The sequence below is a fragment of the Macaca fascicularis genome, chromosome 1, assembly GCF_037993035.2.
Source record: "Macaca fascicularis isolate 582-1 chromosome 1, T2T-MFA8v1.1".
NCBI lineage: Eukaryota > Metazoa > Chordata > Mammalia > Primates > Cercopithecidae > Macaca > Macaca fascicularis.
In genome coordinates, this window is record NC_088375.1 from 23,443,747 (window position 1) to 23,587,925 (window position 144,179).

The following is a 144,179-nucleotide window of genomic DNA, read 5'->3' on the forward strand; positions in this document are numbered from 1 at the left end:
CTTGAGCCCAAAAGTTCAAGATCAGCCTGGGCAACATGGCAAAACCTCAGCTCTACAAAAAAAAAAAAAAACAAAACAAGAGTTAGGCAGGCATGATGGCACATGTCTGTAGTCCCAGCTACTTGGGAGGCTAAGGTGGGAGGATCACTTGAGCCCAGGATGTCAAGGCTATAGTGAGTTATGATCACACTGCTACACTCCAGCATGGGTGACAGAGCAAGACCCTGTCTCAAATAAATACAAATTAAGTTTCTATTAAAGATTGTTTCTGTTGCTTAAAAACTAAAGCAGTAGACTAAGATGAAACTTAACAGAGATGAATGTAACTTTCTACATTTAGAAATAAAGATCTGACTGCCTAGGTACAAATGAGGAAGACTTAGAAGATTTCAGCTGGTTTAGAGAACACTGCCAAGTTGGCAGTATAAGATAGTTACTCCAAAACACTGATGTGGCCATAAACTACCTTAAAAGGAAATATAGTGTCTAGACCTGCGCTGCCCAATTGGCCACATGTGGCCACCTAAATTTAAATTGATAAAATGTAAATAAAAGAGCAGTTCTTCAGTTGCACTAGCGCTTTTTCAAATGCTCAATAGCCTTTGAGGATGAGAGACAGTATTTGAACCCAGTCCTGACTCTAAAATCCATGCATTTTCCATTGTACCAGTTTATTGCTTAAGCTCCAAAGATGAAGCATTTAAGGATGGAATGCCATGGCCAGTCATTGAAGATGGTCAGCCTTGGCCAAATGGCCACCTGGAGCCCTTGGGGCATTTGATGAGGAGGCTGGACCAGACCAGCACACACTCCAGTGTTAGTTCATGAGAAAGTTTCACCAGTGGAGTAAAATAAGGAAAATGAGGACTGTTTTTCGTAAAGCTTTTACTTGTATTTTTTACATTAAAATGTTCTTTATGAAATGATGGTGATGATGAATGGTAGGGATTTTTGGTCCTGGCTTGAAAAAATGATGTAATTGAGTATTTACAGTAAGACAGGGTTTTGGTTTTTGCTTCGTAAGAAACACATTTAGAGAGGTCAGAGAACTTGCCAAGGTTTCCTTTCTCACTGCACAAAGAACAGCAGGCATCAGTGAAGCAGGGCAGGGAAGATCTGGAGATGAAGCTGGCTTTTTACCTTTAAAAGTCTTAACAGGGTATAATTTTCAAACTACAGATGGTCCCCAACTTCTGACAGTTCGACTTAACAATTTTTTAATATTATGATGGTGCAAAAGCAAGACTCAGGCTGGGCATGATGGCTCATGCCTGTAATTCCAACTCTTTGGGAGGCCAAGGCGGGCAGATCACCTGAGGTCAGGAGTTCGAGACCAGCCTGGCCAAAATGATGAAACCCCATCTCTACTAAAGATACAAAAATTAGCCAGGTGTGATGGTGCGCGCCTGTAATCTCAGCAACTTGGGAGGCTGAGACAGGAGAATCACTTGAACCCAGGAGGCAGAATGTGCAGTGAGCCGAGATCACACCACTGCACTCCAGCATGAGTGACAGAGCAAGACTGTCTCAAAAAAAAAAAAAAAAAGCAATACTCATTCAGTAGAAATCATACTTTGAGTACCAATACATTCTGTTTTTGACTTTCAGTATCCAATAAGTTATATGAGATATTCAACACTTCATTATAAAAGAGGCTTTGTGTCAGATGATTTTGCTCAACTGTTGGCTAATGTAAGAGTTCAGAGCATGTTTAAGGTCACTAGGCTAAGCTACGACGTTCAGTAGGTTAGGTGTATTAAATGCAATTTCAACTTACAATATTTGCAACGTGTGTTGGGTTTCTCAGGATGTAGCCCCATCATAAGTCGAGGAGCATCTGTAATGTGATCCCAGTTTGTCATTTTGCTGTTGCACACTGGACTCGGATGGAGTTTTGTAAGGAAGCTCAGTACATAAAGGGCGCTGTGGTTGAAGTGCAGAACTGAGAGCTCTGCCTTTCAGTGCCCTACTTCCCCACTCACTGCACTTCCAGGAAACCCTAGGGCTTGGCAGAATCCAGTTGGTAAAGACTGCTTAGAGAATAACTCTTACAAGCTAGTCCCTTGTCTTGTGGGGAAAAACTTGGCATAAGTATTTCTACCATTAACTACTAATCTATTGGCAGTGTACATTCCAAACAGTCCATTTATGTGTATAAGGGAAACACATGCTGAGTTTTGCTAGATGAAAATCAGCCATGCCAGCCTATAAATGCCTAATTGAGCCATAGTGAACCTTAAGTATTCCCACCTTCAGGTGCCTGTGTGCCCTTGGGCAAGCTTATTAGCCTCCCTAAGCCTCAGCTTACACAGCTGTAAGTTGGAGATAATGAAAATACTTATCTTATAAAGTTCGTGAGGATCAAACGGTAATGCATGCACAGTGCCTACCAGGGGTCTTGTAGCCACGCAAATTGTGGTAGGAAGCACGAGAGCCACCTGCTGGTGTAGCTCGTTCAGCAAAAGTCAGCAACCAGGTTATCTTCTTTATGTTCTAAGGACCCACAGAGTTTGCCCAGTTTTCTGTTTCATCCCTAGTAACACTCGCCTCCAAAGATGCTCTCCTAACTTAATAAAAAACTGAGTAGTCTCTCAGTTCCTTTCCTCTTAAACAGCACTATCCAACAGAACCTTCTGACATGATGGAAATATTCTGTCGGCACTGTCCAATAAAGTGTAACCCCCACCCATGTGTGGCTGAGCTCAGTGTGGCTAGAGCAACTGATGAGTTGAATTTTTAGATTTAAGTAGATGCATATGGCTAAGGCTACTATACTTGGATAGTACAGCTCTTAAAGCAGCACTTTTCAACCCTGGCTACCTGTTAAGCTCATCTGGGTGCCTTTTAAGAATCCAGGCCAGGCGTGGTGGCTCATGCCTGTAATCTCAGCACTTTGGGAGGCCGAGGCAGGTGGATCACCTGAGGTTGGGAGTTTGAGACCAGCCTGACCAACTTAGAAAAACCCCGTCTCTACTAAAAATACAAAATTAGCCATGTGTGGTGGCGCATGCCTGTAATCCCAGCTATCGGGAGGCTGAGACAGGAGAATTGCTTGAATCCAGGCTTGAATCCAGGAGGCGGAGGTTGCAGTGAGCCGCGATCGTGCCGTTGCACTCCAGCCTGGGCAACAGGAGTGAAAGGAGTGAAACTTCATCTCAAAAAAAAAAAAAAAAAAAAAAAAAAAAAAAAAAATCCAGATGCCCAGATCAATTAAATGAGATTCTTGGTATTTTCAGAGCTCTCACTGGGCAATTCTAATGTGCAGTGAAAGTGGAGAACCACTGCTCTAAAAGCAGTACTTGGCAGACTCGTGCTTATGAGTCACCCGAGGATCTTGTTAAAATGCAGATTCCGATTCATAGGTCTGAAGAGGGAAATGAGAGTCTTCATTTCTGTTTTTGGAGACAGGGTCTCACCCTGTTGCCCAAGCTGAGTGCAGTCGGGCATGATCCTAGCTCACTGCAACTCAAACTCCTGGGCTCAAGTGTTCCTCCTGCCTCAGCCTCCCACGTAGTTGTGACTACACATTTGGGCTGCCACACTCCTTTTTAAAAAATTTATTTGTAGAGATGGGGTCTTACTATGTTGCCCAGGCTGGTCTCAAACTCCTACCCTCAAACAATTCTCCCACCTTGGCCTCCCAAACTGTTGCGATTATAGGCGTGGGCCCTAAATGTCCTTTAAGTGTTCTTCTAAGAGGGAGGCAAAGGGAAGTTTGACTACACAGGGAAGAAGGCAGCAAGGGCAGGGAGAGATTCTGAAGATGCTAAGCTGCTGGCATCTAAGAGGAGGGGGATACGAGCCAAGGAATGCAAGGAGTGCCGCTCTAGAAGCTGGAAAAGGATTCTCTCCTACGGCCTTTTCAAGGAGTGTGGCCCTGACAACTTCTTGGTTTTGGCCACGTGAAACCATTTTGGGATTTCTGACTTCCAGAACTGCAAGATAATAAATTTGTGTTGTTTTAAGCTGCTAAGTTGGCGGTAATTTGTTATAGCAAGCATAGGAAACATATACTGGGTTCAGTTCTAGGAAACAGAGAGGGTAGCAGAAAGCACAGGAATTGGAGACTCACACCTGGCTTGAAGTTGCCAACTTCCAGACTTGCTGGTGTGGAAGACAAACGGTTTTTCCTCTGCTCTCATACAACAATCAACACAGAAGACTTCTGTGACCAAATGTTGGAGTTTTCTGTTCACACACCAAGCAGGCAAATCAGTTCTGCAGTGGACACCAGCTGGGCATCCTCCAATTCAATTCTCACTATCTACCTGGAGATAGCATCAGATCCCACAGGTTGAGGGCTCAGTCCAAGACTGCCCCTGACTCCAACCAGCTGCAAGTCCAAGCTTCTGGAACTCAACTGACTGGCTTCAAGGTGAGGTTCGATTAATTTGCTACAGTGGCTCACAGAACTCAGAAATGCATTTACTAGTTTATTACAAAGAATATCCTAGGCCAGGTGCAGTGGCTCATGCCCATAATCCCAGCGCTTTGGGAGGCCGAGGTTGGACAATCACTTGAGCCCAGGTGTTCAAGACCAGCCTGGGCAACATGGTGAAACTCTTTCTCTACAGAAAATAGAAAAATTAGCTAGGCCTGGTGGCACACACCTGTAGTCCCAGCTACTGGGGAGGCTGAGAGGTGGGAGGTTCACTTGAACCCAGGAAGGTCGAGGCTGCAGTGAGCTATGATCACACCACTGTACTTTCATTCGGTGACGTGACAGAGCGAGACCCCAGGTGATGGAGTGAGACCCTGTTTCTGGGGAAAAAAAAATGTATTTTAAAGGACACAAATAAACAACTAAATGAAGGGATACATACAGCCAGGTCTGGAAGGCTCCCAAGCACAGGAGCCTCTGTTCCCGTGGAGTTGGGGTGCACCACTTTCCTGGCACATGCACGTGTTCTTATTCACCTTCCTGTAAGCCCCCACATGTTCAGCTCTCCAGAAGCTCCCTGAAGCCTGTCCTCTTGGGCCTCTTAGACTTCATTAGAGAGGCATGACTGAAACACGGACACCATGTAGAAATGTGACTGGATAAAGGGGTATGATATAATACAAAGGAGGCTGAGTGGGGAAACCCAGCAAGGCCTGTCTTCAGATTCCTGGCTTCTCTGTGTGGCATTTTTTCCTGCAGGACAGCAGGCAGGACCCCTTCTGAAATGGGAGTGTTAGGACCCGTAATCAGAAAAGTGGTGGAAGATTGGAGCCCTGCCTTGGGCAGGTGAAAAGGAGGACAGAAGGTCAGAGAGGGACATTCTGTTTTCTGAGGCCTGAAGTGCCCCAACATTGTAACAAAAAACTATACCAAGGGAGTTATAAGCCAGGAACCATGGATGAAAAGATACATAATTTTATATAGAGGCATAAAATATCACACTTGCCTGGGACCAAGATGTCTCCAAATCTGTTTCTTCATTTGAAAATCACGGATAATCCCTTTCTTAGGCTTAGTGTGAGTAATAAATGAGGAGTGTAGCAGTAGGAACACAGTGAGTACTTAAATATTGCTTCCCTTTCCCCTGCTATTTTCTCTTGCAGAGGTGTCTAATCATTTGGCTTCCCTGGGCCACACTGGAAGAAAAATTGTCTTGGGCCACACATAAAATACACTAACGATAGTCGATGAGCTAAAAGAAAAAAAAAAAAATCGCAAAAAAAAAATCTCATGTTTTAAGAAAGTTTACAAATTTGTGTTTGGCTGCATTCAAAGCTGTCCTGGGCTGCATATGGACCGTGGGCTGCAGACTGGACAAGCTTGCTTTAGAGGGACTATCAGAAACTTATCTTCTTCCAGGCAGCTCCTACTGCTTAAGGTGCACAGGATCCCCTCGGACACAGGGTAAGATAACGCTATTGGCTTTGTCCAGTATCACATATGTATCCTCTGTGCAAAGAAACACCAAGAAAGGCTGATTTGGTTGTTCTTATGCTCTAAAACTACAGTACTTGCTCATCATAATACATAACTAGATCCAGGCCCAGTGACAACAAGCATCCCTTATCTCTGACTACTAAATTAGCTATGATTTATAAACTCTTCTCCTGAAAGGAAGAGAAGGGGGCAGAGTGAGGCATGACTGCAATAGTCTGAAAAGCCACAGTGATCTGACAACTCTTCAGGGACAGGCACTGCTTATCCAGGTGAGAATGCACATGGAGCCTGAATGCTTACCTGGACCATAAAAAGTTCATCACTGCAACCAAACCTGTCCTTTTGTTCTTACTGCAAAGATCAAATCCCCCTGCCTTGTGCTTTTAACATCAGCCCTATCCTCTGTCCTCCTATAACCTCAAGATATGTTTAGTTTCAAAACACGAAAGCAAAAGAATTAGCAGTGTGATTTATTTTAATTTCACCATATTACATTAGCGTACAAATAATTTGTACATTTAAAGGGTAGCTCTGCTGGTGTAAGACAGCAGGCTGTAGTTCAAGAACCCAAGATAGGGAGATAGGTTTCCTCTATTGCAGTAGTGAACAGAGACAAAGTGCTTACTAGGCAAGTTAACATTCACACAGAATTTGACCCCGTCTATTATCTAATCCCCTCCCTATCCCGGTTATCAGCTTTCTCAATGAAATGACAAGGGGATACAGCTTAAAAGAGTCAATGAGTTGAAATCATCTCTATTGATTCTACCAGGAACCTACAAAGGAACAAGGTGTTTTTTTGTTGTTGTTGTTGTTGTTTTTTTTTTTTTTTTTTTTCTCAAGACTAGTCAAGTGAAGCACTGGGAATGGGGAAGGAACAAAGAAATCTAGAAACTGGTTGTGATCAATTAGTTGTAAATACCATTGCACTTGGATCAGCCAGGAACAAGTTCTTTGAAATACGCCAGAGAATTAACATTGTCAGTGGGCCAAATGTGTGGAAGATGTATTATCCCAGTCCCGTTTCCTGCTCTCTAGAAGTATGTTACTGGCTCTTAAAAGATTTCACAAAAATATACTTTGAGGAGAATGCCAACTTTCTTGATTAGTATCTACAAGGCACTTAATGCACATTTTCAGTGACGAAGCTGATGGAGAGAGAAAGAGTAACATGAACCATTCTCTTATCCTGAATGCCAAAATTCTGAATTTAAAAATAACATTCAGTTGTACTGCCTCTGTAAACAGGGCCAATTCGCATCATTCCACAGCCTGGCCATGTCAGTAGGTTTCACTGCAGGTTTTCAAAAAGCAGATTCCACATCACCCATCTCCACACACACAGTCTTCAGTTGTGAATAATATTCAATTGTCACACGGCCGTTCTCTCTGCCAAATCCTGAAAGGAGGAGAAGCGGTCAGGTTGAGCCATCACTACAATAGTCTGAACAGTCACAATGATCTTCAAAGATAAGCACTGCTAATCAGGGCTAAGGAAGAATATAGAACCTAAATGTTTTGGAATAAAGTCCTCAATCCACATAGTAGTTATGAATGGAGTTAGGCATGGGGAAAATGACCCACTGGCCTTTGGGGATGGGGACAGGGAAATATACAGGTCTTCTTTCTTACCAATATGAATCTTAATTTCAGGTATCTACTGTTCTGGGTTGAGGTCTGAAAAATGCTCAGATTTTGTATCAAGTGTTAAAGGCAATCTCTACAACAATCAACCTGACACCCTTGAAAACTGATGCTAATTTGAAACTTAACTCTACACAATAGGCTTATTCACCATTTCTTATATACCTGTAAGAGCAAACTACTAACTTAACCTACCCACTCATGTTGGGGAGGGGGCACTGAAGGTCCCTCTGATTACTCAGAGTCCAAGACACTGCCCAATTACTAGTGGATGAAGTTACTGTGCTAAAAGGGTAGTATCCCACCCTTGGCCCTGCCTGTACACCCTGCGCTAGACTTAGGCAGGCTCTGCCTTCTAAGGGCAAGGCTGAGGTCCCAAATATGTGCATTTCCAGGAAGCACCACTCAAATGGTTATCACACGCAAAGGTCCTGGGAAGACCTCACTCTGTGTTTTGTTGCTTTCCACATCCCCTCAGCACACAGCTGGTCAGGCCTATTGGGCCAGGTGCTGCTCTGCACGTCTGGTCATCTTTCTCGCTCTCTCATTCGACATAGCATGGTCTGGTCCAAAGGAAAGGGAAAGTTAGCAGGCCCTCCAAAGGCCTAAGCTGCTGATTCCAAACAAATAATTCCCTGCACTGAGGGACTATCAGAAACTTAACATGTAACATTGTATGTTACATGTTGTTAAGATGGCACCTTGGTTCCCACCTGCACTTGTGCCTGTATGTACGACGTACCCCACGGGGACAAATAAGACTGTCAAATTAACACCCACCATCTCATCAGTGTTCATCAGAGTTTATATATTTGCCAACACTGTGATGGCTGTAAATATTTCCCACAGAAACTAGAGGTCAGACTCTTAGAATGATGCCTCAACAAAGCCCAAACCAATTTTCACTCTAGAAGAACAGCATGATAAATATGTAAATGAATATTTACAGGCAACAAACTCCAAAGGTTCTGGCTATACTCCTCCTGATGCCTCAAACCCTCTCCTGATATACCAGACTTATAAATTTGTATGTTGTGGTAACATATGTCTGACTATAGAATAAATGAAATGAATGAGCAGTAGCTAAGGAAACACACTCCCGTATGCCATCGAGGGTAATGAAAACGATAATAATTGATTGCTTAATGATAAATTTAAAGATTTTAATTTGATATAACAGAGGAAACAAAGTTACTGAGATATTACTTTAGAGACACTTTACCTAAATGGAATCTAAAACCTCCACAGTGGATGATGATGGACATCCTGATACGGAACCCCTAAGGGAGTGATTTTATTTTATGCTTACAGCAATCACAGGCTGTGCAGAAAGAGTATTCTACCCACCAGACAAACCTTTTTGAGATATCTATCAGCAGTTCACAAGCCAGGCTATATGTCAGAACCCTCTGGAAAGATTTAGGGAGTGTTGGGTAGGGGAAGATGCTTGACTTCCATTCCCAGAGACTGCCACAGTGGATCTGGGAAAGGACCAGGAACCTGTATTCCTCAGGTGATTCTTATCTGCAGACAGGTTTAGGAATACTGGTTTGTAAGGTCTGCATTACGACCTATCTCTAGAGACCTGGTTTGCATTCACACCTCCCAGCTCCTCACCTGACTTCTTATATCCACCAAAGGGCAACTCCACTGGGCTGACATTATAGTTGTTAATGAAGCACGTTCCAGCCTGAAGCTCAGCTACCACTCTATGAGCCCGCTGGATGTCCCTATGAAGAAAAAAAGAATGTGTGCATTATTCAAAGTTTCTTAGTCTACTACTTTAACAGGAAAAGTTACACTGCCAGTTCTAGGGTTCTCAAATCTTACTAAATTCTCATTTCTTCAAAATGTTTTAAAATCTTTGATCATCCAGGCAAAACAGACATGGATTGGATTTTATAATCCCAAGCACAAGGCATCTTTAAAATAAGTAACAGCAACAAGGGTGCCCAAAATTCAATGGGAGAAAAACAGTCTTTTCAACAAATGGTGCTGAAACAAGTGGATGTCTACATGCAAAAAATAACAGTGGAGCCCTTTCTTACACCATACACAAAAATTAACTTAAACGCATCACAGACCTAAAAATGTCAGACTGAGAACTATAAAACTCTTTGAAGAAAACAGAGGAATAAATCTTCATGACCGTGGGTCAGGGAAAGATTTCTTAGATTATGACACCAAAAGTAACTGACCAAAAAAAACAGAATTGGAATTGGTCAAAATTTAAAATTTTGTGCTACAAATAAGACTATCAAGAAAGTGAAAAGAAAACCCACAGAAATGCAAATAAAAACCACAATGAGATGCTACTTCACACCCACAAGGATGGCTAAAATAACAAGGGCTGGTGAGGATGTGGACAAATTAGAACCTTCATACGTCGTTGGGAGGAATGTAAAATGGCGCTGCCAATTTGGAAGAGTTTAGCAGTTCCTCAAAAAGTTAAACATGAAGTTACCATGTTACCCAGCAATTCACTATTAGATATACATCCAACAGAAATGAAAATATATGTCCACACAAAGGCCTGTACACATATGTTCACAGCATGATTATTCGTAATAGCCAAAAAGTGAAAACCACCCAAATGCCTGTAACAGATGAATGGATGGACAAAAAGTGGTCCATATCCATACCATGGAATATTATTTGGGAATAAAGTACTGATAAATACCACAACACAAATGAACCTTGAAAACATTATGCTAAGTGAAAGAAGCCAGTCACAAAAGAATACATACTGTATGATTCTATTTACATAAAATGTTTAGAATGGGCAAATCCATGGAGAAAGAAAGCAGTTTAGTGGATGCCAAGGGCTGGGGGTGGGGAGTAGGAATGAAAAGCAACTGTTAAGAGGCACAAGGTTTCTTCTTGAGATGAAAGCGTCCTAAACATAGACTATGGTGATGGTTGCACAATTCCATGAATAAACTAAAAACCACTGAATTGTACACTTTAAGTGGGTTAATTGTACAGTATGTGCATTATCCCAGTAAAGCTGGTAAGAAAAAAGAACAGCACATTGGAGGTACCCACCTTTCTAACTGGAATTTATATGAGGGTGGAAAAGTAAAGTAAGAGCACTTAACCTGCTCAGTACTCAAATCAAAAGAGCAGCTCCTCAATCTTTCCTTCAAAGCTCAAAGGGAAGCAATTACATCAGGTCCTCAAGTGAGACTCAGGCTTTCTTCCCAAGTTCCTGACCACAAAGTTATAAAAAAAAAAAAAAAACAAAAAAAAACTGGAACTTTATGTATCACCAAAGAAATAGCATAATTCCAGTGTAAAGCAGTTTAGCAAACTGCCTTCTACTGCCAAAGACAAATCAAAGTTTGTATAAAACTAAGCAATCTGCAATTGGTTTCAAAGAAATTGCACTCCCAAAGCATTTTCACAAAAAGTGAAAACAACACTTGGGTTGTTTTCACTTTTTGGCTATTATGAATAATCATGCTGTGAACATATGTGTACAGGCCTTTGTGTGGACATATATTTTCATTTCTGTTGGGTGTATATCTAGTAATGAATTGCTGGGTAACATGGTAACTTTAGGTTTAACTTTTTGAGGAACTGCTAAACTCTTCCAAATTGGCAGTGCCATTTTACATTACAGTAGAGGGTAAGTTTATGCACAAAGATATTGATCACATTACTGTAATATTTAAAACTGGAAACAATATCCTAAATATCCAACCACAGAAGAAATGGCCACATAAGTTATAATGCATTCCAACTAGGAACTACTATAATGCCATTAAAAATTATGTTTTTGAAGAATACTGCCCACAATTTATATACTTACAGGTTTCTAAATTCCTTGACATGTGTGTTTTCAAAAGACATCTAACCCAATGCTTTACACAGATCAGAATCTTAAGTGTTTATTAAACGAGCTCAATTTAAAACTCAATAGCAGGGTTCTCTGGCCATTTACAGCAAACTACAAAATGCTGCTTTCGTGTCTTCTGACTTAACCTGAAGCAAATAGAAAGTGCTGATGGCTCCTATGAGGGCAAACTAAAGTGAGAGAATAACATCAATTACATATCTAAGCAGATACTGCAGCCCCACTCCTTCAAAACTGCTCTCAGTGTCCCACTCCATATACCTGGTAAAGACGCCAGCTGCTAGTCCAAAAGTGGTATCATTGGCTCTTTCTAGAACCTCAGCTTCAGTGTCAAATGATAAAATGGACATAACAGGCCCAAAGATCTCTTCTTTCACACAGGTCATGTCATCTCTGCAATTAGCTGCAAACATTAAAATAAAACCTCCTGAGTAGCTGGGACCACAGTGTGCACCACTACCCCCAGCTAATTTTTTGAAGATGGGGTTTCACTATGTTGCCCAGTCTGGTCTCAAACTCCTGGGCTCAAGCGATCCTCCTGCCTCAGCCTCCCAAAGTGCTGGGATTACAGGAGTGATCCACCACACCTGGCCCCAATATTTTAAATTTAACAATGTATTGTAGGCCGGGCGCGGTGGCTCAAGCTTGTAATCCCAGCACTTTGGGAGGCCGAGACAGGTGGATCACGAGGTCAGGAGATCGAGACCATCCTGGCTAACATGGTGAAACCCCGTCTCTACTAAAAAATACAAAAAAAAAACTAGCCGGGCGTGGTGGCAGGCACCTGTAGTCCCAGCTACTCAGGAGGCTGAGGCAGGAGAATGGTGTAAACCCAGGAGGCGGAGCTTGCAGTGAGCTGAGCTCGCACCACTGCACTCCAGCCTGGGCGACAGAGCGAGACTCCGTCTCAAACAAAAAAACAAACAAAAAAAACAATGTATTGTAAGCTTTTCCTATTTATTAAATATTCATGTAATAACTGCAACCTAATTCATGGGATGGACATTAGGTTTTCAGCTTTTAAACATCAGTGGTCCTTTTTAGGGGGGTTAAAGGCTATATACTGCATCAAATATGAAGTGGTTAAAAACTGACACCACTATCAACCTTAGGGGCAAAAACCAGCTTAATTTATCTTCAAATAAGATGTAAGGAATTATACAACATGGTTCAACCTATATATAATTGTCTAAAGCCTACAAAACTACCAACATTTTTGTAGGGGATACTAATACACATTATAAAATGATAGAGAAAAGCATAAGAATGATAAAACAACATTGAGAATAGCAGTTCTCTCTGAAGTAGGAGGGAAGTTGATGGGTGGGAGTAGGACGACCACATACACCTTGATTGTCAAAACTAGATTTCTAAGACTGAATGGAGGTACTAAAAATTATTAAACTATGTAATTTCTAAAAAGATTAGTATATTATCTGACAAACTGGTTTTATTATATTGATGACTGATACAGTTTGGATGTTTTTCCCCTCCGAATCTCATGCTGAAGTATGATCCCCACTGTTGGGAGATGGGGCTTAGTGGGAGGTGTTTGGGTCACAGGGGCAAATCCCTCATGAATGGCTTGATGTCCTTCCCATGGTAATGGGTGCATTCTTGTTCTGTGAGTTCACACAGAGCTGGCTGTTTAAAAGAGCCTGGCGCCTCTCTTGCTTTCTCTCTCACCATGTGACTTGTCTGCTCCCCTTTCACCTTCCAGCATGACTGAAAGCTTCCTGACACCTCACCAGGAGCAGATGATGGTGCCATGCTTCCTGTACAGTCTGCAGAACCATGAGCCAAACAAACATCTTTTCTACTTACCCAGTCTTAGATATTCCTTCATAGCAATGCACAATGTCTAACACAATGATCTACAGGTCACATGAAAAACATTCTTTATTTTCTCAAGGAATTAAATTTATTATTTCATTTTTTTAAATCAAATAGGCACTTTCACATTTTGAGCTCCTTGCTTCCAGAACAATAGCTGTGGTCCTGGATAAACTAATACATATGGGTGCCCTAAAGGAGGGGCACACAGAAGGCTTCGAAGATAATGGAGTAGTTCTACTTCTTAAACTTGGGTAGTAGGACCACATAATTTGCCAGCCTTTGCTTTACACCATGTACATATTTTATAAATATTCATCTCTATCTATTCGGTATTTAATTCAAATCATCTAAAAGCAAACAAAAAGAGGACATACTTAATACACAAGGTCTCATGTAATATCCATCCTTTAATTTGGGATCTTCAGGTACATATATATCTCCACCACATAACACTTTAGCACCCTGCCGAAAAGGAAAAAAATATTTTGCATTACAAATACAACCCCAAAATGCATTCCTGAAATGTTAATTGTATCCCAAACAAACTCGTACTTAGTCTTCCCAGTGCAGGTACAAAGCAGAACACAGCCAGGGATGCTAATAGTCAAATGAATATTAACATGAAAAGGGCACAAAGCAAGTGATTTAGGAGCAGTATAATCTTCCCCAACCCCACCCTACTGCCAATTATTTCTCACCTGCTCCTTTGCCACTTTAACAAACCCAAGAACTCGCTCCAGGTGTGGTCGGTTGATGAGTGGACCCATCCTTGTATCTTCCAGAAGGGGATCTCCAATTTTAATCCTTTGGGTCTGTTTCACCACTTCCTCTGTAAATTTATCAAGAATTTCTTTCTGCACAAATACTCTTGTACCATTACAGCAAACCTAAAGGACAAACACAAGACATTAATTTCTATGTGTGTAAGGAGAAAAAAGGCAAAAGGAAAAAGGAACACAATCTAAAAACTTTAAACCGAAAAGAGACACTATACATTTTTTTAAAGGGTATTTCCATTTCTAAAAATTGTCTCCATACTGAATAAGAAGGATCACACACGTAATTGTGGACATACCACTCCATAAGCAAAATCTGCCCTTTGAGGTAAAAGTTAGTTCTTATTTTGCTTGTTTAAATTTTGTTAAGGCCATTACTAGATACATATAACCCACAGCAGCTCTCCTACTTCCTTGTATCAGGGTTCAACCTGGCTGTATATTTTAAGAATGGAAGGGAACTGAAGAGTAAAACTGTATCAAGAACTGTGGTCTTAAATCTAATTGTTAAAAAAATTTGTCTCTGTAATCACTATTTAGACCCTCCTATAGAAAGGAACATAAACACTGTTCAAATGCTATAAGAACACAGAACAGAAAAGTCCAAAAACAGATCCAAGTGCTCATGGAAATCTAGTCTATGATAAAGGCGAAAGCTAAACCATTAGGACAGAAATGGACTAAATAAATGGTGCTAGAACAAATCATCAGTAATGTGGAAAACATTAAATAAGATACATATCTTACATCATACATAAAGATAAACTCCAAACGTATCAGGAATCAAAATATAAAATAAGAAATCAGGGCACAGTGGCTCACACCTGTAATCCCAGCACTTTGGGAGGACAAGGTGGGCGGATCACTTGAGCTCAGGAGTCCAAAATCAGCTGGGGCAACATGGCGAAACCCCATCTCTACAAAAAGTACAAAAATTAGTCGGGTGTGGTGACATGCACCTGTAGTCCCAGCTACTTGGGAGGCTAAGGTGGCAGGGTCACTTGAGCCCAAGAGGTCAAGAATACATACAGTGAACCATGACTGCGTCACTGCACTCCAGCCTGGATGAGAGAGCGAGACTTTAAAAAAAAAGAGAGAGAGAGAGAGAGACAATACTGGTAATTCCTCTAGGTGTAGAAAACCTAGGTGTAGAAAAAGGTTTTCTATTATCTAAAATCTAGACACAGTTAAAAAAAACTGGTAAATTTGACTACAGAAAAACAAAAACTTTATGTATGGCAAATACCTTAAACTAAGCCAAGACCATTAAAAAATTGGAATAAAATTACTTGCAACATTTATCTCAGATAAAAGGCTATTATCACTAATTTTAAAAATCTCTTAAAAATTAATGGAAAATCATATTTCATAGTATAACACACCACAAATGTGAATTTTATTATATGTGAATTTTGAAAAAGATGTTCAATGTCATTCATAATTGTAAAAACTGAAATTAGGTTGGGCATGGTGGCTCAGGCCTGTAATCCCAGCACTTTAGGAGGCTGAGGCAGGCGGATCACTAGAGGTCAGTAGTTCAAGACCAGCCTGGCCAACATGGCAAGACCTCATCTCTACTAAAAATACAAAAAAAGTGGCTGGGTGTGGTGGTGCATACCTGTAGTCCCAGCTACTCGGGAGGCTAAGGTGGGAGAGCTACTTGAACCTGGGAGACGGAGGTTGCAGTGAGCCGAGATCGTCCCACTGCACTCCAGCCTGGGTGACAGGGCAAGACTCTGTCTCAAAAATAATAAATAAATAAATAAATAAACAAACAAACTGAAATTAAAACTATACTGAGATACCACTTCTCATCTATCTGATAAAAATTTAAAATTGTGACTATATATGCTGTTAAGAAAGGCTATGAGGAAATAGGTACTCGTGCATCGTTAGTCAGAATGTTCCTTTTGCTGCCTGACAGCTGCCATCATGGGTTGCATGTACGCTTCCGGGAAGGGCCAGTCCCAGTCGGCTTTGCCCTATCACCGCAGCGTCCCCACTTTGCTGAACCTGACATCTGACAACATGAAGGAGCAGATTTAAAAACTGGCCAAGAAGGGTCTGACTCCTTCACAAATCGGTGGGATCCTGAGAGATTGACATGATGCTGCACAAGTAAGCTTCTTGAGAGGAAGAGAAGGGATAAGGATGCTAAATTCCATCTGATTATGATAGAAAACCAGATGCACTGTGTGGCTCGATATTATAAGACCAAGTGAGTCCTCTCTCCCAACTGGAAATATGAATCATCTACAGCCTGTGCCCTGGTTACATAAATTTGTCTATGTACTTGAGCAATAAAATAATTGCTTAACTAAAAAAAAAAAAAAGAATGCAACATTTCCTTTTAGAGAGGGATTTGGCAATGTCTTATAAAACTACATATGCAGTCAACATCACTAATCATTAGGGAAATGCAAATCAAAAGCACAATGAGATACCACTTCATACCCATTAGGATGACTATTATCAAAAACAAAGCAAGCAAAAAAATAAGAAAATACATGTGTTGGCAAGGATACTGAGAAATTGGAAACTCTCCGCATTGCTTATAGAAATGTAAAATGGTGCTGCCATTGTAGAGCACAGTACAGTGGTTCCTCAAAAAATTAAACACTGAATTATCATGTGATCCACTTATTTCACTTCTGGGTATACACGCAAAAGAACTGAAAGCAGACACTTCCACTATAGATATCTGTACATCAATGTTCACAGCAACATTTTCACAATAGCCAAAAGGTGGAAACAACCTAAGTGTCCACAAATAAAAAAATGGATAAACGAAATGTGGTATGTATGTGTGTGCATGTGTGTGTGTGTGCTGTGTGTGTATACATATATACAATGGAATATTATTTAGCCTTAAAAAGGAAAGAAAATTTTGACACATGCTACAACATGGATGAACCTGAAGATATTACACTAAGTGAAACGAGCCAGACATGAAATAATAAATATTATATGATTCCACTTATAAGAGGTACCTAGAATAGTCAAATTCATAGAGACAGGAATTAGACTAGTGGTTACCAGAGGCTGAGGGGAAAGAGAAACAGACTTATTATTTAATGAGGTACACAGTTTTCAATGTGGGGTGATGAAAAAGTTCTACAGATGAATAATGATGATAGTTGTACACAATGTAAACGTATTAAATGTCACTGAACTCTACACTTAAAAATGGTTCCAAAAGGCCAGGAGTGGTGGCTCACGCCTGTAGTCCTAGCAGTTTGGGAGGCTGAGGCAGGAGAATTGCTTGAGCTCAGAAGTTCAAGACCAGCATGGGCAACATGGCAAAATCTCATCTCTACAAAAAATACAAAAATCAGCCAGGCGTGGTGCCACATGCCTACAATCCCAGCTACCCAGGAGGCTGAAGTGGAAATATCACTTGGGTTTGGGAGGTCGAGGCTGCAGTGAGCTGGGATGATGTCACTGTACTCCAGCTTGAGCAACAGAGTAAGATGCTATCTCCAAAAAATAAAAAAATTTAAAAAATACACACACACGGTTAAATTGGTAAATTTTATGTTATGCTTTACCATACACACAAAAAAATCATCACAATATATAAGGAACTCACACTATTTAATTGCAAAAAAAAGAAAAGAAAAAACCTCTGATTACAAATGGGCAAAAGACCTGGATAGACATATTTCCAGAAACATACAAATGGCCAAGAAGTTTATGGAAAGATCCTCCACATCACTAATCATCAGGAAAATGAAAATCAAAATCACAATGAGGTATCACCTCACATCTGTTAGCATGGTTATTATCAAAAAGATAAAAGATAACAAGTGTTGGTGAGGATGTGGAGAAAAGGGAATCTTGGTATACTGCTGGTGAGAATATAAATTAGTATAGGCTGCTCTGCCTATGGAGTAGCCATTCTTTATTCCTTTACTTTCTTAATAAACTTACTTTCACTTTACTCTATGGACTTGTCCTGAATTCTTTCTTGCACAAGATCCAAGAACCCTCTCTTGGGGTCTGATCAGGGCCCCTTTCCAGTAACACCTTTCTGGCAAACCATGGAAGGGACAATACTGAGGAGACCCTCCCAACCCAAAAGAAACAGACTGCAGCACTGACTGGCCAACTTCGGATATCACCTTTTGTTGGAACTCAAGAGTTATAAGCGACCCTCACCCTGACACTTTCTGACTGAGCTCTTCTCTACCCTGAATACAAGAGACCCTAATAATTAGGCAGGAATATCATCGCCCCTATTCAGCATGAAGTTTACAGAAGATGGATCTTTGTCCCTCTGCAACCCTTAGGATTAAGGGTTCTTTTATAAAAGGGAAGGGGGAAATGTCAGAGGTGTTTGAACGAGAGCAACTTCATCTTAAGTAGGGGCTGGGTAAAATAAGGCTGAGACCTACTGGGCTGCATTCCCAGGAGGTTAGACATTCAAAGTCACAGGATAAGATAGGAGGTCAGCACAAGATACAGGTCATAAAGATCTTGCTGATAAAACAGGCTGTGGTAAAGAAGCCAGCTAAGACCCACCAAAACCAAGATGGCGATGAGAGTGACCACTGGTTGTCTTTGCTGCTAATTATACACTAATTATAATGCATCAACATGCTAAAAGACACACCCATCAGCACCATGACAGTTTACAAATGCCATAGCAATGTCATTTTACCTTATATAGTCTAAAATGAGGAGGCATGAATAACCCACCCTTTATTTAGCATATGATAAAAAAATAACCACAAAAAGGGGCAACCAGTAGCCCTTGGGGCAGCTCTGCCTACGGAATAACCATTCTTTAGTCCTTTACTTTATTAATAAACTTCCTTTCAAAAAAAAAAAAAAAAAAAGAATGTTAGTAGTATAGCCATGAAGGAAAACAGGATAGAGGCTCCTTAAAAAATTAAAACTTGGCTGGGCACAGTGGCTCACACCTGCAATCCCAGCACTTTGGAGGCCGAGGTGGGCAAAACACCTGAGGTCAGGAGTTCGAGACCAGCCTGGCCAACATGGAGAAACCCCGTCTCTACTAAAAAACAAAATTAATCAGGCGTGGTAGGGCATGCCTGTAATCCCAGCTACTCAGGAGGCTGAGGCAGGAAAATCACTTGAACCCGGGAGGCAGAAGTTGCAGTGAGCTGAGATCGCGCCATTGTACTGCAGCCTGGGTGACTAAGTGAGACTCCAAATCAAAAAAAAAAAAAAAATTAAAAATAGAACCATCCTATGATTCAGCAATTCCTCTTCTGGGTATATACCAAAGGAAATGAAATCAGTACCTTAAAGACACATCTGCACTCACGTGCTCAGTGCAGCATTATTCACAATAACTGAGATAAGGAAATAACCCCATTGACAGATGAATGGATAAACTGTGATACATATTTAAAATCATGCCAGGCATGGTGGCTCATACAGGGCGCGGTGGCTCATGTCTGTAACCCCAGCACTTTGGAAGGCCGGGGCAGATGGATCACCTGAGCTCAGGAGTTCAAGACCAGCCTGGCCAACATGGTGAAACCCTGTCTCTACTAAAAATACAAAAAAATTAACCAGGTGTGGTAGGGCATGCTTCTAGTCCCAGCTACTTGGGAGGGTGAGGCAGGAGAATTGCTTGAGTTCCATAGGTAAAGGTTGCAGTGAGCCGAGATGGCATCACTGCACTGCAATTTGGGCTACAGAGTGAGACTCCATCTCAAAAAAATAATAATAAAATAAAATCACAATTACATCACAATTATTTTTAGTGTTCTCTCTATATCTGTACAAAGAATATATACATAGTACAGACTATGTAGAATATTCTATATATTTATTCTACATATGCTATACTATATGTATTCTTTGTGTGCGTGTATATATTCATCCACACACACACATAGCAAAGAAAGCAAAGTACAAAAGAGTACCTCTAATGTGCTACCTTTTGTGTGTGAAAGAAGAGTAAGAAATATACAAGTACCTATTCATTTGTGCAAAAAGAACCACAGGAAGAAAAACCAGAAACAAATCAGACTAGCTACCCAAAGGAGATGGATAAAACTGGGTGGGGAGGTGGTACTGGAAACAGAGCAGACAGGATGGGGAGGAGTAACACTTCTAAGTGTCTGTTTTGTAAAATTCTGATGTTTAGAACTATGTTTGTGTTTCGCCTAATGAAAATAAAATTTTAAAATCAGCAAGGATGGAGAAAATAAAACCCAAATGAATACAAACACAAACAAATGAATCTGTTATTTTAAATGAATATCATAACCACACTGAAGGAGGGGGAAGGAAGGGTAGAACTGACCCAAGTAACTTTTGAACATAGTATTTTGACTATACCCTCTGGCTAAATATAAAAAGAACTGTAAAAAAATTCTGAGCTCTAATTAGAAGGTTTATTTTCCACAGAGGTATGGATTTACAAATCTGAAACTGCTATTATTAGAATACTACGTGTATTCTATGATGAGCAATTACATAAACATATTGTGGATAATGGGAGTCCAATTTCTTACTGTCAGAGAAGAAATACAAATATGGAAAGGGAGAAGGCAGAAATGAACCCTGTGGTATTCGACTGCAATTAAAAGTATCTGGATGAACTTATTTTTATGTAGATAGACAGATACAGAAATAGATATGTGCAGAGACATATACACAAATATGTATTTCCCAGCACTGGACTCTGAGAGGGCCTAGAAGCAATGATACCACAGTAGCAATAAGCACACCTGGCACTGAGATCTTGGTTTCTAAATACCATTCACCACTAAATGGAACCAGCACTTTTGGTCAGTACTGCCATCTTCCAGTAATTCACCAAAATGAAAAACACAGGGAAAGAGAAAAAGTACCCAGTATATGTTCTCCAGGCCTTTTAGAAAACATGGAGTTGTTCCTTGGGCCACATGCATGCAAATCAATAAGAAAGGCAATATTGTAGACATCAAGAGATGGGTACTATTCAAAAAGGAATGCCCCACAAGCATTACCAGGGCAAAACTGGAAGAGTCTACAATGTTACCCATGTTGCTGGCATTGTTGTAAACAAATTAAGGGCAAAATTCTTGCCAAGATAATTAATATGCACATTGAGCACATTAAGCACTCTGAGACCCAAGATAGCTTCTGAAATGCATGAAAGAAGATCATCAGAAAAAGAAGCAAGCTAAAGAAAAAGGTACCTAGGTTCAGCTGAAGCACCAGCCTACTCCACCAGGGAAGCACACTGTGTGAGAACCAATGGGAAGGAGCCTGAGCTGCTGGAACCTATTCCCTATGAATTCATGGTATGATAGGTGTGAAAAAATAAAAGACCTCTGGACTGCAAAATTGTTTCTCTTTATTGAGTAGAGAAGTGTGGTGTCCTCTCCCCTCAAAAAAATATTTAAAGCACATTTTAATTGTGTCCCAACTCACTGTGTAATTTCTTTACTGTTCAGAGTTAGCGTTTTTATTGCTGAAAGATGTGAGGTGGCTTATTGTGCAACAAATTACTCAACTGGTTACAAAACAACAAGATATTATTTATGAAATACTTGTACTGGTTTGAAGGTAGTCCTTCTAAATAATCATAAAATAATTTACAAAAAATAAAAAAACAGGCCAAGCATGGTGGCACATGCCTGCAATCCCAGCACTTTGGGAGGCCGACGCACGTGGATCACTCGAGCCCAGGAGTTCAAGATCAGCCTGGCCAACACAGTGAAACCCCGTCTCTACAAAAAACACAAAAATTAGCTGAATGTGGTGGCATGCTACATCAGAGACTGAGGTGGGAGGATTGCTTGACCTGGGGGGGCCGAGCTTGCAGTGAGCCAAGAAGGCACCACTGCACTCTGGCTTGGGCAATAGAGCAGGACTATCTCAAAAATTAATAATAAACAGATAAACAATAATGGAACCAGGGCTCCTTCAGAGAAATGGCTGATTCCAGAGTGCAGCCAGGGGAAGTATGAGATGAGTCTGGAACACTTTGCTATGCCAGAAAGTAATGAAGTATTCAAAGAATAATGAGGACATATCAAAAGGTCACAGAAAGGGATTCCTACTGGCCATTTGCAATTATTTTAGCATCAAAATAAATAATGAGGCTGGGTACAGTAGCTCATGCCTGTAATCCCAGCACTTTGGGAGGCCAAGGTGGGCAGATCACCTGAGGTCAGGAGTTCAAGACAAAACTGGCCAATATGGCGAAATCCCGTCTCTACTAAAAATACAAAAAAATCAGCTGGCTGAGGCCAGGCGTGGTGGCTCACGCCTGTAATCCCAGCACTTTGGGAGGCCGAGGCAGGCAGATCACGAGGTCAAGAGATCCAGACCATCCTGGCTAATACGGTAAAACCTCGTCTCTATAAAAAACACAAAACATTAACCTGGCGTGGTGGCGGGTGCCTGTAGTCTCAGCTACTCCGGAGGCTGAGGCAGGAGAATGGCATGAACCCAGGAGACAAAGCTTGCAGTGAGCCAAGATCACGCCACTGTACTCCAGCCTGGGTGACACAGCGAGACTCTGTCTCCAAAAAAAAAAAAATTAACCGGCTGTGGTGGCACACACCTGTAGCCCCAGCTATTTGGGAGGCTGAAACAGGAGAATCACTTGAACCCAGGCGGCAGAGGCTGTGGTGAGCCGAGATTGCACCACTGCACTCCAGCCTGGGTGACAGAGTGAGACTCCGTCTCAATAAAAAAATAAAATAAATGCCGGGTACAGTGGCTTACACTTGTAATTTCCCAGCACTTTAGGAGGCCAAAGCGGGTGGATCATGAGGTCAGGAGTTTGAGACCAGCCTGGCAAACACAATGAAACTCTGTCTCTATTAAAAATACAAAAATTAGCTGGGCGTGGTGGTGGGCGCCTATAATCCCAGCTACTCAGGAGGCCGAGGCAGGAGAATCACTTAAACCTGGGAGGCAGAGGTTGCAGTGAGCCGAGACCATGTCAGTGCACTACAGCCTGGGCAACAGAGCTAGACTCTGTCTCAAAAAACAAATAAATAAAAATAAAAATAATACATAAAAATGATAGTACTGGATTATAACCCATAGAATGAAATAAGAATCCATGGGTCCATACTGATATAAATAAATGAATGGAAAACAAACAGGGGTAAAGGGCAAGTTCTTTCTTACAGTAGAAGGTGAACAAATATAGAAGAAATGATGGAATTGGAAAATCACCATCTGCAACCACCATAATAAAAACTGTTTTCAGCAAGGATCGTCAGTGGTGACAGAAGTATTTACTGCATGAAACTTTGATGAGGAACAGGATAGCCTCAAAATACCTCCTACAAGTTCTTATTAACCACAAAGTAAAAAACAGTAACTTTACAGTGAAGACTTACCTTAAAGCAAGTGATCAAAGTTAAATCACCACTGAGTAGGATATGACATCATGTTTGTGGTATTTTTGCCAAAAATTCACAATATGAATCTAACAGGAATATCAGACAGACCCAAACTAAGGAACATTCTACAAAATGAATGGCCTGTTCTCTCAAAATGTCAGTGTCCTGAAAGACAAGAATAACTGAAGGACTGTTCTCAACTAAAGGAGATTAAAGACAACTAAAGGCAATGCATCATCCTTGACTGGATCGTGGACCAGAAAAAAAAAAAAAACAAAAAAAAATTTTTGTTCTATTTTGCTATGAGGACATTAGTCAAACAAGTGGCAAAATTTGAATAAGGGCTGTAGATTGAGTAAGGGCTATAGATTCAGTAACGCAGTACTATACCAATGTTAATTTTTTAATTTTACTAAGTGTACCATGCTTATGTAAAAGAATGCACTTGTTTTTAGGAACTTTATATTTAGAGGTTAGGGGCCTTATGTCTACAATTTACTCTCAAGGTTCAGAAAAACTTAATATGCCTATGTATGTACAGGCAGATAAGAAGATAAAGTAAATGTGTTAAAATGTTAATATTTGAGAAATCTGGTTCAAAGGTACATGGGAATTATTTGTACTATTTGTGCAAGTTTTCTGTAAGTCTGAAAGTATTGCAAAACAAAAAGCTTTAAAACATGCTGTTGGATGAGGGGGTGGAGATTCCTTTTACACCTCTTCCAGGGACAGGTACATACCTGGCCTTGTGTGAGAAAGTTGGCCATCAGCGCCCCCTTCACAGCATTGTTCATATCACAGTCTGAGAAGATGATGAGTGGAGATTTGCCTCCAAGTTCCAAGGTAACAGATTTGATTCCTTTAGCTGACATCTCCATGATCTTACAGAACAGGAACAAGGTATTCAGAACTTTAACACAAATTATATTGCATGCTAGGTCAACTAGACCCTGAACCTATAAAATCAGCTTAAACTGTGTGTGACCTGCAGCCTTATTCTTGTTAATATCCTTTGCCTTTTGTCTATTAAAATTTCTATTCCAGAAAACTGAAGAGAATCCAGAGTTGCACTGACATTGGAAGAGGGAGCTCATTTAAAAAATATTGTCCCAGCCTGGGCAACATAGCAAGACCCTATCTCTACAGAAAAATAAGAAACTTAGCCAGGCGCAGTGGCACATGACTGTAGTCTCAGCTTCTTAGGAGGCTGAAGCAGGAGGACTGCCTGAGCCCAGGAGTTCAAGGCTGTAGTGAGCTGTGATTACACCACTATAATCCACCCTGGGCAATAGGGTGAGACCCTGTCTCAAAACAATAAAAATAAAAAATACTGTCAATTCACAGGACTGTCATAGCCAGAAATTATTCTGTGTTATTGTTACTGTGTTTAAGGCTGACAGAGTTCAGAACACAAATTCATGTCAAAATAATGAATCTGAAATAGCCTGAGTAAAAATCCTTCCTTCTATACAAGAAATTAAGTCACCAAACAATACAAGTGGCAGCCCAGGCCCCTGTCCACTCAGACACATCCTCTCCTTAGGCTGGAGCTGTTAATTTCCACCCCAACCTAGCCTAACACAAGTCACCCCATGTGTACTCCCTTTCTCCCTTCATACTTTTATAGGAAACTTCACACCTCTGCCTAATAAAATCTCCTTCCCATTCCCAATTCAGGCTAGGTAAAATCAAAAGAGAAGCCTCCAAAATATACTCTGGGTAGGACCAACTTTGCCATATCCAAATGCCATGTGTGTTGACCAATACTGGTTTCATCCTCACCTTCATGCCAGTGGGCACACTTCCAGTGAAGGAGACTTTGGCCACATCGTGATGCTGACACAGAAACTGGCCTGTGGCAGCCCCTCCCTGCACCACATTGAAGAGCCCAGGAGGCACACCAGCCTCAGTGTAGATTTCAGCCAGTAGCAATGCAGAAACAGGTGTAAAGGGAGAAGGTTTAAAGACCATGGCATTACCTGCATAAACCCAAGACACAAACATAAAAAGACTTTCTAAGACCAGTGATCCCCTGAAAACAGGACTAGAGGACAATTCAAGAACGATTCCAATTGTTTTCTCTTCCCCAACCAAATCCTAGACCAAAAATGTTATTAATAACCATATTAGTTTGTTTTCATGCTGTTGATAAAGACATACCTGAAACTGGGAACAGAAAGAGGCTGAATTGGACTTAACAGTTCCACATGGCTGGGGAGGCCTCAGAATCATGGTGGGAGGTGAAAGTCACTTCTTACATTGGTGGCAGGAGAAAAATGAAGCAGCAGCAAAAGCGGAAACCCCTGATAAACCCATCAGATCTCGTGAGACTTATTCACTATCACGAGAATAGCATGGGAAAGACCAGCCCCCGTGATTCAATTACCTCCCCCTGGGTCCCTCCCACAACACATGGGAATTCTGGGAGATACAATTCAAGTTGAGATTTGGATAGGGACATAGCCAAACCATATCAATAAGTAAACAAATCTTGCTCTTTTCATCTTGGTTTCTCTCATTAAACAGATCTCAAACCCTACAGTTGCCCAGTCTCATATTTGCGTTTCTAGGCCTTTTCATATATATTATCTCATTTAACACTTTCAACAGCAGTATGAAGTAGGTATCAGTAGCCCCATTCTATAAAAGTTGACATTGAAGACCAGAAAGGTTCACTTGATGAAAGTCCCCAAAGCTAATGACTTAATGCTGGGCCTATTTTTCCTCTTTCACAACTGTCTCTCAAAGAGAAACAGGCTAAAACAAGAACATGCAATGGCAACAGGACAAAAGCTGCATTTCAGTATAACGTCCTAATAGTAATGCTTTTTAACATTATAGTTTTTTTCTAAGATATAATTAGTCTTCTTTCCTCAAAGATTCGTCTCCTTAAATACTGTAAGAAAACTATTTTATGTTAATCAACCAGAGCTCCTCTTTGATAAGGAGCTTATCAAAGCCTTGCTTATTATTTCTCTTAAGACCCAAATGAAGAAAGGAGTTTATCTTCTGCTTTGCAAACGAAGTCAAACTCCTAAGTGCTAACTCCTACATTAAAATTCTTGTCCAGAAAGGAAGAGAATTTATAAGTAGCACAAATCTAGTTCAATTTAATAAGAAAAAGTTAAGTTTCTTCCTTTTCATATACAAAATTAAATAAATAAAACCTGGGAATATCTAGACATGATTGTGTACCACCTAAACTATAAGCTCCTTGAGGGGCAAGACAGGGCAGGAGCCAGCCATGTCCTCTGAGGCTTTGAATATCCCAGAGCAGGCCCCTTCCGATTTAAAGTGTGTGTTTACAGAGAGGTGAAGGGTAGAGAATGGGGAGAGAACGAATGAGAGAATGAACAAATGGCTCTCAAATGGAGGGATAATTCGTTCTTACCACAGGCTAACGCTGGAGCTGACTTCCAAGAGGCGATCTGAAAGGGGTAGTTCCATGCTCCTATTCCCACACATACCCCAAGTGGTTCTCTTCTGGTATAACCAAAGGATCCGCCTGGGAGCTGGATATGCTCACCTACGGGGAAAACAGGAGTAAAACAGGATGCAGGTCTGTGTTCCCTAAGATTTCACCAACATCTGTACCAGTCTGACTTGTATTCTAGTCAACACAGCCTCCCCACTGCTCCCAACACACCAGGCTCAACCTGTCTCCATTCTTCTATTTGTTCCAGTCATTCTTCCACTGGCTCCACATATTCTCTCCACATAGAGAATCCTGCCTATCCTTCAAACACATGTTCATCCAATTTGATTTAAGAACGCTCTAAGAATTTACTGAGCCTTTATTAGATAGTTTAGATGAAACAAAATGGAAATGAGAGGAACACTCAACAGCAGGGGAAGCATGTGAGCTCCCTGCAACCTTCCTAGGCCCTACCAACCATCCAATATCAGTTGTCGAAAACTTTATACACTGTCAAAAAAAGTTTGCTAAATAGATAAAACTGGTAAATATGACAAACTGATTCTTGTGAAAACTGGTTTTTCAGCAATTTGGTCTAAAGCTCAGGTATCATGCTAGGTGCTTTACATGCACTATCTCATTTAATCCTTAACCCAAGAAGGTAGGAATTATTATCTACAGTTTAGATTAGGAAACATAAAAGTAATTCCCAGGCCACCCAAGTAGAAAGTGACAAACCCAAGACTTTCACCCAGTTCTGTCTTAATTCCAAAATCTTTGCCCTTCACCACTAGGCCCTGCTCTTCTGCCTCACTATCAGCTGGTCACAGACACCAGGTGAGGACTTACCAGCCATGGATGCAGCCAAGCCCGCATAATACTCCAGGCACTGCCAGGAAGTGTCAATGTCCAAGCGGGCCTCAAAGATGGACTTGCCATTGTTGATGCATTCCACAGTGGCAATTTCATCCTCTCGTTCCTTTGGGTAAAGCAGGAGACTAGATTTAAGACATATTCCAATATGTCTTGATGTAATTAATGCTTAAATAGAATACATTGCTCAATTTTTAAAACTAAAAACAGTTTTCACTTTAAATGAAAAGAAATGGCAGTGTTACATTTAGAAGAGAGATAAAAGCTTATAGCTGAACAGCAGCAGCCCTGTTCTTCCCTTGTGAATTAACTGACAAACATTTAAGACCACAACTTTATTTCAAGATCAGTCAGTAAAACAAGGGCAAGACCAGGCAGGAATGAACCCATGCCCTCTGAGGCTCTGAAAGTCGCAGGGCAGGCCCATTCTGATTTGAAGTGTATATTTATTGAAGAGGTGAGGGGTAGAAAATGGAGAGAAAATGGATGGCTCATAAGTGGAGGAATAATTCATTTTGGAAAATGAACATAATACATATATGTACATAAATATCTACATATGTTTGCTCATATATGGTAAGAGAAAACAGTTCTTAGGGAAATTATACAAAATATTCTAACACACAATTGCATTTAAGAGGTTGTAATATATATCACTTTAATTCACCCAAAGAATTGCGGCATATTCTCTTCTAATACTTTCTAATACTTAGCATTCAATCAACAGTATTTTCAAATACTGTTTCTAGTTCTGGGCTCCACAACTTACTAAGGATAAAGATATTCAACAGATGGTCCAGGGATGAGCTTAAAGGTTTAGGAAATTAGACCTAAAAAAGAACGCTAAATAATGCCTTTCTTTGGTCTAAAGATGATAAAAGAATTGAATATGTAAGAAATAGGCAGTTGCTATTATGGGTCCAATTTAAAATAAATAATAAGGTGAATATCAGAACATACATAAAAGATGAATCAAGCAACTGACAAGAAGGAACATTCTCTTTATAAAACTGATAAGCAGTAAGGCTGGCCAGAAGCAAAATGGAGTGCAACAGAAACTAACTCAACCATCTAACCACAGTACAAAGCTCAGAAAAGATGAAAGTAGGAATATGAAAACCAATATGAAATACAAGACAGGACAGTTGGATAGTGAGATTTGGACATGCTGTATTTCTATAAAGACCAGAGGTATAAAGTGCTTTGACTCATTCATTCTACATTCATTACTAGGGAAAAGAGTATCAGTCCTGTCTATCCCTTTAAGAGCTTACTTCTAAAATGGCAAGTTTGTACATTTTAAATAAATATTGGAATTATTGAATAGACATGTTCCTTCAGAAAGGATAACGTGTTTATAATCAAACCTGGTCTAAATTAAACTCTCTTTTAAACCAACAATTTACCTTCTCCCTTCCTGATTCTATACTCAACAAAACAATCTTTTGACAATTAACTTGTTCCCCAGTATGCTGACACTAGAAAGAGGTTACCCTAGGAGGACAACACACATCAGTTCTTACACCAAGCATAAATTATTCCCCACTCTTAAGTTTCTTGAGTACAATTAACACGAAAGCTTTCCAAAGGTATAATCAACCATAAGTAGCTTAAATTTTGTTTCTTGAATTCAAGAGGAAACTAGGCCCTAGAGAGGCTAGTGCATTAATTGGTTGAATAAAGTGATGAATCAGTACAAAACATTTCAAATACAGGGAAGAGATATTACACGGGCAATAGTGAAACACAGTTCTGCTTACACTTCAGTGTAAGAGTGAACAAAAAGGAAGTAATCTGTGATTCTATGGCTGCTAAGTCCTGGAACATTTACTAAGAGAATAGAAACTTACTCTTGAGATTTTTTTCTCTTTTAAAATAATGGATAGGAAAGCAGTTTTGGTGACTCTTTTGGGGTTTCAACTCTCAGAGAAAATTCAGTTTACTAGATGGCCTTGGGAAATTTTTTCTGTGTTATTCTATTATTCTCCATCCTTACAAAAAAAAAAAAAGTTATCTACTAAGGAGCAGTAGGAGATCTTCTGATATAATATTAAGGATCATCAAAGATGTCTCTGACAAAAATTTCTGCCAGCTACTATTGCAAGAACCACCGTAAGATAAAATTGTTCACCGTAACAACATACTGCTACAAGTATTTCTTAGGGAATACATGTGTTGTTCCCAACCCTGTTCCTCTTCTATATCACCTTGCTTTACAATATGAACTTGACCAGGTGTCCACTGGGATAGAAGCCAAGGGTAGGTCCCTCACTTCTCCCTTTCACTTCGAACCCCTCAGCAGGCCTTAATGTCTAGCTTTAAAGCCCAACAGACTAGCTCTTATATTTACTAGTTATATGACCTAAGACCAGCTATTTAACCTTTCTGAGCATTTTCTCATTTCTCAAATAGGTAAAATAGCTATATACATCCTAAGATGTTTTTGATAATACAATTATGTACAAAAATCACCTTGCTCAGAAGGAAAAAACTGGAGGAAAGGAGAGATAAATTATAGTACAGTCCGCTAAATGCTAAACATGTAAGCACAAGACGCAAGAAAAACAAAGGAACAGCACCAAACTCAGCGTCACAGCACTGCAAAAGCACGAGGTGTGAGAGTATACACATGGTAAAGGAAGAAGGACCAGTAGTGCAAGAGAGCTGGGTCTTACAGTGTGTGAAGAGAAAAGACAACGCTGAAGAAACAGGGCCTGAGGGCCATGTTAAGGAGGGGGACCATGTCCAGTTTTACCCAGGGATGTACCATGATCAAATGTGCATCTGTAGGAGGAACACTCTGGTGGCGCTGTACAAGACAAACCAACCTGGGCCTGGACTTGAGGCAAGCAGATAACCTACACACACACTTTCTTCTCTATTTAGATAGTTTTGTCATCATTTTAAGTAACATTCTCCTTCTCCTTTTAATCCAAATGATAGCTACTTCACAAGGGGTCTCCAACTGAAAAATGACTGGGACTCACAGACAAGATCTGTACAATCTGGTAAAAGTACCAAAGGATCCAAAGTAAAAATGAGAAGATATGGAAAAAAATGTTCATTTCCACTAGGAATTAATGAGCGTCCAGCCAAAATGGAGTAACAGGGACCAGATTCACTCTCCCACTTTAAACAACTAAAAACATCACATAAAATACATGAACCATTTTCAGACATCAGACATTAGGCAACTCAAGGCAGTGGTCCCTGGAGGAGGGAACCAATGAGATGAGCCCTACAATTGCTGCAGCCTTCTGCCTAGAGAAAGTTTTCAGGCCACAGAGCAGGGAGGAGGAAGCTAAGTGGTACCCAGCAGACACAGGAGTTGAGAAGATAGGTTGGGAGTTTAGGGAACATTGAGTGGCTACAGTTCTTCAAGGCTGAGTATGGAAGGGAAAAGAGCTGCACAGACAGAGAACTCCAGAAATCTGCAGATTCCCCTTTAAGTACCAGTGTGAGAAAACTACCCAAGACTGGGAAAGGGACTACCCAAGAAGAAAAGGTTAAAAAAAAAAAAAAAAAAAAAGCCCCAGAACTCACACAGGGCCAGGTATAGTTCATGTTCTGACCAGCCACAGTGAGAAAACCTCCTTAACACCCAGATTACAGGGGTAAGCAGTCAGAAGGGTATTGAATAACAAGGCAAAACTTGCTGATCTAAAAGCCAGCCTTCCAAGGATCAAACTGATTCCAAGTAACTTCACTGTGCCCCGGAACAAAGCTCAAGAATATTTTTTAAAGTACAAGACTATCCAGCACCCAGCAATATAATATGCACTAGTGATTCACTAGAAATCATATGTCTAGTGATCAAAAACTACCAGGCGTGCAAAAAGCAGAAAACCGCAACATTTAACCAGGAAGCGAAACTAACCAATAAAAACACATTCAGAAATAACACAACAGAACTAGTAGACAAGAACATTAAGTTATGATAGCTATACTCTGTATGTTCAAGAAGGCACAGAAAAACATAAGCATGTTAAGGAGAGCCATAGAACACATATATAAAAGACTTAAATCAATCTAGAGATGAAAAATACACTGGATGAGATGAACAGCAGATAAAACACTATACAAGACCAATGAACTTGAGTCACAACAATAGAAATTACCTGAAAACAAAACATGCACACACAGGGGGTGGGAGGGAAGGCTCAGAAGGAGAAAAAAACCCATAAACACACCCAAAAACTGGAAAATGAACTGAGCATCAGTGACGTGGGATAGCTTCAGGCCGCACAATATATTTGTAATTGGAGGCCCTGAAGGAGAAGAGATGGAAGAGGGGGCAGGAAAAAAAAAAATCTAAAGAAATGATGGCCAAATTTTTTTTCCAAATGAAACAAATTTACAGATCCAAGAAGGTCAATAAACCTCAAGGAAAATACATAAAAAAATTGCACCAAAAGACATCATAATCAATTGCTTAAAACCAGTGATAAGGAGAAGAATTTTAAAACAGCCAGGGGTAGGTGGAGTACATTACAAAGATACAAAAATGAAAACGACGTAAATTTCTCTTCTGAAACAATACAAATTAGAAGACAGTGGAGCAACATCTTTAAAGTACTGAAAGAAAAAAACTATATACCTACAATTCATTCAAAAATTAATGCAAAAAAAAAAAGACTTTTTTAGACATACAGAACCTGAAAGAGTACCAACAGACCTGCACTATAAGAAATGCTAGGCTGGCGGAGCGCAGTGGCTCACACCTACAATCCCAGCACTTTGGGAAGCCGAGGTGGGCGGATCACTGGTGGTCAGCAGCTCGAGACCAGCCTGGGCAACATGGTGAAACCCCATCTCTACTAAAAATACAAAAATTAGCCGGGCATGGTGGCACGCATCTGTAATCCCAGCTACTCGGGAGGCTGAGGCAGGAGAATCACTTGAACCGGGAGAGGAGGTTGCAACGAGCCGAGATCATGCCACTGCACTCCAGCCTGGGTGACAGAGTGAGACTCCGTCTCAAAAGAAAAAAAAAAGAGAGAGAGAAAGAAAGAAATTCTAGGCTGGGCACAGTGGCGCACACCTTTAGTCCCAGCATTTTGAGAAACTGAGGCAGGAAGATGACTTGTGCCCAGGAGATCAAGACCATCCTGGGCAACATGAATAAACCCACTCTCTACAAAAAATATAAAAATTAGCCAAGTGTGGTGACATGTGTCCGTAGTCCCAGCTCCTCAGGACGCTGAGGTGGGAGGATCGTTTGAGCCCAGACAGTCAAGGCTACAGTGAGCTATGATTCCACTGTGCTTCAGCTGATGAGACAGAGCGAGACCTTGTCTCAAAAAACAAAACAAAACAGAAAAGAAATGCTGAAGAAATTCCTTCTAGCAGAAGAAAAAATGATAGCAGACAGATATCTGGGTCTACACAAAGGACTGATGAGCATCAGAAATGGTAACTATGTGGACAAATGTAAAATATTTTACCTTATTCTTAAAATATTTTAAAAAATAATTGTTTACAGCAATAATTTTAAAAAAATTCCAGCCTGGGAAACATGGCGTAATCCTATCTCTACAAAAAATAGAAACAAAAATTTGCCAGGTATGGTGGTGCGCACCTACAGGAGGCTGAGGCAAGAGGATCCCCTGAGTCCAGGAAGTTGAGGCTGCAGTGAGCCATGATTGTGCCACTGCACTCCAGCCTGGGTGACAGAGTGAGACCCTGTCAAAAAAGAAAAGAGCAAAGAACTGCAGATCTTGATTAACTAGAAAAATCGCTTAAAAGAAAACTGAGGGCTAATATGATTGTAGGTGTGGTCAGAGTGGGATCTATTCAGTTATGGAACAAATTGGGGTGAAGGCAGGTCCAGAGCATGATCATCAGACAAGAGCTTTAAAGAAAGGTATGTTTTTGATTAATAAAACACCACACAGGTATCAAAGGAAATGCAAAGGGGAGGGTAAAGTAAAAAGAAATGAAAATTAGTATCAGACAACAGATTTCAGAGCAAAAAATATTATTAGATATTACCCAAGATCAATAAAAGTCATTTCTTAACAATAAAGGAGCCAATTCTTTTTTTTTTTTTTTTTTTGAGACGGAGTCTCACTCTGTCCCCCTTGCTGGAGTGCAGTGGCCGGATCTCAGCTCACTGCAAGCTCCGCCTCCCGGGTTCAGGCCATTCTCCTGCCTCAGCCTCCCGAGTAGCTGGGACTACAGGCGCCCGCCACCTCGCCCGGCTAGTTTTTTTGTATTTTTTAGTAGAGACGGGGTTTCACTGTGTTAGCCAGGATGGTCTCAATCTCCTGACCTCGTGATCCACCCGTCTCAGCCTCCCAAAGTGCTGGGATTACAGGCTTGAGCCACCGCGCCCGGCCAGGAGCCAATTCTTAACAGTCCTACAATACTGCTCATTCACAGGAAAAAAAAAAAATGGACAAATGAAAATAATAAATTATCTGCTTTGAGTTATCTTTGGTTTATTGAATTAAAAATAAATTTTTAATAATGGGGAAATACTTCACTGGGAGAAAATTCTAAATGAGTATTTTGATATTTCTTCATGGTCAGGGCTTTCCGAGCAAAGGACACTGACAGGTTGATTGAATAGCAAAGGCCTTGAAAGGCAGAGACAGTATCTCCCTAAAGACAGAAAAATCTGGAGAATTTTGGAATTTACTTCCTGTTCCTGGAAACATCTGCTTATACTCCAGGATAATAAACTTAGCGATACCCTCCCTCTCAACCCTAGAGATTTGCTTAATAAGTAATCTCAATCTCTCTCACTCTCTCCCCAAAGAAGAGGACGGGCAGATGCGCCAGTAGCCTCTATTTAAATGAATCTCAGAAGTTTAGTTCTTCTCCTTTGGTGCAACTTCCTGCATGCACAGGGATCTCACCTGGTTCTCATCCCATTCCCTCTCCCACCATGGTAACTGGCTTTGAAAACAAAACTAGGTTGGGCGCGGTGGCTCATGTCTGTAATTTCAGCACTTTGGAAGGCCAAGGTGGGAGGATCACCTAAGGTCAGGAGTTCGAGATGTGCCTGGCCAACATGGGGAAACCCTGTCTCTACTAAAAATACAAAAAATAGCCGGGTATGGTAGCATGTGCCTATAATCCCGGCTATTTAGGAGTCTGAGGCAAGAGAATTGCTTGAACCCAGGAGGCAGAGGTTGCAGTAAGCCAAGATTGTGCCATTGCACTCCAGTCTGGGTGACAGAGTAAGACTCCATCAAAAAAAAAAAAGAGAGAGAAAGAAAGAAGAAAAAAGAAACTAGTGCTAAGGTATTGCTATGGCTGCTGCATTTCGCTGTAATAAACTATCCTTTTCTGTGATCCAAAAAGCCTCATGTCTCTTGCCAGAATATATATATGTATATACTATACATATATTATACATAATTGTATAATTTACAAATATAATATAGATTATACATATTATATAAATTATATATAATTATGTGTATAACGTAGCTTATATGTGTATAATTATGTATACATGCATTATATGTGTTTTATATGTATATGTATGTAATATATACACATATATACACACACTCTTGAAAGTAGGGGAACTCTCAGACCCTTCAGTTTCTGACTTAACATACTTATGATGAAAACTCACCACAGACCTACCACTCAGATATCCATGATTCTTATTTTGATGCATTTTCTTCTGAGTTTTCTTTCCATAATGAGCATCTGGTACTTCTGATCTTTAAGACTATAAAAAGTTTAACTATCGGGGTCCAGAACCAAGATGGCCGAATACGAACAGCTCCAAACTGCAGCTCCCAGCAGGATCGATGCAGAAGACGGGTGATTTCTGCATTTCCAACTGAGGTATCGGGTTCATCTCATTGGGACTGGTTGGACAGTGGGTGCAGCCCACGGAGGGTAGCCAAAGCAGGGCAGGGCATCGCCTCATCCAGGAAGCACAAGGGGTCCGGGAATTCCCTCTCCTAGCCAAGGGAAGCTGTGACAGATGGTACCTGGAAAATCAGAACACTCTTGCCCTAATACTGCGCTTTTCCAACAGTCTTAGCAAACAGCACACCAGGAGATTATATCAGACACCTGGCTTGGTGGGTCCCATGCCCACGGAGCCTTGCTCATTGCTAGCACAGCAGTCCAAGATGGAACTGCGAGGTGGCGGTGAAGCTGGGGGAGGGGTGTCTGCCATTGCTGAGGCTTGACTAGTTAAAACAAAGCATGCGGGAAACTGGAACTGGGTGGAGCCCACTGCAGCTCAAGGAGGCCTGCCTGCCCCTGCAGACTGCACCTCTGGGGGCAGGGCATACCTGAACAAAAGGCAGCATAAACTTCTGCAGACTTAAAAGTCCCTGTCTGACAGCTTCGAAGAGAGTAGTGGTTCTCCCAGCATGGAGTCTGAGACTGAGAATGGACAGACTGCCTCCTCAAGTGGGTCCCTGGCCCCCAAGTAGCCAAACTGGGAGACACCTCCCAGTAGGGGCCAACTGACACCTTGTATAGGCGGGTGCCCTTCTGGGACAAAGTTTCCAGAGGAAGGATCAGGAAGTAACATTTGTTGTTCTGCAATATTTGCTGTTCTGCAGCCTCCACTGGTGATACCCAGTCAAACAGGATCTGGAGTGGACCTCCAGCAAACTCCAAACAGACCTGCAGCTGAGGGTCCCGACTATTAGAAGGAAAACAAACAAACAGAAAGGAATAGCATCAACATCAACAAAAAGGACATCCACACCAAAACCCGATCTGTAGGTCACCATCATCAAAAACCAAAGGTAGGTAAAACCACAAAGATGGGGAGAAACAAGAACAGAAAAGCTGAAAATTCTAAAAATCCGAGTGCCTCTTCTCCAAAGGATTGCAGCTCCTCGCCAGCAACAGAACAAAGCTGGACGGAGAATGACTTGACAAGTGACAGAAGTAGGCTTCAGAAGATTAGTAATAAATTTCTCTGAGCTAAAGGAGGATGTTCAAACCCATTGCAAAGAAGCTAAAAACCTTGAAAAAAGATTAGACAAATGGCTCACTAGAATCAACAGTGTAGAGAAGACCTTAAATGACCTGATGGAGCTCAAAATCATGGCATGAGAACTATGTGATGCATGCACAAGTTTCAGTAGCCGATTCGACCAACTGGAAGAAAGGGTATCAGTGACTGAAGAGCAAATGAATGAAATGAAGCAAGAAGAGAAGTTTAGAGAAAAAAAGAGTAAAAAGAAACGAACAAAGCCTCCAAGAAATACGGGACTATGTGAAAAGACCAAATCTGCGTTTGATTGGTGTACCTGAAAGTCATGGGGAGAACGGAACCAAGTCAGAAAACACTCTTCAGGATATTATCCAGGAGAACTTCCCCAATCTAGCACGGCAGGCCAACATTCTAATTCAGGAAATACAGAGAACACCAAAAAGATACTCCTTGAGAAGAGCAACCCCAAGACACATAATTTTCAGATTCACCAAGGTTGAAATGAAGGAAAAAATGTTAAGGGCAGCCAGAGAGAAAGGGTGGGCTACCCACAAAGGGAAACCCATCAGACTAACAGCGGATCTCTCAGCAGAAACTCTACGAGCCAGAAGAGAGTGGGGGCCAATATTCAACATTCTTAAAAAAAAGAATTTTCACCCACAATTTCATATCCAGTCAAACTAAGCTTCTTAACTGAAGGATAAATAAAATTGTTTACAGACAAGCAAATGCTGAGAGATTTTTTTGCCACCAGGCCTACCTTACAAGAGCTTCTGAAGTAAGCACTAAACATGGAAAGGAACAACCGGTTAACAGTCACTGCAAAAACATGCCAAATGGTAAAGACCATCAATGCTAGGAAGAAACTGCATCAACTAACGAGCAAAATAACCAGCTAACATCATAATGACAGGATCACATTCACACATAACAATATTAATCTTAAATGTAAATGGGCTAAATGCCCCACACAGACTGGCAAACTGGATAGAGTCAAGACCTATCAGTGTGCTATATTCAGGAGACCCATCTCATGTGCAGAGACACACATAGCCTCAAAATAAAGGGATGGAGGAAGAACTACCAAGCAAATGGAAAACAACAACAACAAAAAAATCAGGGGTTGCAATCCTAGTCTCTGATAAAACATACTTTAAACCAACAAAGATCAAAACAAAGAAGGCCATTACATAATGGTAAAGGGATCAATGCAACAAGAAGAGCTAACTATCCTAAATGTATATGCACCCAATACAGGAGCACCCAGATTCATAAAGCAAGTCCTTAGAAACCTACAAAGAGACCTAGACTCCCACACAATAATAATGGGAGAACTTTAACACCCCACTGTCAACATTAGATCAACGAGACTGAATGTTAACAAGGATATTCAGGACTTGAACTCAGCTCTGCACCAAGCGGACCTAATAGACATCTATAGAACTCTCCACCCCGAATCAACAGAATAGACATTCTTCTCAGCACTACATTGCACTTATTCCAAAACTGACCACATAGTTGGAAGTAAAGCACTCTTCAGCAAATATAAAAGAACAGAAATTGTAACGAACTGTCTCTCGGACCGCAGTGCAATCAAATTAGAACTCAGGATTAAGAAACTCACTCAAAACCACACAACGACATGGAAACTGAACAACCTGCTCCTGAATGACTACTGGATAAATAACGAAATGAAGGCAGAAATAAAGATGTTCTTTGAAACCAACGAAAACAAAGTCACAACATACCAGAAACTCTGGGACACATTGAAAGCAGTGTGTAAAAGGAAACTTATAGCACTAAATGCCCACAAGAGAAAGCAGGAAAGATCTAAAATCAACACCCTAACATCACAATTAAAAGAACTAGAGAAGCAAGAACAAACACATTCAAAAGCTAGCAGAAGGCAAGAAATAACTAAGATCAGAGCAGAACTGAAGGAGATAGAGACACAAAAAAAAACCCTTCAAAAAAATCAATGAATCCAGGAGCTGGTTTTTTGAAAAGATCAACAAAATTGATAGACTACCAGCAAGACTAAAAAAGAAGAAAAGAGAGAAGAATCAAATAGACGCAATAAAAAATGATAAAGGGGTATCACCACCAATCTCACAGAAATACAAACTACCATCAGAGAATACTATAAACACCTCTATGCAAATAAACTAGAAAATCTAGAAGAAATGGATACATTCCTGGACACATACACCCTCCCAAGACTAAACCAGGAAGAAGTTGAATCCCTGAATAGACCAGTAACAGATTCTAAAATTGAAGCAATAATTAATAGCCTACCAACCAAAAAAGTCCAGGACCAGATAGATTCACAGCCAAATTCTACTAGAGGTACAGAGATGAGCTGGTACTATTCCTTCTGAAACTATTCCAATCATTAGAAAAAGAGGGAATCCTCCCTAACTCATTTTATGAGGCCAACATCATCCTGATACCAAAGCCTGGCAGAGACATACCAAAAAAAAAAGAGATTTTTAGACCAATATCCCTGATGAACATCAATGCAAAAATCCTCAATAAAATACTGGCAAACCGAATCCAGCAGCACATCAGAAAGCTTATCCACTACGATCAAGTTTGCTTCATCTCTGGGATGCAAGACTGGTTCAACATACACAAATCAATAAACATAATCTATCATATAAACAGAACCAAAGACAAAAACCACATGATTATCTCAATAGATGCAAAAAGGCCTTCGACAAAATTCAACAGTGCTTCATGATAAAAACTCTCAATAAACTAGGTATTGATGGAACGTATCTCAAAATAATAAGAGCTATTTATGACAAACCCACAGCCAATATCATACTGAATAGGCAAAAACTGGAAGCATTCCCTTTGAAAACTGGCACAAGACAGGGATGCCCTCTCTCACCACTCCTATTCAACATAGTGTTGGAAGTTCTGGCCAGGGCAATCAGGCAGGAGAAAAAACTAATGGGTATTCAATTAAGAGGAAGTCAAATTGTCCCTGTTTGCAGATTACATGATCGCATATTGAGAAAACCCCATTGTCTCAGCCCAAAATCTCCTTAAGCTGATAAGCAACTTCAGCAGAGTCTCAGTATACAAAATCAATGTGCAAAAATCACAAGCATTCCTATACACCAATAACAGACAGAGAGCCAAATCATGAGTGAACTCTCATTCACAATTGCTACAAAGAGAATAAAGCACCTAGGAATCCAACTTACAAGGGATGTGAAGGACCTCTTCAAGGAGAAGTACACACTACTGCTCAACGAAATAAAAGAGGACACAAACAAATGGAAGAACATTCCATGCTCATGGATAGGAAGAATCAATATCATGAAAATGGCCATACTGCCCAAGGTAATTTATAGATTCAATGCCATCCCCATCAAGCTACCAATGATTTTCTTCACAGAATTGGAAAAAACTACTTTAAAGTTCATATGGAACCATAAAAGAGCCTGCATTGCCAAGACAATCCTAAGCAAAAAGAACAAAGCTGGAGGCATCACACTACCTGACTTCAAACTATACTAAAAAGCTACACTAACCAAAACAGCATGGTACTGGTACCAAAACAGAGATACAGACCAATGGAACAGAACAGAGGCCTCAGAAATAATACCACACATCTACAACCATCTGATCTTTGACAAACCTGACAAAAACAAGAAATGGGGAAAGGATTCCCTATTTAATAAATGGTGCTGGGAAAACTGGCTAGCCATATGTAGAAGGCTGAAACTGGATCCCTTCCTTATACCTTATACAAAAATTAATTCAAGATGGATTAAAGACTTAAATGTTAGACCTAAAACCATAAAAACTCTAGAAGAAAACCTAGGCAATACCATTCAGGACATAGGCATGGGCAAGGACTTCACGACAAAAACACCAAAAGCAATGGCAACAAAAGCCAAAATAGAGAAATGGGATCTAATTGAACTAAAGAACTTCTGCACAGCAAAGGAAACTACCATCAGAGTGAACAGGCAACCTACAGAATGGGAGAAAATTTTTGCAATCTACCCATCTGACAAAGGGTTAATATCCAGAACCTACAAAGAACTTAAACAAATTTACAAGAAAAAATCAAACAACCCCATCGAAAAGTGGGCAAAGGATACGAACAGACACTTCTCAAAAGAAGACATTTATGCAGCCAACAGACACATGAAAAAATACTCATCATCACTTGCCATCAGAGAAATGCAAATCAAAACCACAATGAGATACCATCTCACACCAGTGAAAATGGCAATCATTAAAAAGTCAGGAAACAACAGGTGCTGGAGAGGATGTGGAGAAATAGGAACACTTTTATACTGTTGGTGGGATTGTAAACTAGTTCAACCATTGTGGAAAACAGTGTGGCGATTCTTTAAAGATCTAGAACTACAAATACCATTTGACCCAGCGATCCCATTACTGGGTATATACCCAAAGGATTATAAATCACGCTACTATAAAGACACATGCACACGTATGTTTACTGTGGCACTATTCACAATAGCAAAGACTTGGAACCAACCCAAATGTCCATCAGTGACAGACTAGATTAACAAAATGTGGCACATATACACCATGGAATACTATGCAGTCATAAAAATGGATGAGTTCATGTCCTTTGTAGGGACACTGATGAAGCTGGAAACCATCATTCTGAGCAAACTATCACAAGGACAGAAAACCAAACACTGTATGTTCTCACCCATAAGTGGGAATTGAAAAGTGAGAACACACGGACACAGGGTGTGGAACATCACACACTGGGGCCTGTTGTGGAGTTTGGGGATGGGGGAGGGATAGCATTAGGAAAAATACCTAATAAAAATGATGAGTTAAGGGTGCAGCACACAAACATGGCACATGTATACATATGTAACAAACCTGCATGTTGCACACATGTCCTTTAGAACTTAAATAAAAAAACCACAGGCACACATATGTTTATTGCGGCACTATTCACAATAGCAAAGACTTGGAACCAACCTAAATGTCCATCAATGATAGACTGGATTAAGCAAATGTGGCACATACACAGCATGGAATACTATGCAGCCATAAAGAAGGATGAGTTCATGTCCTTTGCAGGGACATGGATGAAGCTGGAAACTATCATTCTGAGCAAACTATCACAAGGACAAAAAACCAAACACTGCCTGTTCTCATTCATAGGTGGGAATTGAACAATGAGATCACTTGGACACAGGGTGGGGAACATCACATGCTGGGGCCTGTCGGGGTGTGGTGGGCTGGAGGAGGGATAGCATTAGGAGAAATACCTAATGTAAATGATGAGTTGATGGGTGCAGCAAACCAACATGGTACCTGTATACCTATTTATCAAACCTGCACGTTGTATACATGTACCCTAGAACTTAAAGTATTAAAAAAAAAAAAAAAAAAAAAGAGGCAGGATTATCACTTGTTCCTTGCAGCTCTGGACTCCCAGGAAGAAGAGGCCTGGTCAGATTCTGGGTGACAAAAGAAACCTTTTGTTTCCACTGGGTTTCAAATAGAGGACCTTCCATGTGTTAGGCCAGCGTAGTAACTACTACACCACAGAAACCCTTTGCATTGCAGGCTTTTTATATTTTGAGATGAGCATTTAATACTTGTTTTTACAATTATTTTTTAGTTGACAAAAATTGTATATATTTATGATGAAAAAAGAAAAAAGTTTAACTTTCTTTTTTCAAAGGGAACATCTACAAATCTTCCCAATTAAAGTAACAATACTTAAAACCCTATCTGAAAACAAATCTGAAAAAGAAAGGTAGACTTGAGAGTCATCAAAACAAAGAATAAAAAAGAAACAAGTAAACAACATGGTTTAAAAAGAAAAGGAAAGCTGGGCACCGTGGCTCACCCCTGTAATCCCAGAACTTTGTGAGGCCAACATGGGTGGATCACTTGAGGTCAGGAGTTCAAGACCAGCCTGGCCAACATGGTGAACTCCATCTCTACTAAAAATACAAAAATTAGCCAGGCGTGGTGGCACATACCTGTAGTCCCAGCTACTTGGGAGGCTGAGGCAGGAGAACTGCTTGAGCCCGGGAGGCGAAGGTTGCAGTGAGCTGAGATCACTCCACTGCACTCCAGCCTGGGCAACAGAGCAAGACTCCGTCTCAAAAAATAATAAGAAAAAAGAAAAAAAAAAAGGAAGATGAGCTATAAAGAGTGCATTACAATTCAACACAAAGCTTTACAAACATGAAAACCTGCCAAAGGAGATGTCCAAGAGCCAAGATCCAGATGGGAAGCATTGAACAAAAACTTGTTTTATATACTAAGGTGAGCATGTGGAAATGTTTTTCCATTTTATAAAAACGTTATGGGCTGGGCGTGGTGGCTCAAGCCTGTAATCCCAGCACTTTGGGAGGCCAAGACGGGCGGATCACGAGGTCAGGAGATCGAGACCATCCTGGCTAACACGGTGAAACCCCGTCTCTACTAAAAAAATACAAAAAACTAGCTGGGCGGGGTGGCGGGCGCCTGTAGTCCCAGCTACTCGGGAGGCTGAGGCAGGAGAATGGCGTGAACCCGGGAGGCGGAGCTTGCAGTGAGCCGAGATCCCGCCACTGCACTCCAGCCTGGGCGACAGAGCGAGACTCCGTCTCAAAAACAAAAAAACAAAAAAACAAAAAAAACACGTTATGGCCTAATGTTGCATCAAAGTCGAACTGCAAACAGCACAAAGAACCCTCAGAGCAATGGCTGAGTTTTCTGGAAGGGAATAAATTGAAACATACCCTTATTATCCTGGCAGCCTCCAAAAGGATTCGGCAACGCTCCATGCCAGATTTTTTACTCCATATTTTAAAAGCAGCTTTTGCATTTTGAACAGCCAAATTTACTTCCTTTTCTCCTGAACATGTGAAAGTCGCTATCACTCGGCCTATAAAGAAGGGAAACATCAGTTTTATCGCGAATTGTTGCCACATATTTAAATAAAATATTATCTATAGGCCGGGCGCGGTGGCTCAAGCCTGTAATCCCAGCACTTTGGGAGGCCGAGACGGGCGGATCACGAGGTCAGGAGATCGAGACCATCCTGGCTAACACGGTGACACCCCGTCTCTACTAAAAAATACAAAAAACTAGCCGGGCTAGGTGGTGGGCGCCTGTAGTCCCAGCTACTCGAGAGGCTGAGGCAGGAGAATGGCGTAAACCTGGGAGGCGGAGCTTGCAGTGAGCTGAGATCCGACCACTGCACTCCAGCCTGGGCAGCAGAGCGAGACTCCGTCTCAAAAAAAAAAAAAAAAAAAAAAAAATTATCTATCAATATTCTCTTAGTAGTATTCCCTTCTTGTTTTTTGTTTGAGATGAAGTCTTGCTCTGTCGCCCAGGCTGGAGTGCAGTGGCGCGCAGTCTCGATTCACTGCAATCTCCGCCTCCTTAATTCAAGCGATGCCCCTGCCTCAGCCTCCTGAATAGCTGGGACTACCAGTGCACAGTACACGCCACTACGCCCGGCTAATTTTTTGTATGTTTTAGTAGAGATCGGGTTTCACCATGTTGACCAGGATGGTCTCGATTTCCTGACTTCATGATCCGCCCGCCTTGGCCTCCCAAAGTGCCGGAATTACAGGCGTGAGCTACCGTCCCTTCTTGTTTTTAAGTATGGTTTGATTTAGTGACCATCTCTATACTAGCAGGGGGTTTTTTGTTTTCTTTGTTTGTTTTTAAGACAGAGACTCGCTCTTGTCGCCCAGGCTGGAGTGCAATGGCGCCATCTTGGCTCACTGCAACTTTCCCCTCCCGGGTTCCAGCAATTCTCCTGCCTCAGCCTTCCCAGTAGCTGGGATTACATGGGATTACTGGCACGTACCACCACATTCAGCTAATTTCTGTATTTTTAGTAGAGACGGGGTTTCATCATGTTGGTCAGGCTGGTCTTGTACTCCTGACCTCAAGTGATTCACCTACCTCTGCCTCCCAAAGTGCTGGGATTACAGGTGTAAGCCACCACACCCAGTCTAGCAGTTCTTAATTATATTTTGCGGTCACTGACATGTTTTAGGAGTCTGATAAAAGTTGCAGACTTCTCTCCAGAAAAATGTACTTAAACGTATAACAGAATTACAGGAATGTCATGTCCCCTGCCCTAAACTCATCATGGATTTAGGGTTAAGAACCCCTGCTCTCCACTATTCTACAGTTGAGTTTACTAACATTAACTTCTATTAAGTTTTGCAACACTCCTAAACATTATCTCAGAACCTCAGAGGTCTCGTAAAATGAAAGTCAAAAGTAATTGGTCTACTGGATTATAAACTCTGACTGTAAATCCCTCGTCTATATTCTATGTAGGTTATATCATACTACTGATACTTGATAAATATAGTTAATAAGCAGTAATATCAGGATAAGGCATTTCCTAAAGAACATATTTTTTCTCAAAAAATCCAGTATTTCCTTCTCTTATTCCACCTTTATTCTCTCTCCCTATTCTGATGCAAATTACGAAACACAATCAGTTTTTCTAGACCCATGTCCCAAGGACTGTACTGCCTCTACCAACAAGCATTCTTGAAGCTTGTCAACTCAGCAAATCCTCTTCACAAGAACTCCTGGGACTCTCTCCAGGGAGACTTCACGAATCTGCAATTTCTGTTACAAACTTGGACAGCCAGCTGGTAAAGGCAGTGGCTGAGGGTCACACACACTATAGGCAATTAAAACAACAAAGAGCAATTTTTCTTTCTTCTGTATCAAGATGAGGTCGGGGTAGAGAAGCTGTTTCCTCCTACATAAAGAAGAGATGCGGTAACACCTTCTGGGTCTGCCAAGTCACTGCTCTGTGGTTTAGTGTGGATGGTCAAATACTAAATTCTCCAGTCCCCTGCAAATCAGTTTCATTACTCTGGCTACATTTGACACAAAATATTTACATTTTTCTCCCCACATATATTCCCTAAAACCCAGCAAAATAAACACAACACAAAACCAAAACAAAAAGCCTCTTCTTCCTTATCTCTGTTACCTTCAGAGTTCGCAGAGTAAATCCAGTGCCTAGCACAGTGCTTAGCACACATTATCCACTGGATGAAAAAGTTTTATTTCAGCAAGATGAATAAATTGTGGAGAGTTCATGTAGACCATGGTGACTATGGTTACCAATACTGCATCGTATACTTGAAATTTGCTAAAAGAATAGACCTTAAATATTTCACTATCCAAAAAAAGCTGTAACTATGTAGAAGCAATGGGTAATTAGATTGACTGTGGTAATCATTTTGTAAGGTACACATACATTACATCATGTTTTACACTTAAGTATCTACAATTTTTATTTGTTAATTATACTTCCATAAAGCTGGGGAAGAAAGTACTGAATAAAGGTGGGGTTTTTTCCTTTCCCAATTCTGATTAATGTGCAGAAATATTTTAATATTAGCATGTGGTGACAAAGTCCTCATTCGTAGTCATTAGAAACGATCTGTGAGCGCTCCTTCATTCCCAGCACAAATAATTATCTTCCCCACAACCCCGCCCCGTTCTTTTAGAATTCCTCTCCTATGCACACATTTGAAGATAATAATACATCAGTCCTAGTGTTAAAAGGGGAACAGCTGGCTGGGCACGGTGGCTCACGCCTGCAATCCCAGCACTTTGGGAGGCCGAAGCGGGAGGATCACCTACGCTCAGGAGTTGGAGACCAGCTGAAACCCCGTCTCTACTAAAAATACAAAAATTAGTCGGACGTGGTTGGGAGCCTCTAATCCCAGCTACCAGGGAGGCTGAGGCGGGAGAAGCACTTGAGTCCGGAAGGTCGAGGGCGCAGTGAGCTGAGCTCGTGCCTCTGCACTTCAGCCTGGGCAACAGAGTGAAACTCTGTCTCAAAAAAAAAAAAAAAAAAAAAAAAAGGAAGTTAACAGACGTACGACTTCCCACACCTGGACTTTGCGAACTCTGTTCTGGCCCCGGTAAAACTCCTCACGATCCTCCCATCAGCTTTTCCTTTTCCTCCCTTCCCATCCCTGCCCAGAGGCACTCGCGTTGCCCCAGAATCGCTAGCTGCCTACACACACAACCTTAGACTCTCCACTGTCACTGTCTGTGCTCAAGTCAACCCTGCAGAACACAGGAAACGGGGGCTGGCCGGGAAATCCGCGCACCCGGCCCCGCGGCGCCCCAGCCTCCCGGGCTCGGTGCAGTTACCGGTTGCCGGCTCGAAAGCTTTCTCGGTGCCGGAGGCGTCAGCCGGCTCCACGCGGGCCCCGCCGCGGTAATTGAGCGGCTGCGACACGACGAAGGTGCCAGTGCTCATGGCGGCGACAGGAGAGGGCTGAAGACTGCGAACAAGCGGAGAGAGCGCGGCCCGGCCTGCTCGGAGAAACATGAGGGGCGGGCGCGGCTCCGGGGCAGAGACTGAGAGGCCGCGGGAGGGGCGGGGCCACGGGGATCGGTTCTAGATTTTTGAGGCAGTCACTCGATTCCTCCGCGGTCCAGGTTAGGCCCTTGCGTCGTCAGGAGGGTGGAGCAAGACACCAGATTCCCACCCACCACCTCGCCTTACCCCACACAGTCTCCAGGCGGGAAGAGGACTTCCTTCTTCGTGATCAATATTTGTGAAGCACTTTACAAGCGTTTTCGGGTTCATCATTGCATGTAAGCATCCTAGGATCCCATTCTTAATCCTATCGCCTGAAGAAGGCAGAGGATTGGCAGGCCGAGAGTTTTTGGTGGTTACTTCACTGTTAAACCACCGTTTCTTTATCTGTGTAATGCTTTTTAAAGGGTTACAGTAAAAAGCAAGGGGACTGTGAACGAGATAGATGATATTGTGATCTGAAACTGCTTTTTAAATTCTTAGAGAGGCTGGGCGCTGTGGCTCACCAAGGCTGGAGGGTCGCTTGAGCCCAGGAGTTTGAGGGCAACATAAGAGAGACCCTGTGTCTACAAAAAATAAAAATAAAAATAATACAAATTGGGCCAGGCGCGGTGGCTCACGCCTGTAATCCCAGCACTTAGGGAGGCTGAGGCGGGCGGATCACCTGAGGTCAGGAGTGTCATGCGTGTGTGTCTGTGTGAAGAGACCATTAAACAGGCTTTGTGTGAGCAATAAAGCTTTTTAATCACCTGGGTGCAGGCGGGCTGAGTCCCAAAAGAGAGTCAGTGAAGGGAGATAAGTGTTGGGCCGTTTTATAGGATTCGGGTAGGTAAAGGAAAATTACAGTCAAAGGGGGTTTGTTCTCTGGCGGGCAGGAGTGGGAATCACAAGGTGCTCAGTGGGGGAGCTTTTTGAGCCAGGATGAGCCAGGAAAAGGACTTTCACAAGGTAATGTCATCACTTAAGGCAAGGACCGGCCATTTTCACTTTTTCTGTGGTGGAATGTCATCAGTTAAGGCGAAGCAGGGCATTTGCACTTGTTTTGTGATTCTTCAGTTACTTCAGGCTATCTGCGCGTATATGTGCAAGTCACAGGGGATGTGATGGCTTGGCTTGGGCTCAGAGGCCTGACGTTCCTGACTTCTTATATTAATAAGAAAAATAAAACAAAATAGTGAAGTGTTGGGGTGGCGAAAATTTTCGGGGGGTTGTATGGAGAGAGAATGGATGATGTTTCTTAGGGCTGCTTCAAGCGGGATTAGGGGTGGCATGGGAACCTAGAGTGGGAGAGATTAAGCTGAAGGGAGAGCTTGTGGTAAGAGACAATATTGTGGGGTTGTTAGAAGAAGCACTTGTCATATAGAATGATTGGTGATGGCCTGGATATGGTTTTGTATGAATTGAAAAACTAAACAGAAGACACAAAGTCTGAATAAGAGAAGGAGAGAAAACAGGTATTAAAGGACTAAGAATTGGGAGGACCTAGGACATTTAATTAGAGAGTGCCTAAGGAGGCTCAGAATAGCCTTGCCAGCAAAGATTATTTACTTTAAGAGGGAATTTAGAGTGGCGATTTGGGATAGCACCAGGAGATATCAGCTGTGATGGCTTGGAGAAACAGTGTAAACTAGCAGTGTAAACATGAGCAGGGCATTTATGAGTAGTTGAGAACGGTGAATAGGAGTATGACTAGCCAGAAGATAGTAGGGATGACAAGTGTTTTGGGGTGCAGTCCAAGTTGGTCTGGTGTCTGGAATGAGATGGGACCTAATAAAAAGGAGTGTCCACCTAGGAACTCAAATGGGCTGGAACCTGTAGCATTCTGAGGACAGGCCTGAATTCTGAGAAGGGAACGTGGTAAAAGTATTGTCTAGTCCTTTTTATGTTGGTGACTGAGCTTGGTGAGGTGTGTTTTTAAAAGACCATTAGTCCATTCTGCCTTTCCTGAAGATTGAGGATGGTAAAGAATATAAAGTTTCACTGAATACTAAGAGTCTGAGAAACTGCATGCGTGATTTGACTATTAAAGGCTGGTCCGTTATCAGACTGTATAGAGAGGTGTGAAGGCCAAACTGAGGAATTATGTCTGACAGAAGGGAAGAAATGACTGCGGTGGCCTTCTCAGGCCCTGTGGGAAAGGCCTCTACCCATCCAGTGAAAGTGTCTACCTAGACTAAGAGATATTTTAGTTTTCTGACTCGGGGCATGTGAGTAAAGTCAATTTGCCAGTCCTGGGCAGGGGCAAATCCCCCAGCTTGATGTGTAGGAAATGGAGGGGGCCTGAACAATCCCTGAGGGGTAGTAGAATAGCAGATGGAACACTGAGAAGTGATTTTCTTGAGAATAGATTTCTAGGATGGAAAGGAAATGAGAGGTTCTAAGAGACAGGCTAGCGGCTTGTAACTTAGATGGAAGAGGTTATGAAATGACGACAGAATAGAATGGGCCTGTGAGGCTGGAAGGAGATCTTTTCCTTGGTCTAAGAACCATTTGCCTTGTGTGGGAAGAGATTGATAGGTGGAAGTTTCAGTGGGGGAGTAGGTGAGAGTGACTGATGTGAAGGAGGAAAACTGCCATGAGGGATAGAAGTTGGAACACTGGCTACTTTTCTAGCCACCTTATCAGCGTAAGCGTTACCTAGAGCAATGGTGGGGGGAAGAAAATAGATTTTGGAAGTTATGAGAACTGTAGAGAGTGAGTTGAGCATAGTTTGTGATTTTTAGGGCCTCTAAAAGTATTAAAGCAGTGGCAGGCACTGCACGCAGACATGAGGGCTAGGCTAAAACAGTAAGATCAAGTTGTTTGGACAGAAAGTCTACAGGACGCAGTCCTGGCTCTTGTGTAAGAATTTTGTCCGCACTAACCATGCCTAGGAAGGAAAGAAGGAGTTGTTTTATAAAAGGGATTTGGGTTTGGGAGATTAGCCGGACACGATCAGCAGGGAGAGTAAGTGTGTATTTATGAGAATTATGCTGGGATAGGTAACAGATGAGGAAGAAATTTGGGCTTGACTGAAGTAATGGGGGCTGTCCGTAAAGCCGTGCAGCAGTACAGCCCAGGTAATTTGCTGAGCCTGATGGGTGTCAGGGTCAGTCCAAGTGAAAGCAAAGAGAGGCTGGGATGAAGGGTGTAAAGGTATAGTAAAGAATGTTATATATGAGTTCCAGAACAGAATAATGGGTTGTGGAGGGAGGTATTGAAGATAGGAGAGGATATGGGTTGGGCACTACATGGTGGACAGGCAAAACAATTTCGTTGATAAGGCGCAGATCTTGAACTAACCTGTAAGCGTTGTCTGGTTTTATGACAGGTAAAATGGGGGAATTGTAAGGGGCATTTACAGGCTTTAAAAGGCCATGCTGTAGCAGGCGAGTGATAACAGGCTTTAATCCTTTTAAAGCGTGCTGTGGGATGGGATATTGGCGTGGAGTCAGGTAAGGGTGATTAGGTTTTAATGAGATGGTAAGGGGCGCATGATCAGTCACTAAGGAGGGAGTCGAGGTATCCTATACTTGTGGGTTAAGGTGGGGGGACACGAGGGGAGGATGTGAAGGAGGCTTTGAACTGGGGGAAAAGGCGGCAATGAGGTATGGCTGTAGCCTAGGAATAGTCAGGGAAGCAGATAATTTAGTTAAAATATCTTGACCTAATAAGGGAGCTGGACAGGTGGGGATAACTAAAAAGGAGTGTATAAAAGAATGTTGTCCAAGTTGGCACCAGAGTGGGGGAGTTTTAAGAGGTTTAGAAGCCTGGCAGTCAATACTTACAACAGTTATGGAGACAAGGGAAACAGGCCCTTGAAAAGAAGGTAATGTGGAGTGGGTAGCCTCCATATTGATTAAGAAGGGAACAGACTTACCCTCCACTGTTAAGAGTTACCCAAAGCGTCTGTGATGGTCCAGGAAGCTTCCAAGGAGATGGGACAGCGTCAATCTTCAGCCACTAAGCCGAGAAGGTCTGGAAAGGAGTCAATCAGAGCCTTGGGCCAGAGCTCCAGGGACTCTGGGAGTGGCTGCCAGGCGAGTTGGACAGTCCGATTTCCAGTGGGGTCCCACACGGATGAGACACGGCTTAGGAGGAATCCCGGGCTGCGGGCATTCCTTGAACCAGTGGCCAGATTTCCGGCACTTGTAGCAAGCTCCTGGGGGAGGAAGTTCTGGAGGAACCTCTGGCAGCTATGGTTCAGGCATTTGGAGTTGTGTGCTGGAGATGTGGCTGGGGTTTGTCTTACAGTGGAGGCAAGGAATTGCAACTCAGAAATAAGTTGCTACTTGGCTGCCTCTACTCTATTATTGTACACCTTGAAGACGAGGTTCATTAAGTCCTGTTGTGGGGTTTGAGGGCTGGAATTTAATTTTTGGGGTTTTATTTAATGTCAGGAGCAGATTGGGTAATAAAATGCATATTGAGAATAAGTCGGCCTTCTGACCTTTCAGGGTCTAGGGCTGAAAAGCGTCTCAGAGTTGCTGCTAAACGGGCCATGAATTGGGCTGGGTTTTTTATATTTGATGAAAAAGAGCCTAAACGCTAACTGATTTGGGAGAGGTCGGATAAAGAAAAAGGAACATTAACCTTGACTATGCCTTTAGTTCTAACTACTTTTTTAAGAGGAAATTGCTGGGTAGGTGGGGGAGGGCTAGTCGAGGAACGAAACTGTAAGCCAGACGGGGTGTGAGGAGGGGAGGTGATAAAAGGATTACAGGGTGGGGAGCGGAGGCTGAGGAAAAATTGGGACCTAGCTTGGCCTGGCGAGGAGGGGAGAGGTCAGATGGGTCTGTAGAAAAGGAAGACCAGAAAGACTCATCGATGCTTGGGGTTGGGACTGAGGGGACAGGCGGGAGGGAAAGAAGGAAGATTTGGGACGAGTTGCATTGGGAACAGAGACTAGGGAGGGACTTATGTGTGAAAGAATGCCTGGACGTCAGGCACCTCAGACCGTTTGCCCATTTTATGACAATAATTATCTAGATCTTGTAGGATGGAAAAATCGAAAGTGCCGTTTTCTGGCTATTTGTAACTACTGTCAAGTTTGTGTTGGCACTAAGCGGCATTGTAGAAGAAAATAAGGCATTTAGGTTTTAGGTCAGGTGTGAGTTGAAGAGGTTTTAAGTTCTTGAGAACACAGGCTAAAGAGAAGAAAGAGGAATGGAGGGTGGAAGGTTGCCCATAGTGAAAATAAGAGGTCAGGGCATGGAAATAAGGGGTTGGGGCACAAAAATAAGAGGTCGGGGCGTGGAAATAAGGGGTCAGGGCACAAAAATAAGAGGTTGAGGTTCTTGCCCTTCCCCCAGAAAAGCAGAGAAGGGGTAGAGACAGGGAGAGAAGAGGTCGGGGTTCTTGCCCCTCACCCAGAAAAGCGGGACTTGCCGCTAAGGGTGAAGGACCAAGGCAGGCGTCCCTGCAGTGTGGTCAGACACCTCTAAATCAGAGAGGCGTCCCTGCAGTGATTAAACACCAAGGGAAGGCTGCCTTCCCGAATCCGTGACCGGCGCCAGAGTTTTGGGTCCACGGATGAAACGTGTCTCCTTTGTCTCTACCAGAAAATGAAAGGAACTGAAATTAAGAGAAGGGAGAGATTGAAGGGTGGTGCTAAGATTAAAAGGAGAAACACGTTGAGGGATAGTGAGAGAGGTTGGAGAAGAGAGTAAAAAGGGGCCACTTACCCGATTTAAAATTGGTAAGATGTTCCTTGGGCTGGTTGGTCTGAGGACCAGAGGTTGTAGGTGGATCTTTCTCACGGAGCAAAGAGCAGGAGGACAGGGAATTGATCTCCCAAGGGAGGTCCCCCTATCCGATCACAGCACCAAAATGTCATGTGCATCCGTGTGAAGAGACCACTGAACAGGCTTTGTGTGAGCAATAAAGCTTTTTAATTACCTGGGTGTAGGCAGGCTGAGTCCGAAAAGAGAGTCAGCAAAGGGAGATAAGGGTGGGGCCGTTTTATTGGATTTGGGTAGGTAAAGGAAAATTACAGTCAAAGGGGGGTTGTTCTCTGGCTGGCAGGAGTGGGAGTCACAAGGTGCTCATGGGGGAGCTTTTTGAGCCAGGATGAGCCAGGAAAAGGACTTTCACAAGATAACGTCATCATTTAAGGCAAGGACCGGCCATTTTCAGTTCTTTTGTGGTGGACTGTCATCAGTTAAGGCAGGGCAGGGCATTTTCACTTCTTTTGTGATTCTTCAGTTACTTCTGGCCATCTGGGCGTATACGTGCAAGTCACAGGGGATGTGATAGCTTGGCTTGGGCTCAGAGGCCTGACAAGGAGTTTGAGACCTACCTGGCCAACATGGTGAAACCCCATTTCTACTAAAAATATAAAAATTAGCTGGGTGTGGTGGCGGGCACCTGCAATCCCAGCTACTTGGGAGGCTGAGGCGGGAAAATTGCTTCAACCTGGGAGACAGTGGTTGCAGTGAGCCGAGACCATGCCATTGCACTCCAGTCTGGGTGACAAGAGTGAAACTCAAAACAAAACAAAACAAAAAGCAAAAATTATCCAGGTGTGGTGGTACATGCCTGTGGTCCCAGGTACTTGGAAGGCTAAGGTGGGAGGATCCCCTGAGTCCAGGGGTCCAAACTGCAGTGAGCCATAATCGTGCCACTGCACTCAGGCCTGGGCAACAGAGTGAGATCCTGTCTCAAAATAAATAAATTCTGAAGGAGCAATGTAAAATGCTATTAATGACAAATATTGATAGAAACAGAAGCCTAGCATACAGAATACGAAGAGCAAAGGCCACAGGAAAAGGTGTCAGGAAACAGAATGCCTTCTGTAAGACAAAGCAGCCATCGGGAGGCTCTCACAGGTCTGTCAGCTGAGGGATCTTGCACAAAGGTTCATTCTTCTCACCAAACTTCCAAGCACCTCCAGTAGAGACTTTGACAAACAGAAAGTAATTGGCAATTTGGACATTTCTTTTAGGATTGTTTCTCTTCTAGGGGCTGCTGTCTTTCTCAATGTTTTTTCCTTTACCGGCCAGCACACCAACAGAATATTAGGGAGTGTGGTTTTCAGGTTTAGAGTATATATAAAGTATTCTGATCAAATTTTCTGGCACTCTATACCAGTTTGTTAACTTTTTCAATGCCACTGAGATGTGTAGGTCTTGGTCCTCAGATGGAAACAGCAGTGTCCAAATTCAGAATACCTGAGGCCACACTCACATATTATTTTATTATTGTCCATTGCAAACAGAATTGAAACGTATCAGGAGTTGGTAATGAGCAGCACTATAGATTTCCAAGATCAATGAATGTTCATTTAGGTACAGAAACTATACGTCTCAAATTTTATGGGACAATTTCTATTTAAAAGATTCTGTCCCCAACTAATGCATTTTGACTTGTCACATCGTAATTCCTGATGTTTGCTTTGGAAATGTGGTCGTGATGTCTATTGAATTAATTCCTAGATTATAAGACTGGCAAACCTCTATCCAGGCACAGGACTCACACCTATAATCTCAATACTTTGGGAGACTGAGGCAGGAGGATCGCTTGAGGCCAGGAGTTCAAGACCAGCCTGGGCAACATAGTGAGACCCTGTCTCTAGAAAATATTTTAAAAATTAGCTGCATGGTGGCAGAAGCATGTAGTCCTGACTATTCGAGAGAATGAGGTGGATTGCTTGAGGCCAGGAGTTCAAGATCGCAGTGAGTTATCATGGTACTACGGCTCCAGTCTGGACAACAGAGTAAGACTCTTCCCCAAAGAAAACAGATCTCCTCCAAAATATCTAGCTGTTAAATATCTAGCTGTTCCTCTTACCTATTTGTGCTTTTGTTTTTAACTTTTAGGTTCGGGGTACATGTGAAGATTTGTTATGTAGGTAAATTTGTGTCATGGGGGTTTGTTGTATAGATTATTTCATCACCCAGGTATTAAGCCTAGTACCCATTAGTTATTTTTTCTGATCCTCTGCCTCCTTCCACTCTTATTATTAGATTATTAATGTATTATTTTTCATTAGCAAAATCCAACATGTAGAAAGAGATTTGTAGGTTACAGAGCTCTTTCACATTTAATTTCTCACACGATGCTCATAATAACCCTACAAAAGAAAAGGAAACTAACACAGATTGAGCTAGGAGGTAGTATGTGGCACTTTGTCAGATATCTCAGTGACAATCATGCAAGATAGGTTTTATCATCCACATTGTATAGATGAGGAAACTAATAGAAAGGTCGTAGAGCTTCCCCATAGAGGAGTTAAGGCTGGAGTCCAGCTCTGTGCAAGTCCAAAGTAAATTTCTTCTTACTACACCAGGTTGAGATGTTGACCCCATGAAGGTTGCTATCAAAATTCACTCTTATGTTGATGAATATTTATCAGAAACCCAGAAATCTGGTCCTAGGGAGAAGATTTAAAGGACATGTAAATGTCTTAGGATGTTTGTCAGCACTACCCAGTAAGCAGCCCAGAAGCCACAGAGGATGCTGGCCCGTTTACAAGTTCAGGGTGAAATTCAAAGGCACAAAGATGCCACAAGGAGCAGAAGGAATGCCAAAAGAGAAGCACCCTTCTGTGTTGGAGGGCAGATTTGGGGGTAGAAAGAAATAGAAAAGGAGTGGAATCATTGCTAAAGGGGTAGAAGATCCAAGGAGGAAACTGCCTACCTCACAACTTGCTGAAAGCCAAACTTGGGTGCCCCTAAAGCCCCCTCCATTTCCACATTTCCTTCCCCAGACAACCAGTGGAGGAAAAGAAAAGCATCTGGATCCCCTTCGCCCATCTCCAGGTCTCCCAAAGGAAGAAGTCCTTGGGAACCCATACTGTGTGATCCAGGGTCCTTCACTGGCCTCTCCCTCAGGTCATCCAGTTGCCAATTTGTTGCTTTGGCTTAGTTTCACCATTAGCAGTACTCTTCTTGGACACAACCTCCAGAGTAAAAGAAAATGCCGGACATGACGGCTCACAGCTGTAATCCCAGCACTTTGGGAGGCGGAAGTGAGTGGATTGCCTGAACACAGGAGTTCCAGACCACCCTGGGCAACATGGTGAGACCCCAGTCTCTACTAAAACTACAAAAAACTACAAAAAAAGCTAAGTGTGGTGGCGCACACCTCTAGTCCCAGCTACTGGGGGGTTGAAGCATGAGGATCGCTTGAACCCAGGGGCAGAGGCTGCAGTGAGCCGAGGTTACAACATTGCACTCCAGCCTGGGCGACGGAGCAAAACTCAATCTCCAAAAACAAAAAAAAAAAAAAAAAAAAGAAGAAGAAAGAAAGAAAGAGAGAGTGAGAGAGAGAAGGAAATAGCGAAAGAAGGAAGGAAGGAGGGAAGGAGGGAGGGAAGGAGGGAGGGAGGGAGGGAGGGAGGGAGGGAGGGAGGGAGGGAGGGAGGGAAGGAAGGAAGGAAGGAAGGAAGGAAGGAAGGAAGGAAGGAAGGAAGGAAGGAAGGAAGGAAGGAAGGAAGGAAGGGCAAGAAAGAGAAAAGATCTTTAGGGAGTACCAGCTCTTAGTCTGTCCTCTAGAACTATTAATACATCAAACACACACACACACACACACACACCACATTTATTTTTCTTTCCTGAACAATAGTATGTTTACTAATCTTGTAACTCCTTCAGTGGGGAGCCAGAAAACCATCCACACAAAAAGAAAGGAAAAAATTATTCAGAATCCTGTTCCTGCCCGTTTTAACAGGGCCTTTCACTTAACAATAATTTATAGATTGTATTTTATTTGAAGCCTGAGTGTCCTCACATTCTTCATATACAGAATATAATTTTCTCACTGAAGACCTAACAGGTTTCCTAATCTAGGCAGCCTGACACTAGAATTAGGTCCTTAATGAATATTTGTTGAATGAACACGAGTCAGGTGTTACAAACCAGGACTTTGAAATTGCCATGCTGATGAGGATGTCCCCTAATGCTAGTTAGGCATCTCTGCTTGGATAATCTAGTCTTTTTGATTGTTAACAACTTTTTAGGCTATAATACTCATATTTTCAAAAATAGGTTTAATTTATAAACCTGAGGTAATACGAAACAGAGTATGTGAAAGTGGTCTAAAAATTAGAAAGCACTATACAGTTGCTATTATAATAAAAACGTTCATAGTTTGTAGTGCCTTCCTGTTTTTCTCAAATGAAATTCAGGGTCATTGACTCTGGAATTTGTTCTTGGAGTTGATAATTAGCTAGAGACTAAAGGGTACTGACCTTACAGAAAAACTTAGAATCTGTCTGTTATCTGAGACAGTAGCATTATATAGAAATTATTCCAACTCTTCCAAATGTATAAGATATAAAAATGAGAGATTCAGAAGGTTTTTTTTTTAAAAAAAAAGGATATGATTTTTGTGTTCTAGGAAAGGGTCTCACTCTGTCATCCAGGCTGGAGTGCAGTGGTGTGATCACTGCTAACTGCAGCCTCAAGCTCCTGGGATCAATCAATCCTCCCGCTTCAGCCTCCTGAGTAGTTGGGAAGACAGGTATGTACCAGGATGCCTAATTTTTCTTATTTTCTTTTTTTTAAAGACAGGGTCTCACCATCTTGCCCAGGCTGGTCTCGAACTTCTGAGCTTAAGCAATCCTCCTGCTTCAGCCTCCCAAAGTGTTGAGATTACAGGTGTGAGCCATCGCCTGTATATACTGATATGTATATCAGTGGTTGTGTCAGTGTTTTTTCTGGGCACACACCTATAGTCCCAGCTACTCAGGAGGCTGAGGTGAGAGGATCTAAGGGGGAAGGATTGCTTGAGCCTAGGAATTTGAGACCAGCCTGGGCAACACAGTGAGACCCCAATTCTAAAAAAACTCAAAACTTTAAAAACTCAAACAAAGAGGCCAGGTCCAGTGGCTTACACCTGTAATCCCAATACTTTGGGAAGCCAAGGTGGGAGGATCACTTGAGGCCAGGAGTTCGAAACCAGCCTGGGCAAATAACAAAACTCTGTATCTACACGAAGTAAACAATAAAAAAGTACCCAGGTGTGGTGGTGCGTAACTGTGGTCCCAGCTACTTGGGAGGCTGAGGTGGGAGGATAGCTTGAGCCTGGGAGGTCGAGGCTGCAGTGAGTCATGATCACACCACTGCACTCCAGCTTGGATGACAGAACAAGACACTGGCTCAAAAAAAAAAAAAAAAAAAAACATACAAGCAAAAACCCAAGCCATTCTGGCATACCATTTAAGTTAAAGGCGTTTGAAAAATAACAGGGATGCTGAAGTGAGAGTATCACTTGAGCTCAGGAGGTTGAGGCTACAGTGAGCCATGATGGTGCCACTTCACTCCAGCCTGAGCAACAGAGTGAGACCCTGACTCAAAAAAAGAAAAAAAGAAAAACAGCAGGTGCAAAAAGATCACTCTAACCTTTGTGCTGTTTCTTTTCCTTTCTTTTCTTTTCTTTTTTTTTTTTTTTTTTTTTTGAGATAGGGTCTTACTCTTTTGCCCAGGCTGGAGTGCAGTGGCACTATCACAGCTCACTGCAGCCTCAACCTTCTGGACTCAAGCGATCCTCCCACCTCAGCCTCCCAAGTAGCTGGGACTACAGGCATGTGCCACCACACCCAGCTAATATTTGTGTTTTTTGTAGAGACAGGATCTTGCCATGTTGCCTAGGCTGGTCTTGAACACCTGGGCTCAAGTCATCTGCCCACATCGGCCTCCCATAGTGCTGAGATTACAGGCATAAGCCCGGCCTTGTGCTGTTTCTTAAACGCAAAAAATGAAATTCCCATGTGAAAGAAGCAGCATCCTTATTTTTAAGGACAAGAAGTCAAGACCAAGAGAATTCTGTACAGAACTTGTTAAAATAACTCTTACCTTTTAAGTCCTCCCACATAATTTAGTTGCTTCATCATAACTTACCACTCTTTGTCCAATTCAGTATATAAGGAACTGACTCGAACTGTTTCTTTTCTTGTGTGCCACCTAAAACTTGCATTAAATATATTTGTGCCAGGTGCGGTGGCTCATACCTGTAATCCCAGAACTTTGGGAGGCCCAGGCAGGCAGATCACCTCAGGTCGGGAGTTCAAGACCAGCCTGGTAAATATGGTGAAATCCTGTCTCTACTAAAAATACAAAAATTAGCCAGGCATGGCAGTGTGCACCTGTGATCCCAGCTACTTGGCAGGCTAAGGCAGGAGAATCGCTTGAACCCAGGAGGCAGAGGTTTCAGTGAGCCAAGATCGAGCCACTATACTCCAGCCTGGGTGACAGAGTAAGACTCTGTACAAAAAAAAAAAAAAGGAAAAAGAAAAAAGAAAAGAAACAGCACACACACACACACACACGCACACACACACAATTTGGTTGCTTTCTCCTGTTAATCTGTTTTATGTCATTTTCATTCTCTAGCCCAATCAGGAGTCTTAAGAGAGCAGAGGTGGAGTTTTGCTGTACCTACAAGCTGAATTTGCCCATATGGCTTGTTTTCTTAGGACAGAATCCTAGACGTGGAATTGCTAGGTCTAAAGATATAATTATTTTTAAACTTTTTGATACCAATTTGCAAGCAGCCTTAAAAAAAAAAAAAAAAAAAAAAAGGGCCAGGTGTAGTGGCTCATGCCTGTAATCCCAGCACATTGGGAGGTCGAAGCGGGCGGATCACCTGAGGTCGGGAGTTGGAGACCAGCCTGGCCAATATGGTGAAACCCCATCTCTACTAAAAATACAATAAATTAGCCGAGCATGGTGGTGGGCACCTGTAATCCCAGCTACTTGGAGGCTGAGGCAGGAGAATCGCTTGAACCCAGGAGACAGAGTTTGCAGTGAGCTGAGGTCGCGCCACTGCCCTCCAGCCTGGGCACGACAGAGCGAGACTCCATTTCTTTAAAAAAAAAAAAAAAGAAAGAAAGAAAAAAGAAAAAAAAAAGTCTTGTCCAACAGAGCAGGCAGCCTTTGGCTAGAGGTATTGAGGTATAGTTTACAATTAATAAAATGTATTCATATTAAGGGAACAGTGCAATAAATTTTGACAAAGGTATGTAATTACTTCATTCATGATATGCAGGGAGTTTTTTTATTATATGACTCTGTAAATATTAATCACCATTAAGCCAAGTAGTCTATTTTAATTATATTTCCCTTTTTGCACAAATTTTTTTATTTTTCCAGTTCACAATTGCTTCTGATTTTCTTATGAATACTTGACTAAGTCCTTCCACACACTCCAACAGCTCTGTAAAACAAAGTCAATATATAATTTCTATATGGTCAAACCTATTAATTTATGTGGCTTTTTGTTTTGTTTTCCTTGAAGATACCTGTACTGGAGTTTTCCGACCTCCTCATCTACTCTGGATTGCTTGTTCTCTCCACCTGCTCCCCCACAGTTGCCCTGGGACTTGTCTTTGCTGTCATCCTAAGCATTCCCTTTGCTCTCTGCCCTGCCAATACCCTGTTTCTGGTCTTCCATGTCTTCCTCTTTCTTGGTATACTCCTTTTTTTTTTTTTTTTTACCTTTTGTATCTGAAATTTAATGGCATTTTATTATTATTATTATTATTATACTTTAAGTTCTAGGGTACATGTGTACAACGTGCAGGTTTGTTACATATGTATACTTGTGCCATGTTGGTGTGCTGCACCCATCAACTCGTCAGCACCCATCAACTCGTCATTTACATCAGGTATAACTCCCAATGCCATCCCTTCCCCCTCTCCCCTCCCCATAATAGGCCCTGGTGTGTGATCTTCCCCTTCCCGAGTCCAAGTGATCTCATTGTTCAGTTCCCACCTATGAGTGAGAACATGCAGTGTTTGGTTTTCTGTTCTTGCGATAGTTTGCTGAGAATGATGGTTTCCAACTGCATCCATGTCCCTACAAAGGACACAAACTCATCCTTTTTTATGGCTGCATAGTATTCCATGGTGTATATGCGCCACATTTTCTTAATCCAGTCTGTCACTGATGGACATTTGGGTTGATTCCAAGTCTTTGCTATTGTGAATAGTGCCACAATAAACATACGTGTACATGTGTCTTTATAGCAGCATGATTTATAATCCTTTGGGTATATACCCAGTAATGGGATGGCTGGGTCATATGGTACTTCTAGTTCTAGATCCTTGAGGAATCGCCATACTGTTTTCCATAATGGTTGAACTAGTTACAATCCCACCAACAGTGTAAAAGTGTTCCTATTTCTCCACATCCTCTCCAGCACCTGTTGTTTCCTGACTTTTTAATGATTGCCATTCTAACTGGTGTGAGATGGTATCTCATTGTGGTTTTGATTTGCATTTCTCTGATGGCCAGTGATGATGAGCATTTTTTCATGTGTCGGCTGTATTCATGTCTTCTTTTGAGAAATGTCTGTTCATATCCTTTGCCCACTTTTTGATGGGGTTGTTTTTTTCTTATAAATTTGTTTGAGTTCTTTGTAGGTTCTGGATATTAGCCCTTTGTCAGATGAGTAGATTGCAAAAATTTTCTCCCATTCTGTGAGACATCTTCTAGTAGGAGCTTCCTGAGAAAGGGCACAAGGAAGGTAAATCATGTGAGACTGCCCAAATGAAAAATAGTTGTTCTCTCACATATGATTGATGATCTAGGTATGCATAGATAATTATAGTATTCAAGTTGAAAACAACATTCTTTTAGAATTTTGAATGTAGTATTCCATTATCTTCTAGTTTACAATTGCTATTGAGAAATCTAATGTGTAGGCAGTTTTTTATCTGCCTTTCCAATGTTTTTTGAGAACCCATTCTGCACCAGGCATTCAATTAGATGTTAGGAGTATACAAACCTGAATACTCCTGAATACAAACCCGAATGGTAAGAACTTAATAAGTAGCTATTGTATTATGTAGCCAGTTTCTTTCTTTTTTTTTTTTTTTTACCTTGAGTCACAGAAAAACACAATAGAGAAATCAGAAGTTTAATGAAAGTGCTTTGGACAATTTCTAACATAAATTACAATGCAGAACTTTTAAAAAATCCCAACCTAGCCAATCTCTAAATGTCCCATATCCAATCCATTATCAAGTGTTAATATTTTTACCTTTAAAATAGATCTTCTTAAAGTATAATTAAAAAAAAAATAGATCTTGATTCAGCTAAGCTATGAGGACGCAAAGACATACAGAGTGATATAATGGACTTTGGGGACTCAAGGGGAGGGTTGGGAGAAGGGTGAGGGATAAAAGGCTACACGTTGGGTACAGTGTACACTGCTTGGGTGATGGGTGCACTAAAATCTCAGAATTCACCGCTATAGAACTCATCCATGTAACCAAAAACCACTTGTACCTTAAAAGATATTGAAATTTAAAAAAAGAAGAAAAGAAGAAAGACCTTATCTTTTTACCTTAAATAGGAAGAAATCACAACAAAGAAATCCATGCTTTATTATAAAAAACAACAGAGATTGCGCACCATGATTAGTCAGAAAGTAGGTTTTCTTTTTATCTCTGAATTAATTAGTTTTCAGATCAGCTGCATTATCAAAGGCAAAAATAGCAACGGCATATACAGGAAGTAAATGTATTTTCTATTATATAACGGTCTAGTCCAGGGATAATATGGTGGCCCCCAAAGTATTAGGGACCGAGGCACCCTCTGTGTTCTTGTTCTGACATCCTCACATGTTAACTTCTCCATGTTCCTTGAAAGGGTGTTCTTTTTCGGCTTCTGGCAGAAGAGCTTCTGACATAGCAAGACGTGGTGATTAGTTTTCATATCAATAATCAACATCCAAAGTGATTCTGATGCAAGTGTTCTTGGACCACATTCAAAACAATTAAGCATTGTTTCCCATGTTATGACTCTCAGAACACTAATTTTGCAAGATGCTCCGTATAAAAAGGATTCTGTTGATAAATAAGTTTGGAAAACAGTACTTAACATATCCCCGTTTTGGAAATCACAATGATTATTAGGATATTTTGAACGTAAATAAGTGCTGCAGTAAAGAAATCTGCTCAATGGCCGGGTGCGGTGGCTCAAGCCTGTAATCCCAGCACTTTGGGAGGCCAAGACGGGTGGATCACGAGGTCAGGAGATCCAGACCATCCTGGCTAACACGGTGAAACCCCGTCTCCACTAAAAAATACAAAAAAAAAAAAAAAAAAACTAGCCGGGCGAGGTGGCGGGCGCCTGTAGTCCCAGCTACTCGGGAGGCTGAGGCAGGAGAATGGAGAATGGCGTGAACCCGGGAGGCGGAGGTTGTAGTGAGCCGAGATCCGAACACTGCAATCCAGCCCGGGCAGCAGAGCGAGACTCCGTCTCAAAAAAAAAAAAAAAAAAAAAAGAAATCTGCTCAATGTTATACAACCCAATGTTTCTCAATCTTATTTGAACTCAGCATTGTTTTTTCAGGTGACTTATTAAACTCTGTAGGAAATGCTGTTTAAGAATCAGACTGGGGACCCTTTCGGCTTTCCGCTCGGAGGAGGCCAAGGTGCAACTTTCTTCGGTCATCCCGAATCTGGGTTCATCCGACACCAGCCGCCTCCACCATGCCGCCGAAGTTCGACCCCAGCGAGATCAAAGTCGTATACCTGAGGTGCACCGGAGGTGAAGTCGGTGCCACTTCTGCGCTGGCTCCCAAGATCGGCCCCCTGGGTCTGTCTCCGAAAAAGGTTGGTGATGACATTGCCAAGGCAACAGGTGACTGGAAGGGCCTGAGGATTACAGTGAAACTGACCATTCAGAACAGACAGACCCAGATTGAGGTGGTGCCTTCTGCCTCTGCCCTGATCATCAAAGCCCTCCAGAAACCAAGAGACAGAAACAGAAAAACATTAAACACAGTGGGAATATCACTTTTGATGAGATCGTCAACATTGCTGGACAGATGTGGCACTGATCCTTAGCCAGAGAACTCTCTGGAATCATTAAAGAGATCCTGGGGACTGCCCAGTCTATGGGTCTATGGGCTGTAATGTTGATGGCCGCCACCCTCATGACATCATAGATGACATCAACAGTGGTGCTGTGGAATGCCCAGCCAGTTAAGCACAAAGGAAAATATTTCAATAAAGGATCATTTGACAAAAAAAAAAAAAAAAAAAAAAAAAATCAGATTGGGTAAAATTGGGAAGAAATCATTAAAGTTAGCAAGGGATCTTTAGTATCTTTAAATAGAGCAATTTCAGTTGAAGGGTGAGAAGAAGGCAGACGATAATAAGTTATGGAATGAACCAGAGGTGCAGTGCATACATTGAATGTACAACTATATTTTCCAAAAGGATAGTGAAAGAAAGAAAGGTGCAACACAGCTTCAGGAAGAAAAAAGTAGCCAGGAAGAGGGAGAACTTGCAAATCCAAGAGAAATAAGAAATAACTGGGTCATCAAGTGGAATGGAGACTGCAGAGGGAGATGAAGAGGAAGGGCTGAGAGAAGCCGCAAGAGACTTGTTCTGGGGACCCAGAAACCCATAATACCCTCCTGAAAATCAAATCCCTGGGAAATGCACAGAGACACAGAGATAGCAACAAAAAAAGGGGTAGATACACTCAACGTGAGGAACTCACCTCTCTCTCTGCCTCTCTCCCCATCTCTCTCTCTCTCTGTCTGCCCTAGTCTTCTAGTCTCCAAACTCCCAGTCCCCTGTGCCCCTTCCTGGGATACCATGTTGTTCTTCATCATCTTGCTAGAGGTGATTTGGATCCTGGCTGCAGATGAGGGTCAACACTGGACATATGAGTGCCCACATGGTCAGGACCACTGGCCAGCCTCTTACTCTGAAGTGTGGAAACAATACACAGTCCCCCTTCAATATCCAGACAGTGCGACGATTGACCCTTAGATGACTGCTCTGCAGCTCCATGGATATGACTGGCCTGGCACTGAGCCTTTAGACCTGCACAAGAATAGCTACACAATGCAACTGTCTCTGCCCTCTACCCTGTATCTAAGTGGACTTTCCAGAAAATATGTAGCTACCCAGCTCCACCTGCACTGGGGCCAGGATGATCCCCAGGGGGCTCAGAACACCAGATCAACAGTGAAGCCACAGTTACTGAGCTCCGCATCATGCATTATGACTCTGATTCCTGTGATAGCTTGAGTGAAGCCGCTCAGAGGCCTCAGGGCCTGACTGTCCTAGGCATCCTCATTGAGGTGAGTGAGACTAAGAATATAGCTTATGCCAGCCTGGCCAACATGCTGAAACCCCATCTCTATTAAAAATACAAAAATTAGCCAGGTGTGGTAGTGGGCACCTGTAATCCCAGCTTACCTGGGAGACTAAGGTAGGAGGAGAATCGCTTGAACCCGGGAGGCAGAGGTTGCAGTGAGCTAAGATTGCACCATGTACTCCAGCCTGGGAAACAGAGCGAGACTCAAAAAACAAAAAACAAACAAAAAGGATATAGCTTATGAACACATTCTGGGTCACTTGCATGAAATCAAGCATAAAGATCAGAAGACCTCAGTGAGACAGCTGCTCCCCCGACAGCTAGGGCAGTTCTTCCTTTACAATAGCTCACTCACAACTTCCCCTTGCTAGTAGTGTGCCCTGGACAGTTTTCAGTCCAAGGGCCCGGATATCAATGGAATAGCTGGAAAAGCTTCAGGAGACATTGTTCTCCACAGAAGAGGGGCCCTCCAAGTCCTGGTACAGAACTACTGAGCCCCTCAGCCTCTCAATCAGCAATGACCTTTGCTTTTTTCATCCAGGTGGGATCCTTGTATCCTACAGGTGAAATGCTGAGCCTTGGTGTAGGAATCTTGGTTGGCTCTGTCTGACTTCTGCTGGCCGTTTTTTTCATGGCTAGAAGGATCCAGAAGAAGAGGCTGGAAAATCAGAAGAGTGTGGTCATCACCTCAGTATGAGCCACCACTGAGGCATAAACTCCCTCTCAGATACCTTGGCTATGGATGCCTTCCTCTTGTGCCTCCAGGGGTGCTTTCCCCTCATGTCTCACCACCCCGCAGGGAACCTCTAAAATGGGGTGCAGGGATTGGCCAGGATTACTGTAGGAGTAGTAGGCACTCCTTCCTCTGGACATCCCCTATAGAGAAGTATGGACCCAGGCTCTCATTCCAGGAAGAACAGCAGAGCCTTCAGCCCCTCAAAACATGTAGAAGGAGATCAGGGGATCCCTGTGTTGTTAGTGCAGAGAATAAACTATTTAATTTTAGGGGAAGTTTGAGATGTACCCCCAAAGTCCTCCACCCCCTCACCTTTATGTCCCTTTCCCTAGATATATTGCAGGATCTACCCTTAGGAGAAAGAGTTGCTGTTGGGGTTGTATATTTTTGCTCAACATATTTGGAAACTAAAGTTTCTGGAGAAAAAAAAAAGAGAGAGATAAGAAATAACTGATGAAAAGTCCCAAAGGCAGCAAGAAAGAGGTGGGGTCAAGAGGGCAAGTAAAAATGTAAAGAGAAGAAATACTGTTTTCGTTTCCTCAAAAAAGAGAAAAGGTGAAAATATGAGTACAGATATATGTTTGGAAGTGAAGGAGCAGGGCTGGAAGAGAGCTGGTTTTCTCTGTGAAGTAGGAAGGAAAATCACCTGCTGAAAGTAAGGAGAAAAGAAAAAGGAAGATAAAGTTTTGGAACAGCACTTCTGGGAAATAACAAACTTTGCTAAGAATTAGTAAAAAGGTTGTTGAGCAATACTCAATGCTGAGTTGAATATTGAGTACATTTTTTTTCCTTCCTCGCTCAGTGATCCAGGAGGAGAACAAGCAGGTGCTTGGATTCATCTAGGGTTGAGGATTAATGGGGTAATGGGGCAGATAAAGAGGAACAAAGGACCTGAAGGCCCTTGTGACATTGAATGATAACTTAGTTTTCAATAAAAGAAAAAAAGGCCGGTGCAGTGACTCACACATGTAATCCCAGCACTTTGGGAGGGGTGGATCACCTGAGGTCAAGAGTTCGAGACCAGTGTGACCAACATGGTGAAACCCTGTCTCTAAATACAAAAAATTAGCCAGATGTGGTGGCACATGCCTGTAATCCCAGCTACTTGGGAGCCTGAGGCAGGAGAATCACTTGAACCCGGGAGGTGGAGGTTGCAGTGAGCCAAGATTGTGCCACTGCACTCCAGCCTGGGCAACAAGAGCGAAACTCTGTCTCAAAAAGAAAGAAAAGGAGAAGAATGGGGAAAAGCTAAGGTTGGAAGCATCTAAGATATGTGTGTTCAAAGAGATTGTTCAATATTTCAAAGCTTTAGGTGGTGATTACATTAATTCTTGGGAATGAATTGTTGGAGTGAAGTGGAGGGGAAGTCTGCTGCAGTAAAGGATGTCTAGGAATTGCAAAGCTAGTTTAACAAGGTATATGATGAGCAATGGCTACTTTTAAATCTTGGCTCTGTCCCTTAACAACAAATGAATTTGAACAAGTTACTAAACCGCTAAAACTTCTGTGTCTGTTTTCTTATTTTTTTTAAAAAAGGAGCAAATTATAACTAACTGGTAGGAGCAATGTAAGAAGACAACGTATGTAGACTGGGCATGGTGGCTCATGCCTTTATTCGCAGCACTTTGGGAGGCTGAGGCAGATGGATCACTTGAGGTCAGGAGTTCGAGACCAGCCTGGCCAACATGGTGAAACCCTGGCTCTAGTAAAAATAAAAAGATTAGCCGGGAGTGGTGGCGGGTGCCTGTAATCCCAGCTACCCCAGAGGCTGAGGCAGGAGAATTGATTGAACCTGGAAGGCGGAGGTTGCAGTGAGCCAAGATTGCCTCACTGTACTCCAGCCTGGGTGACAGAGCAAGACTCATCTCAAAAAAAAAAAAAAAAAAAAGACAACATAGGTAAAATATCTGGCACAGTAGGCTCAATAAGTAGGAGCTGCTATTACTGGACTGGTCGACTATAAGGATGTCATAGACACCTGGAATTATGGCAGAAAAGAGAACAGAAAGGAGCTGGGCATGGTTACAAGCACCAGTAATCCCAGCTGCTCAGGGGGCTAAGGCAGGAGGATCACTTGAGCCCAGGAGTTTGATGCCAGCCTTGGCAACATAGTGAGGCCCTGTCTCAAAAAAAAAAAAAAATAATTTTTTTAAAAAGAAAAAAGAATATAAAGGAAAAGATTAAGCTGTGTGTTTAAGTCCTCAACAAATCTGAGGGTCCGCCTTGTAAGTTGCTAAAGGGGAGTATGGAGATTTGAGAGAACCCAGGCGATGTTAAGTCCCTGGCGGTGCCTTCTGGGAAGTACTCTCTTCTCTATCCTCCGGATTCTCATCTTAAGTGGGTATTGAAACTTCTGCTTCCAACCATGATGAAATAACTGGAACCACACTTTCCTTCCTGCCTTAAACAACTAGAAAACTGGACAAAATATGGGAAACAATGATTTATAAACATTGGACAACAGGTAGCATAAGTGGTCATCTTTGAGAGAAGGGAAACAAAGTAAGCTCTTCAAGTTTCCCAGCTCTCTACCTAAAAACAGGAAAAACAAATAGAACACAGGTGTTTCAGAGTTTAGGAAGATCAAAGCAGCTAGAATTTGTGGGGCAGTGCCAGAAAGAAGGGAACTATTGGCCGGGCACGGTGGCTCACGCCTGTAATCCCAGCACTTTGGGAGGCTTAGGCAGGTGGATCACAAGGTCAGGAGATCGAGACCATCTTGGCTAACACGGTGAAACCCCGTCTCTATTAAAAATACAAAAAATTAGCCGGGCGTGGTGGGGGGCGCCTATAGTCCCAGCTACCCGGGAGGCTGAGGCAGGAGAATGGCGTGAACCCGGGAGGCGGAGCTTGAAGTGACCCGAGATCACACCACTGCACCCCAACCTGAGCAACAGAGCAAGACTCTGTCTCAAAAAAAAAGAAGGGAACTATTAAAAAGAGAATTTTGGATATTTGAAGAGATTCCTCCCTCTATTCTCCCTCTATTTCCCCCAGCTTTATTGAAGTATAACTGACAAGTAAAAACTGTATGTATGTAAGGTGTACATTGTGATGTTTTGATATACATATATATATTGTAAAATGATTACCATGATCAAGCTAATTAACATATCGATTACCTCACATGGTTACCATTTTCTTGTGTGTGTGGTAAGAACATTTAAGATCTACTCTCCTAGCAAATGTCAAGTATGCAATACCGTATTGTTAACTATGGGAACCATACTATACAATTAGAGCTCCAGAATTTATTCATCCTGCATAACTGGAACTTTGTACTTTATGACCAACATCTCCCCATTTCCCTCCCTCTCAGCTCCTGGAAACATCATTCTACTTGTAGAATAGGCTGAGTACTGATCTGCAGTGTTCAGCAATGAGGAAACTACCCAGGGCAAGGGGAAAAACCACCAGAAAGGAGTAGGCAGGAAAATCCCTTGACCTCATATAGGACTGGGAATAGTTTGGGTTCCCAGCAGCCAGTGTGGACAGATCTTATAATATAGGGTATTGTGTAGGGTCCTCAGAAGGCTATTGCCTCAATAATGGGGTCAAATTAGCGCTAGGCTAGTGGCTGCTCTGGGCCGCCATAACAAAGCTTAAAAGCAAGCCTCTTGTGCCTCTGCACTCCAGCCTGGGCGACAGAGCGAGACTCCATCTCAAGAAAAATAAATAAATAAAATAAATAAAAGCAAGCCTCAGAAGAATCAAACCAATTCCAAATAACTTATCTTGTCCCAGAACAAAACTCTTGAAATATTCAAAGTAATACAACAAAGTCTATCACCTAGTAAAGTAAAATCCACAATGTCCAGGAGCCAATAAAAAATTATCAGGCATGCAAAGAAGCAGGAAAAGATAAGCCATGATCAAGAGGAAAACCAGTCAAAAGAAACAGACCCAGAAAACACACAGATGATGGAATTATTAGGCAAAGATGTTAAAACAGTTGTTATACATATACTTCCTATGCTTAAAAGGTAAAGTGTAAACATGATGAATAGGAAAATGGCAGATACATAAAAGATCCATATCGAGATGGGTCTAGAGATGAAAAATTTAGTATCTGAAATTAAAAATAAACTGAATGACATGAACAGGTAGATACTACAGAAGAAAATATTAGTGAATGTGAAGACATAACAGTAATTTTAAAGAAACTACAGATGAAACACAGATTAAAAAAAGACTGAGAAAAAGTGAATTCAATTAGTGGGCTGTGGGGTAATATCTAGTGACTGAACAGATATGTAATTAGAGTCTCAGACGATATAGCAGTTGGGAGGTAGAAAGAAAAAATGCTGGAAGAAATAATGGTCAAAATTTTTTCCACATTCGGCCAGGCATGGTGGCTCATGACTATAATTCCAACACTTTGTGAGGCCGAGGCAAGAAGATCGCTTGAACCCAGGAGTTTGTTACCAGCCTGGGTAACATTAGTGAGACCTCCTGTCTCTAAAAGTAAAAATAAATTTAAAAATTTAAAATATATTTTCCAAATTTGATGGAAACTACAAGCTTACTGGCCCAAGAAGTTCAATGAACTTCAAGCAAAATAAACATTAAGGAAATGACACTGGGCCGGGCACAGTGGCTCACACCTGTAATCCCAGCACTTTGAGAAGCCGAGGCAGGTGGATCGCCTGAGGTCAGAGGTTCGAGACCAGCCTGGCCAACATGGTGAAACTCTGTCTCTACTAAAAATACAAAAATTAGCCAAGTGTGATGGCACATGCTTGTAATACCAGCTACTACTCAGGAGCCTGAGGCAGGAGAATCGCTTGAACCCGGGAGGCGGAAGTTGTAGTGAGCCAAAACTGCGCCACTGTACTCCAGCTTGGGTGACAGAGCGAGACTCCATCTCAAAAAAAAGAAAGAAAGAGAGAAAGAGAGGAAGGAAGGAAGGAGGGAGGGAGGGAGGGAGGGAGGGAGGGAGGGAGGGAGGGAGGGAGGGAGGGAGGGAGGGAGGGAGGGAAGGAAGGAAGGAAGGAAGGAAGGAAGGAAGGAAGGAAGGAAGGAAGGAAGGAAGGAAGGGCGGACACATCCTAATCAAAAGACCAAAAAGCTGTGAAAAGAAAAAAATTCTAAAGGAGGTGGTGAAGAATACGCCTTCTTCAAAGATTATTCAACTTTTACAGCCTGATTTCTGCAAGTTTGGGAGAACAAGATTTGCTTTATTTTAACAAAAACTTTTTAGGCCAAACTTCCTGACGTTTCTTCAGCAATACTTATATTTCAAAAGCTTACAAGACAGCCAGGCGCCATGGTTCATGCCTGTAATCCCAGCACTTTGGGAGGCCGAGGCGGGCAGATCAGAAGGTCAGGAGTTTGAGACCAGCCTGACCAATATTGTGATACCCTGTCTCTACTAAAAATACAAAAAGTAGCCGAGCCTGGTGGCGGGCGCCTGTACAGAGTCCCAGCTACTCGGGAGGGTGAGGCAGGAGAATTGCTTGAACCTGGGAGGCGGAGATTGCAGTGAGCCGAGATTGTGCCACTGCACTCCAGCCTGGGCAACAGAGTGAGATTCTGTCTCAAAAAAAAAAAAAAAAAAAAAAAGCTTACAAGACATTTAATCTGTTTGCTTCTTCTATTCAGTACCATGTGCCAATCAATAGCCACAGCCAGGATTCCTTTCTAGAGAGAGTACTTAAGCCTATTTCGTTTATCTCTTTTCTTTCCTGCCCCAAACCCTCTTTTCTCAATTTAGTGTCAGTTGTCTTGAAACTATCTGAAACAATTGGGCATGATTGAAAGAAGATCTTTGCCTGACTGAAATGTCTCAGTGACAGTCCTCTGAGCTACAAGTCTTGTCTCGGCTATTACAGTACTGAAGCAGTTGGCTTTTAGAAATCTTTAAGTCCCCTGGACTCTATTCCCTTCCTTTGCTTGCAAACCAGTAGATTCTGGTGTGAGCTCATCTCTTTTTTGAACATACCTAGCCACAAACAGCCAGCAGCAGCCAACTCACAGTTACATTCTGGCTCATTCCATCTACCTTCCCTAGAAGTACCAGTACCATAAGAATTGTGTCTGCTTGTCAAGTTACCACAGCAACAGTTTTACCAAATATTTTGCCATGGCATAGGAAGAGGCTCCGTCTTTCAGTCAATGATATCAGTTCCTAACCTCCTGCTTTGCATCTACTAAGCCAATCCCTATGTTTTAGGTGTTGGATTTCTAAATTAGGGTAAGTTAAGCTAGTTTATTAAACAGATCCAAAATGTAATAGTTTACACACAATAGAAATTTTTTTTGCAATTTACCTAACAGTTCAGAGACATCTAAGTAAAATGTTCAAAATCTGTAGGAGCAGGGTTGGGGAAGAGGAGACTCAGCTCCACATGGTTACTGAAAGACTCAGGCTGCCATCTTCAACACATGGTTTCCAAGGAGGCTCCCAGCATGACCCTCCCAGTCATCCAGAGAAGAAAAACAGCAAGAAGTTTTCATTGGTAAGGCATGAAATGGTTCACATCACTTCTCTTCCCATTCCAGCAGAGATAACTTAGTTGAATGCCACAAAGAACTGCAAGGGAAACTAACTATGAGAGTGAAGAATGGATTTGGCGAGACAGAGGGCCATCTCCATCATTAGTACAGGCACTGTATCAGAGTTCTCCAGAGAATAAGAAACAATAGGATAAAAAGACAGGGAGAGAGATTTTAAGGATCTGGCTCATGTGATTGTGGGGGCTGGCGAGTCTGAAATTAGTAGGGCTGGCTAGCAGGCTGGAGATTCAGGATAAGAGTTGAAGTTGCAGTCGAGTCAAATTCCACAGGGCAGCAATTTGGAAACTAAGTTAAGGTTTCTACATTGCAATCTTGAGAATTCCTTCTGCTTTAGGAGACCTCAGTCTTTGCTTGTGAGGCCTTCAGTTGATTGGATGAGGTCCATACATGTTATGAAACGTAATATGTGTTACTCAAAGTCTACTGATTGTAAATGTTTATCACATCTAAAAAATAACAGCACAGCAACATCTGGGCTGGTGTTTGACCAAATAACTGGGTCCTATAGCCTAGCTAAGTTGACACAAAGTTGACCATCATGTGACCATCACAGATAACCAAATATTGACAATGGTTACCTTTTAGAATCCAAAGTAAGGGAAGGTGCTTGAGGACAGCATAGGGAAGGAAGAGAGGCACAGATTTTTGCTTTTCATTTTATACCTTCACAGATACTTGTATTTGTACCAAATGTGTATATTGCTTTCCTTTTTAAAATTGTTATTTTTAATAAGAAAGACAGAATTTTGTGGATTGAACATGTGAGACTGAAAAGAAAAAAGGCCTTTTTTTTTTTTTTTTTTTTTTGAGACAGTCTCACTCTCTTGCTCAGGGTAGTGTGCAGTGGTGCAATCTCGGCTCACTGCAACCTCTGCCACATGGGTTCAAGCAATTCTTCTGTCTCGGCCTCCCAAGTAGCTGGGATTACAGGCACACGCCACCACACCCAGCTAATTTTTGTATTTTTAGTAGAGATAGGGTTTCGCCATGTTGGCCAGGCTAGTCTCAGACTCCTGACCTCAGGTGATCCACCCTCCTTGGCCTCTCAAAGTGCTGAGATTACAGGCATGAGCCACAGCACCCGGCCAAAAAAAGGTTTTTTGAAAAAGAGGATGAAGCAATGGGTAGCTAGGAGCACATTGACCCTGCCTCTTGGTCCTCAGACAGAGGAGCAGAGAAACAGCAGCGTCTGCTCAACAGGGCTGTGAATTATCATGGATTATCAGATATATTTGTGTAATTACATTGACATTTCCCTCATAATAAGTTTAGGTTTTTAGTTCAAGTGGTGGGAGTATTCTATGATAAAATGGAAAATCTAGCAAGTCTCAGCAAAGAACAGGGGCTGCAGAGAACACATTGAAAATTAAACACAGAGCAAAGGTGAGCCAGGAAGGAGGAAGGCTTCAGCTGACTGGAGACATGTGATAAGAAAGACAATGGTCCCAGGAGAATAGGGACAAGGGGGTCAAAAGACATGCCAGAGAGACCCTCCCGGATGTACCTGCTCTCTTTCTCTACTATTTTTAAGATTTCTCACCTTGTCGAGGGGGAAACAAAGCCTTTTATTGTTTTTTGTTGTTTTGTTTTTACATGGAAGTATATTGAGAGGCTTGAGGAGTGGCAGAAGGAAAGTCTAGGAATAAAAAGATATAATAATGCTTGCTGTGCATTTACCAGGTCTGTGTCGTCATGCTCAACCACAGGGAGCCTCCTGTTGGCCCCATTAGGGCACCCATTCTTATTTATTTATTTTTGAGACAGGTTCTCATTATCTCCCAGGCTGGAGTGCAGTGGCACAGTCTCAGCTCACTGCAGCCTCGACCTCCCTGGGCTCAGGTGATCCACCTCAGCCTCCTGAGTAGGTGGAGCTATAGGCACCTACCACCATACCTGGCTAATTTTTGTATTTTTTGTAGAGACGAGGTTTCACAATATTGCCCAGGCTGGTCTCAAACTCCTGGGCTCAAGCAGTCTGCCCACCTCGGTCTCCCAAAGTTCTAGGATTACAGGTGTGAGCTACCGCACTCAGCCCAGGGGACCCATTTTGAAGTTTCCTCAGTGTGTGATCTGCTCTACCTGTCTCCCTTCCCCTGAACCGTGGATACAAAACACTTCATTTCCCTAAAAAGCAGGCAGGGCCAATTTTCGTCACTAGGTGGCATGCGCATATAAGCAGTGAGCTGAGTTGCAGAAAAGATGAAGGAAAACTAGAAAAAGTGAACTCATTCAACAACAAAGAAGGAACTTCAAGAATGAGATAAACGTATTTCAATTTCCTTTTTGAAATATTTATCACCAACTTGCTTTTTTTGGTGCCCCACAACTTCAGGCTGGGTACTTGGTAGTGATAGAACTATCCCTGAACCAGGTGGCAGCAAAAAGCAAAATATGGACTAAGAAAAGCCAACAAACCAAAGGAACTAAGGGCTTAATCACCCTTTCGGGCAGCCCACTTCTATCTTGAATGGCCCCTCTAAATCATTGTGTATATTCTTCAGTATTTTTATATTATCCAAAAGTCATTCCCCCCAGTTTTTTTTTCTTTTTGAGACAGAGTTTTCTCTGTCGCCCAGGCTGGAGTGCAGTGAGGTGATCCCGGCTCACTGCAACCTCTACCTCCCGGGTTCAAGCGATTCTACTACCTCAGCCTCTCAGGTAGCTGGGATTATAGGTGCGCGCCGCCACACCCGGCTAATTTTTGTATTTTTAGTATTGACGGGGTTTCACCATGTTAGCCAGGCTGGTCTCAAACTCCTGACCTCACATAACCCGTCCACCTCGGCCTCCCAAACCGCTGGGATTACAGGCATGAGCCACTGCGCCTCACCCATTTTTTCCCTTTTCCCAGGTTTGTACAGCCCCTAATTTGTCCCAGTGTTTATCCCACATGACTAGAGCAAATCATGACTGGACGAAGGTCATATTCCCTCACAGTAATTATTTTGAACACTTACTTTTTGTAATTAGGTATTCGTTTGAGATTTATTTCTCTCCACCAGATTGGAACTCCATGAAGGTGTGATTATGCATATTTTTGGTGACCACAGTATCCCCTGGCATACCGTAGGCACCTAACATTGACCAAAAGCCTCCTAGCCTTTGCAAAGGCTTGCTTTTCTAATCTATGTCCATCCTGCCACCAGAGTGATCTTAAAAGGTAAATCTAGTTATACCACTTCCTGCTTGTAGTCAATGGCTTCTCAGAGATTTCAAACTAAACCCTTTTACTTATCCTGAACTGGCCTCACTACTTGCCACCTCCCCACGTGTCCCCCATGCTCCACCCATCCTAAATTACTGTTTCCTGCCTCTTTACTTTTGTGTACATTATTCGTTCTGTCTCAAATGCTTTTCCTTCAGCTTTTTTTTTTTTTTCCCACCCAACTTCAATAAAGCCTTCAGAACTTGGTTTTTGTCACCTCTTTCAGAAACCCTTCCTGGACCTGAGTTAGATATCCTCTTCTATGCTCCTATAACACACTGTTCATCTCTACTTACCATACTTTGTTGGTTCATTCAAAAGCCATCCTATCTATACTCTAAGACGCTTGAAAGCAAGGGTTTTATATTGCAAACTTTTGCTGACACAGTACCCAAAGTCTTCACCAAATATAATCAATGGTTTCCTTCTTTCTACCTACCTCATCATAATCATTAATGTTTATTTCCCTTCCTCCTAGAGGAAACAGACTATGTGTTATTATTAATCCCTTCACCTACCCTGGTCCTGTTGAGTTGCTCTGACATAGCTGAGAAGAATCACAATGGGGAGGTGATATTCACATCGATAGGGTGTTTAAGGATTGCGGCATATCATTTATAGAGATTATGATCCCTGTACCTATAGTCCTGTCATTTTTTAGTAGACATGAGTACTTTGTGTTATTTGAAGTCTTCTGAATGTTTTAATTTTTATTGTGCATTAATAAATCCTATCTAGTGAGATAAGCAGGAAATGGGTTTTATTTATTTTTTATTGGAGGAGAAGGTTTAAAATTAAATGGTATACCTTAAATTATCCAGTGAACATGAAGCACAACCAAGACTAGAAGAAAATGAAATGTGTTCATCCACAAGTCTAGTGCTTTATCAGCAAGATTTTACTTGATAAAGCTTTCAGACAAATGAAAATAATCTTAAGCAAAATCATCTAATTCCAATCTAGAGTCATTATAAATTAATGATTAGAGGGGAAAAGAGAAAAACAAATTGTCAAATGGTTTCTTAGTGTATATAGAAAGGATATGAATCTAAATTTTTTGAACACTTCACTAATCAACTGTTTTTAGTAACGTTTCCTTATAATTTACAAAGGATCTTTACATATATTATTCTCATTTCATTTTTGTAACAGTTTTATGAGTATGCAGGCCATTGCAGGAATTATTGTTCTCTTTTGTGGAAACCGACGCTCACAGTAGCTACCAGTTGTAAGATTTCTGAGCAGATTTCTACTCAGCTCACCTTTGTGTCCACAACGCCCGTAGCACAGGGTCTTGCACAGAGGTCATGCTTTAAATGTGCTTGGTGAATGGGTGAACGAATGTATGCAATTATATCATGATACAAATGTCAGGTTCTTGCACTTTCTGGTCTTCCAGAAAGTATATTTGAGAAAAGAAGTCACACTCTTTGCTAATGCCTTTCTGGAAAATTGGTTGTTCTTGATTATTTTCACCAAGTTATTCATTACTATAATATAGTCAAAATCTTAGATAAGTACACCACATCTAATTTAAAGTGGTCTTTGGTGCTTCAAACTTGACTTCACCCAAATTTCCTTATTCTTCAAGTTCCAAAGAGAACTTTTATTTTATTTTTTTCCAATGGGTTGCTGCCTGCTGCAACCCATTAGTGAGTGGTAAAATTAGTGGATTATGACCAAATTTTTCGAAGAATGAAATAAAATATCAAAGTGCATATAAGAGGTAAGTATTGTTTCATGGGACTTCTATATCTGGAATGCAATAATAAAAATGTATTTCTTACTGTGGGGTTGTGGTCAAAAAGTTTGAAGACCACTGTACTAAAGTATTGCCCCATTTTGCTTAAAAATGTAAAATTTTCTCTAGAATGGAACAATTTGTCACCAGATCAAGCTTTCAGACTTTTTCTACTTTCTTGGTATGTATGACCTGTTTAAGATCCAATTGACCGTTCAACAAATGGCTGAAATAGCTATAAACCCAAAAATCACTTTTGTATTTAAAAAAAATTATATTTAAGGATTCCTGAGAAGCCAGATGAATTTTGGAGCCAAATATAAGTTTCTGGGTTTTAAAATGTGCTTAGCCTCCATCTGCAGAAGGCCACTTGAAACTTGAAATATCATCTCTTAGTAGATTTAAGTAGACTTACTTAAGAAGTTTATCCTCTTCCCAATTCATCTGGTGACGGTGGAATAATTTTTAAATTTCTTCTAAGATTCAAAAAGTCTTGTTAAAATATACTATTTAGACAATGAGAGTAATGTGGGAAAGCTTTGTCAAAAAATGGAATAGAGACAGTGATAATCATCTAAATGATAATCTGAAGACCCCGACTCGTCTTATGTAAAGACATTTTGAAGATCTTTTGCATGTAGGGTAACAGGTCCAGATAGGATTCAAGTTAAGCAGTTTTACATTGTAGCCCCAATGGAGACAGCCCTACTGGGTGCTGCAGTAGAAAGAGTGTGGACCCTGAAAACTAAGGATCTGGGTTCTTCCTGGTTCTGTTACTTACTGGTGTATGATCTTGGATAAATCATGATTTGTCACCATAAAATGGAAATAATAAAAAGAGATCCTTTCTCCCTCATAGGATTCCTGTGTTTGAAGAGCAAATGCCTTCAACATGCCAGGCATAGTATCAATTGCTTTACAGAATCCATCAAGAACACTATGAGGTAAAAACCTATTTATCTGACATGATTAGAACCAGTAATTTGTAGGTTAATCTAAAAAGTTAATTACAGTTATGAAAAAATACATATACACATACTTTAGACATGTTTATTTTAACTTAAAACATACAAATATATACTTGTTCACTGTTGATGTAGGGCCAAGGCCTTTTCCTTGAGTATGAGTCTACTGATTGAAATACTGTTTTTTTTTCTGCATAAACCAAAACGAAACCCATCACCTCTGATTTCCAGTTTTGGTTTCTTTAAAGTGGAGCATGAATTAAAACACTAAGAAGTAATGCTGAATCTTTCTAAATTTTTTGTTACTTTTATTAGTCTCTGTATTTCTCCAATGGCAATTATTTTTAGCAACTTTTTTATTGTTATTCCAAGTCATTCAGCTTAATTTTCACAGAAGTAATCCTTCTTTTGTATTCATATTTCATAACTTCACATATTTAGTCCATGTATTTAATTACAATAAGTAGGATAAATTATGTTACACAATTGACAGCTTATTTTTTGTATTTTTAGTAGAGATGGGGTTTCACTATGTTGGCCAGGCTGGTCTCACTGTGTTGGCCAAGCATGGTTGACAGCGTTCAGTGTGATGTGGATGCTGGTCATCAAGCTTTTCACAGGGAACTGGGAGGATCCATCTGAAGACTCAGATAAGTGGAAATCAGATAAGGGAGCTTTGACTGAGTTATTAACTCCATTTTCCAGATGAGGCTGTTGAAGCTTAGAAAGTTAATTGTCCATTTTTAAATGAATGACTCATATATGAAAGGCTCTAACAGAAATACAGGGAGGAGAAATCTAACTCAACCATGTAAAAGGTGATGCTAAGTAGGAAAAGTAGGAGAAGAAAATCAGGCAAATAAGAGAAAGTACATTTCAGTCTGAGAAAACAAAGGTAGTAAAGTCCAAAAAGAACATGAAAGGCTGAGCACTGTGGCTCACGCCTGTAATCCTAGCACTTTGGGAGGCTGAGGTGGGAGGATCACTTGAGCCCAGGAGTTCAAGACCATCCTGGGCAACATAGTGAGACCTCATCTCTATTTTAATAAAAATAAAAAGAACATGAAAAATGCAGAATTTAAGAAATCTGCTTAGCTAGAGGACAAGATATAGTGGGGCAGGCAGGCGCGGTGGCTTATACCTGTAATCCCAGCACTTTGGGAGGCGAAGGCGGGCAGATCATGAGGTCAGGAGATCGAGACCATCCTGGCTATCATGGTGAAACCCCGTTTCTACTAGAAATACAAAAATTAGCTGGGCATGGTGGCGGCCGCCTGTAGTCCCAGCTACTCGGGAGGCTGAGGCAGGCGAATCACTTGAACCCGGGAGGCGGAGGTTGCAGTGAGCCGAGATCACCTCACTGCACTCCAGCCTGGGTGACAGGGTGAGCCTCTGTCTCAAAAAAAAAAAAAAAAAAATCATTCCCACAGCAAGATGGAGGGTGAATTGGAGTCAGGAGAACTAGAATAAAGGAGACTACCTGGTAGGCTATTGCAGAAAAATTAAGGGGACAGTGATAAGGATCTGAGTCAGTGTTGGTGACATCCCCACATGGTATTCTCTTCCCAGTAGGTCTCCTCCCTTTAGCCAACAAGTGTGAAGTGTTAAGGGGGCAATGTCACTGCAGAGCATGTCCCTGCCAGCTTCACTATTAGCTAAAAATTAAATTGTTTCTGGTAACAATTTTACCTGCCCATCTTTTCACAAATTATGGGGCTTATGACTGGGGTTAAACCCATAAGAAAACTGTTAATCTCTGCTTTATAGCTTAAATATGCTTTTTTGTGCAAAGCCTAGAAACCCATCAAAATGCTATATAAAGTAAAAGAGAAATCTCTAAAAGTTGGAAATAAAACAAATGTATGTAAATGTATATTCTGCTGGCAATAATCTTAATCATTCCAGATAACTTGAAATCTCAGTATTTGGACTGTGAACTCATAGTGTGATATACCTTACACAATCCTCCCTGTCCTCTATCCCACAAAAACAAAACTTAACCTATTTTCATTAACTATGTTGTTGGTAATGTTTATGTTAATATTCTGAGACTTCTGAGTGTATATTCTTAGCTTATACTAATGAATAATTGTGTAATATTCTAATTATATCAGCCAGGTGCTGCAAATTGGAATTCTCAGTATAGTTTGATAAAGAAGACACAGACCAAAGAAATTAAGTAAAAATTCTTTTTTACTTAAAAAAAAGTATCAGTATAACTTCATGCTGTATTTTATATTAAAACAACAACAAATAATATCGATGTTAGTCCACAGAAAGGCCTAGAAACCTAAAAACCCAGTCTCAACATTCCTAGTGCTCTGATCGCAATCGCCAAATGCCATTTTCCAGTAAAGAGGAAACAAGCCTCTTTGGAGAAACTGTTTTCTTTTTTTTTTTTTTTTTGGTATATAAAATGGCTCAAATCTTTATTATTTTTAAATAGTTTAAAACATTAAGCAGTTATTATGTGCCAGGCATTGTTGTAGGCACTTGAACAACAGTATTTTTTTAATTCTCAAAATAATTCTGTGATGAAAATGTTATCTCCAACATACATGTAAAAACCAAAAAAACAGGGTAGAAAATATTAAAGTAATTTTCTCACCATCATTTACTTACTAAGTAAATCAAACCTAGGTTCATCTGACTCTAAAGCCTTTTCTGTTGATGATTATGCTCTTCTAGTGCTTAAAAACAGCATTTTTTTCCTTTAAGAAGATAAAAATCCTTTTATGTGAAGGATTAGAAAGTTTGCTAGAAGAGAACTGGAGTGGACATTCTAGGGACTAGCTTGAGCAGAGGCATGGAAGCGTGACAGGTTACAGAGAATGCTAAGTCTAATAAACCAGCCCAGCTCTATAGCATAATGAGTTTTGGGAATTATAGTCAAGTATTATTAACTCATACTTCACTATTTCCAAATGTGTTGATTATCATCCTCTCATACTAAGCTGAATTTATCATGGCATTATCTAAATGAGTTTGCAAAGCAAAAGAAAAAAAAATTGGAGAAACTGTTTTCAAGTCATGCAGGAAATACACAAGATGAGCCTTAGAACATCTTGTTATATCACTTAGCAAGGATGCTACCAACGACAACGAGGGGCATGCAAATAGACTCAGGAGCCAAATGAAAGAGGCTCTCACTGGCCAAAAATGGGCCAATTTGAGCATTCATAAGAGAAATAGCTTCAGTGGACTGAAGTACATCAAATATATTTAAATGCACAAATAGATAATGACATACACATTAATTATTCACTATTGGAGGATATTAATAAACAGCTCATTATTTTGAAGACCAAGGAGTTAAGCATTTATTCTTAATTTTCTCCCAAAAAGTAGATGAGGGGAAGTTTCTATCTAGAGGCATTTTAGATCATAAATGAAGGAATACTAGAATACCATCATTTTTAATACCTCATTAATTAATAGATCAAAAACTCCTCACATTACAGAGACAACCAAGAGTATGAAAAAACTAGCATGCAATCACCAAAATCCAAACTAAGAAAAACTCTACAAGGTGAACAACACTTCTTCAACAAATATTGTAAGAGGGCAGAGAGATGCTGATAAACCAATAGGTGAGTGAACCCAAACCTGCAGCTTCAGCATCACCTGGGAATTTGGTAGAGATGCAAATTCCCAGACTCCACAGCAGGACTTACAGATCACCAACTCTGGAGTGGGGCCCAGCAGTTTGTGTTTGAACAAGGCTCTAGTGATTCTGATACACTCTAGTTTGAGGACCACAACAATAGAAGAAATTTAGGATGCGTATCAGCCAGCTGCAATATTCAGTACCTTATTTGGTTCCTTATTCCAAAAAACTGCCAAAACTTTTTACATCTATAGACAACATATAATATTAAGAAACTGTCCATTTTCTTAGGTGTAAAAATGGTATTAAGATTATACATATTTTTTAAAGCCCTAAAATATTTACAGATGATAAGATTTGCTTCCAAATAATACAGGAAGGGCAAAAGCAGGTGGGGTTACAGATGACACAAATTAGCTAGGAGCCAATAATTGTCAAAGGTGGAGGATGGGTTACCTAGGTGTTCTTTATTCCTTCATTCTCTCCCTCTCTCTCTCTCTCTCTCTCTATATATATATATGTATATATAATAGTATATTTTTGAGATTTTTTTATTCTAAAATTTTTTTTAAACTCAAACTAGAATAAATTAAAACAAAAGATTATGACTTAAGCAGAATTAATCCAAAAGAAGAGAAAGTATATAGTACTTTTACTTAAAGGGCAGTATTGAAATACATAAAATAAGTATAAATAGTCTGAAAAAAACCTACTCCATACTAGTTGTGGCAAAATGCTTTTGTTTAAGAAGTAAGCGAGATCTAGATGCTCTATCAATTGTCTGATGTCATTTTAAGTAACTGGCCCCATTGGAGAAAATGACTTACCTGGGAAGAAAGAGGTCCAGTCTGGTCAAGGGCATATGAATACCTACACATATTTGTTTTCCAATTTCCAAACTAGCTTAGCTTTTAGAATGTAACCTGTTAATAAACTCAGGTTTACCATCATTTTTAAAAGTTTACCACTTTAGCATATTATGATTGCAACCTGAGTAGACTAATGCAGATATTATTAACGGCTGTTTTTTTTCCCTAGACAGGAGACAATCCATCTCTTACATAGGGAAAATAACCAAATTATGTGTTATGAGAGAGGTTCAGAGGCCTGTCTTGAAATGTCATCTCCAGTGATCTGGTGATGCTGTGGACCTAGAGTGTCATCCAAATAACTAGTCTTGAAATTTCTTCAGGACAAGAAATTTTTAAAAAACTAATTGTGAGGCTGCAGTAGCCCTTAATAACTCCCTGAATTTAATTGTTGTGATAGGTTTACTTCCTCTGTAATATATCTTTGTTATTGTGCTTTTAAGAATAGAGTGAATATACATAAGCAGAATGGTTTAGAAAAAAATTCAAAAGAATTTTTTAATGATATAGGGTGAATAGATATAATCTCTCCTTTTTAACTTCTCCCTCTTATTTATTCTTTAGCATGGAAACATAATTTGTATATGAAAACCTGGTCCATAAGAAATCTGACTAGAAAGCACCAACTTCAAAGCCTCAGGGTATGAGTGATAGAGTGTGCTATACATTCTCACTTTAAAAAGGTGATGGCAGAATTCTGAGGAGGGTTTCATGTTTTACTTTAGATATTTCGTATTTGTCATTATTGTTATTATAAGCATAATTTTCTTCATTATCATTCAAATTATTATTTTGCTTAGAGTGGTCAATGATATGGAGAAAAGACCATTAAAAGTCATCACCATCCATTATCAGACATCACTCTGATAAAAGTAGTCTCAAAATAGGGACTTCTGTTCCCTTTCATCTGCTTTGAGCTCCTGCTGTGTTCCCACCCATGTTGACTACTTTGTAAAAAGGAGAAAAAAAAGACAAAGTCCAACTTTAGAGAGCTCTAGTTGAGGAGATGAGGTGATGAGAAGAGAATCACCACATACCTATGAGGAGGCTGTAATAGAGAGCTTGACAGCCTGGACTATTCGGCTTTACACTGGTTAAATTCAAATCCTGACTGCCACTCAATAGCTCTGTGATGCGGAGCAAGTTACTAACCTCCCCTGCCCCAGTTTCCTCATCTGGTAAATGAAAGTAAGAACAGTAATTACCTTGTAGAGTTGTCTTGGGATAATCCTTAACTTAGATAATCCAAAAAACACTCAAATTTATCCATATATACATCCATATATTTTATTTCTCTGTTGACCACTGTTTCTTGTATCCCATACCTTTGCCTTGGGCAGACTCTTCTTTTTTGTCCTTGAAATATAACCTTTAATAATTCAATTCTCTTAGTTTTATATGTCTAAACATGTCTTTATTTTGCCTCCAATATTGTGCATAAAATTCTAAGATGACACTTATTTTCCTCAGCACTTTGAAGATATTTTTCCACTGTCTTCTGGACTTTACGGTGCTGATAAGAAAGAAGCTTGCTGTTGGTTTAACAATGATTACTTTGAAAATTATGTGTTTTTTTCTCACTGGTAGAATATTCACATTTAAGTAGACATTTGATGAATGTGCATATTTATTGATAAGACTCCACACAGGACTCCTAATTCCATAGATTATAGGGGAGGATCATGGTACAAACATCCTCCTCCCTTATGAAGGGGCATGGCAGAAACTGAAGGCTATTGTGACTAAAAGGAAGCTCTGCAAGATTAATAACATATAACTATAACCTTGCCTCCGAGGGGGATCTAAGACTGTCCCCACAAGAATCTGAGAGACTGTAAGAGGATATGAAGAGAACAGCTGAGGACCCTTATTTTTATTTATTTATTTATATTTAATTTTTTTTTCAGACATCAGTGTTACTTGCCAAGACCCTCATTTTTAAACTCCCACGAGTTATTACGTTCCTTTCCACTCTTGCTTTCCAATTCCTACACTAGGACAAGTCTGTATTTTGAGTATATGAGTCAAGTATGGCAAAAACTACAGTACTTTAAAAACTTTTATTTTAGTCCTTCCTGGCCCATGCTAAAACTTACATCTAGAAATATGGCAAAACAAAATGAAACAGATCTCTCCTTGTACATAAAATAGCTAAAAATTTGGCCTCTTTATTGATCTTATGTCATATATTTGGCTTGAAATAAAACAACAACAAAACAAACAGTTACAATTACGGGTTATACAAACTAAATTTTTCTTCTAAATCTCTAAATGCGCTTAGAGAGCAACTCGCAGGGCATACACAGGGCCTTGAGAGTCGGTCCCACAGAAAATACTTATGTAAATGAAACAAGAAGGATGCTATTTGCTTTTCATTACATAAATATCACCTGAACTTAACTGATCAATCCACTTATTTGATAAAAATCATCTAGGACCAAAAGCACTATCAAGTTTGCTGGGTGCCATTTTCACTCTAATCATACCCAAAAGGCCTAGAAATAATTCGAAACTAGAAAGAGGCCCAAGTAGTAAGGCTACCTGTGGCTCTTGCTGAAAAACATTTGCCAGTCTGATGTGCGTGTGTCTAGAAAGAATGATAGAAACTAAAGAGTTCTGCTTGAGTTCAGGAGAACTTCCCAGAAGGAGGTGGTGGGCCAAGAAATCCACCTGCCTGCTTGGTGGCGGCTCGTGAAGGGGCAAGGCCGAGAATCTTCTGAATGTTCTGTGAAGAAAACAGAGTAAGGATAGGGTGTTAATATCAAATATACAGAAGATGTATTTTATGTAGCTCTGAGGCAAAGGAAACTCATATAGATTAAAGGTATCATTATGACCTGCAATAGGATGATTATCACTATGTTAATTTTAAAAAGGCCTACAATGTAATGAAAATCACAGAACAGTAAAAGCCTTCCTTACCTGATGAGACCTTGGTCTACTAATGAAAGTGGTTGATTTTTTTCAAGCAGACAATGATAAAAGGAGATAATCTTTTTAACAAGAAGCATATGAAGAATATTCATTAGCTATTTCTTATGGGCATTTTCTTTGAGTGTGGGTCTGCTGGCTGGATTTGTCATTACTGCACTGTCTATAATTTTCAGTTTCGGCCAGGTGTGGTGGCTCACGCCTGTGATACCAGCACTTTGGGAGGCCAAGGCAGGTAGATCACTTGAGGCCAGGAGTTCAAGACCAGCTTGGACAGGATGGTAAAACCCCATCTCTACTAAAAATACAAAATAATTAGCTGAGTGTTGTGGCGTACGCCTGTAGTCCCAGCTACTCGGGAGGGTGAGGCATGAGAGTCCCTTGAACCCAGGAGGCAGAGGCTGCATGAGCCAAGATTGCACCACTGTACTCCAGCCTGGGCAGCAGAGTGAGATTCTGTCTAAAAAATCAGTTTCAGTTTCTTTACAGTGTTGAAAGTACTTAGAAACCTGCAAAGCACTCTGAGTTCAGAATTCTCTTAAATTTTCAGCACCCCCCATCTTTTTCCATTGTTTCGTCTACATCTAATGCAATTTTTAAAGAAACTCACTTTTATTCAGTTTTTAAAAATGTATTTCGTTCTCATAATAATGTTTTTTTTTTTTTTTTTTTTTTTTTTTTTTTGAGGCGGAGTCTCACTCTGTCATCCAGGCTAGAGTGCAGTGGCGCGATCTCGGCTCACAGTAACCTCTGCCTCCTGGGTCAAGCGATTCTCCCTGCCTCAGCCTCCTGAGTAGCTGGGATTACAGGCGCCTGCCACCATGCCCAGCTAATTTTTGTATTTTTTTTTTTTTAGTAGAGATGGGGTTTCATCTCTACTAAAAAGTTCAATTGGCCAGGCTGGTCTTGAACTCTTGACCTCAGGTGATCTGCCTGCCTCAGTCTCCTAAAGTGCTGGGATTACAGGCGTGAGCCACCATGCCTGGCCAAAACCCCTCCCCGCCCCCCCTGCTTTTTTTTTTTTAAGATGGTGTCTGGCTCTTGTCGCCCAGGCTGGGGTGCAATGGCATGATCTCAGCTCACTGTGACCTCCGCCTCCCGAGTTCAAGCAATTCTCCTGCCCCAGCCTCCCAAGTAGCTGGGATTACAGGCATGCACCACCACGACCAGCTAATTTTTTGTATTTTTAGTAAAGATGAGGTTTCACCATATCGGCCAGGCTGGTCTCAAACTCCTGACCTCAAGTGATCCGCCCGCCTCAGCCTCCCAAAGTGCTGGGATTATGGGCATGAGCCACTGCGTCCAGCCAATGTAGCGTTTTATAAGAGGAAAAAAATCTTAGAGATCCTGATTATTTTTGCCCAATTCCTTCATTTTATATCTGAAGAAACTAAAACTCAGAAAGGTATGATGGACGGCTTATCCAGAATTACAAAGCTAAATTAAGAGCACAGTTAGAATTTAAACCTATTGTGTTTTGACCCTAAATCTAATGGATTCTCTTACACAGTAGTTTCTATGTTAAAGTTTTGCTCTTCAGAACAAACTCCATTCTGTGGTAGGCAGGTTTACATGCACTATTCATCCAGTAGTTACTGAGTACCTACTGGATACTATGAGAATATCCATTCCCAGGCTTCTCTGCAAGCATACACACCCTCAATCCTTCATCATGAAGAATGATGACTATTATGGATAAGAGTGTGTATTGAGGTAACACTGTTAGAATACAACAGAATGTTTAAATATGGAGGACATAACTTTAAGGACTCATCTAAATTATATTTACCATAAAATATTTCAATACATACATTCCACAATACTATAGCTCGTGCTTTAAGAAGACATCTGAAACAGGTGGAGAAAAAAATCAATCGTTAGTACATTAGGATACTTCTCCTTAGTAAAGATGGAAAATGGTGTGACTTTGTATTTCTTTTTCTAAGACGTGGTCTTGCTCTGTCACCGAGGCTGCAGTGCAGTGGTGTGGTCACAGCTCATTGCAACCTCCGCTTCCCGGGCTCAAGCATTCTTCCCACCTCAGCCTTCCGAGGAGCTGGGACTACAGGCATGCCACCATATCCAGTTAATTTTTGTATTTTTAGTAGAGTCGGGGTTTTGCCATGTTGGCCACGCTGGTCTCAAACTCTTGGGCTCCAGTGATCCGCTCACCTCAGCCTCCCAAAGTGCTGGGATTATCGGGGTGGGCCACCATGCCCGGTCTACTTTGCATTATCTTTTTTTTTTTTTTTTTTTTTTTTTGAGGCAGAGTCTCACTCTGTCGCCAGGCTGGAGTGCAGTGGTGCGATCTTGGCTCACTGCAACCTCTGCCTCCCGGGTTCAAGCGATCCTCCTGCCTCAGCCTCCCAAGTAGCAGGGACTACAGGCGCGCACCACCATGCCCAGCTAATTTTTTGTGTTTTTAGTAGAGACAGGGTTTCACTATGTTGGCCAGGATAGTCTCGATCTCTTGACTTTGTAATCCACCTGTCTCGGCCTCCCAAAGTGCTGGGATTACAGGCATGAGCCACCATACCCTACATTACTTTTATAATAAAAATAGCTCCTTAAAGCTCACCTCCAAAAAACCCATTACACAAAGCAGTAAAAAGACCAAATGATGTCACTAATTTGCAATTTCTTTAGTTAATTAATAAGTATTTCCTGAGCACCTACAGTGTATTTAGCACTAAACTAGGCATTAAGGGAAATTGCTTTAAAGATAAAATTTGAAATAGTAAGACATACAGAATTAGCTGCTGATAAACATATTTGTCTAGTTAACAAATACAGTAATATAGCCTAGAAAAAATACACAAGGGATTCTTGCTCAGTTATTCTGAAGGGTCAAATAGATGAGTCCTTATAACTTTAGAGATTAAAAACCAACATAAAAATGTTGGATGCCCTTTATAGGTTTATTGCGATTTAAAGAAGATGATTAAAAAAATAAAAAATAAATAATATTTTGAAGAAATGAGAAACTGAACTGGTAGTCTGTTGAATTTCATTTACTAACTCAAAATATTTAAATGACTACTGAGGGTAAGCCACTGCTCTAGACAGGAATATCTCAAATAGCAATAGCAGCAACAAAAAAGTGTTAAAAACGAGACACTTCAGTAGCCACAGTCAAAGTACATGGAAATTCAGGCAACTCTATCCTTTCCTTGTGGCTCTTGCCACAGACCCATTTTGGGAACACTAAATTAAATGTATCAGTGTTACATTACGCAAGTATTTGTATTTTAACACAAACGCTCTGCATTTACTGCATGAAATTTTATCCTTTAGTGAAATTCTAAACTAATCTGTTTAAATTCCTATAGTCTCACGGGTGAAACCTAGGTCTTCTATTTTTCTCAGATAGATTTCCCCTGCTTTCCCATCAGTAAAATCTTTGTAGGAACTAAGTGATGGTCTCAAGATGCAAGAGCCACAGGTAAAAGGACCAGAGGTCACTAACATCTCTATAGTAGTATCATCCTACATTTCTACACACTTTAAAGTTTGCAAACAGTTCTAAGGACTAGATAGTAGTCCTTAGTTATCCCTGCTGTTGAGATGAGAAAGTTGATGCAGGGAGAGGTTACAAGTCAGAAAGTGAACTGATACAACTCAAAGTGCAGTTTTCCTTTATTAAGCCACCTCTCTGTAACAGACTGTTACCTTAGGAATAAGAAAGTCACATAAAGAAGTAAAAAATAAAATAAAATAAAATATCGTATAACAGGCCTATTTTTTAAAAATCACAATTACGTTGTTAAATGAGCAAATGCTTTCTCTCTCTCTCTCTCTATATATATATACACACACACACACATATATACACACACGCATACACACACACACATATATATATACCCATGCACATATAAAATATAGTTGCTATGCAAAAAACCCGTGGAATGTACAATGCAAAGAATGGACCCTAATATAAACTATGGATTTGGGGGTAATAATGGTATGTCAGCGTAGATTAATCAATAATAACAAACGTACCACTCTGGTGGAGAAAGTTGATAGAGGGGTGTGCTATGCATATGTGGGGGCAAGGCATATATATGAAGTCTCTGTACCTTCCACTCAATTTTGCTGTGAACCTAAAACTGTTCTAAAAAATAAGGTCTATAAAAAGGAATATAAAGTATTTAAGAATATATAGTAAGATAATAGTTGTATTAATAATAGTTGTATACTTTTTCTCATACCTTGCCTTCCCCAACTTTCTGAAATACTGCTAAGTGGAATACTTTTAAAATAAAGAAAAATATTCTTGTGGGTGCTATTTTAAAGTGAAGGTCATAGTATGAAGCGAAAAAAAAGAATAACAACAATAATAATGGTTAACAGTTACTGAGAACTTACACTCTGCAAGGCATTGTTCTAAGCACTTTATGTGTATGTTCTCATTTAAATCCTCACAACTTAATGAAGTGGACATTATTATCCGCATGCAGATAAGAAAAATAAGATACCAACTGTCAGGCTATAATTCAATAAATAAACTCACTGAATATCACATTGTATAACAGGCACTTTTGTAAATATTATCTCATTACATCTTTCAACAATCTCATCCATTAAACTTCACCTGACTGCTTTCCTATAATCTCTCAATTTTTCTTTCTTTCTTGAGGTCAAGTCTTCAGGCCTTGTTAATTAGCAAGATTTAGTTTAGAAATATGCATTTAGGCCAGGACTGGTGGCTCACGCCTGTAATCCCAGCACTTTGGGAGGCCGAGGCGGGTGGATCATCTGAGGTCAGGAGTTCGAGACCATGGTGAAACCTATCTCTACATGCGCCTGTAATCCTAGCTACTTGGGAGGCTGACGCAGGGGACTCATTTGAAACCTAGGAGGCAGAGGTTGTAGGAGATCGTGCCGCTGCACTCCAACCTGGGTGACAGAGCAAGACTCCATCTCAAAACAAACAAACAAACAAAAAGAAATATGCATTTAGCTAAAAGTTAGGAGTTTTAATATATAATAAAGATGCTATGAAAGAAAATACAAATGCAAAATATAGTAAGATGCAATCAAGTTTTGGAAAAATGTAAAACAATTATTTTGAATTCCTGTCCAGTCCTGCGTAACAGGGTAACAAATGAAGAGTGTATACGCAGAAGAGAAAAACAAAGGAAAACCATCTTCCTGTAATTGTGTCTTCTATTGGCAGGAAAACCAGAAAAATACCACCACAGGATTTGTGTTCTTTCCTCTTTACAAAGATTAAGAACCAGTGATCAAGAAGAGGAAGTTGTTGGTTGTTAACTGGATATTTTGGGATGACTCAGGTCAATGGCGATAAACACATTCTGTGAAATGTTATTCCTTAGTCATTTAGCTAAAATAACACACCTATGGCAATCTTCAGTTCACTCTGTTAGTTTCTCTCACATCTGGCAACCAGTCTTCACTTCCAATTAATCACAATATCTCATTAATTCCCGTAATACAATCTTTACTGTATCAACAAAGCTCTGTATAAAATCTAATCACCTCAAAACGACCCTTTTCAATATCACCAGGGCTCTCACATTATATCTAACTAGACTATTTTGGAAAAATAATGTAGAGATTAAATATTTACTAAAAAAAAACCCCGACAGTACAAGTTTGATATCACTGAAATATTATTGGGTTAGCAATCAGAAAACTTGGGTTATAGTGCTGACAAACTATACAATAAAACAACAGGAATGATCTTTTCATTTTACCAAGTCTCAATTTCCTTACTGTTAAAAAAAGAGGGTTGATTAGATCAATCATTTTCAGACCCTTAAAGCCTTTAACAATTCTTTTATTTTTTAACTTTTAAAATAAATTTCTATTCTTTTTTTTTTTTTTTTTGAGACGAAGTCTCACTCTGTCGTCCAGGCTGGAGTGCAGTGGTGCGATCTTGGCTCACTGCAACCTCCACCTCCCGAGTTCAAGCAATTCTCTTCCTCAGCCTTCCGAGTAGCTGGGATTACAGGCGCCTGCCACCATGCCCAGCTAATTTTGTATTTTTAGTAGAGACAGGGTTTCACCATCTTGGCCAGGCTAGTCTTGAACTTCTGACCTCATGATCCACCTGCCTCGACCTCCCAAAGTGCTGGGATTACAGGTGTGAGCCACCGCACTCGGCCCATCTTTTTTTTTTTTTTGCACACAAGTCACAGAGATTAAAAGAAGCTTTTTGAAAAATAAAATGTGATGTAAAAAAGCCCAATACAGAAAACAAATAAAATAAGGTAGAAAACTGAAGCTCCCTTCTGGGTCCTTCTTAACACATATATTACAGAGTAGAAATAAACATTCTGAAAGGTAAGCACATCAAATCTGCACTAGAGTAATGTCACTTCCTTTGTAATGATCAATGAATATTTTCTGTTTTAGGTTGACCAAAGGCCCTCTGTAATAGAGGTCTTTTCTGCTGGGGTCAGGGGATTAAATGACAATCTCTTTCTCTCCCTCTCACTTCCTCCTTCCTTTCCTCTTTCTCTTTCTCCCCTATCTTTCCAATGAAAATGTCCCTAGATCTCTTTTAGCTCCTTCTTTGAGGATCAATCAAGGAGAATATTCTGAATTTTAGTTTAGTACAGAGACAAAATGTTTTATTTTTTGAAAATCTCATAATGGAGGGAATAACCCCAGTCGGCACTGTGAAGAGTGTCTAAAACTCAGAATAAACTACAGTCTTACTGGTTCGAAGAACCAAAAAGCAAGGTTCAGGAAAACCACAGCTACTGAAAATAGAGAAAGAATCCTGGAAAACAGAGAGACAATGAAACAGGAGCCTCACATTTTGCGTATAAACTCTGCCCCCAAATCTCTGCTTAATTTTTTTTTTTTTTTTTTTAAGACAGAATCTTGCTGTCACCCAGGCTGGAGTGCAGTGGCGCAGACTCAGCTCACTGCAACCTCCGCCTCCCAGTTTCAAGTGATTCTCATGCCTCAGCCTCCTGAGTAGCTGGGATTACAGACGTGTACCACCAAGCACGGCTAATTTTTGTATTTTTGGTAGAGACGGGGTTTCACCATGTTGGCAATGTTGATCTCGAACTCCTGACCTCAAGTGATCTACCCACCTCGGCCTCCCAAAATGCTGGGATTACAGGCATGAGCCACCACACCTGGCTCTGCTTAATTTTTAAACTATGTGCAAGGCAGCCTATAAGCAGCCCAGTTAAGACTAAAATAACTGACCTGAGACTTCAGCTGCCATCTACCACAAAGGAGAGTTTGGAGTTTGAGTGCTGCTATGGTTTGAATGTTCGTGTCCCTTACAAATTCATATGTTGAATCCAAACTACCAAGGTGTTAGAAGGTGGAGCCTTTGGGAGGTGATTAGGTCACAAGGGTTCTGCCCTCTTTAATGGGATTAATGTCCTCTTTAAAAAAAGGTACCAGAGAGCTGCCCTGTGCCTTCCACCATGTGAGGATGCAGACAGAAGGCACTCTCTATGAAGCAGGCAGGAAACAGGCCCTCACCAGACACTGAATTTGCCTTGATTTTGGACTTCCCAGCCTCTGGAAGAGTAAGAAATCAATTTCTATTGTTTGTGGTATTTTGTTACAGTAGCCCTAATGGACTAAGACAAATGCCAGGTTAACTGCCTGCCTAAACAAAAATATCAACACTTCTTCCAAAGAATAAAAGAATCCAGAATCTCTCCAACCTATCATTTACATTATCCAGGATATGATCCAAAATTACTAAATATATCAAGAAACTGGAAAATATACTGTTACTTAAGAGAACAGGCCGGGTGCAGGGGCTCACGCCTGTAATCCCAACACTTTGGGAGGCCGAGGCAGGTGGATCACCTGAGGTCAGGTATTTGAGATCAGCCAGCCTGACCAACATGGTAAAACCCGGTCTCCACTAAAATTACAAAATTAGCCTTGCATGGTGGCGGGCACCTGCAATCTCAGCTACTCAGGAGGCTGAGACAGGAGAATCACTTGAACTGGGAGGTCTAGGTTGCAGTGAGCTGAGATCACGCCACTGCACTCCAGCCTGGGAGACAAGAGCAAGACTCCATCTCAAAAGAACAGGCAATGGAGTCCAAATTCCAAATGCTGGAATTAGCACAGAAGGTGTTTTTGTTTTGTTTTTCAGACAGGGTCTCGCTCTGCTGCCCAGGCATGAATGCAAAGGCGTGATCACAGCTTACCTCAAACCTGACTTCCAGGGCTCAAGCAATCCTCCCACTTAAGCCTCCATAGCCCAGCAGCTGGGACTACAGGTACATGCCACTGTGCCCGGCTAATTTTTGTATTTTTTGTAGAGACGAGATTTTGCCCTGTTATCACTTGGGCTCAAGTGAGCCTCCTGCCTCAGCTTCCTAAATGCTGAACAGGCATGAGCCACCACACCCAGCATAGCAGACAAGGTTTTTAAAGCAGCTAAATAATTATGGACATAAAATATGGCTCATAATATATTAACAAACAAGAAATCTCAGGAAGAATGCCAAATAAAGCAAAAATTCTGAAACTGAAAAATATAATACCTAAAATTCAAAAATCGTTGGGTGGGCTTAGGGTTAACACAGATTAGAGGAGTCTATGAACTTGAAGACAGATCAACAGAAATTATCTCATCTGAAGAACAGAAAAAAACAAGAGTAAAAAAAATTCAATGTAGCTTCAGTGTTCTGTTGGACAATACCAAAAAAGACTAATATATAAGCAACTGGTGTTCCAGAAGAAGAAGAGAGAGAGAATGAGGCAGAAAATAGTTAAAGAAATAGTGATTGAAATTTCCCTACATTTAATGAAAACCGTTAAGTCTTAGCAGGAAAAACTTTTAAAAAAATACCCTAGGCACATCATAGTCAAATTTCTGAGAACCAATCTCAAAGAGAAAATCTGAAAGTAGCTAGAGAAAAGTGACATTACTTACGAGGACACAAAGATATGAAGAACTTTTCAGAAACGATGGAGGCCAGAAAATAGGAGAAAGGCATTTAAAATGCTTAAAGGTTAAAACAAACAAAAAAGCCAACCCAGAATTCTATGTCCAGTGAAAATATCCTTCAAGAATGAAGATAAAATAAAGATATTTTCAGATAAATGAAGAGTAAGAGAATTTGTCACCAGCAGACTTGTACTATTAGAAGCACAAGAAAGAAAAATGAAATTGCTTCATGCTATACCGTGAGGTAAAGATTCGGGCAATCCTTCTCAGTGACAAGCTTCACTTCCTGTTACAGCTCACCAACAGCTCTAGATTCAGTAGTCCCTAGATCCATTACAAACGTTCATGCCTCCATGTTTCCTATGCCAAGAACACTTAAGAATGGAAAGCTGCCAGGCGCTTAGCACTTTGGGAGGCCCAGGTGGGTGGATCACCTGAGGTCAGGAGTTCAGATCAGCCTGGCCAACATGGCAAAACCCTGTCTCTATTAAAAATGCAAAAATTAGCCAGGTGTGATGGTGGGAGCCTATAATCTCAGCTACTCAGGAGGCTGAGGCAGGAGAATCACTTGAACCCGGGAGGCAGAGGTTTCAATGAGCCGAGATCGAGCCATTGCACTCCAGCCTGGGTGACAGAGCAACATTCTGTCTCACAACAACAACAAAAATAAACTCAGAATTGCTCTTTGTTGCTTAAAGTGAAATATATACATTGTGGTTTATTTTATTTATTTATTTATTTATTTATTTATTTATTTATTTATTTTGAGACAGAGTCTCGCTCTGTCGCCCAGGCTGGAGTGCAGTGGCACGATCTTGGCTCCCTGCAAGTTCTGCCTCCAGGTTCACACCATTCTGCTGCCTCAGTCTCCCAAGTACCTGGGACTACAGGCGCCTGCCACTACGCCCGGCTAATTTTTTTTTGTATTTTTTTAGTAGAGACAGGGTTTCACAGTGTTAGCCAGGATGGTCTCAATCTCCTGACCTCATGATCCACCCACCTCGGCCTCCCAAAGTGCTGGGATTACAGGTGTGAGCCACCGCACCTGGCGCGTTACATCGTGTTTTATTAAGATATCAACCCAAGCCACAATTTTAAAATCTGAGACTTAACAAATTAAAGAGCAATATTCCACAGAGATGAAAGGATCTGTGCTAAACCAAGAGAGATCTGTATTGTCATTACCTTAGCTTTCACTAGGATAAACTCCTGCTATGGTTTGAATGTGTCCCCGAAAAGTTCATGTGGTGGAAGTTTAATCCCTCTGCCCTCATGAATAGATTCATGTCATTATCACGGGAGTGGGTTCCTTATCACGAGTGGCTTTGCTATAAAAGTAAGCTCTCTCTGGTTCTCGCTCTTGCCCTCTCACCATGTGATGTCCTCTACCACATTATGATGCAGCAGGAAGGCCCTCAGCAGATGCCAGCACCATGCTCTTGGACTTCCTGCAGAACTGTGAGCTAAATTGTCTTTATAAATTAGCCAGGCTGTGCTATACTGTTACAGCAATAGAAAATGAGCTAAGGCAGCTCTATTACAGAGACCATTTCAAAAATTTAAGTATATACCTCAGCTAAGCAAGAGTACAACTTATTGGTGGACATAATCATTTAGCTATTCAACAAACACTTCAAACTCAGCGTGTCTTCTAACCAACATACTCTTCTTTCTTCTATTCCCAACCTCTTAGTGCAACTAGTCCCCATTTGGTCACCAAAATCAGAAACCTGAAAGTCATCTTAGTTCTTCCTTTCTCCTTCACATTAAATCAGTAAGTTCAGCTGGTTTCCCCTTCTATTTATTTCTCAATCTTGTCCCATCCTTTTCATCCCTTTCTTCACTGTTATAGTTTATAACATAATGATTTTTTGCTAGACTATTATAATAGTCCTTGGTATTTCTGTATTTTAGTCATGCTCCTCTTATAGCTAACCTTCACAATGCAGTAAGTGCCAGAAAATATGTGCCAGAAAAGGAAGCCTTGAAACTTGATTGCGTTTAAAAGGAAGAAGAGGGAGGCATTCAGAAATAAGGAAAAACAGAAGCAAAAAGTACATCTGAGTGAGTGTAACATGAAAACTATTAAGCAAGCCAGAATGGGCAAAGTGCTGTATTTGTGGGGATATGATGGGATATGAATTGAGAAAAATATTAAGCAACACAATGACAAAGATCTTGGTGAGCCATGAACTATAATTCAATTTCCCATTGATTCTCACATGCGAGGGTGATAATGGTTTGAATCTGTGTCCCCACCCAAATCTCATGTCAAATTGTGTGGTTTAGCACCATCCCCCTTGGTACTGTTCTTGTGATAGTGAGTGAGTTCTCACGAGATCTGGTTGTTTAAAAGTGTGTAGTATCTCCCTCCTCTCTCTCTTATTCCTACTCTGGCCATGTGACATGCCTGCTCCCCTTCTGCATTCTGCCATGATTCTAAGTTTCCTGAGACCTCCCCAGAAGTTGAGCAGATGCTAGCATCATGCTTCCTGTACCAGCCTGCAAAGCCATAAGCCAATCAAACCTCTTGTCTTTATAAATTACCCAATCTCAGGTATTTCTTCATAGCTATGCAAGAACAAACTAATACACAGGGCAACAAAAACTCTTCTGCCACAGACAGTATTCAGAAGGAGGGGAGAAAAAGAGAATCACTTGTGTAACAAATACTGAAAATGTTATGTTCCTATTTACTGCCTGTGCAAACCTTTCCACTACAAAGCCTGCCAAATGGCAGTATGTTCAGAAACTGAATAATGCCTTAAAATAAAGAATTATTCAGCCAGAGACCTTAATTATCTTTTTTTTTTTTTTTTTTCTTTTTTGAGACAGGGTCTCACTCTGCTGCCCAGGCTAAAGTCCAGTGATGTAATCAAGTCTCACTGCAAACTCAAATTCCCAGGCTTTTGTGACCTTCCCACCTTGGGTAGCTGGGACTACAGGCACATGCCACCATACCCAGCTAATTGTTAAATTTTTTGTAGAGATGGAGTCTCACAATGTTGCCTAGGCTGGTCTCAAATTCCTGAGCTCAAGTGATCCTCACGCCTCAGCCTACCAACGTGCTGGAATTACAGGCATAAGCCATAGCACCCCGCCACCCTTTCACTTTCATAGTTCCATCTCAAAAGCCACTTCATTCTCTAAACCTTTCTGCCTGAACCCTTCCCCACTAATCGAATGTTATAGCTCTCTTACGGGCCTTCATAACCCTTTTACTTCCTCAGTTCTCACTCTTTTTCACTATGAATGTCAAATTACCAAGTTGGCCAAATGTAAATTCTATAACCTAAACTTTATCTCTACTGCGAATAACCTAAAATTACCACATTGTTAAACTTACTTGTGCTCCTGAGCTGCTAAACGGTGCTGGTATATAACAAAGAAATGATACTGGGAAGACCAAACGCACTCTCTACTTTTGTAGCTTTAGGCAGTTGTAATAAAGAAGGAGCCTGAGAGCTCTAAGAATGGGATGTGGAATCCATGTTTGGTTTTATCACTGCTTCTCATCCCTAAGGATCAGTCATCTAGACCTACAGCCACTTAAAATGGCTTTTGGAAGATACACTGAAATTCTAGAATGAGCAACTGAAAGAACTCAGTAACAATGAGTAAACATTTCTAATATTTTAAAAGTAAAAGCTAATTGGTATGACAGCAAGGAAAAATATACATATTAAATGGTAGATGTGATCACTCACCTGTCGAATTGACATAGTACAGAGAATATACAGGAAAATGAAGGAACAGTCTGTGGTATCATCTCCCAGCAGATTTCGATGAGACAGTCCTTGGATGTAAGAAAGAGGGGTAAAAGGAAGCTTTGCCACCACTCTACCATCAAATCTAAAAGAAAAAAAAAAACCAAAGAATTGTTATTTTTGGAAGACTGACAAGTTTCTTACTTCTAAAGAAGAATCTGGGACAGAAATAGAGCTTTAAGTCTCTGATCTCTGAAAAACAAAGAGAGGGTGACATGATAAAAATACACATGAACCTGATGTGCCACGATGTAAGGAAGAGCCTAGATTATTCTCATAAATCTTTTCTTAAATTAGTGGTTCTCAATTCTTTTGGTATCAAGACCCCTTTATATATTGACAAATTATTTAGGACCCTAAAAACTTTGCGTTTATGTAGCTTATAGTTGTTAATATTTACTGTATTAGAAATTTAAAATGAGAAATGTTTAATATTTATTTACATTTTTTGAGACAGAGTCTTGCTGTGTCGCCCAGACTGGAGTGCAGTGGCACAATCTTGGCTCACTGGAACCTTCGCCTCCCGGGTTCAAGTGATTCTCCTGCCTCAGCCTCCCAAGTAGTTGGGATTACAGGTGTGTGCAACCATGCCTGGCTAATTTTTGTATTTTTAGTTGAGACGGGGATTCATCATTTTGGCCAGGCTGGTCTCCAACTCCTGACCTCAGGCGATCTGCCTGCCTTGGCCTCCCAAAGTGCTGGGATTACAGGCGTGAGCCACCGCCTCCGGCCAGAAAATCTTTTATATCTTGTAAGTCATTTAATTATATGAAGTTGAACATGCATGAGACCTTAAACCAGCAGCAAATCTGAGAAAACTTCTGATAGTTCTTTTTTTTTTTTTGAGATGGAGTCTCGCTCTGTCACCCAGGCCAGAGTGCAGTGGCACCATCTCAGCTCACTGCAACCTCTGCCTCCTGGTTCAAGCGATTCTCCTGCCTCAGCCTCCCGAGTAGCTGGGATTACAGGCGTGCACCACCACACCCGGCTAATTTTTGTATTTTTAGTAGAGGCGGGGTTTCACCACGTTGGCCTTGATGGTCTTGTTCTCTTGACCTCGTGATCTGCCCGCCTCAGCCTCCCAAAGTGCTACAGGAATAGAAGCTTGTTATAAGGAACAGAAATTGGTGTCTAGGATAATAAAGAAAAAATTTGGGAAGAGAAAAAGGAAGGTGCAAAGAGAGAGATGATTTACAATAGGTGGATTATTTCTTTAAGTGCACTTACTCTGTGACTCCAGAGGGTAGGACCACTGCTCACGAGTACAGATATAGGGAGGCATATTTTGGCCCAGTAAAAGGAATTATTTTCAAACTCTAAAAACTACTCCATAAAAGTACTAGTTATCTCAGAAACCACTAAGCTCCTCATTGTTGGAAATAAAGGATGACAAATTATCTGCTAGAGACATTACTGATGAGCTTTCTGTATTGGGAGAGAAGTTATATGTTAAATGACTTTTAAGATCTCTTTCAGGCCAGGAGTGGTGGCTCACGCCTGTAATTCCAGCACTTTGGGAGGCTGAGGCAGGCGGATCACCTAAAGTCAGAAGTTCGAGACCAGCTGACCAACATGGAGAAACCCTGTCTCTACCAAAAATACAAAATTAACCAGGCATGGTGGTGCATGCCTGTAATCCCAGCTACTCGGGAGGCTGAAGCAGGAGAATCACTTGAACCCGGGAGGCGGAGGTTGTGGTGAGCCGAGATAGCGCCATTGCACTCCAGGCTGGGCAACAAGAGCCCAACTCTGTCTCAAAAAAAAAAAAAAAACAAAAACAAAAAACTCTTTCAATTCTAATATCCTGTTATTTCAACTTTATGTAAATGATTCAGGAAGAGATGCCAGAAAGAACAATGAGAAATAAGTAGCTATATCTAGTCCTTTTTCTGGCAATCTGGGAGTTCAAGTCCTTCCCTTCTTAATCTAACCTTAGATTTTTTTCCTTAAAGCATCTGCCAGCTGTTAACAAATTTTAAGAGTGTAAGGTTATTTTTGTTTGTTTCAAACAGGGTCTCGCTCTGTTTGAAGCTGGAAAGCAGTGGTGCAATCATGGCTTACTGCAGCCTTGACCTCGTAGGCTCAAAGAATTCTCCTGCCTCAGCCTCCCAAGAGGGTGAGATTACAGGGGCATATCACCATGCCCAGCTACTTTTTTTTTTTTTTTTTTTTTGTAGAGCCGTGGTCTTCCTATGTTGCCCGGGCTGGTCTCAAACTCCTGGCTTCAAGTGATCTTCCTGCCTCAGCCTCCCAAATTGCTGGGATTATAGGAATGAGCCACCACTCCTGGCTTACACAATCTTTTAGTATCCCTTATAGTCTTCGCCAGGCGTGGTGGCTCATGTCTCATAAACCCAGCACTTTGAGAGGTCGAGGCGGGAGGATCACTTAAAGCCATGAGTTCGAGACCAGTCTGGGCAACATGGCGAAACCCTATCTCTACCAAAAAAAAAATTAGCCAGATGTCGTGGTGCATGTCTGTAGTCCCAGATACTCAGGAGGCTGAGGTGGGGATCACTTGAGCCCAGCAGGTTGAGGCTGCAGTGAATAGTGATCACACCACTGCACTCCAGCCTGGATGACAGAGCAAGATCTGGTCTCAAAAAGAGATGATCAAAGTTAAACTTGGAGAAATTATGTTAAAGACTGAATAACTTTTGTTCAATATAATCAAAACATGTATTAGACTTTTATTTTCATATGCCAGTTTATAAAAATAGATATACAGCCTTTAACTTCTAGGTACTGACAATCTAAGACACAATATTTTTTAAAAATGTACAGGGTACAAAGACCAGAACAAAAACATGAATACAGCACTAATATTGGTAAAATATATTATGTGAACCTCCACTAGTTTGGGAAAACAAAACAAGCAAATAAAAAGCTATTGTTTGCCAGCGTTCTGAATAAGAACGTTGATGAAAATAATATACATAAAAACGAAAAAATAAGGCTGGGAGCAGTGGCTCATGCCTGTAATCCCAGCACTTTTGGAGGCTGAGGCGGGTGGATCATGAGGTCAGGATTTCGAGACCAGCCTGGCCAATATGGTGGAACCCCCTCTGTACTAAAAATATAAAAATTAGCCAGGCGTGGTGGCACGTGCCTGTAGTCCCAGCTACTTGGGAGGCTGAGGCAGAAGAATTGCTTGAACGCGGGAGGCAGAGGTTGTAGTGAGCTGAGATTGTGCCACTGCACTCCAGCCTGGGTGACAGAGATAGACTCCGTCTCAAAAAAAAAAAAAACCGGCCGGGCGCGGTGGCTCAAGCCTGTAATCCCAGCACTTTGGGAGACCGAGACGGGCGGATCACGAGGTCAGCAGATCGAGACCATCCTGGCTAACACGGTGAAACCCCGTCTCTACTAAAAAATACAAAAAACTAGCCGGGCGAGGTGGCGGGCGCCTGTAGTCCCGGCTACTGGGGAGGCTGAGGCAGGAGAATGGCAGGAACCCGGGAGGCGGAGCTTGCAGTGAGCTGAGATCCGGCCACTGCACTCCAGTCTGGGCGACAGAGCGAGACTCCATCTCAAAAAAAAAAAACCGGAAAAAAAAAAATAGCCTTCTTTCCTGCCAACATATCCTTTTATAAGAAACCTGATTATAATGAAACTTTCATATAATTTTCCTCCTTGAAGATACTTGACTTCTTTGACTTATATAGCTTGGAAGACCTATATCTCTCACACACACATACACACACACACACACACACACAGCATCTAGTATTTTATCTTATACTGATGAACTGCAAAAATAATCTGGCATTTCAATACTGGTCCAAGGTCTAATAACTTAATCACCAAATATTTGATAAGTGCTTATTATATTATTAACTCTATTAGGGATAACGTATCACATATGTTTGCATATAGCTTTGAAAACCTCCATTCTCTAAAAATTTCATAAATATCATAGCAGTGATATAGGCATTCTCTTCATCTTGTTCCCATCTTTACTGCAGTATCTTTGGTATTTTACCTTCAAGTATTTAACCCTCTTCTGGTTATTCTAATTCATTGCACATTAGAACTAGAGAACAGTGATAGAGAGAAAGGGAGGGAGGGAGGGAAGAGAATTTGGGAAAGATGACAATATTATTTGTCTGATCATATGATTATCTACCTAGAAAACTAGAGAATCAAATTAAAAGCTATGAGAGTTCAGGAAGATGTCCAGTTAGAAAATAAAATCACAAAAATTGATAACCTGCTGGGCATGGTGGCTCACGCCTGTAATCCCAGCACTTTGGGAGGCTGAGGCAGGTGGATCACTTGAGGTCAGGAGCTCAAGACCAGCCTGGCCAACATGGTGAAACCCCATCTCTACTAAAAATACGAAAATAAGCCAGGCATAGTGACGCATGCCTATAATCCCAGCTACTCAGGAGGATGAGGCGGAGAATCACTTGAACCTGGGAGGTAGAGGCTGCAATAAGCCAAGATCGTGCCACTGCACCCTAGTCTGGTCAACAGAGAAAAAAAAGGTAACCTACTTACATACAGTAGTAGCAAACTAGAAAATATAAAATATTACTTATACTTATTTGGAAAGAAACTACAGAAAATATATAAAATAGACTTGGCAGAAATACCATCTTTCTGGATGGGAATACTAAAAATTATAAAGGTTATTTAATATCTCAAAATTAATGTACAAATTTAATAAAATTTCAGTCAAAACTCAGAAGGGATTATTTTAGAAGAAGCTGACACTTGATTGATTCTAAAATTCATTTGAAAGAATAAGTGCGCCAGGAACAGTGAACAACACAGTTAAAAGAGAGTAGGTAGTAGGCAACGATAAGAAAATAGTTTGAAAAACAGGCTGGGGCCAAAGCATGGAATGTCATGACAGCCAGGGTAAGGAGTCTCACTAAAATCAGTAATCAGAGTTGCATGGTGATAAGTGTGGACTTTAAAGTCTAAGAGATAGGGTTAAACCACAGCTCAACATTTACTAGCTTGGAGACCTTGAGCAAGTTAAGTAACTTAAGAGTCTCATGTCCTCATCTGTAAAATAAAGATTAGAATTCTTATCTTAGAAGACTGTTAAAAGTAAAAGGGAAGGCAGGGTGCGGTGGCTCACACCTGTAATCCCAGCACTTTGGGAGGCGGAGGCAGGCGGATCACCTGAGGTCAGGAATTCAAGACCAGCCTTGCCACCATGGTGAAACCCCGTCTCTACTAAAAATACAAAAATTAGCAGGGTGTGGGGGCAGGTCCCTGTAATCTCAGCTACTCAGGAGGCTGAGGCAGGAGAATCGCTTGAACCCGGGAGGTGGAGGTTACAGTGAGCTGAGATCACGCCGCTGCATTTCAGCCAGGGTGATGCAAGGAGACTCCATTAAAAAAAAAAAAAAAAAAAGTAAAAGGGTAATACATATAAAGAGTTTAGTACAGTCCCCAACATAGGTTACTATTTAATTAGTAGCAGATAATGTTACTAGGCAATGAGTAACAGGCTTCTGAGGATGGTTAACTTAACAATGTTGGATAGAGAGGACACACCTGAGGGAGTGCAAGCAGGCTACTGTGATACCAAGCAAAAAGTAATAGCAGAGGAGAAAAAAGGAAATGATCATTGAAACTAGGATGGGAGCTGGTGCTAGGATGAATGAGAAGAAAGGAGAAAGGGATGAATGGATGACTACACAGAAAAAGGGACTGTTAACTGAGAGGAAGAGAAGGTTGAAAGGGTCAGATTTAATCCAGTACATATCATTCAATTTGGGACAGGACAGATACGGGGTAATGTCTAGTGAAAATAAGAGGGAGAGGAAGGGAAACAAAAAAAGTTTGAATTCCCGGTGATTAGAATTGAGTACCACTAAGACATATGGATGAGAGTGCTGCTTTCACAGAGAATACGATTGGTTCCAAGTAAGTTTCAAAGCCCATGGTTGACATTAGGGTTCATTCTTGGTGTTGTATATTCTATGGGTTTGGACAAATATATAATAACATGTTATCCACCATTATAGTATCATAAAGAATAATCTCATTGCCCTAAAGAATCCTCTGTGCTCTGCCTAGTCATCCTTCCCTTCCTCCTAACTCCTGGCAACCACTGATCCTTTTCACTCTCTCCATAGTTTTGCCTTTTTCATACAGCAGGAATCATACAGTGTATAGCCTTTTCAGAAGAGCTTATTCACTTAAAAATACGCATTTAAGGTTTCTCCATGTCTTTTCGTGGCTTACCAGCTCATTTCTTTTTAGCACTGAATCATATTTCATTGTTTAGTTGTACCACAGTTTGTTTATCCTTTCACCTACTGCAAGACATCTTGATTCCTTCCAACTTCTGGCAATTATGAATAAATAAACATCTGTGTACAGGTTTTTGTGTGGATCTAAGTTTTCAGTTTATTTGGGTTCACTTTCACTTTTTATTCTACATAAGTGTTTAAATTTTTTAGAAGTAAGTTTTTATATATTACTCATATAAGAAAATCATTTTGTAAAACTCCATATATGATTTTCCCCCCATATATGATTCTGACGCACACTCCTGGTTAAGGTCCACTGCCTAAGTTTTGGGAAACTACTGATACATAATAAACAAGTTATTTCAAATCATCAGGGAAAAGATGATTTATTCAACTATGTGATATTGACAATGGTTAAAACCTTAGTAAAGTTGGAAACCAAATACCAAAATAAATTATAGATGAAACAAGTATTTAAATATAACAACTAGGCTAGGTGCAGTGGCTCATGCCTGTAACCCCAACGCTCTGGGAGGACAGAGGTGAGGATCACTGGGGCCCAGGAGTTCAAGGCTGCAGTGGGCAATGACTGCACCACTGCACTCCTGCCTGGGTAATGGAGTGAAAACCTGTTTCTAAATAAATAAATAAATAAAGTAAATAAATAAGTAAATAAAACAGGAAAATTTTTTTTTCTATAATCTGATGAGAGGAATGCATTACTTACATAATGGAAAAGAGTAACATCTTCAACAACAAAAAATATTTACCAAAAAAAGAGTTTAATAGCCTCTATATGTAAAAAACTCTTGTAAATAAAAACATAAAAAATAAACGGCAAAAAAAAGAAGGCAGGGAGCAAGTGGAGGGAATGTACTAGGAACTTAAAATTGGAAAAACATAGTAAGTATATGAAAAGATGTTAAATCTCACACAAGTTATCAAAAAATGAAAAAATTTGAAAGAAATAATATTTTTCAACTATTCAATTGGCAAATATTAAGCAGTTATATCATAATTCCCAGTGATGATAAGTATAAGGAGAAAGAGGGGCCGGGCGCGGTGGCTCAAGCCTGTAATCCCAGCACTTTGGGAGGCCGAGACGGGTGGATCACGAGGTCAGGAGATCGAGACCATCCTGGCTAACACGGTGAAACCCCGTCTCTACTAAAAATACAAAAAAAACTTAGCCGGGCGAGGTGGCAGGCGCCTGTAGTCCCAGCTACTTGGGAGGCTGAGGCAGGAGAATGGCGTGAACCCGGGAGGCGGAGCTTGCAGTGAGCTGAGATCCGGCCATTGCACTCCAGCCTGGGTGACAGAGCGAGACTCCGTCTCAAAAAAAAAAAAAAAAAAAAAAAAAAAGTATAAGGAGAAAGATCCATTCACAAGTACTGATGGCAATAATCTAAAGATATAAATAAAATCTTTCTAAGGAACAATATATACCAAAGTTTAACTCAAGAAATACTAGGATATACCCTAAGGGAATAATAAGTATACACTGGTATACATATTATCTGAAAAATTCTATATGATGATTAACAAAAAATTAGTTAAACAGAGTACATCCTGGCCAGGCGCAGTAGCTCACACCTGTAATCCCAGCACTTTGTGAGGCCAACGCAGGCGGATCACCTAAGGTCGTGAGTTCAAGACCAGCCTGACCAACATGGTGAAACTCGATCTCTACTAAAAATAAAAAAAAATTGGCCGGGCGCGGTGGCTCAAGCCTGTAATCCCAGCACTTTGGGAGGCCGAGACGGGCGGATCACGAGGTCAGCAGATCGAGACCATCCTGGCTAATATGGTGAAACCCCGTCTCTACTAAAAATACAAAAAACTAGCCGGGCGAGGTGGTGGGCGCCTGTAGTCCCAGCTACTCGGGAGGCTGAGGCAGGAGAATGGCGTAAACCCGGGAGGCGGAGCTTGCAGTGAGCTGAGATCCAGCCACTGCACTCCAGCCTGGGCGACAAAGCGAGACTCCGTCTCAAAAAAAATAAATAAATAAAAATAAAAATAAAAATAAAAAAAATTAGCTGGGCGTGGTGGTGCACACCTGTAATCCCAGCTACTCAGGAGGCTAAGGCAGGAGAATGGCTTCAACCCGGGAGGCAGAGGTTGCAGTGAGCTGAGACTGGACCATTGCGCTCCAGGCTGGGCAAAAACAGCAAAAAAAAAAAAAGTGCATCCATTCAATGAACATTATAAAGACATTTCAAAAAAGAATATGTTATAGAAATATACATACCATGTTTTAAAAATTGCCCACAGATTTTTGTGTGGACAAAAATTATAGCAGGTTACAAAAATCATTCTTGTGTATTAAAGTTTATATCCAGCCTGGGCAACATAGCGAGACCTCGTCTCTACAAAAAAAATTTTAAAAATTAGCCTGGGCCAGGTGTGGTGGCTCACGCCTGTAATCGCAGCACTTTGGGAGGCTGAGGCAGGTGGATTACCTGAGGGCAGGAGTTTGAGACCTGGCCAACATGGTGAAAACCTGTCTCTACTAAAAATACAAAAATTAATCAGGCATGGTGGTGGGAGCCTGTAATCCCAGCTACCTGGGAGGCTGAGGCAGGAGAATCACTTGAACCTAGGAGGCAGAGGTTGCAGTGAGCGGAGATCACACCATTGCACTCCAGCCTGGGCAACAAGAGCGAAACTCCATCTCGAAAAAAAAAAAAGGGAGAAGGATAGATGAGTACTGAGCCAGATCTTTAGTGTCCAGAATGTAACAAATATAAGAAGAGTATTTGAATAGTTGGAATTCTACCAATGAAGCTTACAGTTGACTATAAAACACTGCAGCATTTGGTTTGCCTGGTAATTCATGGTGATATGTATCTGAGAAATGAGATAAAGTATGACAGAGTGCAAGAGTACTGGGTTTAGAATTTTAAGATAAAAATCATGAGATGTCCAGATATCTTAGACAAGGTATTTATTCTTCCAAAGGTACCTTCCAGCTCTGAAGGTCTGTGATATCAATAATGGTTAGTTAAGTGTAAATTTTATATTAAAAACACTTTGGACAACTTTTCTAATCCCTCATCTAGATAAAAATGACCATTCCCCTTCTTTCTCCCTTACTGTACCTCACACTTATTTCTATTGTAATACCCATCAGTGTACTCATTTCTTTACCTGTCTTTTCTTCCTATAAATTTTTGATTCTACTAAGGGCAGGGATCACAGTTTTTTTTTTTTTTTTGGAGATGGAGTCTTGTTCTGTCACCCAGGCTGGAGTGCAGTGGTGTGATCTCAACTCATTGCAACCTCCGCCCCCTGGGTTCAAGCAATTCTCCTGCCTCAGCCTCCCAAGTAGCTGAGACTACAGGTTCACACCAATACACCCAGCTATTTTTTGTATATTTTTTTTTTTTAGTAGAAATCGGGTTTCACCATATTGGTCAGGCTGGTCTCGAACTCCTGACCTCAGGTGATCCACCTGCCTCGGCCTCCCAAAGTACTGGGATTACAGGTGTGAGCCACCGCGCCCAGCCATTATATTCTAATACCTAGAACAGTGCCTGGCACAAAGTACACACTTAACAGGTTGGAAGGAAAAGACAGGCTTGGGGAGGAGATGCAGGGAGAGGGAGAGTCAGACAGAAAGGAAGCTGGAGAAAAAGAGTAAGAGGAAGGGAGGGAAAGGGGGAGTGAGGAAAATTCTAATACCTGCAGTACAGTTCAGATGAGCTTTAGAAAGGTAATAAATGGACCAGGCCAGGCTCAACGCCTGTAATCCCAGCACTTTGGGAGGCCTGGGTGGGAGGATCACTTGAGGTCAGGAATTTGAGACCAGCCTGGCCAACATGGTGAAACCCCGTCTCTACTAAAAATATAAAAAGTAGGCAGCCATGGTGGCGGCCACCTGTAGTCCCAGCTACTCAGGAGGCTGAGGCAGGAGAATCGCTTGAACCTGGGAGGCAGAGGTTGCAGTGAGCTGAGGTCATGTCACTGCACTCCAGCCTGGGCGACAGAGCGAGACTCTGTCCTGAACAACAACAAAAAAAGGTAATAAATTACTATCATCTTTGGGTATTTTCTGTCAAACGCAGTTTCACAATTACTCTGGTCTGCTATATGCTGGTTTAGACAACAGTAATTTACCTTATCATTAAACAAGATTATAGTTATTAAGACTCTATTTTAAGAGGCAAAAGATCTTTATATGACTACCTTCATTTTGAAGCAGCATGTTAGTAAGCAGCTGAAAAACACAGGGAACATATTACATTCTCTACAGAGAACCCATAATGCCTAAGCCTTATGTCTTATACATAAAATACCCTCAATATTAAGAGGATAAAAAAGTTATTGTGTAATTATATTTTATAAAAATTAAATTCTGGCTGGGCATGGTCGCTCACGCCTGTAATCCCAGCACTTTGGGAGACCGAGGCAGGTGAATCACCTGAGGTTAGGAGTTTGAGACCAGCCTGACCAACATGGCAAAACCCCATCTCTACTAACATCTCTACTAAAAATACAAAAATTGTCCACGCATGGTGGCGCATGCCTGTAGTAACAGCTACTCGGGAGGCTGAGAGAGGAGAATCGCTTGAATGCAGGAGACACAGGTTGCAGTGAGCCAAGATTGTGCCACTGCACTCTAGCCTGGGTGACAAAGCAAGACTCCATCTCAAAAAAAAAAAAAAAAAAAAACCCCCAAAAAACAAAAATTCCCTTGACTGTGATAATTGTTTTGAAGTTATATAAGAAAATGTCCTTAGGAAATATATAGAGAAGTAATTATGGGAAACAGGGTATACAGTCTACAACATACTCTCAAATGATTAAGAAAAATACATAAATAATGTATGGATGAACACACATATAATAGAGAAAGAAAAGGGAGAAAAAGAAAAAAAGAAGTGAAGCAAAACATTAACAATTGTGAATGTAGGTAGTGGATATACTATCCTTGCAACTTTTCTTTAAGTTTGAAATTACGTCGAAATAAAATATTACCCAAAAAGTTCATGCTAACCTATTTACAAATATAGAGTAATAGTTATTAGTCAAAAGCATATAAAAGGACACTCACATAGAATTGAACATTCCCATTAGGGCAGTAAAACAAAAGCCAATCGCAAACATGGATTTCATTCGAACCTGTAATGAGACAAACAAATTGTCATTTTATACCAAAAAAACCACATCTAAAGCATATCTCAAAAGTTTTGGTTTCATGTCATTTTTTTAAAAAGTACTCCTTAGCAGTTCAAGACCAACCTGGCCAACATGGTGAAACCCCATCTCTACTAAAAATACAAAAATTAGCTAGGTGTAGTGGCAGGTGCCTGTAATCCCAGCTACTTGGGAGGCTGAGGCAGGAGAATCTCTTGAACCCGGGAGGCGGAGGTTGCAGTGAGCCGAGATTGTGCCACTGCACTCCTGCCCCGGGATACAGAGTAAGACTCTGCCTCAAAAAAAAAAAGTACTCCTTAGCAAAAAGCTATAGTTTTATGTTGGCTAACCCACCCTTCACCTCCAATTCCTCTTCTTGCCACCCAGTGAGGAAGAATATTGGGGTGACTTTGTGGCCCAATTCTGGCCAATGAGTTAATAAGTACTGGCAAAAGGCCTCTCAGTAAGTAAAAGAGAACTATTGCACAGTTCAGGTGTCCTGTGTTAAATATATAGAAGTGAAAATCAAGCTATATAATTAGCCTATCTATGCTTTAGGAAGACATGCTCAAATAAAGCCTACTCTTAATAAATAATGAGGAAATTGGTAATGAAATCACTCTTCCTTATACTTCATGGTATGCCAGATAGTGAGAACAAAAGGTCTCTTAAAGAACAGAAAAGCCAGGCACAGTAGCTCACACCTGTAATCCCAGCACTTTGGGAGGCCAAGGCAGGTGGATGGCTTGAGCTCAGGAGTTCAAGACCAGCCTGGGCAACATAGCAAGACCCCATCTCTACAAAAAAATACAAAAATAAACCAGGCATGGTGGCACACGCCTGTAATCCAAGCTACTTGGGAGGCTGAGGTAGGAGGAGCATGAAAGCCCAGGTGGCAGAGGTTGCAGTCAGTCGAGATAGAGCCACTGTACTCCAACCTTGGTAATAGAGCAAGACTCTGTCTCAAAAAAAGAAAAAAAAAAAAAAGACTGGGCAGGGTGCAGTGGCTCACGCCTATAATCCCAACACTCCGGGTGGCTGGGGCAGGAGGATCCATCACTTGAGCCCAGGAATTCAAGATCAGTATGGGCAAGATGGCAAGACCTCATCTCTACAAAAAAAACATTAAAAATTAGCCAGGCATGGTGTACTCCTGTAGTCCCAGCCACTTGGGAGGCTGAGACAGGAGGATCCCTAGGGCCCAAGAATTCACAGTGGCAGTGAGCTCTGATCGTGCTACTACATTCCAGCCTGGGTGACAAAGCTAGACCCTGTCTCTAAAAAAGAAACAAGAACACAAGACAGTAATAAAAGCCATTTATAATGTTCCAACTCCTATATTGGGATTACACATATCACCATAAAACCAAAGATTCAGCATTAACATAAGCAAGAAAAAGAAAATAAACTACTTCATTTGAAAACACAAGAGGGAACTAAGAACTGTGTGAAGAGGACAAATTATGACCTCTGAGACAGTCTAAAAAAGCTATTTATAGTATTAAAATGAAGTTTAAGAGCAGGAGCATATTTTCACTTCCATTTGGTCCAGGAACACCCATGATATTATTTATAGCCTTCACAAGTGATAAATTTCTGAAAAGGTGAGTGCAACGCACTTGATGTAAATCAGTCTTTTGCTAAAAACATTATGTGGTTAACCATGAAGTTATATTTAGGTCTCTTACCATTGATAGATCTCTGTTGTTATTCTTCAGTTTCTCTTCTTGTCTCTCTGCAATGAATTAATGAGATGGTTAATACATACAATGCTGAGCACAAAGCAGCTGTTAAATAAACTGTCACTGGTTGGTGATTACAAAAGTACTCTATCTCAATATCATTTAATAAGATGATGAAAACACCGGGGATAGTATACATTTTGTACTCAGAAGATTCAAATTCAGCAGAGCACCAAAATATTTCAATTTAAATAAATACAATCTTTAGAGTTTTTTTGAAATTACCTCTGGCATTAAATGTCTTAACTCTGTACATTAATATATATGCTTATGTTACACCAATGGGAATTGCTAGTTAATTTGTAAATACAATGATTGTACTTAGATGTCTCAAATTAGTTATCCTTCTCTTAAATTTTCTCCCTTTTTTCAATTTCTCCAAAATGGCATATAGTCTAAAATTATAAGCCAGTTGATAGGATGAACTTAAAATTCAGGTTCTAGCTGGGCAATGCCAGCACTTTGGGAGGCTGAGGTGAACACCACTTGAGGCCAGGAGTTCAAGACCATCCTGGGTAACATAGCAAGACCCTGTCTCTACAAAAAATTTACAAATTAGCCAACCATGATGGTATGCCCCTGTAGTCCCAGCTACTGGGAGGCTACAGTGGGAGGATTACTTGAGCCCAGGAGTTTGAGGCTGCACTGGGCCATGAACGCATCACTGTGCTCCAGCCTGGGCGACAGGGTAAGACTCTGTCTTAAAATAAAAAAAACAAAAAACTATGCATTCTCTAAGTAGTGAACTTTTAGAATACAACATCTATGAAATTTGAGAAAATTTCATGGAAAGAATAATCTGGAAATATGCAGAAGATACATTTATATTTAGAATGATTTATTTTCCAAGGTGACTAGCAAAAGGGAAAATTAAAAGTCAGAAAAGGAATACTCCAAAAATGGAGCTACATTTCTTGTGGCTATTGGAATAAACTAGCAGCAATGATGACATCCATCTGACCACAGAGTCAGTAGACCTTCAGCCAATCCAAATAACACAGAAAACGGCCTAGAATGAATGTATAAATTCAGGGCCCCAAATATATTAAATTTCAAAAATTTCCTCTCATATTTAAATCCAGGTCATGAAGAAAAAAGGCCAGGTGTGGTAGCCGACATCTGCAATCCCAGCTCTTTGGGAGGCTGAATTAGGAGGATTGCTTGAGCCCAGGAGTTCAAGGGCAACACAGAGAAACCCCATCTCTACAAAAAAAACTTAAAAATTAGCCAGGCATGGTGGTATATGCCTATAGTCTGAGTTATTCAAGGAAGCTGAGGCAAGAGGAGTTAAGGGTTGCAGTGAGCCATGAACATGGCACTGTACTTCAGCCTGGGCTGACAGAGAGTAACCCTGCCTCAAAAACAAACACAAAACAAAACAAAACTAAAAAAGAAAAGAAAAGAGATACTTATCCCACTCAGACAAGCTTCAGAATGTCTGCCCGCCCTTTCCCACCCACCTTCTGGGGATATCTGCCTGGCATCATAGCTAGTTGAAGGGTTAGCCTCATGAAGATTTATAACATCCTCTGTCCTACTACTGCTGACCCAAGAGGCAGTCAAACCATAGGCCTATGGCATAAAAAGATCGGCTGGACCAATTAGATTCCCCTCTCAGGAATTTATGCTAGAAAATGTTGGTAAAATAAATCAATTAACTATGGGAACAGAAATAGAAAAGTTACAATATAGTACTGGCTCCAAAACTTAATTTGCCTAAGAATTATATGGACAGCTTGTTTAAAAAAAGAAAAAGAAAAAAGTAGACTCCTGGGTCCCACATCCAGAGATCCTGATTCAGTAAAGTCTGGGAGTAATACTTGGAACCCTTCATTTTTCGTAAGTATCTCAAGCAATACTGATGTAGGTAGTCTATAGATCACACTATGAAAATACTGAGATAGAACCCCAGGACACAAGCATCTGGAGCGGATATTCCTAAGGGGTTGGCGGCAGGGAAGGACACAGGGAAGGTTAGGTGAAGGCAAAAGCTGAATGCCAAAAAAATTAGTGAAATCTTACAGTGAAGATCCCTGTCTGACTTTTTCTCAAGACTTGCTCTGCTTGTAGGACTTGCTTTACCACGGTTCCTGCCTTACTGTAACCACTTAGTTCAGCTTTGCCTGAGTTTCTCATCACGTATATCCTTCAAATAAACCCTTTATGACTTCTTTATTTGGAATGCAACAAAACAAACTATATAAAATTCATATGCCAAAAGTAAATTCATTTTTCTTCTATAAGAGGGAAATGCAAAATAGCCAAAACATTTGCTTCTGAAATTAAGAACTGGGAACATCAAATCTTCAATTAAAAAGCAAAAGACACTTCCACTGCAGATTCATGGTTCTTTCAAGGATGTTATCAAAGAGCTTCACCTAGTGAAATCAATGACATTTCGCTTCTCTGGAACACTGAATATTGCTGGCTGCTTCCCTCTTACTGAAAACTCCCTTCTTTCAGAGCAGTGGCTTTACTCTTTATGCCCCCTTTTCCCCCAGATACTATATATATATTTGTAAATAAGCTCAAGTGAGGAATCTGGGCTAAGAAAACGTAAGGGTTAGATAATAACAAAACCATAGAGGATCCGTACATAAAAATACATTTAATTGGTCCTATAAACTTGCTGGAGATGAACAGCAAATCTCATTCTAGGCTTAACAGCAGCCAATTCAAAGGAAAACAAAAATCAGTTTGAGCACAGTGTCAGTAAGATAAAATAAATCAATTACTTATGAGAACTGCTACTTTTCCTGACAATGAAAACTAATAGAAACAGTTTCCACAATTTCTTATCGAAAGACAATTGTGTAATGTTGTGGATGTTTTTTAATATATTCCATAGTAATACTATAACAAAGTGTATGATACCTGGCTGAATTTTTCATAATAAGCCTAACAATGCAAATGCCAAGGCGAAATACAGTAAAAGCATTTTATGAAGTCCAAAATAATCCAGTTTAGGTTTACAGATTTCTGATAGTCTGGCTTAATCTAAGATTAAAATGTACAAATCTAGAGAATGGATAGATCATCTTTCAAGCAATTCCTCATAAATATTACATCTCATAATTTCTAGTAAGATTCTGATAAGCAACTCTTCATAAATACTACTTCTTTTTTTTTGCAACAAAGTTTTGCTCTTGTTGTCCAGTCTGGAGTGCAATGGCACGATCTCAGCTCACTGCAACCTTCGCCTCCCACCTGCCGGATTCAAGTGATTCTCCTGCCTCAGCCTCCCAAGTAGCTGGGATTACAGGCATGCGCCACTATGCCTGGCTAATTTTTGTATTTTTAGTAGAGATAGGGTTTCGTCATGTTGGTCAGGCTGGTATTGAACTCCTGACCTCAGGTGATCCACCCGTCTTGGTCTCCCAAAGTGCTGGGACTACAGGCGTGAGCCACCACGCCCAGCCATAAATACTATTTCTTATAACTTCTGATGAGATTTTTTTTTGGGTGAGCAAACAATTCAGGGTTGCACTCCATGTTAAGATCATTTGAATTCAGATACTCTGTGTTGCCAATTTAAGGACAGAGGATAATCTGCCTTCCATTCTTATATCCTTCCTATTCTTTATAGCAAAGGTACTTGAAAGAGTTGTCCATGTTCAATGTCTTCATTTTCTCACTGTCTGCATTCTCAATGTCTGCATTCTCTCCTTCAGCTATATGATCTGGCTTCTGTCCCCCATCATGCCACTGAAACCATTTTTGCTAAAAGCACTAATAACCTCCATTTCTTAGACATTTACCATCATCATCAGGTCCTTCCTCCTCCCTGACACTCTCCTCTCAACTTCTGTGACACTACTACTTTCCAACTTATCTGGCAATACTTTTTCAGAACTTTACTTCTTCTGTTGTTCCTGAAATTTCTGTTCCTCAAGACTCTCGGCCGACACGGTGGCTCACGCCTATAAGCCCAGCACTTGGAGAGGTTGAGGCAGGCGGATCACCTGAGGTCAGGAGTCTGAGACCAGCCTGGCTAACTTGGGGAAATCCCGTCTCTACTAAAAATACAAAAATTAGCCAGGTGTGGGGTGCATGCCTATAGTCCCAGCTACTCGTGAGGCTGAGGCAGGAAAATCGCTTGAACCCAGAAGGCGGAGGTTGCAGTGAGCCAAGATCACACCACTGCACTACAGCCTGGGAAACGAGTGACACTCCATCTCAAAAAAAACAAAACAAAACAAAACAAGCAAACAAACAAAAAAGTACTTATCATCCTGCATAGTAATCACTTATTTTCTGGTCTATTTTCCTTCTCTAAACACAGTTCATAAAAATAGAATCTTTTTCTACTTTGTTTCTCCAATGCTGTTAGGGGTAACTGACACATACAGAGTAAATGTTCAATAGCATTTTCCCATAGAATTAAGTAAACAGACCACTTAAAAAACATCCAGGATCGCTATACTAACTGAAAAACTAATCAGAACAGGAACTGACATAATCTAATTGCATGGAATTCTCCCCTGGGCTGTAACAGCAGTGACCTAGGTATACAGACACAGTTTCTGAAACAAATACACAATCTCACAATAATTTTTTTCCTAATTTCAGAATCAAGAAACATCATAACATATAAAAACAAATCATATACAATCCCTATGAATTTCCTTTTGGAAACAGAATTACTTAAATTCTAAGTTACACTAAAAAACGAAAAACATATGATATGTTCATTATTTCTCCAAGTATATCAAAATTACTCAGAAAATTTCCTACCCCTTGGTGGATTTCCATCACTAGTCAGTACTCAGTAAGGAAGCCATGGAAACAACGAATACAAGTAAGACTTAAGTGGAAATAATCATCTCAGATATAAAAAAAATATGCTTTTACAAACTATGCCAAAAACCCTCAGCCAAGTTCAAAAGCCACAACTGTCATTTTACAAAACTCAAATTCCAAAGCTAAGAGCAAAAATAGAGGAACTGCTTAAATTTGTCCTGTATACCTCACGAAATGGGTAAGAATCAAGTGAGATAAAGAATGCACGTGCTTTATAAACCATAAAATCATAGAAATGTGAGTTATCACTATTAATAATTTTATTATAGTTTCGTTATCTAAGAATTAATTTTTTTCCAAGAAAAACCAAATTTCATTTTGACTAATATCTCATCTTACCTATTTTCTTTTTCTGTTGTCGACCAGCTGACTCTGTTATTGTTTCCTTCTTCTTTTCCACTGTAAACAACATAGTAACATAGTAAAAATTAACTGGACTATACCAAAGAAACAAAGGATGCTTTATTACAGCTGAACCAATGAAAAAAGCTTGCAAGAAAGTTACACAGTGACTGATTATGGTCATGATTAAGTTAACTGGTCCACTCTCACAGCTACTGATGGTAAAAGGTAGATGCAACATTCTAAGAATGAAACAACAATTCAAAGCATCATTAATCAAATACCCATAAAGAATTGTATTGATACGATCATAATGAAAACAGACCATCAGCTGAGGATGATTACCTTAGCTAGCGTCAAAGCACAATTTTCAAATTCTGCTCTCTCAGATAACTAGGTTAATTGTAATTCCATTATCTTATGACAAATGGTAGAAATTTATTCACTCAGTTATTCGTTGCCTAAATAACTCTAAGCAGATGAAAAAAATATGCTCCCTACCTTCTAAAGAATACTTTAGTCAGGGGAGATAATCAAATGACAATTACAGTAATGTGACAAGATAGATATATGCACACTGCAGGAAAATCAGGAGAGCCAGAAAAGCTAAGACCAGCCAGACGCAGTGACTCACACCTGTAACCCCAGCACTTTGGGAGCCTAGGCGGGCGAATCACCTGAGGTCAGGAGTTTGAGACCAGCCTGGCCAACATATAGTGAAACCCCATCTCTACTAAAAAACATACAAAACTGAGCTGGGCGTAGTGGCATATGCCTGTAATTCCAGCTGTGTGGGAAGCTGAGGCAGGAGAATCACTTGAACCCAGAAGGTGGAGGTTGCAGTGAGTCAAGATCGCACCATTCCACTCCAGTCTGGGCGACAGAGCGAGACTCTGTCTCTCAAAAAAAAAAAAAAAAAAGACCAATTTTTCTGATGCATTTCAATTACTATCAAGATTACATAACAATAAGCTTTTGAAAAAGAAATAGTGGACCAGGCGCGGTGGTTTACACCTGTAATCCCAGCGCTTTGGAAGGCCAAGGCAGGTGGATCACGAGGTCAAGAGATCCAGACCATCCTGGCCAACATGGTGAAAACCCATCTCTACTAAAAATACAAAAATTAGCTGCGCGTGGTGGCACATGCCTGTAGTCCCAGCTACTTGGGAGGCAGAGGCAAGAGAATTGCTTGAACCCGGGAGGCAGAAGTTGCAGTGAGCCAAGATCTCACCACTGCACTCCAGTCTGGCGACAGAGCGAGACTCCATCTCAAAAAAAAAAAAAAAAAAAAAAAAGGAAAAGAAAAGAAAAAGAAAAAGAAATAGTATAACGTATTTATATTATATTTTCTATCTTTAATCTCCTGTAAATGGACTAGGGATATGTCAAAAATTGCCTTTACTTAGTTTATTTATATTAACTGTTACCCATATTATTTTAGTATGCTAATAGCAAACAGTACGGTATAAGTATCATTTCTAAAACCTACATTAAAGAGAATTAGCAGGTAGAACTCTTTCCCTTAGTACAAGAAGTCTGTCCCTGAATTCTAAAAGCAAAATTAGTATCACTGCTTTATCTAAGAATTGTAAAATTCAATTTGACTCCAATATTGCAAATGAAATTTAAAGGGTTGGCCAAAATAAAATATGTGATTTATGTGATTTGTGTGTGTGTGTGTGTGTGTGTGTGTGTGTGTGTGTGTGTGTGTGTGTGTACAGTTTATGTATGTTCTGGGAGACTGAGTAACAGATACTGTTCTAGGTAAACAAAAAGATAAAGAGATAGGCCAGGCATGGTGGCTCACACCTGTAATCCCAGCACTTTGGGAGGGTGAAACAGGAAGACTGCTTGAGCCCAGGAGTTTGGGATCAGCCTGGGCAACATGGCAAGACTCTGTCTCTATAAAAAATTTAAAAATTAGCTGAGTGTGGTGGCACATGCCTATAGTCCCAGCTACTCAGAAGGCTGAGGCAGGAGGAGCTCTTGAGCCTAGGAGCTTGAGGCTGCAGTGAGCTGTGTTTGCTCCACTGCACTCCAGCCTATGAGAGAGAGAAATCCTGTTGCCAAAATAAAATAAAATAAAACACAACATCATGTATACGGAAAGAGCGAGAGAAAGATTTTGAATGAACATACTAGTGAGAGATCATAAAAGAAAAATGTCAAATTTCACATTTTAAGATGTTATAAAAACAACATTTTATGTTGGGTGCAGTGGCTCAGGTCTGTAAGCCCAGCACTCTGAGAGGCCAAGATGGGAGGATTGTTGCAGTTCAGGAGTTCGAGATCAGCATGGGCAACATGGCGAAACCTTGTCTCTACCAAAACTACAAAATCAGCCAGCCATGGTGGTGCACTCCTGTGGTGCCAGCTGCTCAGGAGGCTGAGATGAGAGGATCACAGGAGCCCAGGAAGTCGACACTGCAGTGAGCCATGATTGGGCCACTGCACTCCAACCTGGGTGACACAGTGAAACCCTGTCTCAAAAAAATAAATAAATAAATAATAAACATTTTTATTAAAATGTTATAAGGATAACATTTCAAAAGACAAAATGGATTTAGAAAACACTTAATGTTTTATTCTTTATCCTTACTATTAAACAAAGAAACAAAAATATTTCTTTCCCACCCCAGAAGGACTGTAACACAACTACTTGGCATTTAATCATGACTGCATAGAAAACAGGGCAATAAAAAGACAGAAGGCTACAGAATAGAAACATAAGACAATTTCATAAACATTAGTCTGGTCTTCTAGCAGACCAGATTGAGACTAGATAAACTGTTTTTAGGGATACATTAATCTAATGTTTTTCAAACTTCATGAGGTTGTGATGAAACCTTGGTGTGTTGATATTTATTCATCAGAATCTTACCTGACAACAAGAAGTAGAAATGTCAGAGTTGACAAAAATAAAAGATGTCTACTATAAAACGCATTTCTGTCCATGACCTGGTATTCCTGCATTCTGAATTCCAGAGTTCTGCCAAACAGTTTATAGATTGTTCTAAAAGATTTATCCTATTTTACCGTAAACAACATAACTCATACTTCACAGCAATTTATACTTAGTAAATGCTCTCAAATAAACAAATGTGTTACAAGAATCAAGTTATATATACTGTACTGTAATCTTTCTCATTTATTGAAGTATCCTTTCATTAGTATATATTATAATAGTAACACAATAAAAGGAGACCCACTGATATTCAGAGTACATCTATAAGCCCAGTGACCATCTGAGTCAACCAACTCACTACCTTTAAGAAAGCATTTTCTTTTGCTAAAGGCAGCTCAGTAGGACTGCTTTTTGGATATCAGTATTCTTTTAAAAATGCCAAGGACCAGATCAGCACAAGCAAAGTAACCTATATCAAATTCTGATTCAAACCTCTTTATATTTTTTGATGTTCTTCAAAAACCCTATATACTTCCCTTGCTTAAATTCATACTAAGTATCAAAAGGAATTCTGTATTTGCAATTAAGACATTTGTTCAAAGAGGAAATTTACCGTATGTTTTTCCTTTTTAATATTCCTCATGCTAAATATAATAGCTGTGCATTTGATTATACATTTCAGAGACAGAATTTGTGGCTGCTCATTTTATATTGTACTTGCTATGGTAAACTCAACACATAGCAAGCAATCAAATATTTCAATTGATCATATAAAAAAAAATAATACATGCTTACTGAGTTTTGGTAGATTATCCGGAGTAGAGGACCTAAGACCACAAGAAATGCCATGAGTCATTCCAATCATCAACCTACCTCATACTTACCTTCAAAGGAAGTATATGAAGAAATTATAGTAAAATTGCAACTATAGACGTGTAAACTGGCAAATGTATTACTTTGTTTTGTTTTTGTTCAAGATTGGATCTCACTCTGTCACCTAGGCTGGAATGCAGTGGCCCAATTTCCCATCTCTGCTCACTGCAAACTCCACCTCCTGAGCTCAAGCAATCCTCCCACCTCAGCCTCCCAAGTAGTTGGGACCACAGACACACGCCACCGTGTCAGGCTAATTTTTTGTATGTTTTGTAGAGATGGGGTTTTGCCATGTTGCCCAGGCTGGTCTTGAACTCCTGAGCTCAAGCAATCTACCTGCCTCAGCCTCCCAAAGTGTTGGGATTACAGGTGTAAGCCACTGCGCCTGGCCTCAACGGTATTACTTTTGCAGTGTACAGTGAAGGAGACTTCATTTATTTCTATAATGTAAATAATTAAAGACAAGGCAATATTGTAGATACCAGTGAAGCTCAAAATCCATAGGGCAAATCCATATTATATAAATATTTACGGTATGAGTATATTCAAACAAATTTGAAGCTAAATTTGTTTTGTATTTCATAAAACTACTCAATGATATAAATGACATGAAGAAATGTATACAGGGATGCCACTGCGTGCTGCTAACTAGCATAGGATCAATCATAGCAGAACAATTTTTCACAAAGAATACATGTGATGTTATGCTATACAGATAATTTATTCAATATACATTTATCAAGTATCTAATATGTGCCAGGCACTGCATTAGATACTGTGGATACAATGGCCTTTGTCTTCATAGAAATTACAGTTTTGTTGAGGAGAGACACATTACCATGATGACCATAATCATATATAGGTAAAACTGCAATTGTTACAAACACTCTAAGGAGAGGTATGTGGATAAATCATAAACTATGATAGGAAGATTTGGCCCCGTCTGGGAGACTGGATAAGATCTGAAGAATGTGTAGGATTTTACTAAACAAAATGAGAAGGGAAAATTATTCCAGATAGGAGGAACAACAGATACAAAGTGCCTGTAGTAGGAAACCATAAGACTAGCCCAGAGAACAGAAAAAAGGCATGAATGAATAGAGAATAGGGAGCAAGAGAGAACATGATACAAGACGTAGCCAGGAGAAGGAAGGGTGGTGCCATACCGTGCTGGACCTTACAGGCCACATGTTCATCCTAAAGCAATTGTGAAGAAATTGAAAGGTTTTAAGAAGGACAAGTAACATAATCAGATTTGTGTTTTAAAACATTACCCTAGATGCATTATAGGGGACAAATTTGAGTGGGTGCAGGTGGACCAGAGAGGAGGTTACTGCAGCAGATTAAATGAAATATAATAGAAGTTTAGACTAGGTGGTGGTAGGAGAAATGGAGAGATGTGAAATGATCTGAAAACTAATCAGGAAAACAGGAATAGGGCTTGGTAACGGACTGCATATATGGGGCAAAAGAAGAAAGCATTCAAATCAATAAATGTTTATTAAACATTCACTATGTGCCAGTCAGTGTTCTAGGTAAACAGGATACATAGGTAACAACAACAAAGAACCCTGCCCTAGTGGAGTTTTCATTCTAGCAGGTAGAAATACACAACAAACAATAATATGATAAATAAGTAAATCATACAGTATATTAGAAAGTAATAAAAGCAACAGAAAAAAATAGAGCAGGGTAAGGAATATTAGGAGTAGGGGAGATTGGCAGGTGGCAGGGTTTTTTTTTTTTTTTTTTTTTTTTTTTGAGACGGAGTCTTGCTCTGTCCCCCAAGCTGGAGTGCAGTGGCATGATGTTGGCTCACTGCAAGCTCTGCCTCCCGGGATCATGCCATTCTTCTGCCTCAGCCTCCTGAGTAGCTGGGACTACAGGCGCCCGCCACCGCGCCCGGCTCATTTTTTGTATTTTTAGTAGAGACAGGGTTTCACCGTGGTCTTGATCTCCTGACCTTGTGATCCGCCCGCCTCGGCCTCCCAAAGTGCTGGGATTACAGGCGTGAGCCACCGCGCCCGGCCTGCAGTTTCAAATAGAGTGGTCAACTTAAGCATCAGGGGTGATGTTGGAAAAAAGATTTGAATAAGGTAAAAGGATTAGCCCAGCACATACTGTAGGGAAGAACATTTCTAGGCAGAAGGAACAACCACTAGAAAGGTCTCAGCACAGTATGGCCAGTATGTGTAAAGAACAGCAAGTTGGACAGTGTGGGTAAAGTAGGGTAAGTGAGAAGAAAGAGTATCAGAGTGGTAAAAAGGAAGCTCTGTAGGCCATTATAAGGATGCTGGCTTTTCTGCTGAGTGAAAGGGACATGACCTAATAGGCTTTTAAAAAGATTATTCTGGCTGTCATCTTGAGAACAGACTTCAGGAAGACAGGAACGCTTGTTGGAGACTGTTGCAATAATCCACCCAAAAGATCACAGTGCTTAGACCACAGTGGTTAACACTGGAGCTAATGAAAAATGGTCAAATTCTGGGTATCGGAAGCTCTCTGAACCTTTACTGGTTTAGGGTATTTCCCCAAAAAGGAGACCCCACAGTATCTGCAGACAAACTAGATGTGGGTTTTAAGAAGAGTAAAAGATAACTGCCCAAGAATTATGGCCTGAGCAAGTGGAAGGACAGAAATGCCATAGACCAAGATAAAGAAGGTTACAAATGACACAGGCTTAGACATGAGGAACAAGTATTCAATTTGGGACGTGTTGGGATTGGGATGTCCACCAAACATTCTAGCTGAGATAACAAATTCATGCATGGATATGTGAATCTTGCATTAAGGAGAGAGGGTTACATATATTTGGGAGTCACTGGCCAATACAGCTGAAAGATAAGTTCACCAAGGAAGTGAATGTAGAGAAAAAACCTAAATTTCTTTTTTTTTTTTTTTTTTTTTTTTTTTTGAGACGGAGTCTTGCTCTGTCGCCCAGGCTGGAGTGCAGTGGCTGGATCTCGGCTCACTGCAAGCTCTGCCTCCCGGGTTTACGCCATTCTCCTGCCTCAGCCTCCCGAGTAGCTGGGACTACAGGCGCCCGCCACCTCGCCCGGCTATTTTTTTGTATTTTTTAGTAGAGACGGGGTTTCACCGTGTTAGCCGGGATCGTCTCTCGATCTCCTGACCTCGTGATCCGCCCATCTCGGCCTCCCAAAGTGCTGGGATTACAGGCTTGAGCCACCGCGCCCGGCCAAAAAAACCTAAATTTCATGTCACCCCCAACAACAGGAGGTCAAGAAATGAAACCAACAAGTAAACTGCAGAAGAATGATCAGTAAGGGCTGGGCACTGTGGTTCATGCCTGTAAATCCCAGCACTTTGGGAGGCCTAACCAGGAGGATCGCTTGAGCCCAGGAGTTTGAGATCAGCCCTGACAACAGAGCAAGACCTCATCTCTCCAAAATATTAGCCAGTCATGGTGGCGTGCGTCTGTAGTCCCAGCTACTCAGGAGTCTGAGGCAGGAGGATCGCTTAAGCCTGGGAGGTCCAGGGTGCAATGAGCTGTGGGGGGTGACAGAGTGAGACCCTGTCTCAAAAAAAAAAATTAAATTAAAAAGTAAAAAATAAAAAAAGGATGACCAGTAAGACACAGAGCAGCAAAACTGAGAGTATGGTATCCTGGAAGCCAAATTAATAAAGCATATCAAGGTTTCTGGTTTACACTACTGGAAGCATGGAGGTACCCATCACCAAAATAGGGAAATCCTGGAAGAGTATCTTGTTTGTGAAGGTAAAGATAAGGAGTTTGGCTCAGATATGCTGAGGTACATAATCAACATTGAGTAAATGAAGGAACAGTAAGCTGTAATTTTAAAAGCCTGAGTCTGGTCTCTATTCTTTGTTTGCTCTGTGACGTAAGTTGTCATTATCATCCTGAGGCTCAGTTTTCTTTCCTATGACATGGAAGTAATATTTATACGAGTGACCACAAATGGTTGCTGTGTGGATCAAATGTGGTAATTTAAGAAAAAAACTTCAAATCCCTATGAAGATATAAGAAAAAGTCACAGAATACAGAAAATTGTAGGAATTCTAAGAAACAAAAGTTATATTTAATCCTTATAAGGGAGAAAAGAACAGAGAAAACTAAATCAGGCCCATAAGGAACCATTCACCTTGTACCTTTAGCTGAGTCCTGTGGAATTCCTGCTTTATTTCAAAGGTAACAAACCCTTCTTGTTTTTAATCTTTTCCTCAAACGCCTCTTCAACTTCCTAACCCAACTGAAACTTGGCTTATCTCTGAAGACACCACTTACCTTGACACCAGTCATAACGACCTATTATCCTCCAAACATGCCTTAAATGTTAAGATTTCCGTATTTTTGCTCATATGTTATTTCCTTTACCTGGAATTTCCTTTCCCCATTTCATTCTCTATCCAAATTCCAACTATCCACAAGGAACTGCAAGGCCATCAGCATTATGAAGGCTACCATGGTTCCGCACAACTGAATGAAACCTCTTCTTTTTTTTCTAAAGACAAGTCTCACTCTATTGCCCAGGAGGCAGTGTAGTGACACCATCGTGTGGCCTCAACCTCCTGGGCTCAAGGGATCTTCATGCTTCAGTCTCCCAAATAGCTGGGACTATAGGCGTGTACCACCATACCCAGCTAATTTTTTTTTTTGTAGAGATGAGGTCTCCCTATGTTACCCTGGCTGGTGTCAAACCCCTAGGTTCAGTCCTGCCTCAGCCTTCCAAAGTGCTGGGATTAACAGGAGTAAGCCACTGCGCCAGGCTGAACCTCTTTTTAGAACCACCACAGCACAAAACATGTATCTGCCACGTCCCCCACTTCTCTCTAGTTGGTATTACACATTTTGCATAAAAGTCTTCTATTTCTAAATAGGCTTCAAGTCAGGTTCATCTTTCTACCAGCTGGTGCTCTTAAAATATTTACTGTGAACATGGACTTAATGAACTTGACGTGTTGAAATTATTTCTAATGTGTTGTCATACTCACATTTTTTACTCTGTTTTTCCACTTCTGCCTTCAGTCTCTTGTACTTGTCTGTTCTGTAAACCAGGACCCAGGTTATGCCTAAAACATTAAAAGCAACATGTTAATAGAGAAATGACTGGAACGATCACAGCAAACTATTAGAGGTTACTGTTGGAGAAGGAGGGATTCCAACTTTTTGCTTTGTATTTACCCATAGTTAACTTTTTTCAAAGGCTAATACAACTGACTCTTCAGCCAAAACAACAGTAACATGATGTGAAGGTGTCTCCACAATTACACAAGTGAAATCTACCTGAGACCAAAGAAAACTCGGCAATCGACTCCACACTCCCCTCCCGCTCCTGTTCACGAGTTGCCCAGAGATCCCCTGGAGTAGAGTAGATGAGCGTCTCTAGCAAGTAAGGCTCGCGATCTTTCCCCTGGAGGCACAAGGGACCCCGGGGCCCTTCCTCCCGGGGACTGATCAAACGTCTGAGAAATAGCCGTTCTCACCTTCTGCGAGCAAAGCCGTGCACACAGAGATAAAAACGATGAGGAGAGTGTCTGCGAACATAGTGCTCATCTCGCACCTTCGTCCCTGCACTCCCACCCGCCAGGGGGAAAGCGCTCTAGAGCCAGTAAAAGTGAAGCGAAAACGGCTTCCGTAGAGTCCACCACCACCGAGTAACAGACCAACTCTGACAGCCCGAAGACAGCACTTCCGCTTCCGGGGCACAGCACCGGAAAGGCTCGTGTCTGAGAACGGTGTGGCCACGAGAATCTAGAGGAAACGAACCCGCAAGTCACTGGAGCTGAAGGCTGGTACTCAGGCCGAATCTCGCGAGAATTAGAACTATTTCAGACCCAGAGCAGGATAGCGGCGGCGGCGAACTTTGCCCGGTAGTTTTTACTGATTGGGGTGCTGGCGAGCGCCTTTTTCTCGGCCAGAATCCAGTAATTGGGATAGTCTTGGCTTCCACCTCAGCCGCACTTCTGTGATCGTAATATTAGTTTAGCTTGGGTTTGCCGTGAAGTAAGAAGTCTGACTTCCGCAAACGTACTGAACGCCTGGGTGTAGGTGCCAGGGCAAGGACGTGCAGCTGGGGCCGCGAAATGAGTTAGTTGTGGGCCGCTGGCCTCAAGGAGCGAATGTCAGCGCGAGGAGAAGCAGCTTGTGCATACGCTTTGATAAGGGTTTTAATAGAGGTATTACCACAGTGCTACGTGACACGGTTGAGAGGTTGGTCAGAAGAAACTAACGAAAAGAATTGAAGTAGTGCCTTAGGGGAGTAGGAGTGCTTTTGGAGAAAGCAAAGGACTTTCTAGGCAAAGTGGAAGTCAAAGCACGGATGCCTGAAAATTCATAGTGTGATAGTGCAGTGAGTAAGTAATGTGTCTAGAGAAGGGGTCATAAATCCAGATGCCTAGATTAGCGAGAGAATATAAATTACGTTATGCAAGCTGAGCCTAAAAAAATGGTGGAAGGTACTATGATGGATAAGGGAGCATTAAGTTCATCTGAAAGGAGAATTTGATACCCAAATCCAACGCATTTCTCTAGGAGAATGAGCACCCAGTTTCTGAGATGACTTCGTTTCTCAGGAAAATCCAGAAATCCTGGGTTTTATGTGAAACTTCAATATACATGCTGGTAACTAATTAAATTTTTAAAATGCCTCAGCAGCGTGGTTTCAGCCATTGTAGACGGTTTCAGCTTTTTCAGACTGGGGTGTGTGTGTGAGAGAGAGAGAGTGAGTGAGAAAACCTGGAAGCTGGCGCCGGGCGCGGTGGCTTACGCCTGTAATCCCAGCACTTTGGGAGGCCGAGGCGGGCGGATCACAAGGTCAGGAGATCGAGACCATCCTGGCTAACACGGTGAAACCCCGTCTCTACTAAAAATACAAAAAATTAGACGGGCGTGGTGGCGGGCACCTGTAGTCCCAGCTACTCGGGAGGCTGAGGCAGTAGAGTGGCGTGAACCCAGAGGCGGAGCTTGCAGTGAGTTGAAATGGCACCACTGCACTCCAGCCTGAGCGACAGTTCGAGACTCCGTCTCAAAAAAAAAAAAAAAAACCTGGAAGCTGGCTGAGCTGTATCTTCTTGTACTTCCTATCATTGGTGGGTTTTGTTTTTTGTTTTTTGTTTTTTTGAGATGGAGTTTCACTCTTGTTGCCCAGGCTGGAGTGCAGTAGCACAGTCTCGGCTCACTGCAACCTCTGCCTCCAGGTTCAAGCGATTCTCCTGCCTCAGCCTCCCGAGTAGCTGGCACTACAGGCACCCACCTCCACACTCCGCTAATTTTTGTATTTTCAGTAGAGAGGGGGTTTCGCCATGTTGGCCCAGTTGGTCTTGAACTCCTGACCTCAGATCCACCCACCTCGGCCTCCCAAAGTGCTGGGAATACAGACGTGAGCCACCGTGCCCAGCCCTCATTGGTTCTTTTAAACCCTACTGTACTTAACTATGTAATTCTCCTAAACACTACTTTTGACCTTTTTTTAGCTTTATGTGCATTTCTTGTCTCCTAGGCTTAGCAGCAGAGACCCTATCTTCTTTTTAAGAAATATTATTGAGCTTCTATTGTATGTCAAGAACAGTGGTAAGCACTGTAGGGTCAAAAGGATGGTTAAGAGAATATTCCTGACTTCCAAGGGCCCAGAGAGATTATACAATATAATAAGATTATAGGTATTATAGAGATTCTTATAACGTTGAGGAGAACACGATGTGTTCTTCCTGGGGAGTTGGAAAGGTTTCAAAAAGATCACATTTGAGCTAGACGTTGATTTGAGCAGTTCAGACAAGGATAGATTTTTATTCACCTTTGTATCACCCAAGGTAAGTACTGAGATAACAGTAAGAGCATGATCTTGGAAATCGACCTGATTTTAAATTCTGGCTCTGCCAGTTACTTGACAGCAATCCTAGAACCTGTTGTTTAGCATCTTTGAGCCTTAAAGATGGTGGTAGCATCAGTTGCATAAAATTGTTATGAAGATTGAATGAGGAAGAGTATATTATAAAGCATTTCAAGCAGTGCTTGGCACACACAATTCATCACATTCGACATGCTATTCATTGTAAGATGCATCATTATTTTACTACTAAAAAGGAAAAAATAATTAAACCATGACACACCGTTGATTGTAAGATGAATCCCATTCAGAGATGTTAAAATATGAACAAATAAGAAAATATGAAATATATTAATAAGCAGTTAAGTTATTCCTGTGTAAATGTTTGCAGCCATGGACTGCTAGGATACACTTCTAGGGTCATGATGTCATGACACTATGCCCCTTGTTTAAGAACAGTGCTAGAGACAAGTTCAGATAACATCTTTTCTAGATTCAACTAGTTTTCTTTGTCATATTCCCAAATTCTCTAAGCTCTCAGTTGTACTATCTAATTTTTAGATTGCAAAGTTTTCCCCATGAGGACCGCTCTCCCAAAGCTCATGACCTCCTCCGGTCTCTAGTACAATAGCAAGACTTTTGTCCTGGGACTTAATTTTACTATTCTCTTGAACCCACATGTTTTTTCTAGTTTATACTTGATGTTGTGGTACATCTTCAAGTAACTTTCTGTGAAAGGTGAATGGGAGCTAAGCCTGTTCTTATGTTATTAGTAGAATTAGTAATAATAATATTGTTGTTGCTTTGGGGTTTTGTGTTGTAGAGACAGGGTCTCTGTTGCCCTGGCTGGGTCTCAAACTCTGGGGCTCAAAGCATTCCTCCTGCTTCAGCCTCCCAACGTGTTGGGATTACAGGAATGAGCCACCATGCCCAGCCAATACTGTGCTTCATTTATTTTTATTTATTTATTTAGTTAGTTAGTTATTTTATTTTTGAGATGGGATCTCACTCTGTCGCCCAGGCTGGAGTGCAGTGGCACAATTTTAGTTCACTGCAATCTCCACCTCCTGAGTTCAAGCAATTCTCCTGCCTTAGCCTCCTGAGTAGCTGGGTTTACAGGCATGCACCGCCACACCCAGCTAATTTTTGTATTTTTAGTAGAGGCAGGGTTTCAACTTTTTGGCCAGGCTGGTCTTGATCTCCTGACCTCAGGTGATTCATCCACGTCGGTCTCCCAAAGTGCTTGGATTACAGGCATGAGCCACCATGCCCGGCCCAATACTGTTCTTTAAATACACAGTACTAAGCTAGGTATTGTAAAAGACTGTAAGAGAATTATAAATCCCTGCTTACACTCAGGTTTGAAACAATATGAACTTTACCTTTCAATTTTAGTCCCACTACATGTAAGCTACCTTATTTTTAGGAAGTTATTTAATTTATCTGAGCCTCATTGTTTTAAATCTGTAAAGTATAAGTACAAATATCTACCTTCAAGAACTACTGTGAGGTTTTTATAGGGTTGAGAACAAAGTTCTGGAGTCAGACTACCTGTCTTCAAATCCTGGCTTCTCCATTTAACTAGATGTGCAGTTTCAGGCAAATTACTTCACTATACCATGCCTTGGTTTTTCTGGAGTGTAAAATGTCATAATAGTATGTAAATTTAAAGGATTTTATTTTTTTTAAAGTATGTAAGGAAAGTGTTTAGAAGGTCCGTGGTCTGTCTGTTCTTGTTACATGGCCAGTAACACATTACTGTTATGTTCTTTTTACTGGCTATATTCAACCACTGAGCACATAATACTTGAACTAATTTTCTTTTTTTATTCATTTTCCCTGGGCTCATTTCTTCAGTAGCTTCAGTTACCATTTATCTGCTGATAATGCATAAAATCTTATCTGAGCCCAAGTTCTTTCCAGTTTCAGGCCTAATAGTTAGCCGCCCACTGAAAATTTCCATTTAGATATACCAAAATCAATCTGTTGTGTTCTTTTCCCCAAACTGCAATATTCCCTTATTCTCTTAATGAGTAGCACCACCATCTAACTGGTTTTCAAGCCAAAAATAAGGGAACTATCCTCAGTAACTCCCTCTTTATCTCACATGTTTACTTTGCAAGTTTCATAGATTTCCCCCTTTTCATATCTTTTTTTCACATCTTTCAGTCCCCTCTAGTACACCTCAATTCAGTTCGTCATTATCTCCACTTGTATTACAGCTTTCTAACTGGTCTCCACTTGTATACCCAATTCTGTCCCCTTCAGGCCATTCTTCTCATTTAGGCAGTAGTGATCTTTGTGAAATACAAAGATGACTGAGTGTGGAAGATTGGGAAGAAGAAGGAGTTAGGGGCAGCTCCCAAACTTTTTTCTTGGATACCTGAACAAATTCATATCAGAAAACAGGAAAGGAATCAGGTTTTTATGAGAAGATTTCTTTCCCACTGGGCTAGTAGGACTAGATGAAGACCTTCAGAAACCCTGGGCACTGAGAAGATCATGAGGTCTCTTCCCAAATATAATTAAAATACTAAGGTGAAATATATTTTTAATTATTATTTTTGAAATCTTATTTTTTCTAAATGTTTTCCCTCTGAGTCCATGTGTGTATGCCCTAAATACATGTTTCATCTGCTGGTTGGATAATCCTGTACTGTTGTGTTTTTTTTTTAGAGACAGGGTCTTGCTGTGTCATCCAGTCTGGAATGCAGTGACTCGATCATAGCTCACTATGACCTTGAACTCCCAGGCTAAAGCAGTCCTCAAGCAATCCTTCCACCTCAGCCTCCTGAGTAGCTAGGAGTAGCTGATTAGTGTGTGCAACCACGCCCAGCTAATTTGTGTATGTGTGTGCATGTGTGTGCATGTGTGTGCACGTGCATAGAGCTATGGGTCTCACTATGTTGCTTAGGCTAGTCTTGAACTCCTGTCAAGCAGTCTTCCTGCCTTGACCTCTCAAAGCAGTGGGATTATAGGTGTGAGCCACTGTTCCTGGCTGAGCACTGTTTCTTTAGGACAGAGACTGTGTTCATTGTTGCATCTTCAGCTTTTGGAACATGGTCAAGGACAGAGAAGTTGCACAATTTGTATTTATTGAATGAACGAATGATACCTTTGGGAGAGAAGATAGTGGGTTGGAGAAATATCTTGAAAGAATTGGAAATTTTAGGTAGACCTTGAAGAAAAGGTGAAATTCAATTAGGACACAAGCAGTGATTAAAAGCATTGATTTGGGAACAAAGTGGTAGGATGTGGGAGTTAGTGTGTAGTAAAAACAACTAAAATATAGAAAGAGATTATATATTTGATAGAAATAGGATTGACTAAAGTGAATCCAGGTTGTATCTGTAAGAGGTCCATGGTTGAACTTTATTTTTTTTGTTTTTGAGACAGGGTCTCACTCTGTTATCTAGGCTGGAGTACAGTGGCATGATCTCAGCTCACTACAGCCTCCGCCTCCCAGTTTCAATTGATTCTCCTGCCTCAGCCTCCCATGCAGGGATTACAGGCCTGCACCATCACACCTGGCTAATTTTCGTATTTTTAGTAGAGACGGGGTTTCACCATGTTGGCCAGGCTGGTCTTGAACTCCTGACCTCAAGTGATCCACCCACCTCGGCCTTCCAGAGTGCTGGGATTACAGGCCTGAGCCACTGTGCCCAGCCAACTTTATTTATTTTTGAGAAGGCGTCTTGTTCTGTCGCCTAGGCTGGAGTGCAGTGGTGCAATCATGGCTCGCTGCAGCCTTGGCCTCCCACCTCAGTCTCCTGAGTAGCTGGGACTACAGGTGTGCACCACCACACCCAGCTAATTTTTGTATTTTTTGTAGAGATGGTGTTTAGCCATCTTACCCAAGCTGGTCTCAAACTCCTGGCCTCAAGTTATCCACCCATCTAGGCCTCCTACAGTGCTGGGATTACAGGGATGAGACACCATGCCCAGACTAATGGTTGAACTTCAGGAGAGCCATACATCTTCTCCTGATAATGCATGCAAAACTTCATGTGTGCATTTTTTTCTGAGTTGAAGTTTTGTAGTATTCATCCAATTCTCAAAGGTGTTTATAAACCAATAAAGGTTAAGAATCATTTATGTTGTGCATTTGAAAGACTAATAGAAAGGCTTAAGATTAATGCTGTAGCAAATTAGTCTTCAAAAATTTTCGACTACAGCACTCATTAGGAACAGAAGAGAGGGAATGAGACCCTAAGATTTAGAGATGAAGTCTGAAACTTAGGACTTTATATTTATCCTAACATCGCATGTAAATGTTACTATTATGGGACTGGTATTAATGCTTCCTTATAAAAAGATATTCCACCTCATCAGTGATCAGGGAACCATATTTGGGACCAGTCTGTTCAATGGGCAAAAATTAAAGAGGCCATCATATTGGAAAGGAAGAGGTAAAATGATTTGTTTACAGACAATATGATGTTTTATGTACAAAACCCTAGAGATTCCACCCAAAAAACCCTGTTAGAACTAAAAAACAAAGTTGCAGGATGTAAAATCACACAAAATTTAGTTGCATTTCAATGTAAAATTTAAAAAGGAAATTTTAAAATTCCATTTACAATAACATCAAAACTAAAATACTTATGAATAAATTTAACCAAAGAGGCAAAAAACTTGTATACTGAAAACTATAAATGTTGCTGGAAGAAATTAAAGATACACAAATAAGTAGAATGATGCACTGTGTTCATAGATTGAAACACTTAATCTTAAAATGTTAATACTACTCAAAGTGATCTACAGATTCATTATGTAATCCCTGTCAAACTCCCACTGACGTTTTTCAGAAATAGAAAAATTCATCCTAAAATTTATATGAAAACTCAAAGTACCCCAAATAGCCAAAACAATTTTGCAAGAGAACAGAGCTGAAGGTCTCACACTTCTTGATTTCAAAATTTAACTATAAAGCTACAGTAATCAAAACACTGTAGTTGGGCGGGTGTGGTGGCTTACACCTGTAATCCCAGCACTTTGGGAGGCTGAGGTGGGCAGATCACGAGATCAGGAGATCGAGACCATCCTGACTAATGTAGTGAAACCCCGTCTCTACTGAAAATACAAAAAAAAAAATAGCCGGGCGTGGTGGCGGGCACCTGTAGTCCCAGCTATTCAGGAGGCTGAGGCAGGAGAATGGCGTGAACCTGGGAGGCAGAGCTTGCAGTGAGCTGAGATGACACCACTGCACTCCAGCCTGGGCAACAGAGCGAGACTCCATCTCAAAAAAAAAAAAAAAAAAAACACTGTAGTCCTGGCATAAAGACAGACATATAAAATAAAGAACCCAGAAATAAATCCTCACATATATGATCAATTGATTTTTGACAAGGCTGTCAAGACCAGTCAATCAATGGAGAAAGGATATCCAGTTTTCCCCATTTCTACATGTGGAAATCCAGTTTTCCCAACACCATTTATTGAAAAGATAATCTAAATGATAAATCTAAATATCTAAAAAATAAATAATCTAAAAGATATATGATCTAAAAATATCCAGTTTTTTTGGCCACGTGCAGTGGCTCACACCTGTAATCCTAACACTTTGGGAGGCTGAGATGGGTAGATCACTTGAGGTCAGGAGTTCAAGACCAGCCTGGCCAACATGGTGAAACCCTATCTCTACTATAAATGCAAAAATTAGCTGGGTATGGTAGCGGGCACCAGTAATCCCAGCTACTCAAGAGGCAGAGGCTCGAGAATCGCTTGAATCCAGGAGGTGGAGGTTGCAGTGAGCCAAGATCATGCCACTGCACTCCAATCTGGGTGACAGAGCAAGACTCTGATTCAAAAAAAAAAAAAAAAAAAAGATATCCAGTTTCCCAACACCATTTATCTTTTCAATAAATGGTGAATTTTGCACGTGGATAATCCAGTTTTCCCAAGATTTATCTTTAAGATAGCCACAGGCAAAATTAACTCAAAATGGATCAAAGACTTAAATGGAAGTGCTAAAACTCTTAGAAGAAATCGGGAAAACCTTCATGACATTGGATTTGGCAATGATTTATTGAATATAACAGCCAAAGCAAAGGCAACAAAAATAAATTGGACTTTATCAAAGTTAAAAATTTCTATTCATCACAGGATACAACAGAGCAAAAAGGCAACTCATGGAATGGGAGAAATATTTACAAAGCATTTATCTGGTAAGGGATTAAAATCCATTATAAAAACATTTTAAAATCCTTCAACTTACTAAAAAAAAAAAATTCAAAAATGGGCAAAGGATTTAATCAAAGGTTTCTCCAAAGAAGATAAACAAATGGCCAATAAGCCCATGAAAAGATGGTCAACTTAACTAATTAGGGAGTTGCAAATCAAACCACTTCACACTCATTAGGATGGCAATTATTAAAAAAACAAAACAGGGCCGGCTCAGGGGCTCACACTTGTAATCCCAGCACTTTGGGAGACCGAGGTGGGTGGATCACGAGGTCAGGAGTTCAAGACCAGCCTGACCAATGTGGTGAAACCCTGTCTCTACTAAAAATACAGAAATTATCTGGGTGTGGTGGCATGTGCCTATAATCCTAGCTTCTCAGGAGGCTGAGGCAGGAGAATGGCTTGAACCCCGGAGGCTGAGGTTGCAGTTAGCCGAGATCATACCACCGCACTCCAGCCTGGGCAACAGACTGAGACTCTGTCTCAGAAAAACAACAACAACAAAAACAAGTATTAGTGAAGAAGTGAAGAAAGTCAACCCCTTGTGCATTGCTGGGGTAAATGTAAAAATGATACAGTCAGGATGGAAAATCAGTATGATTGTTCCTCAAAAAATTAAACATAAGGTCAGGCACAGTGGTTCACGCTTATAATCCCAGCATGTAGGGAGGTTGAGGCAGGTGGAGCGCGTGAGCCCAGAAGTTTTTGATCACCCTGGGCAACATGGCAAAACCCTGTCTCTACCAAAAATACAAAAATTAGCCAGGTGTAATAATATATGCCTGTAGTCCCAGCTACTCAGGAGGCTGAGGTGGGAGGATCACCTGTGCCCAGGAGGTTGAGGCTGCAGTGAGCCATGAGGATGTCACTGCACTAAATAAAGAATTACTATAGGATCCAGCAATTCCACTTCCAGGTATCTACCCTAAAGAACTGAAAGCAGGGACTTCAACAGATACTTGTATATCTATGTTCATGGCAGCATTATTCACAGTAGCCAAAAGGTATCCCAAGTGTCCACCAATGGATGAATGGATAAAAGAATATTCTTGAAACCATATTCTTGAAACCTTAAAAACCTGAGCTAGTTTTTCAAGTTAACTTTGGAATGCCCTTGGCCGAGAGAAGGGTTCCATTCTGGTGGCTGTGGGGTGGGGGGCAGGGGGTGGTTGTGCTTATAATTTTATTTTTGGTTTACACAGGTATCTAAAGTAGTCATATACATTGGGACAAAAAATGGGGTATCATTCTGCCTTGAGAAATTCTGACATGTGTTATAACATGGATGAACTTTGAAGATACGCTAAGTGAGATAAGCTAGCCACAAAAGAACAAATAGTGTATGATTTCTGTAATATCAGGTGTAAACTAAAAGTATCCAAGACAGATCTCAATCCATTTAGGAAGTTTATTTTGCCCGGGTTAAGGATGTGCCTGTGATACAGCCTCAAGTGGTCCCAAGGTGGTGGGGGTACAACTTGCTTTTATACATTTTAGAGAGTCATGAGACATCAATCAATACATGTAAGATGTACATTGGTTTGGTCTGGAAAGGCAGGACAACTTGAAACTGGGGCTTCCAGGTCATAGGTAGATTTTAAAATTTTCTGATCAGCAATTGGTTGAAAGAGTTATCAATAGAAAGGAGTGTCTCAGTTACAGTAAGAGGTTGTGGAGACAAAGGTTTTATCATGCAGATTAAGTCTCCAAGTGGCAGGCTTCAGAGAGAATAGACTGTAAATGTTTCGTATCAGACTTTAAGAGTCTGTTATATCAGTAACTCCAAAAGAGAGCAGGGTATAATTAGGCATATCCAGCTCCCCACTCCCATAATGACCTGAGCTAGTTTTTCAAGTTAACTTTGGAATGCCCTTGGCTGAGAGAAGGGTTCCATTCTGATGGCTGTGGGGGGCCGGGGGCAGGGGGCGGTGGTGCTTATAATTTTATTTTTGGTTTACACAGGTATCCAGAGTAGTCATATACATTGGGACAAAAAAATAGAATGGTGGTTTCTTAGGCTGGAGGAGGGGAGAATGGAGAGTTATTTTTAGATACAGATGGATTTATTTTTTTTTTTTGAGATGGCATCTCAGTGTCGCCTAGGCTGGAGTGCAGTGGTGCAATCTCGGCTCACTGCAACCTCTACTTACTGGGTTCTCCCACCTCAGCTTCCCAAGTAGCTGGGATTACAGGCATGAGCCACCACACCCAGCTAGTTTTTATATTTTTAGTAGAGACAGGGTTTCACCATGTTGACCAGGCTGGTCATGAACTGCTGACCTCCTGTGATCTGCCCGCCTCGGCCTCCCAAAGTGTTGGGATTACAGGCGTGAGCCACTGCGCCCGGCCTAGATACAGAATTTCAGTTGAGGAAGATAAGTTCTGGAAATGGATAGTGGTAATGATTGTATAGCAGTGTGCATGTACAGAATGTCTCTGAACTATATACTTAAAAATGTTTAAAATGGTAAACCTGATATATATATATGTGTGTGTGTATATATATGTTAAAGAAATGTTTAAAGTTGGCCCATATCTGGAGGATACAGATTATCACAATATCTTAATCATTGCTGGTAGGAGTGTAAATTGGTACAGCCCTTTTGGAACAATTTGGCATATCCTGTAAAGATAAACATTTGCATGCCCTTTGACCTGCCATTTTGTTCCTAGGCATATACATAAAAGAAACTTTTTTTTTCTTTTTTTGAGACAGAGTTTGCTCTGTTGTCTAGGCTTGAATAAAGTGGTGCAATCACAGCTCATTGCCTCCTTGATCTTCGGGCCTCCAGCTATCCTCCCACTTTACCCTGCTAGTAGCTGGGACTACAGGTGCATGCCACCATGCCCAGCAGATTTTTTTTTTGGGGGGGGGGGGTAGAGGCAGGGTTTCACTATTGTATTAGTTCGTTTTTATGCTGCTGATAAAGACATACCCAAAACTAGAAACGAAAACAGGTTTAATTGGACTTGCAGTTCCACATGGCTAGGGAGACCTCAGAAACTCAGCAGGAGGCAAAAAGCACTTCTTTTTTTTGTTTTTTTGAGACAGAGTCTCGCTTTGTCACCAGGCTGGAGTGCAGTGGCGTGATCTCGGCTCACTGCAACCTCGGCCTTCTGGGTTCAAGCAATTCTTCTGCCTCAGCTTTCCAAGGAGCTGGGACTACAGGCACACGCCACCATGCCCAGCTAATTTTTGTATTTTTAGTAGAGACAAGGTTTCACCATGATGGCCAGGCTAGTCTCGATCTCCTGACCTTGTGGTCTGCTCACCTCAGCCTCCCAAAGTGCTGATTACAGGTGTGAGCCATCGCACCCGGCCAAGAGCACTTCTTACATGGCAGCGGCAAGAGAAAAATGAGGAAGAAGTAAAAGTGGAAACTCCTGATAAAACTATCAGATTTCGTGAGACTTATTCACTATCACGAGAATAGCACAGAAAAGACTTGCCCCCATGATTCAATTACCTCCCCTTGGGTCCCTCCCACAACACGGAGGAAATCTGGGAGATACAATTCAAGTTGAGATTTGGGTGGGGACACAGCCAAACCATATTAACTATCTTGCCCAAGCTGGTCTTGAACTCCTGGGCTGAAGTGATCCTCCTGCCTTAGCCTCCCAAAGTGCTGGGATTACAGGAATGAGCCACTGTGCCCAGTTCAAAAAAACTTTTTAACAAGTATCAGGTCGCGCATACAAGAGTGTTCATGTGAGCACTCTTTATAATACCAAAACCTGAAAACAACCCAAATGCCCACTAACAGGCAAGGGAATAGACAAATTAATTAGAAGCTCCTGGAGGACGGGGACCACCTCTACAAAAAATAAAAAATCTGTACCCATCTCACACAGTGTCCCAGGGCCCTGCGGGGCAGTGGAGGTGTACCTATAAATAAATAAGGCTATATTTATATCCACTCCAAGTGAATGTACCATAATTATATGCCATAATGTGGATTAATCCTATCAATATAGTATTAAGTGAAAAGCATATGTCCTTAAAGATTACATATAAAGTCAATAACATCTAAACACCCCTGCCCCACAAAAAAATCCACTGTTTTTGATTATATTCGCATTAAAAGGGAAAACCAGAGAATGATGATTTCAGTAGTGTTACCTTGGAATAAGGAAGAAGCTGGGTGATACAACTGAAGATCAAAGAGGTGAACATGAATGGAAATTCATTTCCTAGTTTTCATGTTGGTGGTAATGTCATGTCATGGGTATTTGTTGTATTACTTTAAATGAATAATGAATGAATGAATGAATGAATGAATGAATGAATGAATGAATGAGGGTCTTGAATGCAACAACAATGAGAATGTGTCATGAACCAAGAATAATGATGTATCTAATTCTATGCATCTGAGCTCAAATTTTTTTTCGTTTTTACTTTCTGTATCTGATATAAATAAGGGGAAAGATGGTGGGGGAGGAGTGATGTTTTAAATTACTCATCATCAAATAAAATGGATACTCTGGAAAAATGTGTCACATTTCTCCTGTGGTTTCTAGTACCCTCTGACCAACTGCCACTTTTGCCTGGGCATTTAAGCATCCCAATTTTAGGAGATTGGTGATAGTGGAAAGTCAGTGAAACATCTTAAGCTTGTATAAGAATTTTGCAAAACAAGCAGTGTTTCTTTAAAAAAAAAAAAATTAGTTTGGAAGCCTTATATCAGATAGATTCATTTGGGAGAGAAATCACATTCAGGGAAACCAACTATTAGGCTGTCACCATGACACAATTTTTAATGAGGAATCCCTTGACCAAGTAAGTAGTATCAGCAGAAATTAAGAAGAAAGAGCAAATCCAAGAGCATTGGTGGTTCATAGAATTAAAGATATCGTGGTTCTTAGAATTAAACAAGATGTGCCAGTTATAAACAAACAAAATAATTAAAAGATGAAGTGAATAAGAGAATACATCAACAAGTCTAAGGTTTCTATCAGGGGCATTTCAAGATCTTATATGACCTTATACAAGTCTCTTTAGAAAAAGAATACATAATTAGGAGTCAAAATTAGGTACAAAAGTAAATATTTATTTAGAAGGGGCTAATGCAAATGAGCAGCCCACTCATTTGTTTAATTTTAACAAATGTCTGAAGTTTAATGTTACTAACTTCATGGTAAATTTGTCTCTGGATTTTAACCTGATACTGTGACAAGCCTACCATAGAGTGGTTGGGAAGACCTCCTTCACTGGGAAAGGAAAATATAAAAACTTCAGTTTGACTAAACTTTCATGATCTTAGAGTCAGAAAGAGGTCTTAGAAAATGCATAAATACCTAAATAAATCCACATTCCTTTTCTCATGCATGAGTTGAGGCAGTCTTAATAGAAGCCTAAAATCTGAGGTGACCTTGCACATTACAAATACACACTGTCGTGCTTACTGGATATTCCCATGATATATTGTTGGCCAATAATCCACTTTTGCTCACTGTTTAAACTCTTACCTTTCACCTTAGTGATTTACTCTGCTGCCAAAAAGACACTGATTTTATTCACACAGAAACACAAATACCATAAGCAATACTGTTGAATGTTCAGAGCTTCAGGTCCCTGACTCTAGGCCTTTTCAGGAGCTCCATCTCAAATTGACCTACACATCTATCACAGGGCCTGTTCTATAATGGATACTCAAAAATATTTGCGAAAGAGATGAAATGCATGCTCTGTATATGAAAGCACAGGAGACCAGGCACAGTGGCTCCTGCCTGCAATCCCAGCAGTTTCGGAGGCTGAGGCAGGTGGATTACTTGAGGCCAGGAGTTTGAAACCAGCCTGGGCAACAAGATGAAACCTCGTCTCTACTAAAAATACAAAAATTAGCAGGGCATGGGGGTGGGTGACTGTAATCCCAGCTACTTGGGAAGCTGAGGAACAAGAATCGCTTGAACCCGGGAGGTGGAGGTTGCAGCGAACCAAGATCAAGCAACTGCACTCCAGCCTGAGCAACAGAGTGAGACTGTCTTGTAAGAAGGGAGGGAGGGAGGGAGGGAGGGAGGAAGGAAGGAAGGAAGGAAGGAAGGAAGGAAGGAAGGAAGGAAGGAAGGAAGGAAGGAAGGAAGGAAGGAAGGAAGGAAGGGGGGCAGGGAGGGAGGGAGGAAAGGAAGGAAGGGGAATTTTTCACTTTCTCTTAGTGTGGTACAGATAACGTATGCTTTCCCAGTTAGAGGGAAATGACTCTAAAAGGCTAGCCAAACTTCTTTCATTCACTTCAATATGATTCTCTCATTTTTCTGTGGTCTGTTCTCAGTGTTCTCTCTTGAACCCCATGGGAATCATTTTTTTCATGTGTTCTGAACATGGAGAAAGGTCAATTGACTAATTCAGATAAAACCTCCTGAAGTGACAATACCATAACGATCTTACCTCAATGTGAGGCCTGATCTTCAACTTTGAAAGTTTAGAAAATTCATTATATGGGTTCATATGATAGTGATCAGCCTCCAAATTTAATTGAAAGAAAGTGACTTTATCAATGCCATTAAGACTAATGCTTACCACATAGTAGGTGCTCAGTAACTGTTGGTTAAATTAATGACTAAAAGAAGAGACAATTACATGAAAGTTGGTTGGAGATAACAGATACTTTAGTATATACATAGAGGACTTTTGAAAAGCTGGAAAAATAGGTCAAACTTTGAATTGCAGATAAACACAAATCCAAACTTTATTCAGAAGACAGTAGGAATGGGGCCTTTGAAGATTTTAGAGCCAAAAGAAGTGATATGATCAAAGTGGTGCCTTAGGAAAATTAATTTGGCAGTACAATTCAGGATGGATGGCAGGTTAGCAGACTATTATTGAAGTATAGGCATATAGAAAACAAGAGCCAGAACTGGGGTGTTATTGGAAAAAAAAAAAAAAGACAAATACAAGAAACTAGAAAACTAATTCACGGGACTAATTTGACATGCTTTGGAGGATAGGAAAAGAAGAGAAACGATGAAAATTATTCGTATTTCTAGAGTAGCAGATGGAAGAATGGATCTGTAACAACAACAAAAAAACATATAAGCTCAGCTTGGTCTTGTATGCTCTTTGTCAATGTTTTTATTTATCCCCTTCGTTAAATCCCTGTCCAATTCCCTTTTCAGAATCTTTCCTACCTCTCTCACATCATTTACCACATTGGAGGTCATCTCATTTTTATTCAATAACCACACTTCTTTCTTCTCAGACATGTAATTTATGGTAAATTCTCTCTCTTGCCCTTGTGTTTTCATTTTGGACAGTTTCTAGTGTTTTCACTAATAGAGTGTTACTTTTATCCAGTGTATTTTTCAGCTAAGAAATTGTAGTTTTCATTTCTAGGAGTTCAATTTGGGTCTTTTTTTTTTATTTTTATTTTTTTTTTATTTTTTTTGAGACGGAGTCTTGCTCTGTCACCCAGGCTGGAGTGCAGTGGCCGGATCTCAGCTCACTGCAAGCTCCGCCTCCCGGGTTTACGCCATTCTCCTGCCTCAGCCTCCCGAGTAGCTGGGACTACATGCGCCCGCCACCGCGCCCGGCTAGTTTTTTGTATTTTTAGTAGAGACGGGGTTTCACCGTGTTAGCCAGGATGGTCTCGATCTCCTGACCTCGTGATCCGCCCGCCTCGGCCTCCCAAAGTGCTGGGATTACAGGCTTGAGCCACCGCGCCCGGCCAATTTGGGTCTTTTTAATATCTTTCCTGTCTCTACTTAACCATATTTAGTCTTTCCTCTAGCTTTTTCACAATATGAAATGCAGTTATAATACTGTTTTATACTGTTTTTAACTACATTCCTTTATCCAAAAATCTCAACTAACTCCAAGTCGGATATGTATCAGAAAAAAACCATATAAAGGCACATTATAATCAGATTGCTGACCACTACTAATGAAGAGAAAATTGAACAACAGTTAGAAGAAGTAAAGATTAGCCGATCATGGTGGCTCATACTGTAATCCCAGCACTTTGGGAGGCTGAGGCAGGAGAATGGCTTGAGCCCAGGAGTTCAAAACCAGCCTGGCAACATAGTGAGACCCTGTCTCTACAAAAAACTTAAAATTTTATTTTATTTTATTTTATTTTATTTTATTTTTTTGAGACGGAGTCTCGCTCTGTCGCCCAGGCTGGAGTGCAGTGGCGCGATCTCAGCTCACTGCAAGCCCCGCCTCCCGGGTTCACGCCATTCTCCTGCCTCAGCCTCCCGAGTAGCTGGGACTACAGGCGCCCGCCACCTCGCCCGGCTAATTTTTTTGTATTTTTTAGTAGAGACGGGGTTTCACCGTGTTAGCCAGCATGGTCTCAATCTCCTGACCTCGTGATCCGCCCATCTCGGCCTCCCAAAGTGCTGGGATTACAGGCTTGAGCCACTGCGCCCAGCCAAAAAATTTAAAATTTTAATAATTAGCCAGGTGTGGTAGTCTTGGCTATTCAGGAGGCTGTGGCAGGAGGATCGCTTGAGCCCAAGATTTTGAGGCTGCAGTGAGCTATGATCACACCACTGCACTCCAGCCTAGGTGACAGCAAGATACAGACTCTTAAAAAATTAAAATTATAAATAAATAAATACATGTATATGCATTTGATTCAGAGCTTCAAAATATATGAAGGAAAAACTTATAGATCTGAAGGAAAAATAGATAAATCCACATTTATACCTAGATAACAAGTAGACAGAAAATCCACAAGGACATAAAAGACTTGAAAAATGTTATTAGCAAAATGGATTTTAGATCTAAATGTAAAAAAATGAAATCATATAAGCCCTAGGAAAAAAACAGGATGAATTCCTTTAGAACTAGGAGAAGGGAAAATCTTTTCTTAATTATTATTCAAAATCAGAAGAAATCATAATAAAGGCTGACAATTTTTAAAACATAAGGATTAAAGTAAAAAACATTTGCATGGGTATAGAAAGCACCATAAGCATGGCAAAATACAAATGAAAAACAGAAGATAATTGCAGCTTGTACCACAGACAAAAGGCTGATTTGCCTTAAAAACTGAGATGATTAGGCCGGGCGCGGTGGCTCAAGCCTGTAATCCCAGCACTTTGGGAGGCCGAGACGGGCGGATCACGAGGTCGGGAGATCGAGACCATCCTGGCTAACACGGTGAAACCCCGTCTCTACTAAAAAAATACAAAAAACTAGCTGGGCGAGGTGGCGGGCGCCTGTAGTCCCAGCTACTCGGGAGGCTGAGGCAGGAGAATGGCGTAAACCCGGGAGGCGGAGCTTGCAGTGAGCTGAGATCCGGCCACTGCACTCCAGCCTGGGCGACAGAGCGAGACTCCGTCTCAAAAAAAAAAAAAAAAACTGAGATGATTACACTAAAAGTATGATAGGACAATGGATAAAATTCACAAATAGTTCACAAAAAAAGATAGCAAATGTTTCTTAAATATATGAAAAGATAATTGAGCTCACTCGTAGTAAGAGAAAGTCCATTGAAAGCAACACTAAGACATTCCTTAGCTATCATTTTATCTCCACTATCAAACTGTCAGAAATCCAAAAATGTGACAGCACATTCTGTTAGCATGGCTGTGAATTATCAGCCACTCTCATACATTACCAATGGCAATGCAAAATTATACAACCCCATGCAAGAGAATTAGCATTATCTAATTAAATTATATATGCCAATGAACTTTCAGGAAACTACCTTGAGGAGACATTTCCATATATAAAAATATATTTCAAAGATGTTTCATTGTAACATAATTTGTGATAGCAATGGATTAGAAACAACCTAAATGCCCATCAGTATGGGATTATTGAATAAGCTCTAGTATTCACTAGTTAACTCAGAGCTTGAATTTAGCATCACTAAACCTGACATAATGTGCCTTCTGGTAAGATGTATTATGAAATACATAGCATTACCTATAAAGAATTCTTGTCAAGCTCATTTTCATCTGAATTTAATCAAGATTTTAGGCTTAACTCCTAGTTTTCAAGAAATATAGAGGATACAGGGATTAGATAGTGACACCAGGAAGAAGTAATTAGACAAATCCAGAATGTGGTGCTTTCCACAAGAAAATAGGTC

At 40.9% G+C, this 144,179-nt stretch overlaps 2 protein-coding genes, 1 long non-coding RNA gene and 3 pseudogenes across 5 annotated transcripts; 3 read left to right on the forward strand and 3 right to left on the reverse strand.

Annotated features, from left to right (window-relative positions):
• Window positions 1-6,335: 6,335 nt before the first annotated feature.
• On the reverse strand, window positions 6,336-46,902 carry ALDH9A1 (aldehyde dehydrogenase 9 family member A1). 2 transcript variants are annotated; one of them, XM_065519031.2, is made up of 12 exons: window positions 46,686-46,902; window positions 43,274-43,419; window positions 27,581-27,710; window positions 26,708-26,842; window positions 25,099-25,295; window positions 24,057-24,197; window positions 13,913-14,101; window positions 13,589-13,676; window positions 11,640-11,781; window positions 9,140-9,252; window positions 7,969-8,085; window positions 6,336-7,277 (listed from the first exon to the last, which is right to left on the reverse strand). In XM_065519031.2, the coding sequence occupies exons 1-11, from the start codon at window positions 46,864-46,866 to the stop codon at window positions 8,018-8,020; spliced, it is 1,530 nt and encodes a 509-aa protein (XP_065375103.1). In that variant the 5' UTR covers window positions 46,867-46,902; the 3' UTR covers window positions 6,336-7,277; window positions 7,969-8,017. The 2 variants fall into 2 exon arrangements, with proteins under 2 accessions (XP_065375103.1, XP_005539905.2); XM_005539848.5 differs by lacking the exon at window positions 7,969-8,085.
• LOC123572801 (small ribosomal subunit protein uS15-like) lies at window positions 15,923-16,269 on the forward strand (annotated as a pseudogene).
• A 116-nt stretch (window positions 46,903-47,018) lies between the features above and the next one.
• On the reverse strand, window positions 47,019-52,646 carry LOC141407687 (uncharacterized). Its single transcript, XR_012417773.1, has 3 exons — window positions 52,521-52,646; window positions 50,717-50,814; window positions 47,019-47,164 (listed from the first exon to the last, which is right to left on the reverse strand). It is a non-coding gene; the product is annotated as an uncharacterized lncRNA (long non-coding RNA).
• LOC102139404 (large ribosomal subunit protein uL11-like) lies at window positions 47,037-63,787 on the forward strand (annotated as a pseudogene).
• Window positions 63,788-64,081: 294 nt separating this feature from the next.
• Window positions 64,082-65,661, forward strand: LOC102139032 (carbonic anhydrase 14-like; annotated as a pseudogene).
• Window positions 65,662-84,581: 18,920 nt separating this feature from the next.
• Window positions 84,582-125,804, reverse strand: TMCO1 (transmembrane and coiled-coil domains 1). 2 transcript variants are annotated; one of them, XM_065519394.2, is made up of 8 exons: window positions 125,618-125,804; window positions 125,126-125,203; window positions 116,374-116,433; window positions 111,181-111,227; window positions 109,410-109,477; window positions 98,085-98,229; window positions 87,281-87,317; window positions 84,582-85,263 (listed from the first exon to the last, which is right to left on the reverse strand). In XM_065519394.2, exons 1-7 carry the CDS (start codon window positions 125,685-125,687, stop codon window positions 87,306-87,308), a joined length of 480 nt encoding a protein of 159 aa, XP_065375466.1. In that variant the 5' UTR covers window positions 125,688-125,804; the 3' UTR covers window positions 84,582-85,263; window positions 87,281-87,305. The 2 variants fall into 2 exon arrangements, with proteins under 2 accessions (XP_065375466.1, XP_045252120.1); XM_045396185.3 differs by lacking the exon at window positions 87,281-87,317.
• Window positions 125,805-144,179: the final 18,375 nt, after the last annotated feature.

Bases quoted from the DNA above. Each gene is read 5' to 3' on its own strand.
- ALDH9A1 (XM_005539848.5), bottom strand. From the start codon at position 46,866: ATGTTTCTCCGAGCAGGCCGGGCCGCGCTCTCTCCGCTTGTTCGCAGT. The intron at 26,843-27,580 runs GTAAGTCCTCAC...TTTTCCCCGTAG, and splicing joins CTTGGCTGCATCCATGGCTG to GTGAGCATATCCAGCTCCCA. The intron at 14,102-24,056 runs GTATGTACCTGT...TTTGTCCTTTAG, and splicing joins ACTTTCTCACACAAGGCCAG to GTTTGCTGTAATGGTACAAG.
- TMCO1 (XM_045396185.3), bottom strand. From the start codon at position 125,687: ATGAGCACTATGTTCGCAGACACTCTCCTCATCGTTTTTATCTCTGTG. The intron at 98,230-109,409 runs GTGAGTGTCCTT...TTTTTCTTTTAG, and splicing joins ATGGGAATGTTCAATTCTAT to ATTTGATGGTAGAGTGGTGG. The intron at 85,264-98,084 runs GTGAGTGATCAC...TTTTCTTCACAG, and splicing joins GTACTATGTCAATTCGACAG to AACATTCAGAAGATTCTCGG.